At 46.8% G+C, this 108,417-nt stretch overlaps 25 protein-coding genes across 28 annotated transcripts; 14 read left to right on the plus strand and 11 right to left on the minus strand.

The window, feature by feature from the left end:
• Nucleotides 1-14,941: 14,941 nt before the first annotated feature.
• On the minus strand, nucleotides 14,942-16,883 carry GL218_01125 (Dicarboxylic amino acid permease; the record flags this gene model as incomplete). 2 transcript variants are annotated; one of them, XM_033577574.1, is made up of 3 exons in its annotated part: nucleotides 14,942-15,998; nucleotides 16,070-16,360; nucleotides 16,477-16,883. In XM_033577574.1, the coding sequence occupies 3 exons, from the start codon at nucleotides 16,881-16,883 to the stop codon at nucleotides 14,942-14,944; spliced, it is 1,755 nt and encodes a 584-aa protein (XP_033437783.1). The 2 variants fall into 2 exon arrangements, with proteins under 2 accessions (XP_033437783.1, XP_033437782.1); XM_033577573.1 differs by having other exon boundaries at nucleotides 16,070-16,402.
• A 1,931-nt stretch (nucleotides 16,884-18,814) lies between these two features.
• Nucleotides 18,815-24,208, minus strand: GL218_01126 (uncharacterized protein; the record flags this gene model as incomplete). Its single annotated transcript, XM_033577575.1, has 6 exons — nucleotides 18,815-18,871; nucleotides 18,937-19,364; nucleotides 19,428-22,922; nucleotides 22,981-23,214; nucleotides 23,288-23,917; nucleotides 23,986-24,208. 6 exons carry the CDS (start codon nucleotides 24,206-24,208, stop codon nucleotides 18,815-18,817), a joined length of 5,067 nt encoding a protein of 1,688 aa, XP_033437784.1.
• An 857-nt stretch (nucleotides 24,209-25,065) lies between these two features.
• On the plus strand, nucleotides 25,066-34,236 carry GL218_01127 (Serine/threonine-protein kinase tel1; the record flags this gene model as incomplete). The annotated part of the gene is made up of 8 exons (XM_033577576.1): nucleotides 25,066-25,114; nucleotides 25,166-25,213; nucleotides 25,273-25,315; nucleotides 25,375-26,745; nucleotides 26,802-27,142; nucleotides 27,201-31,662; nucleotides 31,714-34,154; nucleotides 34,217-34,236. 8 exons carry the CDS (start codon nucleotides 25,066-25,068, stop codon nucleotides 34,234-34,236), a joined length of 8,775 nt encoding a protein of 2,924 aa, XP_033437785.1.
• A 520-nt stretch (nucleotides 34,237-34,756) lies between these two features.
• Nucleotides 34,757-35,371, minus strand: GL218_01128 (uncharacterized protein; the record flags this gene model as incomplete). The annotated part of the gene is made up of 1 exon (XM_033577577.1): nucleotides 34,757-35,371. One exon carries the CDS (start codon nucleotides 35,369-35,371, stop codon nucleotides 34,757-34,759), a length of 615 nt encoding a protein of 204 aa, XP_033437775.1.
• A 3,043-nt stretch (nucleotides 35,372-38,414) lies between these two features.
• On the plus strand, nucleotides 38,415-39,474 carry GL218_01129 (Cell division control protein 42 like protein; the record flags this gene model as incomplete). The annotated part of the gene is made up of 4 exons (XM_033577578.1): nucleotides 38,415-38,434; nucleotides 38,703-38,822; nucleotides 38,977-39,355; nucleotides 39,409-39,474. The coding sequence occupies 4 exons, from the start codon at nucleotides 38,415-38,417 to the stop codon at nucleotides 39,472-39,474; spliced, it is 585 nt and encodes a 194-aa protein (XP_033437776.1).
• Nucleotides 39,475-41,889: 2,415 nt separating this feature from the next.
• Nucleotides 41,890-43,440, plus strand: GL218_01130 (uncharacterized protein; the record flags this gene model as incomplete). The annotated part of the gene is made up of 3 exons (XM_033577579.1): nucleotides 41,890-42,027; nucleotides 42,229-42,355; nucleotides 42,515-43,440. 3 exons carry the CDS (start codon nucleotides 41,890-41,892, stop codon nucleotides 43,438-43,440), a joined length of 1,191 nt encoding a protein of 396 aa, XP_033438681.1.
• Nucleotides 43,441-44,371: 931 nt separating this feature from the next.
• GL218_01131 (Asparagine-tRNA ligase, cytoplasmic) lies at nucleotides 44,372-46,199 on the plus strand (the record flags this gene model as incomplete). Its single annotated transcript, XM_033577580.1, has 2 exons — nucleotides 44,372-46,008; nucleotides 46,073-46,199. The coding sequence occupies 2 exons, from the start codon at nucleotides 44,372-44,374 to the stop codon at nucleotides 46,197-46,199; spliced, it is 1,764 nt and encodes a 587-aa protein (XP_033438680.1).
• Nucleotides 46,200-52,177: 5,978 nt separating this feature from the next.
• GL218_01132 (Negative regulator of differentiation 1) lies at nucleotides 52,178-54,553 on the plus strand (the record flags this gene model as incomplete). The annotated part of the gene is made up of 1 exon (XM_033577581.1): nucleotides 52,178-54,553. One exon carries the CDS (start codon nucleotides 52,178-52,180, stop codon nucleotides 54,551-54,553), a length of 2,376 nt encoding a protein of 791 aa, XP_033438679.1.
• A 795-nt stretch (nucleotides 54,554-55,348) lies between these two features.
• GL218_01133 (putative acid phosphatase SPBC4.06) lies at nucleotides 55,349-57,038 on the minus strand (the record flags this gene model as incomplete). The annotated part of the gene is made up of 2 exons (XM_033577582.1): nucleotides 55,349-55,462; nucleotides 55,557-57,038. The coding sequence occupies 2 exons, from the start codon at nucleotides 57,036-57,038 to the stop codon at nucleotides 55,349-55,351; spliced, it is 1,596 nt and encodes a 531-aa protein (XP_033438678.1).
• A 910-nt stretch (nucleotides 57,039-57,948) lies between these two features.
• Nucleotides 57,949-60,210, plus strand: GL218_01134 (uncharacterized protein; the record flags this gene model as incomplete). Its single annotated transcript, XM_033577583.1, has 1 exon — nucleotides 57,949-60,210. One exon carries the CDS (start codon nucleotides 57,949-57,951, stop codon nucleotides 60,208-60,210), a length of 2,262 nt encoding a protein of 753 aa, XP_033438677.1.
• Nucleotides 60,211-60,529: 319 nt separating this feature from the next.
• Nucleotides 60,530-61,789, minus strand: GL218_01135 (the record flags this gene model as incomplete). Of its 2 annotated transcripts, XM_033577584.1 has the most annotated exons (2): nucleotides 60,530-61,621; nucleotides 61,727-61,789. In XM_033577584.1, 2 exons carry the CDS (start codon nucleotides 61,787-61,789, stop codon nucleotides 60,530-60,532), a joined length of 1,155 nt encoding a protein of 384 aa, XP_033438676.1. The 2 variants fall into 2 exon arrangements, with proteins under 2 accessions (XP_033438676.1, XP_033438675.1); XM_033577585.1 differs by lacking the exon at nucleotides 61,727-61,789 and having other exon boundaries at nucleotides 60,530-61,186.
• Nucleotides 61,790-63,776: 1,987 nt separating this feature from the next.
• Nucleotides 63,777-64,569, minus strand: GL218_01136 (Translationally-controlled tumor protein like protein; the record flags this gene model as incomplete). Its single annotated transcript, XM_033577586.1, has 5 exons — nucleotides 63,777-63,861; nucleotides 63,939-64,098; nucleotides 64,154-64,291; nucleotides 64,364-64,481; nucleotides 64,555-64,569. 5 exons carry the CDS (start codon nucleotides 64,567-64,569, stop codon nucleotides 63,777-63,779), a joined length of 516 nt encoding a protein of 171 aa, XP_033438674.1.
• A 1,300-nt stretch (nucleotides 64,570-65,869) lies between these two features.
• GL218_01137 (Sphingolipid C4-hydroxylase SUR2) lies at nucleotides 65,870-67,042 on the plus strand (the record flags this gene model as incomplete). Its single annotated transcript, XM_033577587.1, has 2 exons — nucleotides 65,870-66,551; nucleotides 66,609-67,042. 2 exons carry the CDS (start codon nucleotides 65,870-65,872, stop codon nucleotides 67,040-67,042), a joined length of 1,116 nt encoding a protein of 371 aa, XP_033438673.1.
• Nucleotides 67,043-67,991: 949 nt separating this feature from the next.
• Nucleotides 67,992-68,576, plus strand: GL218_01138 (uncharacterized protein; the record flags this gene model as incomplete). The annotated part of the gene is made up of 2 exons (XM_033577588.1): nucleotides 67,992-68,056; nucleotides 68,156-68,576. The coding sequence occupies 2 exons, from the start codon at nucleotides 67,992-67,994 to the stop codon at nucleotides 68,574-68,576; spliced, it is 486 nt and encodes a 161-aa protein (XP_033438683.1).
• Nucleotides 68,577-71,636: 3,060 nt separating this feature from the next.
• GL218_01139 (putative inactive purple acid phosphatase 16) lies at nucleotides 71,637-72,648 on the plus strand (the record flags this gene model as incomplete). Its single annotated transcript, XM_033577589.1, has 3 exons — nucleotides 71,637-71,772; nucleotides 71,833-72,269; nucleotides 72,322-72,648. 3 exons carry the CDS (start codon nucleotides 71,637-71,639, stop codon nucleotides 72,646-72,648), a joined length of 900 nt encoding a protein of 299 aa, XP_033438682.1.
• Nucleotides 72,649-75,893: 3,245 nt separating this feature from the next.
• On the plus strand, nucleotides 75,894-77,060 carry GL218_01140 (uncharacterized protein; the record flags this gene model as incomplete). The annotated part of the gene is made up of 2 exons (XM_033577590.1): nucleotides 75,894-76,064; nucleotides 76,116-77,060. 2 exons carry the CDS (start codon nucleotides 75,894-75,896, stop codon nucleotides 77,058-77,060), a joined length of 1,116 nt encoding a protein of 371 aa, XP_033437833.1.
• Nucleotides 77,061-80,331: 3,271 nt separating this feature from the next.
• On the minus strand, nucleotides 80,332-81,441 carry GL218_01141 (Chanoclavine-I aldehyde reductase; the record flags this gene model as incomplete). The annotated part of the gene is made up of 1 exon (XM_033577591.1): nucleotides 80,332-81,441. One exon carries the CDS (start codon nucleotides 81,439-81,441, stop codon nucleotides 80,332-80,334), a length of 1,110 nt encoding a protein of 369 aa, XP_033438460.1.
• A 1,298-nt stretch (nucleotides 81,442-82,739) lies between these two features.
• On the minus strand, nucleotides 82,740-84,934 carry GL218_01142 (uncharacterized protein; the record flags this gene model as incomplete). The annotated part of the gene is made up of 4 exons (XM_033577592.1): nucleotides 82,740-83,319; nucleotides 83,472-83,630; nucleotides 84,368-84,576; nucleotides 84,638-84,934. 4 exons carry the CDS (start codon nucleotides 84,932-84,934, stop codon nucleotides 82,740-82,742), a joined length of 1,245 nt encoding a protein of 414 aa, XP_033437832.1.
• A 1,331-nt stretch (nucleotides 84,935-86,265) lies between these two features.
• On the plus strand, nucleotides 86,266-86,883 carry GL218_01143 (uncharacterized protein; the record flags this gene model as incomplete). Its single annotated transcript, XM_033577593.1, has 1 exon — nucleotides 86,266-86,883. The coding sequence occupies one exon, from the start codon at nucleotides 86,266-86,268 to the stop codon at nucleotides 86,881-86,883; it is 618 nt and encodes a 205-aa protein (XP_033438459.1).
• A 2,229-nt stretch (nucleotides 86,884-89,112) lies between these two features.
• Nucleotides 89,113-89,904, plus strand: GL218_01144 (uncharacterized protein; the record flags this gene model as incomplete). Its single annotated transcript, XM_033577594.1, has 1 exon — nucleotides 89,113-89,904. One exon carries the CDS (start codon nucleotides 89,113-89,115, stop codon nucleotides 89,902-89,904), a length of 792 nt encoding a protein of 263 aa, XP_033438458.1.
• Nucleotides 89,905-90,553: 649 nt separating this feature from the next.
• Nucleotides 90,554-91,798, plus strand: GL218_01145 (uncharacterized protein; the record flags this gene model as incomplete). Its single annotated transcript, XM_033577595.1, has 1 exon — nucleotides 90,554-91,798. One exon carries the CDS (start codon nucleotides 90,554-90,556, stop codon nucleotides 91,796-91,798), a length of 1,245 nt encoding a protein of 414 aa, XP_033437831.1.
• An 860-nt stretch (nucleotides 91,799-92,658) lies between these two features.
• GL218_01146 (uncharacterized protein) lies at nucleotides 92,659-93,798 on the plus strand (the record flags this gene model as incomplete). 2 transcript variants are annotated; one of them, XM_033577596.1, is made up of 1 exon in its annotated part: nucleotides 92,659-93,798. In XM_033577596.1, the coding sequence occupies one exon, from the start codon at nucleotides 92,659-92,661 to the stop codon at nucleotides 93,796-93,798; it is 1,140 nt and encodes a 379-aa protein (XP_033437828.1). The 2 variants fall into 2 exon arrangements, with proteins under 2 accessions (XP_033437828.1, XP_033437829.1); XM_033577597.1 differs by having other exon boundaries at nucleotides 93,211-93,798.
• Nucleotides 93,799-94,593: 795 nt separating this feature from the next.
• GL218_01147 (Short-chain dehydrogenase TIC 32, chloroplastic) lies at nucleotides 94,594-95,867 on the minus strand (the record flags this gene model as incomplete). Its single annotated transcript, XM_033577598.1, has 3 exons — nucleotides 94,594-95,176; nucleotides 95,307-95,518; nucleotides 95,622-95,867. 3 exons carry the CDS (start codon nucleotides 95,865-95,867, stop codon nucleotides 94,594-94,596), a joined length of 1,041 nt encoding a protein of 346 aa, XP_033437830.1.
• A 1,598-nt stretch (nucleotides 95,868-97,465) lies between these two features.
• GL218_01148 (Rho-GTPase-activating protein 5) lies at nucleotides 97,466-100,171 on the minus strand (the record flags this gene model as incomplete). The annotated part of the gene is made up of 3 exons (XM_033577599.1): nucleotides 97,466-99,483; nucleotides 99,539-99,694; nucleotides 99,982-100,171. 3 exons carry the CDS (start codon nucleotides 100,169-100,171, stop codon nucleotides 97,466-97,468), a joined length of 2,364 nt encoding a protein of 787 aa, XP_033437826.1.
• Nucleotides 100,172-104,864: 4,693 nt separating this feature from the next.
• Nucleotides 104,865-108,004, minus strand: GL218_01149 (Serine/threonine-protein kinase apg-1; the record flags this gene model as incomplete). Its single annotated transcript, XM_033577600.1, has 3 exons — nucleotides 104,865-105,004; nucleotides 105,060-107,685; nucleotides 107,876-108,004. The coding sequence occupies 3 exons, from the start codon at nucleotides 108,002-108,004 to the stop codon at nucleotides 104,865-104,867; spliced, it is 2,895 nt and encodes a 964-aa protein (XP_033437827.1).
• Between the last annotated feature and the right edge of the window lie 413 nt (nucleotides 108,005-108,417).

The following is a 108,417-nucleotide window of genomic DNA, read 5'->3' on the forward strand; positions in this document are numbered from 1 at the left end:
CCTAACCCTAACCCTAACCCTAACCCTAACCCTAACCCTAACCCTAACCCTAACCCTAACCCTAACCCTAACCCTAACCCTAACCCTAAACCCTAACCCTAACCCTTAACCCTAACCCTTAACCCTAACCCTAACCTTAACCCTAACCCTAACCCTAACCTTAACCCTAACTGCTCGCGGCCCTTTCCCCGGAGCCGTCATTGCCGTTCGATCGGAATTCCGACAGTCTCCACTTGACGCCGGCATGCTCGGCGGTTTCCATGCCCCCCCACGATCCCTTCCGCTGCGGTAGCGGTCGGATTCGGAGTTCCGCGGACGGCCACAGTTCCTTTACCAGTCCCCGTTGCCACGCCAACGGTCCTGCTCCACAGCAGCGTGCTCAGCGGTGTCCTCCCATGTTTATGACCCGTCGCGGTTCGATGCCGCAGTCGGAGTTTCCAGTGGCAATGACGGGTCGATCGCGTGGTTGGTGGTGGTGGTTTTGGACGTGGATGTAGGTGCCATACCCTCGATACGGCCGGTGATACTCCTAGACGACGTTACGGGCGGTTCCGGCGAGTATCCAAGATTCGGTGGGGATGCGTCAACTCCCTCACCAATGTTTAGACTGCGAAGGTTGAAGAAGGAGGTGGTGACCATACCGGCTACGCAGGAATAGCCTCAGGAACAGCCCACAATCATTTCCGGAGCATTCCTTAGCAATGAAATGTGACTTGCCTGACGTGAAAATCACCTGGCTAAGAAAAGGCCGGGTTTGAATACGAGTAGAGGTGTAGGCCTCTCGAATCGTTACGTGTCTGGGATATTGGACTTTGGTCTACGGTGCTGGATTCATCTGCGTGGGGTATCCTCCAATTCGGGCGCAAAGCAGCCATCATACGCTATATTCCAGTGCGACACCAGCTGGTACAGGGGATGCCTCGGGCTTTCAAAAGTCCAGGCTGACCCTGTGGTGAGTTTAAGTAACGATGGGCTTTCTTTTTAAAGGCTCAAGGTACGTGCTACAACCTTACGGATCGTAACGTCGTGACTGGGTGTAGTGCCCGGCTGGATTACCAGGGAGACAGGGAGGTTCTTAATACTGATGAGGTCCTGTAATAGTTGTAAGAGACGTAACTCATCTAGGGTTATACTTTAGCAGCATGTTAAGCGGTACCCTCTTATGTCCATGGTTTTCCACGTTTCATAACAGCGTTTAGCGGTCCCTTCTTATGGCCTGTAGCCGCTGTTCGATAGAGTCGGACTTCTGCAGATGGCCACCACAGCGAGTGGTTGTCGTTGTAACTTTCTCCATCCTTTCGACACTCCCCTATATTTGCGGACCATCACCGTTCGACGTTGCTGTGAGGATCAGAGTTGTGCGGACAATCACCTTGCGATTCAGTATAGCGAGGAGTAGTTAGCCCCCAGTCCTCACGGTCGAGACAGGACAGTGATAGCGGGGAGTAGTTCGTATGTCCAGCGGTGTCTCCAAGTTTCAGGGGGTGGCCATCTTGTTATGTGGATCGATTTTTCAGGGACGCGACGATGACGACAACGATGAGGTAGGTACGGCATGTTGGGTACGGCATAGTGTGTCGGGAGATACTCTGATGGTGGCCGGGTCATGTTCCGGAGGTTAGCAACTTGTGAGATGGTAGCTGACCTTGAGACGTAGGCCTTAGGAATGAGACATTCTAAAGCCATCTCCTAAGCTTACGTATTGTATGGGACTGTGCTGTAGCCTTTTATGAGCCCTTAGAACCTTTAGAACGTCTAGATAGTCACAGTATTCCTGTCATAGTTGTGTTTTTCGATATCAGGCAGCGGATGAGTTTTGTATGGGATATGGATGTCGAGTCGACGATGGGACACATAGACAAGTCAGTATGATGATCAAATAGCGCTCGACAAGCCCTTCCTCATGGGGGTGGCAGTATATAATAGTCTTTATTCACATTGTACTTTTCATTTTTAATCACTTTGGTTGAGGGTAGATTTAGTATTGGATACGATGTCGAGACGACGACGGAGCCTATGGACACACAAGTACCATGGCCAGGTAGTTCTCGGTGAGTTCTTCCTAATGAAGTGGTTAAGTGTGTAGTAGTTCTTATGTTAATATCATCTTCGATAACTTTAGTTGGGGTGAGGTTTACTGGGATATCGACGTCGAGTCGACGACGGGGCTTGCAAACAAGCTAGTACCATGGTTAAATAGCTCTCGAATAGCTCTTCTTAACGGAGGGTGACAGTGTATAATAATCCTTATACCAATATCATACTTTTCCTTTTCGGTAGCTTTGGCAGCGGCCGGGTTTTAGTATAAAGAACTTGATGTCGAGTCGACGATGGGACTTACAGACAAGCTAGTAGTACGGTCAAGTAGCGCTCGACGGGCCCTTTCTAATCTAGTATGGGAGTGTATAGTAGTCCTCGTACACGTATCATACTTCTCGTCCCTACTAGTTTTGGCAGCGGACAGGTTTTAATATGAGGATTTGGATGTCGAGTCGACGACGGGACTTATAGACAAGCTAATACCATAGCCAGGTAGTACTCCGCGAGCCCTTTCTAATGGACTGTGACAGTGTATAATATTCCTTATACCAATATCATATTTCTCATTCTCGATAGCTTCCGCAGCGGGCAGGTTTTAGTATGGGAATTCTCATGTCGAGTCGACGATAGAACTTACAGACAACCTAATACCATGGCCAAATAGAGCTCGGCGAGCCTTTCCTAATGAAGGGTGTCAACATGGAATAGTCCTTATATTTATATCATACTCTTCACTTTTGGTAAGGTCCGCAGCGGATAGGTTTTACTATGTAAAATTCGATGTTGAGTCGATGATGGGACCAATAGATAAGCCAATAGTATGGTTAAATAGGGCTCGGCAAGCCCTTCCTAACGAAAGGTGTCAACATAGAATAGTCCTTATATCTATATCATACTTTTTATTTTTTATATAGTCCGCAGCGGACAGGTTTTAGTATGAAGAATTCAATGTCGAGTCGACGATGGGACCTATAGATAAGCCAGTACCATGGTCAGGTAGAGCTCGGCAAACTCTCCCTAATCCAGGGTGTCAGCATGGAATAGTCTTCATACTTATATCATACTCTTCATTTTTGAGAGGGTCCGCAGCGGGCAGGTTTTACTATGGGATATCGATGTCGAGTCGATTACTAGGTTTACGGACTAGGTTTCATCTCCCGTCGGTAGCCCTTGGGAATAGCTACTAAATGGACGTAGTACGGGCATTGTAGCCCTCGGGATTGTATCGTAACTATGATGTCCCATGTGTCATGCAGGGGACGGTTTTTTGTACGTCAATTTCAAGGTCGAGTTGGGATTAGGTCTAAGGAAATGGGAAATGTTAGGACGCGATGTGATGAGCGCTTAGAGAGCTGTCCTAATGTATGCGGACTGTTAATTCCGTTCCGTAGGGATAGTTTAAGTAGGAGGTCGAAACCAAATCTCTTAGAGTATCCAGGGACAGCTTGGGTGGAGGGATACGAGATATGCTACCGAGGGTCTACGTACATATTTCAGCTCTAATTGAATGTACTTTGGAGAGTTAAGAGGTAACGGTAGGATTCTTATAGTTTGGATCGGGTTCCGAACATGGTGTAGAGGGTATATAGCTGAGTGAGACAGCAACATGTTGAGCACTACGTAGCGGCCTCTATTCCACTTGGATTGAGTACGCTTTGAGCTACGAAAGCCATTGATCTGAGACTCTATCATGTTGCCACGTTGCCGTATTGCCATGTTGCTAGCTTAGAGGTCCGATTCTAGATTTGGACACTATGATTGTGCTTTGCTATATCGATCATACTTGACTACAATGACTATGTACCGGTAAATCCGAGGCCTTTCAAATCCTGGGGTTCTGTAGTAGCTGCCGACTTAGATGAGTCTTCACTATGACTATCGGGAGGTGAGGGGGGGCGTGGCACTATGCGCTGTGAGGTAGATCTTTGCGTTCTGATCTTCGCGTTCTTCAACAAGCCAGGCTGATATCATTGGCATCACAAAGCGCAAGCCTTTCTAAACCGTTGGATCCTGCCTTTCAGTATGATAACGTCTTTGACTGACTTTTCTGACACGGGACCCAGTCCAGGTAGGTCGTCCTTACGGGTAAGTGTCAAGAAGAGGGAACATGACACTGTAAGGTAGATCTTCGCCAACAAGCTGATATCATTGGTAATAAAGCGTAAACCTTTCCTGCTGACTTACAACCTTGACCTTGCCTTTTCAGTGTGTCTCCGACTGATTCCTGACACGGAACCTGCCTTTAAGTATGTCAACATCTTTGACTGATTTCTCTGACATGGAACCTATTCACCCAGTCGAGGTAGGTCGTCCTTACAGGTAGCTTCATTCTTCACTTTGACTATCAAGAAGTGAAGAAGCTATGTGCCGTGAGGTAGACCTTCTTGTCCTTAACAAGCAAACCGTTGGATCGTCTCAGTGTGCCAATATTCAACATCTTCGATTGATTTCTGATTCGGAACCTGCTTTCTCAGTGCCATCTTCCATTGATTTCTGACGCGGAACCTGCATTTACCCAGTCAAGGAAGGTAGGTCGTCTTCAGTCCTGTCTTCCTCTTCTATACCGAACATCATATCGTAAAACGGCGATTTGTTCGTCCCCAACTATAAGCCACCTATTAGTCCCAGAGGACCCCTTCCATCGGCATCAGGTAGTGTTCGCCTTGCCGTACAAGCTGCATATGTTAATATTCCCATAACTGTAATGTCCGACTCGACATCCAAATTCCCATACTAAAATCAGACGGCTGCACAACGAGATATACACCCCAACGACGAGACACCCACTGGTCCCAGGATACCCCTTCTAGTGTCATTAAGTATCGTTTGCCTTGCCCTAAAAGCTAAATATCTTAGTCTTCCCATAACTGTAACATCCGACTCGACACCAAAATTACCATACTAAAACCTGTCCGCTGCATGACATACTATACTGATGATTTTTGAGCCCTATTCGAAAGCGGACAAAGCCCGAATAGGATCCATCAGTAGTCTTAGGTTAGTGCAAGCCCCCAATACCTTTAACTTCTCGAAATAGTCAGTATCCGACTCAACACCCAAAATCCCATATAAAAACCAGTCGGCTGCGCAATGAGACACACTCCTCGACGACGAGCCAGGCATTGGCCCTAGAATACCCGTTCCATCGGCATTAAGTAGCTTTTACTTCACTCTATAAGATACATATCTTATCCTTCTTATGACTGTCGTATTCAACTCGACACTCAAATCCTCATACAAAAACCTGTCCGCTGCGCAACGATATACATTCCTCGACAACGAGCCACCCATTGGTCGTAGAGTACCCCTTCCGTCGTCGTCAAGTAGCGTTCTCCTCACACTATAAGAAGCATGTCTTAGCCTTCTTATACCTGTCGTGTTGAACTCAACACCTAAAATCCCATACTAAAACCCGTCCGCTGCGCAACAAGATACACTTCCCAATTATAAGCCACCTATTAGCCCTATAATGCCCGTTCTACATGCATCCAGTAGCCTTCACCTGGCCCTATCAGATGCCGGTATCCTTTTCCGGTTATTTGCAATATCCGACTCGACATCCCATTCCCCATACTAAAACCTGTCGGCTGCGCAACGAGATACACTCCTCGACAACGAACTACCCATTGGTCCCACAATACCCCTTCCATCATCATTTAGTAGCGTCTGCCTTGCCCTACAATCTATATATCTTAATCCTCCTATAACTGTCATACTCGACTCGACATCCAAATTCCCATACTAAAACCCGTCCGCTGCGCAGATATACATTTAAGGATTCTCAAGGCGGGAATGATTGTACGAGACTCGGACTAATATCATTCGAAATAGTATGTTGAGCGCTATCCAACGATGATACTTCCATCGGAGTTGGTACTAGTTCGTCATACCGCCCCTTTATGTCCAGAAACCCAACTCAGACTTTTCCTAGAGAATTGTTGGGCGTTGAAGGTGATTCCAAATCCCATCTCTATCAAAGCGTATTCGACAGCTCTTCACTTGATCAGACCCCGTACCTGGCGCCGCCGCTGACCAATTAATGCTGTAGGTAGGGGCTGGAGATGTTATAGGTAGGAATCTCATATCAGGCAATACTTCAACTTTGTCTCCTTAAGGAGGTGGTATAGACGTTATTGATGCGCTCGCTGTAACCACCTAGCTATAGCAATAGACCCAAACATTCTCATCATCATCTACACTCGTATCCTCGGCTATTTAGAATATCCCAATATCGTCCATAGAGGTTTCCTTACTATCAGATACATAAGCAACATCATAGCAATCCGGGGCTTCTCACTGCGTACAACCTCTCCCAGAACTTTAGATAGACGTACAGCTTCTGTATACGCGACTGTCACATTTGTCTGGTCCGGTTGGTTAGGTATCCGTACTCAGACCCGTACTTGAACCCTCGTTCATCATATTGTGTAGAGTCGAATTCGGCGACAACGCCATGACCCAAATCAAGAGATCCCATACGAAAATGATTGCTTACCTTATGGGCAATGTTATACGTGTACCAATTTCTTGGAATTCACATTATCCAACTCAACAACGTTGTACCATATGAAAATTCTGACGCTGCGCGAATATATTGGATAATTTTTCTAAATTCAGAATCAAAGACTATGATACCCCATCTGACGACTATGGATATTGTATCCAAAGAGCCACTCAGTGGATATAATAGTTTGGGAATCGGCCTAGAATTCGACTCAACACTCGTTTTACTATGTAGGAATCTTAACGCTACGTGGGTGTGTTGTATGATTTTTTTTAAAATTTGCATACAGCAATATGATACCCCATCTAAGAGGAATGGATGTCGTATCTCAAGGGCTACCTAAGCCATATATCAGTTTGCTAATCGGCCTGAAATTGGACTCGACACCGTTTTTACTATGTAAAAGCTCTGACGCTGCGCGGGTGTATTGAATAATCTTTTCGACTTCGACATCAAGCAGTATGATACCCCATCAAGCAAGTATAGATATCTTATCCCAAAAGCTACCTAATCGATGCAACAGTTTGCTCATCGGCTTGAGATTGGACTCGACACTCGTTTTACTATGTAGAAATCCGGCCGCTGCGGGGGTATGTTGGATGATTTTTTTAAATTTGGCGGAGAGGAATATGATACCCCACTCAACGGCTATAGATACCGTATCCCAAGGGCTACTTGGCCCATGTTACAGTTTATCAATCGGCCTGGAATTGGACTCGACATTCATTTATGGTGGTAAAACCTGTCCGCTGCGGGGGTATATTAATTTCCAGATTTGGCATAAAGGGATATGGTGTATAAGGCACCATCCAGCAGCTATAGATATGGTACGTCAAGGGCTACCTATCCCATGTAACAGGCTGTCAATCGGGCTGAAATTGAACTCGACACTCGTTTTACTATGTAAAAACCTGTCCGCTGCGGGGGTATGTGAATTGATTTTTTTAAATTTTGTGTATCGGGATACAAGGCACCCTCGGACTGTTATAGATATGGTACGTCAAGGGCTACCTAGCCAATGTAACAGTTTATTAATCGGGCTAAAATTGGACTCGACATCGATTTATGGTGCAAAAACCTGCCCGCTGCGGGTGTATATGAACTGATTTTTTTTTAATTTTTCTATTAAAGGATATAAGGCACTATCTAGTAGGTATAGATATCCCACGTCAAGGGCTATCTATCCCATGTAGTAGTTTGTTAATTGGGCTGAAATTGGACTCGACACTCATTTATGGTGTGAAAACCCGGCCGCTGCACAAGACTATAATAAATCGCTTAAATTCGCCGCGACGTAAGTCATCTCCCCTGCTAGTATCAGTCGATAGCTGTATTCAAAGGCTTTCTAATAAGCATCGTTCGGTAGTAGTTCTAGAATATTTCCTGCTGTGACCTACTTGAGGTTTGTACTTAGATAGGTAAATTCCAGCCAACTCGTAGGACTTGTGATTCGGAATTCGAAGGCAACGATGTAATTGTAGAACGCTACAAGATTGAGTTATATGGTGGGACGTAGCTACCGCTCTAACAGTCTAAAGCCACATACAGTTTTGTCTGTCCTCAGGAGATCTAACGTGAGACTACATTTACGTCAGGCAATAGGGGATGGGGTAGGGGATGAGGGAAGCTTCACGGTGTAGGTTACTAGTACGAAACAAAGCTAATTATAAAGCCACGATGACTTTTCCATTCTAGGCACAACATAGTAGCTCTTTACCAGAGTCCCCTGACGTATTACAGTAACTTGGCGGAAAACTCGATAGCGTATACGTCAAGTGAAAGCTACTTCCAAGACCAAACTCTAGTCTAGTCGGGACGAGCTAGAGAGTTGCTAGATAGTTGCTGGACAGTTTGTTCAAAAGTACCAAGCCGTGCTGGGAGTTCTTCAAGGAATTCGGTAACTTGGCAGACGATCCGAATCTCGGCGGATCAGAGTGCTACGAGAATCCACGATACCGGAATGCTATGCCTCGTCGATGATGAACTAACGGCGCGCCTTTCAAGCATAAGGCACACGGACCGGCTTCCAAATAGGTCTGGATCGACTCGACTTTCATATGCTATTCTCAGTATAGGGGTACTTTTGTAAGAATAACTTGGATTCATCAAATTCGCAACGACGAAACACCACTCTCGTTTCGGCATGAATCGATAGGGATTTTTGAGGGCAAGCTGATCTGGGTGGCGGTTTTTCAATTGGCCCTTTATTCAGCTCAACATGGATTTCACATACTAAAACCAGTCGGCTGCGCAACGAAGTACACTCCTCAACCATGAGCCACCTATTAGTCCCAAAATATCCCTTCTATCAGCATTAAGCAGCGTTTTCCTTGCCCTACAATCTGTATGTCTTAGTCTTCTCATAACTGTCATACTCGACTCGACATCCAAATTCCCATACTAAAAACCTGCCGCTGCGGAGGTATTGAAATTAAATTTTTAAAATTACTCAGGGATAGGTAGAGGTGCGCTCCTACTACCAATCGGTATAGTATCCAAAGGGCTATCTAATAAATACATAAGTTCCTAGAAACAACTAAGATTCGACTCGACATGGATTTTACATACTAAAAACCTGCCGCTGCGGAAGTGTTGAAATTAAATATTTAAAAATCATCTGGAGCATCTATGACTACGTTGCTACTTGCTACTAGTAGCGTATCCCAAGGGCTATCTGACAAATATGAACGTTACTAGAAACGGCTAATATTCGACTCGACACGGATTTCGCATACTAAAAACCTGCCGCTGCGGATGTATTAAAATTAAATATTTGAAAATGTTCAGGGACAGATAGAGGGATAATTCCATCACTCATCAGTAGGGTATCTCAAGAGCTATCTGATAAATCTAAAAGTAACTAGGAATTATTAGGATTCGACTCGACATACATGTCGGCGCGAAACCTTACCTCTGCTCGGGCGTCGACACTAAACCATCCGGAGCATCTACGACTATGCTGCTACTTGCTAATAGCGTATTCGTGCGTTCCAAGACCTACAGGTTGTCCATGTGTAAGGCTATACATAGTAAAGGATCTGATGTCTTATCCCATCATCCAATAAGACACTGTGGTCAACCCGAAATGGTCCGACTCAGGTTTTTCCTTGGGCACTGCTAGGCACTGAGGGTGATTCCATATCCGTTATAAGGTGTGTTCGACGGTTTTTCCCCTGGTCAAATTCGGCTACCTGGCGCCAGCTAATCAGGTAGAGGGGCTGGGGATGCTATAGGCAAGAAGTGGAGGATCTCTCATGTTAGGCGAAACTCTAGCTCTGTCTCTCGTTACCTACTAAGGTGATACTAGACGTCTAAAAGCGCCATAGATGCGTAGCTTTAGCTACCTAGCTTATAGCAACTAATAGACGTTAACGTTCTCATCATCCAATACGACTTCGATACCATATGGTACCTCGCATGTTTAGAGAGATTGTATAGCCAGGAGATAGCCCTTGATCTAGCTAGTCTAACTAGTATAGTCTCGTAGGCGTAGCTTCAAAGGAAGACTTCCAAATGTGAGCCGAGGTATTCAGGCAGCGGACGCGTTTTAGTATGGAAATTCAATGTTGAGTCGACGTTTAGCTTTTTCGTTGATTTTAAACTGGTAGTAGATAGGCTCCCTAAATGGGGATTATTCGGTAATGGGTAGCCTCTTACAACCCTTCTAGATGTCTTGTAATTCTCGTCGAATATAGGTATCTGCAGCGGAGGCATTTTAGTATGGGAAATCTTATGTCGAGTCGACGACTAGGTTTTTCGACAATTCGGAACCGGTAGCAGATACGCCTCTATATTGGAGATTATTCGGTGGCCATTGGACCTTTACAACCCTTATGGGCGTCTCACAATTCTGGTCGAACATAGGCAGACAGCGGCAGGGGTTTATCATAACATATAGCATGTCGAGTTCATTCTTAGACATTGAAGCTCCTAGACGTTGGGGCTTCAAGATACGACAGATGAGGTCCTTGGCCGACCCTTTGGAGGGTTATTACGGGATGTGATACATTGTCAGAATCGGAGTCCCCGAGTCATGTATGTGGGTGGTGGCAAGATTTTGCTACAATTTCGATTTCGATTTGAGCCCTTCTCCAAAGGCTATATAAGCTAGAGAACTCTCCTGGAGCTCTTTTGAGGTCTGTAGCTTTCGATACTACGTTCACAATACTTTGGGTAGATAGCAATTCAGACCTAAGTGACATAGCCTACTACGGGAATGGCAGTCCCAAGTTAGGGTCAAGAATACAACGGATCTAACTTCCACGGAACCCATCTAAGGAGTTAGCTCTCAGAGCGGGAGACTTTGCCAAACGCTCTCTCCAGCCCTAATATCAAATATCAAACTCTCATTCGTGGACCGTTACGGGAGACGGGGTCAAGTATGGCATTACGTATTATGCAAGACGGACAACTGAAGCTTTACGAGCAGAGCTCGACGGTAAATAACAGAGCTCAACTAGTATTGACGTGTTCTAGATACTGCTAATACTGCAGCTACATCTTACACGGTTACTCCTGAGTCTTCTACGCATACTGGTACGTGGGAAAGGGGCCGAGTGTAATATTATGCGATATAGGCCTGTAGTATACCATTAGATAGAGTTCCGCGAGACTGTAAGAATAAAGCTGCCTAGGTTTGGATATCTCATTCGTGGCTTTCGCGATTATTCATTTAGTATATATGCAGCGGATCGATTTTAGTATGGAGATTGAGATGTCGAGTTCGGGGTTGAAGATTTTTAAAATCCGACCTCATTAATATAAGTAGATCGAGGAGGCAATTCTACTGAGATAAGTAGCGACCGGATTAGATCGTGCTGTTATTGTCGTTTTGGGGTTGGAAGTCTGCACCGCAGCGGACAGGTTTTACCATACAAAATCAATGTCGAGTTCATTGTTGCGATTTTCAAGGAAATAAAATATGGATAAAATATTTTGAGCCTTCGCATATTCAAAACGCTTTGAACGAGGATTCTAGAGCTAGTTGTGGTTTTATAATACGTGGGTATATATACGTACGCAGCGGGCAGGTTTTACTATGGGATATCGAGGTTGAGTCCATTGATGCGGTTCTCGGGGAAATAAAATATGGATAAAATATTTCAAACCTTCGTATACTCAACCCGCTTCGCACGGGGATTCTAGGACCAGTTGGGGATTTACAATACGTGAGTGTACATACATGCGCAGCGGACAGGTTTTACTATGGGATATTGAGGTTGAGTCCATCTCGACAGGTACCTAAATAAAAACGTCACCGGCAGGCTACACAAGTAAATACAAGCCGAAAGAGACCCTTACAGGCCTAATAGCTTCAAAATCGGCCGAGAAATCCAACCCAAAAGATCATATGTCAGAGTGACCTTTAGGGCAGAATACCGACTTGGATCACCTAGAAACTCCCAGAGACCATGATATTGGTCTTGAGATGCGCAGTCTAATTTCATATAGTATAGTATCTTCTAGGTTGTGCCTTATGATCCTTCTAATCCGTGGCTTATCTATCATGGACTTTGTAGCAAGTCTGCAGGATCATACAAGCATATGGAGACATTCCGGCTAGTTGAAAACCCTTAGATACATCCAAGTGGCAGTTCGGGTATTATGACTGTATAGATTCCATCTGCGGATGTTTCCAGGCCTCGAGCTTTTGTAAAAGACCATGACACTTGGATCTATCATGACTATGTTAGGTGTAACAGTGGTTGTGGAATGTCATATTCAATTCCTTAAAGTTACCTGCCATCAGACATGCATTCAGTCTCTATGAGCATATAATTGACTCCTCTATTGCTCATATCGGATTTAAACCCCTTATAGCTCACTGTTAAGGGCCGTTTTGGCCATATTACTGGGAATAAGCGAAATTAGGCCCTATTAGCTACCAGCCGCAAGCAGCCACGATAGCCTGTAAGACCACACGAGGCACAGGAAAGAAGGTCCAAAAGCCCCAAACTCCAACTTCTAGATAGACCATACTTCTATGTACTTTTCTTTTACTTTTCCTATCAGGCGATACTCTAGCTCTGTTCCCCCAGGGGAGTACTCTAAACGCCTAAGAGCGCCATAGATGCGCACTGTATCTACCTAGGTACCCTATAGCAGACTAGTAGATGTAAACGTTATCATCATAGCTCACTGTAATCACAACTTTGGACCAAAGCAACTTCTTTCGGGAAAGGCCCTTTAGTGGTCATCGATGGGTTGGAAGGATGTGTCTGAGAATAGTGCGGCTGAGCATTATAACTGGGCTCTTGTAACTGCGAATCTATGGTTTTAGTAGGATAGAAATACAATTTATTCGCGAGCCAAATTTAATTGATGTAAACACTTTCCAACTTATCTCGCCTTCTCTAAATCTGACGAAGCACCAAGTTGATTCTGTACTTCGGTCTTAAACTTACCAGATCCTCGTATCACAAGTATCCATTCTATACCAGTTAGCAAGTCACTCGCTAGGATACTAGTTTCAAGCTTCTCTCTTTGGCATCATGAGCCTAGAGTTATCTACAGATGCGCGTATAATAACTCTCATATCTAGACTGTTTGTCCTCTTTGCAATTTACATATCCTTCTTGTTTAACGGTCGTACAGGGAGTTTTGCTCTTCTAGACTCGTATCCTACAATAGGCTGAGATAGCCGCCCAGCATTTATGTCGGACATACACCTGATAGTTTCCTTGAGGAATACCCTTTTGACCTTTTACAAATATCACGTATTGTAGGTGCTCAGCATGTGGTGCCAAGATCCTGCGTACAGTAGACATTTCTATAAGAACGATCGAGGGAGCATCATGTTAGTGAGCTTCATAATATGCCTACGGTTTCTTTAATGATAGGTACTTAGATCACGTAGTTGACATGATGGATAAGGTATTGATAGCGTTCCAGCTAGACTTCATGCCTACGACAAGCCGTTGGCCTTATGTTGTTGACAAGCGACGATGCACGTAGTAACCCAGTAAATGACTTCAGTTCAAAACCACTATACATAATCTAATTCCATGACTTGTCGTATAGCTGCACAAGTGCCTACTTTAAATCTTTACGTTGGATACCACTTTCCAAGAAAGGAGTATCATGTACTACGGGATCGTCATATCATCCCCTATTCGGGCCAAGACCCTGACCTCTTTGAGGCAACCAAGAAGGCAAGTCCCAGATTAGGTCTGTGTTAGAATACGTCCGTCAACTTACCTAGATACTTACCTGTTTCAGCATATGTGAGTGTAGAATAACTGATGAAAGGGGAATGAGTAGTATGGATATGGCTGGCACACTCCATTGGGTACCATAATATCAAGAGCGTAACTCGGTATTCTTTAAAGCTATTAATGCATCTCTACATGTCTTAGATTATCGTGATCCTAGTCATAGTATCCAACGGAATCACCTACGATGATCTAAAGATACCACACAGTTGTTATACTATCCCATCAACTCAGCACCATGGCTAAAGAACCAGTCAAACACTCCCCACGCCATATTCAAATCCTTTCCTATAATTCCCAAACTTCAAATACCTACTCTCGGAATAAGCGAAAAGAGGAGAAATTCCACGGGCGAGGATCGAATCCTTCGGCGTGGCCTATCTACTTAATCTATCCGACTCCTCCATCATCAAAGCCCGCCGCAATCACGACTCCCACTCTCACTCCTACCCCAGAAATCTATAAAAAGCTCATTGGACGTAGCAAAAGAAAAGGCAACCCTAGGAATATCATTCATGCGTTTCCCATCCCACCCCGCCATCTTAGGTAACGTAACGTACTATAATACCGAGACCAAGTCAAGAAGGGGTTGGAGAAGAAATACGCAGGGGTCCTCGCAATCTCCGCTCGCGTTACCTGTGATGCTACACACCAAGGTATGTCTGTGCCTGTCTGCTTGCCTGCCTGCCCTACCGCTATCTTCCGGTCTTCAGCCTCAAAGACTTCCCGACTGCGGGAGTCGCATCCGGGATTTAGGGATCATATAAGTTCTGACATATACACCTTAAAGGCAGTAAACCACGACGACTTTGTCTTTACTCGTAGAACGTGGTAGTGCCGAGCTGGAAATAGCTTGCACCTAGGTAACCAACCTCGTCATGTAGGCAGTGAAAGAATCACATATACCACTCACGATAAACAAACCATCACATAGACCAACGTAACTGCTACTATAGAATTACCAGATAGACGTGCACATTGGAGACGAACATATACATATACACCTAACAAATTAAATTCCTTCATTATACCATAGCGTTCGAGCGCAGCGTAGCGCAACACAACGCAGACATATACATACAGAAATAGGTATCTTCAATATGACAAGCAATACGACCTCCCGCTCCCGCTCCCGCTCCCGTGCCCCGCCCAAGTACCCTTATACAGCTACAACCAGCGCTGTCCTCTAGAACAGCCAAGAAACGAAGCGCCTGTAGAAGCGCGCCAGACCCTGTCTAGTCTCAGGTGTCGCCGCGCGCTTAGCTTCTTCGGCGGCGAGGAACTCCTCTTCCTCTCGGTCGATGAGGTCTTTGCCGGTGTAGAAATCGCACTCGTGAGGACGGACGCCCTTGCTCTTGGTCCAGGCCTTGTGTCCAAAGATCAGGATCAAGTAGATGGGGATTCCTAGGTAGCCCGTGATGAAAGTGGCGTACTTGGTATTCCAGTCGCCCGTGAACACGTCAAAGTTCTTGGTCAGCGCGATTAGGATGCACATGAACAGCGCCACGTACGAACCCCACACGCCCAGCGGCGCCGAGTACGGCAGCATGTCGTTGGTCAGGTTCTGCGCGCGGCGAGCTCTCACGAACCAGATGTGCGTAACCAGAATCGAGATCCACGTTAGGAGGCCGAAGATGGTGGTCAGGTTGACAAAGTAGGTAAAGACCTGCTTGGAGTCGTCGGAGACGTTCAAGAAAGCGAGAAGACCAAACGCCGCGGAGGTGAAGAGGGTGTATAGAGGTACACCTTTGCGGTTGGTCCGTCTGAAGATGGCGGGGGCCGCGCCGTCCGAGGACAGGCCGTAGAGGGTTCGGCTGGCGATGTACAAATCGGAGTTGGCGGCGGAGAAGACGAACAGGAGGATGCAGGCGTTGAGGATGTGGTCGAGGGCCGGGATGTGAGCGAGCTTGATGGCGACGACGAAGGGAGAGGCGCTGGCGTTGGAGGTGTTGGCACCGACCTTCTTGTTGGGATCCTTATCCGGGTTGACGGCGAAGACGAGCTCTTTAGCGTTATAAGGCACGCACATACCGATCAAGAGGATGCTGACGCAGTAGAAGATGACGATTCGGTAGAAGGTGAGCTTGATAGCGCGAGGGATGGTCTTGCGCGGGTTCTGGGCCTCGCCGACCGTCACGCCGACCAGCTCGGTACTCAGATAAGCGAAAGTAGCAGTGACCATAGTAGACCAGAATCCGAGGAACTGACCCCAGGAACCTGTTGCGATGTAAGGAACGAAAGCGCTGTTTCGTGTTAGCGATATGGTCTATAGTAATTTCGTTATGACTATTATAAGATGGCGTAATTTACTTACCCAGGATCTCTCCAGTATCGGAATCCCCTCGGGTCGCCGTCTGCGCCGCCGCAAGCGATGATGAGAGATAGGAGGATGACACCGATGATAACGACAACTTTGAAACTTGACAGCCAGAATTCGAATTCTCCAAAGAATTGGATACCGAAATAGTTGATAAAGATGATGGCGACGAGGAATATGGCAATCCAAACACCCGGGTTGACTTGGTCTCGAGGCAGCCAGAACTGTATAACCAGAGCTGCGGCTGTAAGCTGATTAGGTGTGACGATGATGTATTTTATCCAGTAACTGTATGAGATTGATGGGTTAGTTTTGATCATCCAGCGCGTTCTAAGGGTGCTGCGCAATTCGTGCGAATAAACAACTACATAAACCAGATAATACGGAAATGAAAGCTGACTTACGTCCAACCGAGCGCAAACCCGAGCGAGGGATCGCAGAACCGAGAAGCGTAACCGGTGAAACCAGCAGACATAGGAAGCCAAGCAGCCATCTCGCCGAGAGCGGTCATGACCAGGTAGACGATCATACCGACGAGAGTGTACGAGATAAAGATAGAGCCCGGACCGGCTTGCGCGAGAGCCTTACCGGTTCCGATGATGAGACCTGTTCCGATAGCACCACCGATAGCAATCATAGTAATGTGACGAGCTTTAAGACCGCGGTGTAGCGACGTCTCCGCCGACGTTTCGATACCGCGGATGCGCGATCCCTCGAGGTCCATGTCGTTATACGACATCATGTCCTTATCGCCCGAAGGCGACGAGGTCGTCGACCTAGCCGACCTCTGCACCACGCCTTGCTTCTCCATGATGTTGTCGCGAACTCTTTTGGCAAGTGTTTCTGATAATGAACGGAATCGAACAAAAAAGAAAGGGTCGACTAATAAGCGACACGCATGAGAATGGAAGACAGTCCTGCGTGTTCGGTCCCAAAGTGTTTTTTGTTGAAGGATCAGAACAAATACGAAGCCCAGGTAAAGGGTTCGACCGGGGAGATGTTCAGCTATTAAATAAGTATACGGGAGGCAAGTAACGAGAAGTCTTGCAACCTATCAACTAATCCCCGAGGGTTTCCGCTTTCCGCTTTCCGGATTGGCGAACGGAACTGCTACGTAGTAGCAACCTTACGATAGAACAAAGCACCAATAGGTCATCTCATGTGCATACCTACTAACCTGGGTATGTAGTAGCTCTGTATATCGACTCTCAGCAGCGGGGCACAGCTTATCTCTCCAACTCTTGTATGTGAGGAACTAGCCAGTCTAGGCGCATATCGCTGACCGACGGCCAGTACTGGCGTAGCCGTGTGTACGAATGTAGTGGACTCTTGGCTCTTGGCTCTTGGTCTTGGCATTGCCCGGCTAACATCTTCTCTTTGGGGACCCCTGCCCTGGCTGCTTGCTTAGGACATGGTACCTACAGTATGTACATACCTACATACTGCTAGATGATCGTGGGTAAAACGTCCGGGGTTGGTGGCATGTCGCGTGCCCTGGCTTTTCCTCGGCGCCTCATCATAAGGCACCTAACCAATACGTGAAGCCGGTGGAGTAGCGTCGAGGAGTTCAGGAGAAGGTCGTATAATAAGTCGCTCCGAATACTACGAAATAGCTTGTCGATCGCAGATCAATCACAGATCACATGTAATGTTTCATTGTCGAGAGCTGTCTGGCAGGGAAATCTGGAAATCAATTGCTTCGTCCAGTTCGTCGGTTCGTTAACCTACGGTTCGTGATTCGTGATTCCCCAACCGTGCTGGACATCGTCATTTTGCAAGGGCCGAGGCTTCAGCCAACCAGCTAATGTACCGAGATGTCGTTAGAGCGGAGCGGTGCGGTTTATGGTTAGGATGGTCAAGTTTGCACGGACTCGAGATAAAATGTAACATGGATGAGGGATTGTCAAGGTTTAATTATCAGGGGTATATCGAAACTTGAGGAATCTTTGGAGTTTGGAGGCTAACGAGTTGCTGGATCTGGCAGTGTAGTTAATTGTTAGTTCTGTTTGATGGCTAGTTCGACATTTGATAGGTTATGACTTTTTATTATCCAATGCCAAGGGGTTAACCAAAGAGAAGTCGGGGAACACTAAAAGTTACTTAGGTACTTGGCCAAGCTTAAGAACTGACGCCAAGTTAAAACCAGTTAAAGTCAGCTAATTGGAGCAGAGCTTATTAATAAAGCACACGTTTTTTGGCCAATCATCATCTAATCGTATATCTTTGTGGCAAACTACCTACTATGTACACCAATACTATTAGCAAATTACTGTACCTTATCCGTCAAGACCCTCAAAGGGGCCTTCTAGATGTCTTCCGGGGTACAAACCACGCTAGAAACAAGGTATATCCTTTCATCCACCCATTTTCTACCCACCTTCTACCCATCTTCCACCCACTTCATTACACTAATACGCTAATCACATGATAAGGGATCATCGGTAACCGACATGGAAGTTTGCATGCATTCTACCTTGCGCTGCTTGTGGTAAATGATACTTTAGGTCAGGAGGGTACTTATGCACACCATGCTCAGCTGTCTCAGATGTCTCTCGTGTCTCAGATCAGCTTTCAGCCACGATGCCGCCGTTGAAGGATCTATGTAGTATTAAATTACATGCCATAAGGCTTTTTCTATAACACCACCGGGGAATTTGGGGCTGAACTATATCTAATAACTCAGGCCTCTTATAATTCTTCCAAGAGCCATCAGAAGCCATAAAAAGCCAGTCGTTTGACTTCTCAGTGAAATACCATCGGCGCGGGCCTCTTGTCCTCGTCTAGGCTGCCGCCCTCAAACTATAACGTGTTAGCCCAATCTGATCAGTGTAGACGTAAGACCAAGACAGATATTCTGGACCTACCTCTAGAAATCCGGTCGCAGTAATAACGACCATGAAGGCTTCGGCTAATTCGTCGACGCGTTCCGAAAGCAACGCTTCCGTCTTCCCTCCCCCCGCGCCAATTCCGGCGGAACGTTTGAGGACGTGCATGACCAACATTCTGTGCTCGGTCAGGAACCGTCTGCCTTGCAGCACGTTATGCGATCCCCGACTAACTATCGCGGCACCGATGATGCGGGCCACGTTGACTAAGAGGGTATAGTGCCTCTGCAGGCCTCTGCTATCTGTCGAATCCACCTGCAATTCTGGGTCCGCCGAAAACAATCCCGACTGTTGGATGGTGCGGAATAGATTCGCATGTAGAACATTCTTAGCACCTTCTCGCGTCTGGCATAATTGTAGTAGTAGTGCGAGTTTGGCGTTTAAATAGTTTTGCTGATCCGAATCCCCTGGAAATATAGATTGTTAGACTCCTAATCGTAATATAAGAAAAGCAGCGCTATAAGACTTACCTGTCCGATCGACCTCCTCCCATTCTACTAGCACCCCGCGCAGGGAATCCACAAGTATACCGATAAAGTTCAGTCTGTTCAACGCTTCTACAACGAAGTTGTCGTTCTCCTGTTTGCCAAGTTGGACTAGCGTTCCCAAGAGAATCAAGGCTGCCGACTGACATGCTGCGTCTCCGCCGAATGCGTCATCGCAGATAACATTTAGAAGCTTCTCACCGAACGCCCGTATCGTTCTAGTTGTTTTTCGGAGGCTCAACGAGACTCCTTGCCCGTGGTCCACCAGTCCCGTCAGGTGGCGGTAGCAGATGCTATAGTAGACCGCGCGCAATTCTTGATTGCCGGCCCATTTTGCGATAGCGCTTAGGCAGACCTGGAGGAGTTGGAAAAGTTTGTCGCTCGTCAGGTTTTCTACCGCTTTGCTTTGCTTGTCGGTAGAAGTCGTCGCCGCGAAATCTAATTCGAACACTAACACCTTAGCAAGCTTAGCCAGCTCTAGGGCGGCGCTAGGGTTCTCCGAGCTGTACAGTTCGAGGCTTGGGAGCGTTGCTTGCAGGGTCTGTAGTATAAACGAGACCTTGTTTGTGCCCTTGAAGTCGTTGCAGTCGGTCATCACCATCAAGAGTTTCGTCCAGTTTGTCAGAACCTTGAGGCTGCGCGATTTCACCTGCGCGAACCGATTCAAGTACCTCAAGTACAGCAGCAGGCTTTCTTCTTCCGCGTCCATAGCTATGACGTCTTGCTGTAGAACGAGCTGGCCGGATTTGCGAGCCTCGTTACGCTTGAGAAGCAGAATCTCTCGGACCTTGTCCAGATTATATATCCGGATCGAGTCGTCATCTTCGTCTAGGCACGGCCGCAGCTCGTGTTCTCCGTACATCCTGATATCGGGTGGAGCAGCCGCGAATAAGCTTTCCTGGGGCGACGAATCTTGAAACTCGAACACCGAAGATACGGGTATGACCTCTAGACCGTCGGCTCTGATCTGGCCGCCGAGAGCGTCGAACACCCGTCTCTTGAGCGCTGGCGTACGGCCGCGAGAGACGCTGCAGAGCTCGCGAGTAATATACTCGAGTGCCATAGCCCTTATCGAAAGATAATCGACGTACCCTTCGGCCGCCGGATACGTGAGGAAGTCTGGTCCGAGGGCTTCGTTCCCGTCCCACACGAGGCTCTGCTGAGCTACGAGGCCTTGCATTAAAATATGGAAGACGAAGTCGTTTTCTCGTAGGTCCTCGAGGACGATGCTGGCCGACAGGGGAGAGCTCCAGAGTATCCTGAGAATTCGCATGACCTTGTACTTCAGGTTGATCAACCATGTCTGCATAGATCCCTCTTCGTCCTTCGACGGAAGGCCTAGGACCACGGGTAGCAAGGCGTGAAATAGAGATGCCTCCTTGTGAAATAAGCCGTCGGGTTCGATTTCGAGCGTGTTAGCTCCGCAGCGAAAACCGAGGAACAGGTGAGCGATCGTAGGGCGATCCGGACTCGCCTGTAAGCAAGAGTAGATGAAGTCGAGAATGTAGGTTTTGGTTTTGTAGTCCGGCGAGTCGTCTTTCTTGCGGAAGTCTAAAGGATATTTAAACTCGCTGATAAAAGAGCCGGCTATGATGGCTGCGTCGCCGTGCTCTTCCAGGGCCATGATCGCCTTGTTTCGATGGATCTGCCTCGAAGATCCGGTATTCCAGGCCGAGATTGCCCTGGGCGACGATGAGATCTTCTCCAAGAGTTTTAGACTGGCCAAGGTTAGTTCGGGATGACCTATACCGCAGTAGGTACCCAGGTCGGACATCAACACCATGTTACTCATGAGGCCGTCTTCTATCGAGGCGTATGCCCCGTTAGATGTTGGCGTATATGGTGATCGGCTTTGCGCTCGAGCCTGCGGCTTTACCATTTTCCGAACCACCTCGAAATAGGTAGCTTGGAGGTCGAGAGCTTTCGAGACGAGCTGGACCGCGCGTATGACGCTGTTGATGAGAGGCGAATCCTGCGGGGTTTTCTCGATGTCCTTTGCGTTTTGATGTATCGTATCGAGGATACCTTTCATGAACCTGCTGTCGTACATCCATTCCATGACCCTAGCGAATGGGTGGAGAGTGACATAATTCTCTAGGCTTCCGCTCTGGATGGCGGAATCCACGTTGATAGTAGTATTGTTATTGAATATGATCAAGTCCTCGTTAAAGCTAGAAACGCAGGTGAGCGCGAGGTCTAAGCAGCACAGCCGAAGCACTCTCTGCTGTACGGCTTCTGGAACTTCTTGAGCCCTGACGGAGAACATGTGCCCCAGAGCAAAGTCGATGTACGGCTCGATCCCGGGACGCATCCGAGTAGACGCGCCGAGATCTTCCGGATACGGTAGCGCGTCGTTTAATCGACCGGATTCGCCTGGGAGAGTTGTCAAGCTGATTAAGAATTGTATAAACGCGCTAGCGTCGTCGACATGTGGGCTCATCTCCTGGAAAAGCGCCTCCATAAAGATAGACGAGTGCGGGGAGCCTGCGGCGGAGGCTAGAGCTTTGTTTGTCGTAGGCGGAAGGTAACTCCCGCTGAGGCACGCTTCTAAATACTCCCACATACCATGATTCTGAGCGAGGGATTTCCGACTAAGGAGAGAGCCCAGTGCTCCGAAGGTACATGCTCTGATCCGAGATGTGACCTGGCTACTTATAATGTGAAAGAGCAGTTCGACCAGCTTAGCCGATGGTTGCCCAAGTAGATAAATGCGCGCGATCTCGCTCTGAGAAGCGAGCTTTGCCATCAGACGCAGATAGGATTGCAGCATCGTTGCAAATTCCGGTTCGGTCTCCGCTTGTTCGGTGTTGAACTTTCCGGTTCCCCGTACGTTAGCTTGGGCCGCGGTGGGCTTTTCTCTAGATTTGTTAACGAAATATTCCAGTTCGCTCGTGATATGAGTCCACGTGATAGATAGCGGTTTTCGAATCTGATGTCCTTCGTCCAGAAGGAACTCGTGCGCGGCCGTCGCGGATTCTGGATCCTCGGATAAAGATTGGAGCATCTCGCAGAACGCAGCCTGCACGGGTGTCGTTGCCCTACGCGATGCCCACTGTAGAAATCCTGCGAGGTTATTCTCGGGATCGCCCCAGAAACCGTCTGCGGCCTCTGGCCTACCCTCGAAAGAGTAGGCGATAATGAGAAGGAACCTCTCCAGATCGTAGTCTTGCTCTTGGGCTTGGTTAGTTTGCCGCTGCTCGTCTTCTTCGATTTTCAACCTTCGAAGCACGTCGGGCATATTAGATATGAAGGCGTCGACAAAAGTCTCCAGCTTTGCTGCTAGACGACCCTGTAGAGAGGTACTAAATGGTATGGTATCCGGGGGTAGCGGTGGGGTTCTCTTTCGAAGCCATTGCCGTAAATATTTCCGAGCGCTATCTTCCCACTCTGTTGCCCTAACGTCGGCGACGACCGCCAGCATAAAATCAAAAGCGCCATCCTTTAGCGCCTCGGCGAACTGTCGTGACCTCTGCTTGTCCTCTTTGATTTACTTATTAGCTAGGTCGGCGGGTGCAAAACGGGGACGGGAGTTTCTAACCTTCGTCGACATCAACACCTGGAAGACCTGAACCGGCAGCATCTTCCATGTACCACCCGCTATATTCGGCGATCCACCAGGCCCTGATAGCAGCGTTGAGGAAAGGTAAGGGTCGTGCGTTATCATCCGGCTGACAGACGAGTTGGTTCAACCTTCTCGCTTGCTCGACATTGCCGCTGCCCTCTGTCGAACCAAAAATCGTTATGTAACTGCCGAGCACAGGTATGAGATGTACTAGCAATAGTTAGCGACGGCTTAATAGCCTTTACGCTCTTAGGGAGGCAGAAAAATGGATAATGAAACTTACTGGTGCACGACTCGTATCTATTCATCTGCTTCAGATCCTGGATAAAGTTGACAAAGTCATTCTCGATCGCTACGTGCTTTTCGATTGCGTAGCAGAGAATGACCGAAAGGTGCTCGTGTTGCTGGATTAGGCCTACGTACGTCACCTCGAGGAGCCGTTGAAATTGTTCATCGCCTACGCGACCTAGTACCGAAGCGCTTGCCACCTGCTCAGAGAGATTTTGGAGCCACGTCCTTATATCGCGCATGGAAGCCGTACACGTATGGACAAACCTAGGTTGAGGGGGCTGGTTCGTAATCCCCGGTAGGTTTTCCCGAAGGATGTTCTCGCTAACATATTGGCCAAGATACCCAAGACCGTCACCGACATCTTCGGCAAGAAGCTCGTCCTCTTCTTTAGAAAGCTGTAGGAGCAGCAATATGCAGTTGAGGAGGGTATTTCTCTGCGTATGGAACCTTATAACAGCACACTCTCTCAGCGGGCGTCCGAGTATATTCTCGTCGTCTCTCGAGAGGATGACCAGCTTGGCTGCTTCGAGCTCGTCTAAATCGAGGCCGTCGGCGACTTGCAAGACGATTTCTTGGAAGTCCTTATTTAAGGTATACTCGTCGTCGAGAATATTGATTTTCCCTATATATGAATTGTTAATAAAGTAGCAAAGCTACCAAAGTAGGCTTGGACGGAACGAGACTACGCACCTGACAATATAGCATCCCGGCTTTCTCTTCTCCTCGGAAGTTTTCCCAGCAATTGCTTGAAGTTGTCACGAAGGATTTCTAGGGATGGCGTCTGAGCGAGTTGGGATAATAAGAGCGGTCCTTGAGATTCTCGGTCTTCCTTCAGTACTTGGACTATGTTGATCAATTCCCTTTGCAATTCCCGGAAGGCGTCCTGAATCGTAGCAGTAGCATCGTCGGCCATTGTTCGTAGTCTCTGTTTCTATCGCATCGTCGCGTAGGAATTTGTTGTTGCACATGTGTTGAGAAGCTTAGTTCGTCCAAGGTACGGAGGGGCGCGAAAGTCAACTTTACAAATTCCACGAGAAAATGATGCTGGACGTGTCAAGCTAAGGTAAGGTAAGGTACCCACATTACCGCATTACCACATGCAACTGGTTGTTTCTATTTGGCTGGCAGACATACATTAGGTACCTTAGGTACATAAAAGCGGTCACCGTTGGCAAATTACCAATGCAGGTACCTAAAGTTAAGGTTGCTACTAGGTTACCTAGGGAGGTTAGTGTACATAGGTAACTACCTATACTTTGGTACCTAAGGTAATAAACAAAGCTCAGCTCTCATATATACATCCATAGATCTTAGCAACTCGCCTCAATAAACTACATGCACTTGCTTGACAGCTTGACAAGAAGATAAAATAAAGAGGCTAGCAAGATAGATTAGATACGTCTAGTATGACCTAAAAAGCGATCAGCGACATCGATTCCTCTTTCGCATTTCTAATAGCATGAGGCTCGGACCTTGACTTTATTCGTGTTTTCTTGTCGCGTTACTTTAAACCATACAGATAAAACTCAGGTCAGTAACCAATGCCGGACTTCATGCTTGAGATTCAATTCAAACTTAGTCAATTTCTTCCATGGATCGATATGAGAGTATACGTCTACATCTAGCCTTCGAATGAAGTAATTGCATATATCATATTTGGTTATTAAGCAAGAGACTATATACTATATACTCTACCCTCATGCTCTCTTCCATTTCTCCAACTAAGTATTTGGTTTTAGAAAAGTGAATGCATGGCACAAGAGTGGCAAGATGGCACCTCGACAAAAGGCTCGACAGATTACGATGGATGGTGCCCGTAGTAAGTTATGTTTCCCGCGAAGGACGAGTCAAAAATGCTAAGATAAAATAGTCGCTGTCGAAAGTAGTAACAGTACGACCCGTTCCTCTGGGTTAGATGGTAAGGCTGCCAATAATCTTATGTCTGTAATGATAAAATAACAATATTGATTCGTGTAGATTTAATTCACATATTCAAGGAGCAAACGAAAGCCTCCAACTTGTGAGTAATAGCAATAGCTTCTCGGATATTAAATTGGATCTTAAACTGACGGAGCCTAGTTCGACATTAGATGACAAGAGCTATCATATCACCTTTGAGGCGCTCTTCCGTTGTGCCCTAGTTGAGAAGCAGGCTTACTATAGTCATAAGAGCACCGCTGCTAGCAGGCTAACCAAGTGCGCGGAGGCGCTGCGTCTTGGCGTCGAGCTGGGTGCAGGCAAGGTCAAACGAAAGACTGTCCTTGCCGTGATCGACCACATTACCCAGACGCTGCCGCATTCCGAAGACGACTTAGTTCCGCCGCTGGTGCAAGACTATGTCAAAGCGCTGGCTGCTCTCCTAAGTCACGCTGCTAACGTCGAGCTTCTTGCTACGGGGGGCGGCGAAGGTTGGTTCACGTGCGTCGACTTCGCTGTTGACGTCTTGACCTTATATCTCGCGGCCAACGACAGAGACTCGATTCTTTCGCGGGCTTCGCCGGCGCCTGGATCGGGACACTCGACGCCTCTCGCGTTCTCGACCCCGAGACCCGGGACCGCATCCCAGCGAACTAACCGATTCTCGCGTAGTCAGCTGCCGGATCTTCTACAATGCCTCCTTTATCTTTCATCTACCCCGAATGCGCCTCTTTTACAGCGCTCGAAGGAGATATCATCCGTTGTAGTTCAAGTTCTCCAGCTCCGTCCTCTTGGAATAGGTCCGCTACATCAGTTAGCATTTGCCCTGGTCAACAAGCTATTCGTGGCCTCCCAGACGGATGATTCTGATCACGCGAATTCTTTGGCGTTGGATTGCCTACCGTTGATAAGTCAATGGTGGCAAACGAAGGCCGCATCTGCGCACGACGCGCTTTTAAACGGCGTCCGAGTTGAGATGCTAAAACTTTTATTTAATATCCATCTTCAACTTGAGTTTTTGATCAAGCAAGGCGATAAGCCTTCTCTCCTCGGTAGCATTGAAACCCTCGCGGAGTTGTTATGGAGCGAATATTCCAGACGAGAAGAACGCGCCCAGCTTCAACAAGACGACTTGACATACTCTGCACCCCATAGCAGCACGACTTTTCAAGTGGAGTCCTTTTCTTTGCGGTTATTCAATATCGACGGCGAGAAGACTTGGGCAGTTGTACATATTCTAGCGCTTCTTGAACGACTGTTATGGAGAGCATCTGAGCAATCGCAAACAACCTTAGCCGACGATGAACAACCGCGGAAGAAACGACGGACAGCCTCGGGCTTCAGTCGGCTTCGTCAGAAACTACGTTCCACAGACCATTCGATACAATACACTGCTTTGCAAATCACCCCTTTTTTTGTGTCGGGTCTCAAGGTCAACATCGATGAGATGTCGGAGCTTCTATCCTTCTTGGGGAGCCAAATCACCAGCAAGAATAGCAAAGTAGCTACGTGGGCTATGATTGCTTGCGCAAGGTCAGTCCTATTAATATTTAATATTTCGTAGATGTGCTATACTAACTCTCAGGCAGTCTAACTCCTCAAGTCAGTGCTGCTGACAACACCCTGTCCGCAATTTGGAAGCAAATATGGCAGATTACAGTACGCTCTGTCACTATGACTACAAACTGTCGAGCCTCGAGTGTTTTGCTACATTCCATCATAACTCATAATCTAGTGCCGTATCGTGATATTGCTGATGATATCAATAGCATGATAACGACCGCTGATGTAAATGGTCCAGCTGTCGTAGTAGATTCTTCGCTCATACTAATGACAACGCTTCTTCACCTTCGAAACTTTCAACTTCCGAGCGCTAGTTACACGACTTGTAACTGCGTTGTTCGCTGGTTATTTTTCAGGTGGGATCCTAGTACGTGAGGATAGACATCCAAATTTTTCATCCTAAACTAATAATTCTATCTCTATAGCCGATGCAGCCTATATATCATCGTTCTCGAGCCATGTTAAACCGGTAGATATCGTCAATCTGATGAAAGCAGCTTACGGCGATGCGAAGTTAACCTTATCCCGGCCATCTCAAACGATCTCGGGACAGATTGGAGAGACGTTGTGTCTACTTCAGAGCCGCGAGAGCCTAATCAGATACCTGCTTCTTTTAGACTCTGGCGTACCTGATTCTTCGTCAGCCCCTAGCCAGCAACCATCCTTCGCGCCAACCACGCAGCTAAGTGATACTGCGAACTCGCACGGTACAAAAAAGCTCGTAGCAGAACTCTTCTACTCAAAGCTAGAAGATATCAGAGCTATATGCGAAACCTGGGATAAGCAGAAAGATAAGTCTATTCAGATCACTCCAGAGAAGCTCCAAAGCATTATTTCGTCCTTGATCGTTGGCGTTTTTATCCTTCCGGAAATAATAGAGGTCAATTCGAGGCCCTCGCAAGAGGTTCAAAATTCCTTGTTCTCGATCCTTCAAACTGTCTTGGCTGGTGTCTCGAACTCGTACGAGAGCCAAGTACTGTATGACTGCCTCCTCGTATCGGTTCGGTCTTATATGCCCGCGTTATCGAGCGCCGAGTTGAGCAGGCTAGGAAAAGAATGGACATATCTTCACCGTTTCTTTTTTGAATTGTCTGGTGCTTTTCGGAAAAGAAACGATAGTCAGTCGTCTGGTAACGACGACGATTTCATGGACCTCGATGATGATTTTGAATCCAAAGAGCATCGATCAAATACGTCATCAAAATCACCCGAGGTATCTCGACACGAGGCTACTGTTGCTTTACAAGCGGTAACTTTTTATTCCGATACCATTCAAAGGTTACGTCTCCTCGATGTCTTGTATGGGGATCATGGTCAAATCGGGCTGATCCCATCCTCGTTTCTCAATGACTTTTTAGAATTGCCTAACGAAGAGCTCATCACCTGCCGCTGCTTAGCTCGAGAGCTATTCGATTCTGATCTCATAATAAACCCCGATGATGCCGATAGAGTTATCGGCAGGATGGGCGAGCTAATCGGCAGCGCGGCCTTTTCAAGTTGTGAGGTTGCTCTGAATATATGTCTAGACGTGATGGAAGGCTTGATGCCTATCTGGTCTGATAGCGATGGCGACATATCCTCTCGCGTCGGTGATTTGTATCATTACTTTCTCAATGCCGGACTAAAAAATAACATGCTTTCGTCTAGCATTCAGATGTCGCTGGCCCGGTTACTCCTTCGGCTAATTCAACTGAACGAAAAATACACAGAGACGATCAAGATGGAGCCTCCGAGCTCGTCACTGCTTAGCATACTAGGTAGCGCGGCGATACCTGTCAAGTACTACATCGGATCACGTTTGCCAACCCTATTTGGCAGATATACCCTAAAGTCCCACGACGAGGTCTTAGTTGACGTCCTCGAAGTTCTCCCAAGCAAAACCGATTTCCTCGAAGGTATAGCCCTACGACTATTCGTACTCGCAGAGCTAGCACGGGAGTGGCCTACCCTCCTCCGGCGTGGAATTTATCATATTTTCGAGATTCCCGGCGAGATTCCCAGTTCGAAACGACACGCGGCACGTTGCCTCGATAGCATATCAGCCTCGCTGAATCTTGAAAATACGCAACAGCTGTTCGACCTGTTTGCTCCCCAGCTCCTTTACACTTGGCTCGAAATCAAGAGCATCGACGATATACCGTTCGTGGTATTCGGTTTCTCAACTCTTAAGGAGTTATTACAACGTGCTCAATCCGAAGTAGTAGCCTTGATGGTGATGCGAGGACAGGACGACGAAGCCACGAGGTTAGCTGCGGCTCTTGGTGACAGCCCAGCACAACTTGTTCAACGTAATTTTTCAAGAATCATCGCATATAGCATGGCCCACGATATCAGTATGCCCAAAGCAGAGCAGCAGCGCAGCGGCGAAAGTCGATTACGCAAGATCCTTGGCAGAGAAGCATTTCTCGAGGCGATATATATCAACTTTGCCGACATCATCGGGCTATTCTTCAGCCTTATCGATCAAGAAAATCCAGTTGAGGAGTCGTGGGCTAGAGATAAGAGCTTTGCATACGCCGCCGAGGCGATGGCGGAGATTAAGAAGTGTGGTCACTCTGAAGTCGGCCTATCGCCAAATCAGCAGCCAATGTTCCGGGCCAAATACCTAACGAGAGAAATATCGCTGCTATGCAGCCGAACAGAATACGAGATATCTGCGCTCTGGACGCCCGCGCTTGTGGTCAGTGTTGCCAGAAAGCTGCTTAACGGTGTCCATTCGGCATTAGGTTCCTTGCATACTTGTTCTGTTCTTCGAAAGGTCAGGGTTCTCATATGTCTAGCGGGCCAGCACGCTTGGGAATCGTATCCTTTAGAGATGCTTCTGCAATCTATACGTCCGCTCATCGTCGATACGGAATGCGCAGATGACGCACTCGGCATGAGTCGATACCTCTTAGATAAAGGTTCGGAACCGTTATCTCAATCGCCTTCGTTCCTTGCCGGCTATGCTCTGTCTTCGCTTGCTTCGCTACGCGTGTTTCTAGAGACCAGCCAGTCCAGTACGACACAAGAAAGTCAATTCAAAGCTACTATGAATAAAGCTCAAGAATTCCATTCGTGGTTCACGAAATACCTAGAAGACTACGAATCTCCTTTCCTCCAAGACAGCGAGCACCGTGCTGCTTTCGAAGCCATTACGAGTTGCGCGGCCCACGTTCGATCGTCCGGGAATGCAGAGCGAGGCACTTACGAAAGCAAACTCCTACTAGAAATCCTTCAGGACGGAGTGCACGGAGCTCAGCTGCTAAACGAACCCTCTCGCAAATTAGCATTGGAGATGCTATGTAGTCACTTCACAATCCCTACATCTCACAACGTTGATGTGATCAGCTCCGACGAAGAAGCATTGACCTGGGCTCCTGTCGTGTGGAAAAGTTGTCAGGCGCAAGGTCTGAGCAACGAGTATCTTGCTTGGGCAGGCCGCGTTGTTGGTAGGGGATTTGCGGCGTCCGGTCTCGTCGATCAGGACCTACTGCGAGAGTCCGAGTTATCACGATACTTCAATGCATCGGTAGACGCATCTAGATCCGAGCATGGTCTTCTTAGCCTCTTGCAAACCTTGACGTCCGATAGCGACTGCTACAAGGCAGGTCTCGCAGAATCAGCCTTGCGAACGATCGTATCAGAAGCTGCGGCTCAAGGCGACAACAACTTGCTTATAGCTTGCCAGAAGGTCTTGTCTGATCAACTCCTCGCGACGTCGGACTGGACGCCATATCGAACTCCGCCATCTGACAATATGCCTATCGGCCTTGTTCGGGAAGATTTTGTCCTCTCTAACAAAGCATTCGAAGATACAAAATGGGCTCAGGGTGTTGCGGTATATCTCGCCCAATCGTACCCGGAGAACATCATTCTCAATGCTCTACCCCCGATTCTTACCAACGTAAAGGGCTTCTCTAAGCAAGCTTTCCCATATATTATCCACCTAGTCCTCCTATTCGAACAGGAAAAGCAGCAGTCCATCAAACGCAGCTTGTCAAGCGCGCTTAAGAATTGGCTCAAGTTAGAGTCGTCAGCGGCTAAAGAAAATATGAGTCTTTTCGTAAACGCTCTTCTATATCTAAGGACCCAGCAGTTACCAGGGGAGAATTCCATAGCCGATAGAGGCCAATGGCTTGATCTCGATCTTCTTTCTGTCGCCTCGGCTGCTGCAAAGTGTGGCATGTTCAAAACGGCGTTGTTGTTTGTCGAGATGACGTCGACCGAGGGATCGCGAGCTTCCCGTCGTTCATCTGCTGTCCGGGCTCAGGACTCCACGGACATCCTAATGAACATATTCGAGAACATCGATGATCCAGACGCATACTACGGCCTTAGCCATACTTCAAGTCTGAGTAACGTACTAGCACGACTCGAATACGAAAAAAATGGCAGTATGAGCTTAGCATTCCGTGGTGCGCAGTATGATAGCCACATCCGAAGAGGAGATCCGGCCGCCAATATCGATGGCCGATCCCTAGTAGGGACACTGGGTAACCTTGGGTTATCAGGGTTATCACATTCTCTCCTTCAAACGGAGCAGGGCCTGGATGCTTCAACTACTACCGTAGATAGCACATTCAACACGGCTAGGCGACTAGAAATCTGGAATTTGCCAGCGCCGAAGTCTACGGATAATCCCTCGGTTACTTTGTATAGAGCCTATCAGACGTGGCAACAGGCTACCGAGCTGGGTCCTGCGAGGAGTACTACTCACGATAGCTTCAGCGAGACAATGCAAAGCGTGGTTAAAAAGGATCTCACGCCTGTTCGTTTACGTCACCATCTAAGTACATTAGCCGTTCTAGCAGAGCTTAACGATGTGATTGAGATTGCCGAATCGACTGAGCTAGACAAAGTCCTAGCGACGTTTACAGATCGCTCCGGTTGGATGAAAAGCGGACGGTAATGTGACACGCCGCATTTTACTATGTACAGTTGCTAACAAAATTACAGGTATGAAGATGTCAGCCAGATTTTATCCTGCCGGGAGACGACGTTGAGCGTGTTAGCTCAAACGTCTCAGCGCCGCGGTATGGCAAAGATAAACTCGCCAGAAGCCACATTGGCACAGATCAAGTCTATGCTATTATCGTCGAGCATTTATAGACATCATCGAGCTACCCAGGAGTCGTTGAATATTGCGACGTCTCTTACAGACTTAGTGACGCCCAGCGCAGATCTCGGGTTACATCTTGATTCCGTAGCAAAATTTGAAGCAGCCGACGCCTTATGGGATCACGGCGAGATGACATCTTCTATTCATATGCTTCAAAGCATCGACGAGGACCCAAATCTCAAGAAGCAAACTATACCTATCAGCCGGCCGGATTTACTTGCCAAGACCGGATATCAAATATCCGTGGCAAAGTTGGAAAAGCCGGAGACCATCCAAAGAGAATATCTGCAACCTGCTTTGAAGGAACTTAGAGGTAAGACCGACAGCCGAGAAGCCGGCAAGGTCTACCATCAGTTTGCCATGTTCTGCGACGAGCAGCTACAAAATCCGGATGGGCTTGAAGACTTGGCTCGCCTGCAGCATCTGAGGAAGGGGAAAAGCGATGAGGTCTCGCAGCTCAGGGGTCTCATTTCCAGCACGAGAGACTCGCAGATGAAGTCGAGGTACAATAGCCATCTTACTAAAGCAAGGCAATGGCTCGACTTGGACGAGCAGGAATTACGCCGCGTGGAGCAAAGCCGAACTGAATTCGTTAGGCTAAGTTTAGAAAACTACCTTCTCTCTCTTGTGTCTTGCGACGATCATAACAACGACGCTTTGAGATTCACAGCCTTATGGCTCGAACGGTCAACTGAAGAATTTACTAATCAGGCAGTCATGAAACATATCGACAAAGTTGCAACCCGAAAATTTGCGACGCTGATGAATCAACTTACTTCGCGCTTGATCGATCAGAAGAGCACATTTCAAAGCCTGCTTTCCGAGCTCATATATCGCATCTGCGTCGATCACCCTTACCACGGGATGTATCAAATATGGTCGGGTGTGAAGTCCCGCACAAATACAAAAGACGACGTTGCTATATTACGCCAGAAAGCTACGGATAGGGTTGGTAAGAGACTTTCTCAAACCGAGTCGGTGTCGACGATATGGGCTGCCATCGACAAAACGAGCAAAGCATATCATATGCTAGCGGTGGAAAGGGACCCTTCGCGCTATAAGGCAGGGCAAAAGGTCCCCGTCAAGGATTCTACCGGAGGTTCTGGCCTCGCAACCGCTTTAGCGAAATGGAAAATACCACCTCCTACGATGCAGATAGAACTCTCGGCTAGCCGGGACTATAGTCACATCCCGTATATTTCCAAGATCGAACCGAACATGTCTATCGCTTCCGGTGTCAGTGCGCCAAAGATCATTACCGTTGTGGGTACTAACGGAGAACGATTTAAGCAGCTTGTAAAAGGCGGCAACGACGATCTTCGCCAGGACGCCATCATGGAACAGGTATTCGCTGCCGTATCGTCCGTCTTGAAACATCATCGATCTACCCAGCAACGTAGTCTCGGAATCAGAACGTACAAAGTCTTGCCGCTAACAGCTGCTTCTGGACTTATCGAATTCGTCTCAAACACCATACCACTCCACGAATACCTCATGCCAGCTCACGAGCGGTACCATCCAAAGGACCTCAAAGGTTCGCAATGCCGCAAGGAGATTTCCCAAGTCCAAAACAAGTCGGCCGACGCACGCGTAGCCACGTATAAGAAGGTTACCGATCGGTTCCAACCTGTGATGCGCTACTTCTTTATGGAGCACTTTGTCGATCCGGACGAATGGTTCGCCAAACGAACGGCGTATACCCGAACCACAGCAGCAATTTCCATCCTAGGCCACATTCTCGGCCTTGGCGATCGCCACGGCCACAACATCCTTCTCGATTCCAAAACCGGCGAGGTGGTACATATCGATCTAGGTGTAGCCTTCGAAATGGGCCGCGTGCTTCCCGTCCCCGAACTTGTACCATTCAGGCTAACTCGTGACATCGTCGACGGCATGGGAATCACGAAGACGGAAGGCGTGTTCCGGCGGTGCTGCGAGTTTACGCTAGACGCGCTGCGCGAAGAGACCTACTCCATCATGACGATTCTCGACGTGCTGCGCTACGATCCCTTATATTCGTGGTCTATCAGCCCGGTCCGCATGGCCAAGCTGCAGGACACGCGGCGCGACGAGGAGGTCGACGGGGCCGATGCTGATATCGACCCCAAGAAGAAAAAAGCAGCCGGTACCGTTGGCGTTGTCAACGAGCCTAGCGAGGCAGATCGCGCGCTCGAGGTCGTACGCAAGAAGCTAAGCAAGACGCTGAGCGTAACTGCTACCGTCAACGATTTGATTAACCAAGCTACCGACGAGCGGAACTTGGCATTCTTGTATTCTGGTAAGTCCAAAGTCTAACCCCCTCTTTGATGGGTTTGTATGTTCTAACGAGATATTATGTAGGATGGGCTGCCTATGCTTGAATACGTATAAACTGCGATACGATACCCATGTAGATATCGTCGTTGTGACCGTTCTGTTTGGATACCCGAGATGAGCGCTGTACCAATATCAAGTGTACTTCCATTTCTTTTTCGGAGGCATCTATTTTATTGTCCAATTTTATTGACCTAAGCTTTAGTAGACATGTAGGTAAATACGGTATTAAACCTAGGTTAACTTGTAGACATGGCAAATAGAACTAATTCCTTTTCCGGAGCCCCTCCTCGGCTCGTATGCTGGCTCATGTGCTATAAGGCTTTATTTACGCTTGCGCGTCTCTCTTTTGTCGTTGAAAGAATAGATCTACGTTTCAGCCTACTAACTACTAAGATCTAATTCGCAATTTCTTTGACTTGTATTTTAACCACATGCATCTATGACTTAGCTGCCATAAAGAAACTCGCTACGGACACGTGTATGAGGAGCTGCGTGCTGCTTCTAGGTCGTGACTTTCATACGTAGGTACCCGAAGCTACCTCCTATTGTGCTTTGACACTCAGATCATACCGTAATCTCCGCGCCGGAGCCCGCGCTAACCTCCTGTTCCTGTTTGACGGCTGCCGCCTCGGCCTTAGCACGCTTCTTCCGAGCTCTGCGGACTTCAATTTCGACCTGGGTCATCTGAGCATTGACGGAGACTAGTTTGGGGATGACTCGCTCTATCGCCTCGATGCTTTGCGCCTGCGCTTGTCGTAGAGGCATAGGCGTTAGCAGTCCGAACCATCTCAGCGGATCTTTCCGCTGTCCCTTCCGAAGCTCGCGAGCCTCCTCTTCCTCCTTTTCTTTCTTTTCTTTGCTCGCATCTTTGGTGCCATCATCCGCAGCAGCTCCCTGTTCCGATTGGGTCAACCCAGCTTCCGTACTCCCGGCAGCGACGGCAAACGCGGGGACATCCTGGTCGCCGCCTAGAATGATAGCCACTTTTCTAGAGGCCTGCATGCGCTCGTCGTAGTAGTCTTGGCCAAAGCGCATTCCTCGCTCGGCGGCAAAGTTAGCACGTGCAATGTTCTGATATATGCCTGTTTGCAGACTGCTGAGCTGCTCTCTGAGAGTCGTATATTGGTGGAGGAGATGAAGATAGCGCTCTAGGAGCTTGTCAATTTGGTCGACCTCCATAGTGGAAAAGAGAGTTGTCCTTCAACCTTTTTAGAGGGGAGATATTGCAGACTTCAAAGGGGTAATATTCGTGGACTTCAACGTTAAGACAGTAAAGTTGAACTTAGGGTAAGTTGAGTAAGTCAAGGACGCCACACTTGGTTAACATGTGGCTTGATTAGTTGTTTAGGGGGTGAATACCCAAGTACTTGGCTATGTACTTATCACTCAACCTAGGTACATGTAGCTATGGTATTTTTACTTATTCAACTCGTAGAATCTCCTACCATTATTAAATTGCTGCTCTATGCTCTATGCTCTCTACCTAATATAGCGAATAAGAAGTCGTACCAAGTAATTTTATATGGTTCTTACAACTGGCATATGCAAACTGTCTTGGCTTCATCCTTATCTGTAAAACACACCGTTTATTGCGAGCCCTACCAAAGATCCAACTGGCTTAAGGACAAGACGTGAGAAACGGTTGTTTCCAATCTAAAGGATCAGGATTCGAACCAAGTATCCAAAGCTCCATGAAGATTGACGTTTGAACTTGAAAGCAGGGTTATTTAGACTCCCTACACAACTTTGTTTGCTTTCTTCCCTCCACAATTCCCATGCCGTCATCCAGTCGATCCCGAAGAAGATACGGAGACAGCTATTTTACTATAGCCGCGGTCTTCGAAGTTGAAAGTGCCGTGACAACCCCTAAGGACAAACGAGGCGTCACAGGGAGACCCTCTCGAAAGACCATTAATGTCGTACACATCTACCTCTTGTGCTTCCAAACGTATCGTGATTGACAGGCTTATTTTACAACGCCAATTACGAGATCAAGATCGTCTGGCCGTTGCCTTGCACTACTGCCATGTACAAGTGTCCTCGTCCGGAGCGCGTACGAAGAGGCTTTCGTATGATCTAGATGTGAGGGGATTATACCATTTGTAGCTGCAGATACCCTTACCCTAAACCATTTGATCGAATGCTTCGTCACGGACACTATATTCAATTACTGTACCTAACGCATCCTCTTTCCTTACTCCGAACACGCGTGCGCTTGAGACAGAGCAACTTAGATCAATTTTGCGATCAGACACGGCTAGGTGAATGTTCATGTGTCGGAGATGCAAGTCTCGCTCCGAGTATATATTGCAAACATAGTCGCGTCAACGAATTATTCCGCCTTGCGTCTATTAACTGCTGGTTCGTTGCGTATCACTGCAGGTTGCATGCAGATTGGTCCTAATTATACGTTTAGGTATTACATACCTAACCTAGGTTAGGTGTAGGTTAGGTGTAAATATCGAATATAACTATCGAATGTAAATCGTAAACCTTAGAACTATATCAATCGTCTCAGCTTGAGAGCTGTCAAGGATAGGGCTGTCGAAGCCCTGTGTCCGTACAGACAAGGCGAAACCAAGTTTGCTTTTTTTTGGTTTGTTATCAATGTAAGGCTCATTCCGTAGATTTGTTCTAGAAAAAGGGGTGGGAGGGTCTTCGCCTTATCTGCGACTTTGCAGCTGTAAGTATCCTTTCTAAGTATCCTTTCCTTCACCTTACGTCGTCATGAAGGACCCTGATGACGCATGAAGAAAAGGCACGGGGCAAAAAGATGTATGCGCCGGGTTAATTAACCTACCTAATGTAGTGAAGTACCAATATTATCAGAGGTATCAATTAAGCTAGTCAACTTCAAACTAACCCAAAATGTACGATGTTATTATGCTTCACATGTATGTAATAATGTAATAAGCCTAGGGTCGATAACACGGGGGGATACGACTTTGATATGATAGTAAACAATCGCTAAAATGATCCATTGACCCTCTTAGCTCCTTGTTGATTTCCCGAATCCCCTTCAGGCATAAAAGTATACAAAGCATTGAGCATATCCTGGTCCTGGCTCTGATCGATGCCATATACCTGCAATTTTTTTTTGTTAGTGTTAGCGAGCCATAGCTGTAAATGGTGAGACAATGGATTTTAAAAAAGGACTGTAAACAGACTGTAAACATGACCACATTTTTTTTGGTCATTATTCTCTTTATTTTATTCACGTTTTTTCCATCTGTTATTAATGATACAGCAGGGGGGTATTGATCAGAAGCTATACACAAACGAATAGTTCTCAATTTACCTTGTTGTTCGCTGTGGTGTGATAAGTGATAAATGTAGATCCGTAGCAGATTCCCTAGACGAATTGATCCTTTAGCTGCATGTCCCCATACCTCCTGTCAAGTTATATGGGGCAACTTTTTAGAAATTAAGATAAAAAAGGGGAGGTACGTACCCTTTTTTTTTATCTACTACCTGACTACCTGACTACCTCAATACTTAGCTCTATGTAACATGAGTCTGTGCAAGTGTAAAGTGCAAGTCAAATCAAAAACTCCCCTAAGCCCACCTGCAATTCCGCGCCGCTTCACACCCCAATTGCACCCCAATCGTACCCCCGAAGCAAGACTTACCTGGCAAAGCACACCCCCAAAAGCCGGGCAAAGTCTCAGGGAATAGAAAATCACCAGAGCACCAGCACCTGCCGACCAAGAAACCAACCCCCAGCTTCCCAGCTTCTCCCAGCTTGAAATTCCCACATACATACACACACTTGCACTGCATTAGACCTGGTCTACCGTCTACCAATCTCGTTGAGCTCAGTTCCCTGCCTACCCTGTTCCGTCCCGTCGTCCTTGATTCTTTCTCATCCGCCGATTATTATTTTTTTCGATTTCCATTTACAATTCTCTTTGTGATATTGCATCTCGCGCCGAGTCTCTAGTCTCCAGTCTTCAGCATCCAGCCTCCTAAGTCCTTCCCTTCACCGCCAACACCTATCGAGGTTTAGACTTGAGACATCGTCCCCTCCAAGCCTCAAACTAACCCCTCTGCTTTCCTTTTTTTTTTTTTTTGCCTTCTTCCTTGACGCCTTTTTTTTTTCTCCCGCGAGTCAAAAACGGCCGATACCTGCCGACATTTCAAGACAACTCGCGATAAGACAGTTTCTTAATCAGGGACATCAACATATAGTTCCTGCTCCTGCAAAGGAGTTTAACAAGTCAACATGGTGGTTGCAACAATCAAGTTAGTCAATGTTACTTTCTTTCTTTCTTGCTCTATCCTCCTAACCTTCTTCGTCATTATCCTCATTCCAGTACGTCCCTACGGTGGAAAGGCGCGAATCCATTATAGACATATCTCCATGGCTTGCGACTCTTCATGTTTCATGCACATATATTCCACCTTGCTTCTCTGACTTATACCACGCGTCTTTACTTTTATGCTTGTCTAATACCATGTATACACCCCACGACAACATGACGAATTGCTAATATATCGGTTCTACTTACAGGTGTGTGGTTGTTGGTGATGGTGCCGTTGGCAAGACTTGCTTGCTCATCAGCTACACAACCAACAAGTTTCCCTCGGAATATGTACCCACGGTTTTCGACAACTATGCAGTCACGGTCATGTGAGTTCCAATACGAGATTTCGAGTCGTGCTCCTATTCCAAACTGCGACCCCCTGGCGGGCCCAAAATGTACTGGCCAAACGGTCAATTGGGATTGTATAGTAGGCTTTTTGAGGTCAGCATGGACCGAGGCTGACTTTTCCTTCCCTTGTAGGATAGGAGATGAGCCTTACACTCTTGGATTATTCGATACCGCCGGTCAAGAAGATTATGATCGTCTACGACCTCTATCGTATCCCCAAACCGACGTCTTCTTAGTGTGCTTTAGCGTCACGTCGCCCGCCTCCTTCGAGAACGTTCGAGAGAAGTGGTTCCCCGAGGTTCATCACCACTGCCCTGGCGTACCTTGCCTCATCGTTGGCACCCAGACAGATTTGAGAGACGACCCCAGCGTCCGGGAGAAGCTTGCCAAGCAGAAGATGCAGCCAGTGCGCAAGGAAGATGGAGAACGAATGGCCAAGGAACTCGGTGCGGTCAAATACGTAGAGTGTAGCGCTCTCACTCAGTATAAGCTAAAGGATGTATTCGACGAGGTTTGTTGTTGCTTCTCTCTCGGGCGAGTAACCTAAATTCTAACTATTCCTAGGCCATCGTCGCAGCACTAGAGCCTCCGGCGCCGAAGAAGAAGCCTCACAAGTGCTTAATTCTATAATGTCGTGCAGTTGGACAAGCCATGGGCATTTCCTCCTTCGTTCCTTCAGCATCACTACAGGCTGCAACAACAAACAGCAACAGCAACAGCAACAGCAACAGCAACAATAAGCTCCAACAAGCATTGGAAGGCATAAGGATATGCTATTTTGGACCTTTTCCACGACATCTGCATTTCTCGTAATAGGCGATTTTTTAGACATGTGCGCTTGTGATAGCACAAGTGGATAGGATTCAGAATGAATCAACTACGCGCGGAAGCATACCGCCTAAGTGAGGTAGCATTGGAACAGCTAGACTAAGAGGATGCCCATATCAGGGTTCCAGTTCTAGCCTATCCGGGGCAGAAGAAAACCTCTTTACAGTCGAGAAAATTCTTGAGGTCCGGAATATAGACAGATACACCAATGGCGGACAAGGGCTCGTCCTCGACATAAGAGGCAAGGCACCGACTACTTTCCCTCTGGACAAGAACTCGAGTCATACTAGCCCCGATTCTGTTTTCTCTTTTTTACTACTTTCTAGCAGCCAGGGTTTGGAGGGGAATTCATGAACGCAGGCAGGACTTTGATAGGATTGTTTGGCGATCGGAGTGCATCTGAATTGATTTGATCGTCTATCTTGCCAATAACATGCCCGTCTTGCGACTCTTTTAATGACCCCCTTAAACGTGCATGTCTTATATCCGGACAGCTCTAAGTGTTTCTTCCCGTAACTCTTTCTTCCTTTCTGATTCTCTTCCCAACTTGGACTACCGAACCTCACATGTTTTGTTCGCATTGCTGCGTTTGTCTATTTGACCCCAAATGAGGAAGGAAACATTGACGACGGGTGAAAATAACCCGACTTCTACCGATTATCAATTATGTTCCCATATCCCATCTAAATCCGTAGTACAGCAAACTACCTACGTGGCATACTCAATGTCTCGGTCAAGTATACTATGTAGACGAAGGACCACGTATGAGGGCTATGATTTTGAGAGGTATAATTCTCGTAACACAAGCCGGAATCAGACCCGTAAAAGTCGCATAGCCCTACAAGTGCTACATGCATCGAGTATAGGGTTGAAGTTTGTTTTCTATTTTAAGTATATAATTCCGACTTTTTTTTTCTTTTTTCTTTTTTTTTCCTTCGTTAGAAAAGTCTGTCTCGGTGTAGCTACACAATTATTTTGATGCCCTCAGATCAGGTCTTCATGTATACCTACACTACTGCAGCCGCCTAACAGACCTGCATATTAGGTACATGACTAGTAGTAGTTCTGTATATGAACGTCCACTATAAGTTTAGATCCCCAGATGAGGTAATTACCTCGGCGGTATCAGAAATAGGGCTGAAGAAAATAAATATTATGGAAGCCTATAGATTTTTACTATTTACTATTAGCTGCATAGTAAGTAACAAGCTTCCAAGTCAGACAGATCTTGTGTCTTACGGGTAGGATGAGACGGCTAAATGTATGTATAATCCTGTAAGTGCTACCAACAGATTGTTTTTTTTTCTTTTTTTCTTTTTTTTTTCTAGGTAACCTCATCTACGTATCATCAGCTCATTACCCCATATGCTTCCTAATACGAACAACTAATTGTCCAAGACAACGGAATGATGATGACATGGCTTGCGAGAACAGAGAAAGGCAAGGCAGAATATGAAATGAGACATGCCGCCATAGGCTAAGAGGTCTACGATAAACAACGCCATGTAAACGCCATGTTATTCAAACCCGCATATGACACCTCACTAGTTGTACCCAGCCGTCGAAAAATGAAACGTGGGGTCCCTACGCTGCTGTTTCTTCTCGTCCTCTAGGTTGTACGCACGCCTATTAACAAGGTGAAGCTACTTAGGTGCATACATTACTACTACACACCATATGTATGCACTCCAAGTTTATGCGTGTCCATTAAGGAAAAAGACTTGCTGTTACGTATGGAGCCTGTTGCAGAACGCCCATGGCTGTTGCAAAAAGAAACGCTATCGTCGGAGCCGGGATTCTTACGCATAGTGGTTCTAGCAGTTCTAGCAGTTCTAGTAACTAGTTCTAGTAGTTCTAGTAGTTCTAGGGTTGCATTGCATTGAAAAGTACTATGACCAATAAAATACGGACGGATACCTAAGACTTCTTTTTATCTTGGCTTCGCTCCGGACCGCTGCCGAAACTACTGCTGCTACTGGCTGCTTATCTACTCCGCTCCGGCGTGGAATCGCACAAGGTGAGATAGTAGAAATATCTATAGAGTAATGTCTATCTCAGTCTCGGTATCTAGAGATAAAGATTGATGCTAGAGAGATTATAATACTAGATTTTCCTTTGCAACTTTTAGATTTAAGAGTGTTCTCTTACGGCCTACATCTGCATTGCGTTTACATATTTCTTTGGTTGATAAATCCCGTATAAACGAAGCAAGACATAATGAGATCGAAAAAGTTTATCTGTCTTGCTCTAAGTTGCTTCTCAACACTTGTCCAAGCTTGCGGTGGACATGATCATCAGGTTAGAGAATGGTCCCAAGAGGAACTTGACGAATTAGAAAAGAAATGGGGGGCGGAGGTAAGCAACAAGACATCTCGTTATTTCGACTATAGCATATGGCATATACGATATACAGCGAATAGGAGTCAGAGACTCTGGCTGAATAGGTCGAGAAAATGGGTGTCATCCTCTCTTGACCCTCAGATACAGAAATGATTTTCAAATCGCATATTTAACCAGTCTACCGAATCACATATATTAACAATCTATCGTGTACAGTGGGGGTTCTCGGGCATTTCCACATTCGCTCACCTAGAATATCACAAGTGCCTAACGACGCCGAGTGAGCTCTTTGATATCGCCATCATCGGTGCTCCTTTTGATACTGCCGTGAGCTACCGGCCTGGTGAGTCTGAGTCTGCTTCGCTTATCTATGGGATCACAAATTCACCTCTTTCATAAGGAGTCATGCTGTCCTCTTCCCCTCTGTCCCTTATTCCTACTTTCGAAGTTTACCTATTCTCATCCGCCCCTGAACCGTACCACTAAGTGTATAATATAATAGGAGCGCGCTTTGGCCCCCGTGCCATCCGCGCCGCCTCGGCACGACAGACGTCCTTCCGGGGCTTTAACCCCCGCGCCGGAATTAACCCCTACGCGAGCTGGGCGCGGATTCTGGACTGCGGGGATATTCCCGTAGTGCCGGTAGACAATGCGGTGGCGGTGAAACAGATGACAGCTGCGTTCACAGAGCTGGGGGAGCGGGCCCCGTCTTCACCTTCCCTACACGCGCGCCCTAAGCTCGTCACACTGGGCGGTGATCACAGCCTATCCCTACCGGCGCTGCGGGCGGCGTTTGCAGCCCACGGTCCGCTGCGCGTGCTCCATTTCGATGCGCACCTGGATACCTGGCATCCGGCCAAATACCCTAGCTACTGGGCCTCGGAGCAGTCACGCTTTACACACGGTTCGATGTTTTACCTGGCCGGGGAAGAGGGTCTGATAGCAAATGGAACGGAGTCCGCAAGTGTGCATGCTGGGTTACGGACACGACTGTCCGGCTTAGAAGACTACGAAGATGACGACGCGCAGAACTGGGTGCGTATTAGTGCGGATGATGTCGATGATCTGGGGACAAAGGGGATTGTAGAGAGTATCATGGGGACGCTGGGAACGGAGGACCCGGTCTACTTATCGGTTGATATCGACGTGTTAGATCCAGCGTTTGCACCGGGGACGGGAACGCCGGAGCCGGGAGGGTGGACTACGCGGGAACTAATCCGGATACTAAGGGGAATTGAGGGGTTGAATCTTGTGGGAGCGGATGTGGTGGAGGTTGCGCCGGCGTATCAGGGGGTTGGAGAAGAGACGGCGCTAGCGGCGGCACAGGTTGTTTTTGAGATACTAAGTAGTATGGTTAAGAGGGGGTTGAAGGAGATGGGGAAGACGGGGGCGAGTTTAGAGAGGGACGGCGATAGAGATGAGTTATAGATATAGAAGGAGTATTATGAGGAATAGCTACGGGATTTAGAGTTGTGTTTGGTGAAGAGCTTGAGTTAGAAATGGTGGGATGATTAGTTCTATGGATAATGTGATAGTTTTCTATGGTGTAGTCTTAGAGACTAGATATCTAATGAAACTATTTTCATAGACAATCCTTCTTATCCGACTCTGAATGAAGGTGAGTCTTGACACTGGCATCACGTATCAGTGTGTCGATGTTAGGAATTCTATATTAAGAAACCTGACTATTCCGCCTTGATGTTTGTCGTTAGATACTAAGATGATATCCGATATCGCAGATCAAATCAGTCATGTTTAGGTACATGGCTAATACGGGTATTTGCAATGGTGTAAGAAGTAGATCTTGGGGCTTGGAAAGATAAGAAATGCATATGATAGACCCTTGAAACTGATACTTCATGTTACACATAGAGGCTGGCTTATCTTAGGTGATTTCAATTTCAACAGGGTCATCTTCTGAAACTGGTATCAATAGAATTCATCGGAGAATGCGTGAGTCAACAACTAAAATATAAATTCTGGCAAAAAGAGTTAGAGTAGATAAATACCGGCTAAAGGTACATAACCTTAGATAACCTTAGGTAATTGAAGATATAGGAGAAAGAACCAACTAAATCAAGTGCTACTTCTTATCAACACTTTTAAGCACTTACACTAGATTGACAGTTTAAACCTTCCCCGCCGTCAAGAAGGAAATAATATTTGATTACCCCACCACATCCCACCACAGCCCACCATCGATTTCATAAATCCACTAATTCAGTTCAGCATTCACATTCATCCCACCTTCGAACCTGCAAACCTGTGAACAGAATTTAGGAAACTAACATAGTCGCACTCTCGCAGCTTACAACAACTCGAGATTTGGACGGGAACCGCCGTCTAAAATAGCGCAATCATGTCTGCCGTTCAAGAATTGGCCCAGAGGGTCAAGAACGACGAAAAGTGCTACGTCGATACCGACGTAGGCAAGGACGACGATACTGCTGATGGCTCCGAGTTTAAGCCTTACAAGTCGTTAGCTTACGCTTATATTCAGAACTTCGAAAAGCCTACACCGCAGTACCAGACTCGAGCCTCCGAAACTGGTCCCGTTGGACCTGACGAAGATCCTTCCGTAAGGCTCTTATGGAAGGAACCCGCAAAGAGCGCCGTCAAGAAAGCTCAAGGAGCCCTCGACGCCCACAAGAAGAAGGTTCAGAAGCAGCAACAGGCTGCCGCCGCAGAGGCCGAGACCAAGAAGCAGAGGCTACAGAACCTCGAGGCTGCTAAGAAGATTGTGCTCAAGCAGGATGAGTCATTACCTAAACCTATCAGAATTAAGATTAACCGCAAAGACGTCGAGCTTGGAGAAGGTGATAAGAAGGGCACACGAGTTAAGGTCTTTGGAAGAATCCATCGTCTACGAGTACAAAAGCAGGCTACTTTCATTACCTTGGTCGACGGATATGGACAGTTACAATGCATATTGACTGCTGGTGACCTCACCAAGACCTACGATGCTCTGACTTTCGCCCAGGGTACCTCGCTTGCCCTGTATGGTGAGATGCGTAAGGTCCTTGCTGGACAGACGGCCCCCGACGACAGAGAGCTGCACGTGGACTATTATGAGGTTTTGGGCGCTTCGCCAAGCGACGAGGATGCCATCACCAACAAGGTCTCGTCCCAGCAGAACCAATGGGATGCCCAGATGCTCGATAACCGACATCTAGTTCTCCGAGGCGAGAATGCCTCTGCGATCATGAAGATTCGAGCAGCAGTGGAGGGCGCTTTCACCAAGGTCTACGAGGAACTACACCTCACTAAGGTATCACCCCCCGCCCTGGTGCAAACTCAGGTCGAAGGCGGTGCGACTCTCTTCAGCGCACCCTACTACGATGAGATGGCCTATCTGACTCAGTCGTCTCAACTCTACCTCGAGACCGTCATTCCGAGTCTTGGGGATGTCTACTGCATCGAGAAATCATTCCGTGCCGAGAAGAGTTTGACGCGCCGTCATCTTTCCGAGTATACCCATGTCGAAGCCGAATTGGATTATATCAACTTCGACGAGCTGCTAGATCACCTCGAAGAAGTCATCTGCCGAGTCATCGATATCGTCCTTGCCAACCCGATCATCGCCGCTCACCTGAAGGAACTTAACCCTACTTTCCAAAAACCCGTTCGACCTTTCTTGCGCATGAAGTATACCGACGCCATCGAATGGCTTAACGCGCAAGACCCCCCTATCCCGAACGAGGAGGGCAACCCCCACGTTTTCGGAGATGATATCGCGGAGGCCGCGGAACGTAGGATGACAGACATCATCAACCGGCCTATCTTCCTGACACATTTCCCCGTGGAAATCAAGGCCTTCTACATGAAGAAGGATCCCTCAGACCTACGGGTAACCGAGAGTGTAGATTGTTTGATGCCAGGCGTCGGTGAGATCGTTGGCGGCAGTATGAGGATGGAAGGATACGAGGAGCTGCTCGAGGCATACAAGAAACAGGGCATCGACGCCAAAGACTACTACTGGTACACCGACCAGCGCAAGTGAGTTCTCCTTCCCCCCCTCCTAGGATTCATCATCTCGATTTGAAGCTAACTATTAGCATAGGTACGGTACTTCTCCCCACGGTGGATATGGTCTCGGCCTTGAACGATTCCTGGCTTGGATTGCTAACCAGCACACCGTCCGTACGACTTGTCTATACCCCCGATTTATGGGACGATGCAAGCCTTGAGCGGTAATGACAAGTGTTCCTTCTTAGATGCTGGGTCTCTGCACGAGGTTTGCCGCTGGGACTTGCGGGAAGCATGCGACGACAGATCTGGTGGATCCAAAGCAGGATATGATTGGGCTTGAGGAAAGCGGTCAAGCTTATGAGCAACTAGATGATGCTTTTCGAGATTAGCTATTCCGTTATTCCGTGAATAGACCGTTCCTTTGAAGGGACACGTCGGCGACAGCTAATATTCGAGTCTTGTTGGTATTTCTCCGAGTGAGAATGACATGTGGTGACCGACTCTCCTAACTAAGCCATAGTTGATCATTCACTAGCTCTAAAACCGAGACGATCTTTTCATACTCCCAATTCTTGACGCCACTCGTAATAAGCCATTACATAACCGGACGTTCAAGCCGTTCCTTTGTAGTCTTCATAGCCGAAAATAGGTCGGCTGTCCTTGATACTAATCCCGGATGAGACTGTACAGGTTTTTAGTACGTAGATTGAAGCGAGATGGATATGAATATTTGATGGGGTTGTGCGTATATTTGTATCCAGTCCTTTAATTATTGAGTTAGGAAGAGTAAATCAGCAGGCAAAGCGAATCTCGGCATACGAGCGATGTAAATAGTGCGAGCATAATGAAGAAGCTTCAAGTTTACAAATTACCTATACGTATCACTGTGATGAGCACAACTGGCGGTATGTAGGACAAGTTGAGTTGCTCCACGATTTCCGAGTAGGGTACCTATTTTACCCAGTACTAACTAACTATTTTAAATAACGTAATCTACAAGTCAGAAGCCCACATAAATTAAAGGCCTAAAAATATTTAAACTATTATTTTTTAATTTTAATAATTAATTATTTAATTAATTTATAATATTTTAACTATTTAAAAAAACCAGGATAAATTTGGTTTTTAGCGTTATAGAATGTAATAAAAATCTTAATATAAAATGCGTTATACGCATTTATAATATTTTATATAAAACGTTATACGGTAAAATATATAGCCGTTAATAACGCGTAAATACAATAGAATTACGATAAAAATTAATTTAATATAAAAAAAATATTATTATCTAATATATTTTTAAACTAAATACTTAAGTTTTTCTCTTTAAACTTTTTTACGTTAAAGAAATAGCTAATATATTATTACGAAAACGTAACAGGAAATCTGTTGGAAAAAATTGGGCTATAAACTTTATACGCCGGCAACCTAAACTTAAAACGCGTTTAAATTATCAAATTAATTATTAAAAAACTTTTTGCAAAAATTTTAACGTTTATTGCGTGTAATATAAATTAATTATTAATATAATAAAAAAAAAGAATATTTTATTTAAAAATATATATAATTTTAATAAAATCGGGTTTATAATAGGTATAATTATTATAGAAATAGTTGTTATAAGTTTAAATTAATATTAAAAATTTTATTAGGTTATATTTAGGAATAAAGAATAATTTACGGCTATTTAATTAATTAATTTATAAAATTAGGCTATACTATTTTTTATTATTATAATAAACAAAATATATTTTATTTTATAGTATTATAATAGTAGATTTTTACCCGATTAAATTATTAAACTATCCGAAAACGGCTAAATTATAAATAAAATTGGTTTAAAATAATTAATATATTTTAATAAATATATAAAAAAATATATAAAAAATATTAAACATCTTTTAATATTAAATAGTTATAAAAATTATATATTAATAGAATTTTGCAAATATTGCTACAATAATAATATTGTATTTTTTTATATACCTACTTATTTATCCTATAAATTTTAACCTTTAAATATAAATATTTTTTTAGTTTTAAAATGCGTATACAAAATAACTATTAAAGATTTAATGCGATAGGGTTTAATTTATATCGAAAAAAAAAATTTTTTCTTAATTTTTTAACAAGTTTACAATACCGTTTTTATTAAAAAAAATATATAGGCTGGTTTCGAAATTATTAAACTAATTCCTTTAAATTTTAATTAGGTTATTTTATAATTTAATATTATTAAAATTGCGTATTTTTTTATTTTAAATTTTAGGCTATTTAACCTATTTTAAATATTTAAAATATTAAAAAACATTAACGAAATTATATTATAATCTATTTTTGTACGTAATAAAATTTTTATTTATCAATTTAACTTATTAATTAAGATTTTAAAGGCTATTAATAAATTAAATAAAACTATATATAAGTTATTATATAAAGTAATTATATTAAAAAAAGAAACTTTAAATTTTTAAAAAATAAATTATATATTTTTTAAGCGCTAACAAATAAAAAATAAATAATTATAAAAAAGAAGATTCTTTATTTAAAAGAAAAGAAACGTGTTATTAGCCTAAAAAAACGGTATTAACGTTAAAGGCAATATTATAATTATTAAAAATAGTTTTATAAAAAAGTAATAATAAAATTAATAACGCTATAATATCTATAATAATATAGGTTATAACGCGTAAATTTATTAAGCCGAATTAAAAACCTTTAATTATAAAAATTAGATTAATTTTTAATTGATTTTAAACGTTATTATTATATAATAAATGATTTAATTAAATAAGTGTAAAATTGTAGGCCTTTGACTTGTGTGGGCCTCTGATTTATGAATCACGTTATCTTACGTTCTACATTCTATAAATAGATGTACCTAATAATGTTGAACAAGCCACTTTTAGCAGCATATATTTGGTGTTTGTGGTATTGTAGCTGATGAACGATATTAAAGCGTTTAGGTCTCCAAATACACAGACGCAAAGGCATAGTCTTCCCGTTGTTAAATTCCCACGAGAATAGATAAAATTGGAAAGATCCAGATTCAATGTAAATTTGTACCTACAGCCTACAGGAAAAGCGTATCTCTGTGTGGTCGTACTGCATTCCGCGCTAATATATTGCGCACCTCGGGTACCTTGCCGTAGCGCCGTAGCAGTGACCACAGGGACCGCAGGGACCGCCTCTTCGGGTGGGGCAGGGTGAAAGGTCTGGTTTTATTTTCAATCGGGGATTTTTCCTGGGAAATAGGGGGTTTTCCTTGGCTACATTTTGAGTGCCCAGATGAGGTAGTTTTCGTTTACGGAACGATGTACCTACATACGTAACAGCAAGTATGTAAGAGGAAGTTGAACTTGAAGAGAAAGAGAAAAAAAGAAAAAGAAAAGAAGAAAAAGGGGATGAATGGAGTCGATATAAATACGTTTATATTGTCTACCGTACATAAATCCTGCATATGCAACTTTTGATGCGACTTATACCCGGGGATACATAAGAGAGCATGGCATGGCTGACATGCAAGGCACAACGTCTCTGCCGTCAGAAGCCTCCAAACATTGCAGGAGGTTATGCGGGGGGAGGAAGGGTTCAACGATGATACGATGAGATATCAGAGTTTCATGTCGCATGGGCGCACAGCTGAAGTACGCCTTAACTAACGCCTTAACGCGCGGAGAATACATTAACATAGTATGTATCGTATCGTATCGTATCGTCTTGAGGTCACGTTAGTCTCGACACCATTGACGAACGATAACTTGCGATATAGACGAGACCTAAAAGGAATTGATAAGGCTAGGCCTAGGCTTTAGGCTTGGGCTGTCCGGTTCCAGACGTAGGGGATCCTAAATCGAGATGACCGTTCTTGGTTCGGACCCGCTGGGTCTGTCTGAACCATGGATAGGTAATTGATCGTCTCTCGTACCGTAGCCATGTCTCATTATATAGATGGAAGCTCTCATTAGAATAGAAGCCGGCTTGCAAATGCATCAAAAGAATTGATTAAAATCTATCGTTTCGTTTCGTTTCTATTCTAACGGCAAGACGGAACTCTTCTCGCGGATATGGATAACCCAGCTAGTAAATTCGCGTGCATTACTATCGCAGGGTCTATATCCCCTGATCCCATCTGCATAATGTTTTCGACGAGCTGTAACTCGTGTCTAGACCCTGTAGACCCCATGTCCATTGGAACGAGTCTAACCCGCTACGCTGGCGATGGGGCTCTTGGAGTGCGTAGACGACGGCACTTCCCAATCCTCTGCAATCCTCATATATACATATTCGAATACCCCTTGACGATTAAATTATTTGAGACATTGAATATTAAGATATTAGGATACGAGCCGGTTCTAATCTTACCTATGCTGCTATCTCTATGTAGTCACCGGAAGTAATTTTAAGCATCGGGAGAGGTCCGTGGGACAAGTCAATAGGTCGCCGAGTCTTGGCGGTTCGAATATCCCATCAAACTCACGAAAGTCATTGAGTTGAAACGTAGAAAATGAGGCTGAACTTTGACAGATATGTAATAGCTGTCAGCCGTTGGAATTTCTTAACTGCGAGTCGAATACTTATTCCACCCATTGACCGTAGATATATGCATATATGAAAATACGCATACGAACTAATACTTAAAACGCGTGCGGAAATAGCCTGTCTGTCCCTGATCTGAAACTACGGGCAAAGTCGCGTGAGGGATGGGGTTGACTTTTTTTTAAGAGACAAAGACGCGGAATATTACTTGTGAGAGTACCGTCGCATACGTCTGTATATTGAAATGGTACCTTTCATCTTAACTTGTTGTATTTAGCGTCAGCTAAAGCCCCCCTTGTTCCTGGGGGAAGGGGGGAGGGGGGACAGTTACCTAAAGGGACCATTTAAGGGGTACACGGAAACAGCTTCGACTTCGTACAGTATCTCAAGTACCTCTTCCTTAGACTGGGTCTAAAATACATAACCCGGTACCATGTGGTAAAAAAAATAAAAAAATAAAAAAGGGTAAGAAAAAATAAAATAAAAAGGTGGATGTCCAAGTAGAAGGAAGATGTTCAAAATAGGTTTAGTTAGAATGCAGGCTATTTCATTAAAACTTAGCGCCCCCCATTTTTGGACATTTTGGCAATCTGCACCAACCGAAATCGTCCAATTATTTTCCTCCATTTTTTTTGCTCGTCTCCTTCTCACCTTCCTCCCTCTAGTCCAGTCCTCTTCTTCTCTTTCATACGGAGTAGCTCAAGTCTTTCTCTTCCCCCCCCCTTACCTTACCCTCTACTCCTCTTCCTCATCCTTATTCTACCTCCTTATTGTATCTTACCTATCCAATCCTTCTTTGCCGTCTCCTCGTTTTCCAGAGCCATTGGATCTTTTTTCCAGCTTTTATTTACCTACGCTCATTCGCTATACTTTCTTAATATTCTTTATAAACTTCCGCGCGCCAAGATTCCTATCCCCTTTTTTTTTTTCTCGCCCAAGAGACAGCTCCCTCGACAATTTAATTCTGTCTGTCTGCGCCAGCTAGCCCGTAGCGAATCTACCGGTGAACCTCCCCCCTTATAAGGACTCGACGACGAAAGCTTTGTCGTCGCTGTAACTTCTCGACGCTCTTTTCCAGCAAGTCGCAGTTCGCTCGCTTTGGAGGAATAATATTCGTCTCGTCTTTGTTCGACGTAGTCGGACTATCGACATAGATCAAAGGACAATATAAGCTAAACCGACGCTTATTCGCCTAGGCAACTTATTCTTGTCTTGTCTTGCCTTGCCTTTCCCATCCTGGCCAGCTCTAGGTAATACCGGTCAATATTTACATTGCTGCGCTCCTACGAGATATTTTTCACCTTGACCGATTCGATCATTGCGCGTCATCTTGGCGAGAACCACCGAAACCGTTGCATATTGTTCTATATCCATCTTCCTCGGTGGTGCCTCTTTATTCGATTAGAGATACCCATTATATTTTCAGCTAAGCTATTGTTTTGGACAAACTCGAAGTTGTTCCGTTTATTCTTTGGCCCCAATAGCTGCTATAATATCCAATATTGCTTGTGTGTGTTATACTAGGATCCTAGAGACGTTAAGGGTCCTATTTCTGCATTCTGCCCTCGTGCCTATTTTCGGGCACGTCTAATCTTTCAAAACGGCGGTTCTATCGCACGTCTCGCGGGACAGCCTTGTCCCTCCTCATCTTCTCGGGATGCAGGACCTCTCAGTCAACGGCGGCGTCCCTACTGGCCCTGCCGGTAACCAAGGTCGATTTGGCCATGTATCTAAGCCTTCAAACAGCGATACCGGTTTCTCTCATGGCGCTTTTACCTCTAATATCTCTGGGTTTGCTGACAGACACCCCCGTCGTGGTAACATTCCTTCGATCAACACTCAGAACCAATTGAACCCGCCTGCCCCTAACAACGTCCCCGATATGACTACACCTGGCACTGGTTTCGATATGCAGTTTACTCCTCTTCTTCCGTCCCAGTTGCTCCTCGGTAGCCCGTTCCAGCCAGGAACCCCCGCTGCTTTTGCCAGTCCCCAGTTCCAGAACATGTCCGCATTTCAGCATAGTCAACAGCATAATGGTCAGCAGCAGCATAACAACATCGCGAGCCCCGTTCAGCAGAGCTTGTCTCCTCAGGCTTACCAGTCGATGGTGTCCCCTTCCACGTACGGTGCTCCTCAGTTCTTTCAGCCGCAGTCTCCTAACGGTTCTTTCAACATGAATGGTCAAATGCAGCCTCAGTCGCCAACCCTGAGTCCCGGCATTGTTACGGGTACTAGCAGGACTGTATATCTCGGCAATATCCCTCCGGATACTTCTGCCGAGGAGATTCTTGGTCATGTGAGGAGCGGGCAAATCGAATCCGTTCGATTACTTCCCGACAAGAACTGCGCGTTTATTTCTTTCCTCGACGCTAATGCTGCGACCCATTTCCACTCCGATGCTATCTTGAAGAAGCTCTGCATCAAGGGACAGGATATCAAGATTGGTTGGGGAAAGCCGTCCCAGGTACCCACCTCTGTTGCGTTGGCCGTTCAACAGTCCGGGGCTTCTCGAAACGTTTACCTTGGAAACCTCCCGGAAGACATTCCCGACGAAGAGTTACGCGAGGACCTCGGCAAGTTTGGGGCTATCGATACAATCAAGATTGTTAGGGAGAAGAACATTGCCTTCATCCACTTCTTGTCTATTGCCAATGCTATGAAAGCCGTGCAACAGCTGCCCCAAGAACCCAAGTGGCAATCGCCTCGCCGCGTTTACTACGGTAAGGACCGATGTGCCTACGTTTCAAAGACGCAGCAGCAGAATGCGGCCCAATACCTTGGTATTGCACCTGGATATGCTCACATGTTGACCGGCCAAGACCGCGAAGTTATCTCTAGTGCTCTTGCTCAGCAGTCGGTGGCAGCCGCAGCTGTTGCGACCACGGCCGGTGGCATAAACAACCTTGGCAACCGAACAATCTATCTGGGCAACATTCACCCGGAGACTACGATTGAGGAGATTTGCAACGTCGTGCGAGGCGGCTTGCTTCATCATATTCGATACATTCCTGATAAGCACATCTGCTTCGTTACTTTCATTGATCCGACTGCGGCTGCTTCTTTCTATGCTCTAAGCAATCTTCAGGGTTTGATGATTCACAACCGTCGTCTGAAGATTGGTTGGGGAAAGCACTCTGGTGCTCTTCCACCAGCCATTGCATTGGCCGTCAGCGGTGGTGCCTCTCGCAATGTCTATATTGGCAACTTGGACGAGACTTGGACCGAAGAAAGATTGAGACAGGATTTCTCTGAGTATGGTGAGATTGAATTGGTCAACGCGCTACGTGAGAAGAGCTGTGCTTTTGTCAACTTTACGAACATTGCAAATGCTATCAAGGCTATCGAGGCCGTTCGAAGCAAGGAAGAATACAGGAAGTTCAAGGTGAATTTTGGAAAAGATCGTTGCGGGAATCAGCCCCGTCAGCTTCAGCAACAAGCTCAGTCCCCTCGTGGAGAAGGTGTCGCTTCGCCTCCCCCGGTTGGTAGCGGAAGCAACAACTCTCCGACCAACCCAACTTCGCCCCAGTCCGCCAACAACGTCAGCATGTTTGCTAATGGCAACAATCCGCTCACCTTGTACTTGAACCAAGTGTCGCAGCAGGCTCAACAGCACCAGCAACAACAACACCAGATGCTGGCTTCCCAACAGGCAGCGTTGTTCGGAACTGCAGCGTCCTCGCCCAACGAGTTATCGCTAGATATTCCCCAGTCCGGCTCCGGCTCTGGTCATGGACAGTCCGCTAGCATCTCGAACGGATATGCGAACAACGCATCGGGTGCGCCGACAATTGGTGGCCTCCTTGCGCCTGTTAACGCTCGAGCGCAGCACAATCGTGCTGTCAGCTTGCCTGTTTTTGCCCCCGGGTTCGAGAACGGAGGGAACAGTCCTGTTAGCGCCATCGGCGGCCCAAGCGAGGGAGAGCGCCGAGGACACCAATATCAAGCAAGCTTCGGTGGCATGGGCTCCGGCCTTGGCCTCGCTATTCAGGGTGGTCTGAATGGCTGGGTCGAAGAGGAGGTTGCTAACTGATTTGACACGCCGTTCCACAGGCGACTACCAGGGAAAGATAATATGTTGTAATCGCTGCGTTGATTTTCTTCGGCGTTCTTTATTCAGCTTTCAACGGCTACTGTTAGTATTTCCTGTATGATCTTTGTAAAACCTCTTGAGCTTTCCCGGTCATTCGACCCTACGAGAAGAAAAAAAGGTTGTTAATCGACTTTGCGGCCCCCGAAAGCATATGATGATGTCCAATGCCTTAATTTGGGTAGTTGGGCATGTGTTAGGAGGAGAAAGCTTCGTCTCTGAAAATGAGATGTGAGGCAGGTTCAATAAGAATTTTGAGTGATTGATTAGGAGTGGGATGAGGATAGATGGAAATAGAAAGGGATGTGACCGACAGAGGTCCTGATTGTCGAGAGGTTATTGGTAGTATTTCAGTATCTCTTGCTATAGCTCTGCTGTCATTGCATAACATCTCGGTCTTAAAATATGATAGGAGGGTATTAATATGACAATTGAAAAGCTCTCGTGGTTCTTTTATTTTGTGATTTGTTATGTGAATGTTGAAGTCTATCGATATTACAGCGTATTCTTCTTAACCTAATGCTTAGCCATGTGGCGCCTTGATTCTTGATGCTGATACCTGGAAGTATTTACTATCATACAATAGGTTATGTACTTATGCGCAAGCTGAGCTGAGGTGTAGCCACAAAACGCCCATGCTTTTCTGTCTTTTGATTTTTTCTCTCAACTAATTCAAACAGCATATCGCCAACTTACTTTATTTACAAGTGTCTCATTTTCGCTCGTGCTCATTTCTCGTTAATAGCCGGCCGGCTCGGGCTTCTCCGGGAACGCAGGACCCCGGATGTTAGTCCTACACTGTTGCTTCCAATTGCGCGGGACGAATTTGTCGACGATGGCTTTAAATGCGGTCTATTCGGTCATTAGCTTAGAAGCATATTTTACCCATGCTTTAACGGCGTAGAATAGATGCGTTGGCGAGAGTAGGCAAATGCAGGGAACTCACCAGCGTGCAGAAGCTCTCGTCACCCTCGAGATGCTTGCCCGAGGCTTTACAGCCCGGCACTGTGACAATCTCGTCATTATATCGTATCCGCACATAGTACTCTTCCAGCTTCGCCCTCTCCTCGGTTGACAACTCTTCGCTCCGCTTGCGACCGATACCCGGGGGTGGACTGCCGGGCTTCGCGCGGGTCGACGAGAATAGCGAGCCGAACCAGCCGGGCTTGCTAGCTTGGGCGGGACCGGTTTCTGCCGAGGGTATCGTCGCCGCGCCCTGCTGATACGGGTTTGCTGATTTGGAACGGGCGGAATCTGCTTTCCGGAACATCTCGATAGCGATGTGGCTCGTGTAAGGGGGCCACTTGCCGCTCTCGTATGCTCCTAGGCTAGCTAATACGGCGGCGAGAGTCGTATCATGGCATCCGCTCAGTCCGAATCTGATGGGCGTGGCGCCTTTACCTTCTATTACGGGGCCACTCTCTAGCTTCCGTGCTACCTCGTACTCTCCGTCGGCAGTCGAGCGCTCGGCGCTACCTACCATGCGGCCGACCACATCACCTAATAAACCTCCAATTCCCAGTGCCCGGTACTCTTGACTCTCTTTATACCCGGCGAACCACTCCTCGACACCGACTTTCTCGATAATCTCGCGCCCCTTCGGATCGTAGAATTCCTTAGGCAACCTTGTCTCTGGTCCATGCGCTAGCGTCGAGTTGATCGTGTCCATGATACCACTTAGACGTGGCCGTCCGTCGACAGCCACACGCGGCGAATCCTCCGGCATCCATTTTCCGTACAGCTTGTTCAGGTACGCCATTTCCTCCGTGTCGTTCCAGCGCTCGGCGCTACGTTGGGCAAAAGCCCGTGATAACGCCGCGAAACGCCTACAGTTGCTGTCGTTAGGGAATAGGGTCTCATCGCCCTGGGCGCGCGTTAGGATAGCTGGGGGCGGGAACTTAGGAGCCCGCGTATGCGAAGGATATAAACCCGTGAACGTCTCCTGAACGGAATCCAACGCTCTCGGGATCGGCGTTGCTCGCAGGTACAGGCTATCGGCATTGAGCAAGACTGGAGGCAGGAAGCGCAACTGGTCGACGTAGAGAGTACGGAGACGAGTACCAAGGTCGAAGGTGGTCTCGCGGCCGCGATCAGTCAACATACCCATTTCGCACACGCCGTCAAGTTCACCAGCGGGGCCCTGGGCTAGTACGGGTTCGTCATTGGGACCGAATGCCTCGAGACGGCGCTTCCACTCGAAAGTGGAGAACTGGCCGGTATGACGGTCTAGCACGGCGGACTTGAGCTGGCGGACGGCGCTGCAGTAGGGCCAGAAAGCGGGTAGTCCGGTATTCTGAAAACGGACGGATACGGGAGAACGCTCTCCATGACGGAGGAGGATCTGGACTAGCTGCAGTTGTAGATTCTCTGGGTATAGCGTCTTGAGTTCATCTTCTGTGTAGGGAGGTCTGGGGGTTAGGGATGTCATTATAGAAGACTGAAGTAATAGGAAGGTTTTGTATCATATGTATTGAAGACCAATATTTGGAAAATTGGACTGAGGGAGAGGGAGAGAGAGAGAGAGCTATGGAATAAGCCGAGGCTTTACTCGACTATGATGCAAGTTCAACCAAAATTGAAGCAAAAGTTGAAATTATAGAATGGAATAACACTTTAGTTTATTTTAAATTCAAGTAGTGACTTTTAAACTTCTCTTAACATTATTCCTTTGTTGCTTGCTCCTACCCTTGCGAGCTGCAACTTGCCTAGCAGCCTGGTGAGCTATCAACGGTAGTGGGGTAACAGGTACCTAGCCCAAGCTAGCCCAAAGGTTTAAGTCGGCATTGAGACCTTATTAACCTCCGATCCAATCCGGAGTAGCAATTACTCGACCGATAAATCGTTATCCGTCATTTTCTTCACAGGTAACTTGTCGCTAACAACTTTAGGCTGTCTATAAAGATTCTGCTATCCCGCGATTCCTGTCTCTCCCTTCACATGTTATGAAGGGCTCTAAACCTACTTGCTTGCTGTGTCGCCATTTAGCGGCAAGTTCGGGCGGCGCAGGTTCACGAGCAGGAAAATGGCAAACCCACGTATCGCGATTTTCTACTACGACTGCCCCGCGAAGCGATGACCCGACCATCACATCAACGACTCCAACCCCTGATGCGCCTCTCTATTCAGAGGTGGCAGCCAATACTTCAGGATTGGACAAAGTTCGGAGAGTAGTGCAAAATGACCATAAGAGCACTTCCAATATAAAATGGTCTCAGAATAGATTCAGAAAGGTTCCAGCTGGCGACTCAGCTCGGGTAGACGCCTTATTCCAGCAGATCGTCCACAAGCAAACTACAGACAAAGATGCACCGGTTGGAACGCAACAAACGAATCCCAATATGGATCTGGCTCTCATCGAAGCTATTGGAAAGCTAGAGCTTATGGTCGAAAAGGACGAACCCGAGGCAGACGCATATGCCTACCTCAAATCAGAGATATACCCGTTACTTCAAGAACCAGATATAACCGTACCTATGGTTTTCTATAGGGTAGTGTCGAGGCTGATGGAAAAGGTCGCCGCCGCTAAGAAGGAGTCGATACGTTCACTCGAGCTACCAACAGTTGCCGATATTTTCCGAGTTTACACAGATATTGGCGATATGAAACCTCAGCGATGGGCCGTACTCGTGGGAGAATTAGTCCAGAAAATTATAGAGATAGATCCCTCGGTCGAGGAGCAAGACCCTGCTGTAGTCGAAGGTAAACTTACCACCTGCGATACCATGCTCGCGGATCTTGTCGAATCCTGGAAAGTTCTCTCTCTATCCAAGACCACCTTGGCGCCTGATAACGAGATGACGGATGGGTTCTGGTTCCCGAGACTCGATACCTTTTCTCTGAAGAAATTTTCAGGTCAGGGAAACTTCCCTGCGGCTTTGAGTAGTATTTTCCCACAATATTACCCAAAACACCTCGGTGCCCCCGTGGCCGTCTTAGCCATTGCCACATACGCTTTGCTGCTCGATGTCCAACGAAGCAATCTTGATGTCAGACGAAGTGCATCTCGGTTCGTATCTAAAATAGCCTATCTCATCTCGTTTGTTAATTTCCGAGAAGAGGCCTTGCGGAAGGAAATCTCAAACACCTTTCCGGCGATTAAAGATTATGTTATGGAGCGGTGGCCCGATATCAAGGCACAGCTAAAAGATAGACTCGAGTCGATGACGACGTCTGCTGGACAAGCAAAATCCAATAAACCCTTATATTCGGCCAACCACGGTGGAATCAATCCGGGTTACTTGGGAAGTCGTCTCAACCATGGATACCTGACCCGGAACACAAGCGAAGTAGACAAGACCTGGCAAAGGTTTGTAGGGTCCGAGAAAGATATTCCTTTGGAAAAGGCTGCCGAGCTTCGAATGTACCCAGATCTTTTCGACTTTTTCATTCATACTCGAATGGCCTTGAACCAACCTGATCATGCCATCGCCGCGCTAAATACTCTCCGCAAAGTCGGGCTTAGACCGACGATGAAGACGTGGAACAGCATGCTCGACGGTTGCAAGAAGGCTCGCAACGTCAACGGCCTCAAGAATGTGTGGGCAAAACTTGCGGGGTCCGGAATGAAGCTGGATACGAAGCTATGGACCACTCGTATAGCTGGCCTCATCGAATCTGGTGATATCGAGAGCGGAATAAGAGCCCTAGAGGAGATGACAAAATTATGGAATAGTAGATCGAAGGACGAGAACACCACAGCTGTCAAACCGACTATAGAGCCTATCAATGCTGCCCTCAATGGTCTAGTACGTCAGAACCAAGTTTCTGCTGCCGAAAGCCTCCTAGCTTGGGCAGGTCGGCAAGGTATCGAACCTGATATCATGACATACAATATCCTATTAGCCCGCTTCGTTCAGGATGGAAGGGCTGAGGATGTGCAGCGAGTATTTGCTATGATGCAAGGCGCCGGGTTATCTGCAGACGAAGCGACATTTACGATAGTTCTGGACGGGGCATTTAGTATGATAGATCCGGATGAAATAGAAAAGCAAACGAGAACGATAATAAGTATGCTCGGTCATATGAAAGCTGTCGGGCTAGAACCGAACCTACAGACATACGGCAAGATAATTTATCGCCTACTCCGGCTCGGCGACGAGGCCAGCAACGGCATCAAGGTTGTGCTATCTCATCTATGGGGTCACGGCTACGAGCTCTCGCCACATATCTATACGATGCTGATGGAATATCACTTCTCGCGCAACCCCCCCGACCTAGATGCCGTCGACTCGCTATTGCAGCGCCGCCGCGTGCTCGATTACGATAGCGTAGAAGACAACATCTTATACGACCGTATCATTAAGGGTTACGCACTAGCCGGCCAGTCCTCTAAGGCTCTTGAGTATTATTACAAGCTTAGCGCCGCCGGCGCCACTGTCATCCTGCCTACGCAGATAGAGCTACTGCATTCGCTGCTCCGCGACGATCGCGTTAACGACGCGCGCGACATGGTCGCTAATACCAGGAGGTTGTTTGAAGAGTCAGACCGTGCCTCGGACGAAGTAGAGAGTGCCCGGTTCTGGGGCCATCGTTTCTGGCAAGTTGCTTTTTCAAACGGCCTCATGGAGGAGAGAGATGCTGCTGCCCATGCTTCTTCCTAGATTGGTGGGGAGACTTAATTTAGCAGCCTGTATAGGTAGAGTGTACATATGTAAATATTGCATGTATATGGCTTAAGCATAGATCTCGGGATATATATAACATAGACTCGATTGATAACAATGAGGCACATGTTATAAATAAATGAATAAAATGACCAATTCAAAATAATTCCGATCAGACTGAGTAACTACCTAAGATCTCAGAACTCCGGACTCCTTTCCTTGGGCACTTATTTGAGCGTAAACAGCAGCGGTAGTAGTAGTAGCAGCAGTTGTTGGCGTGTATACAAAAACGCAACATGCAAAGTTCCTTCATCGTTTATGACTCGTCCATCCGATCGTCCCTCAACGAAGATGCCGATCTCCGCGCCGTACCAGAGGAATTATTTTCCTGTTGTTCCCTCTCCTCTTCCTCATCTCCTCCTAACAGCGTAATCACCCCCTCTAACCCTCCGACCTCATCTCTGGCTAATCCACGACCCGCACCCTGCCACTCCCCATCACGTACCTCTCCATGCCGCCCCAGCTCCAGCCCCTCAACCGTTTCCAAGTATCGTCTCGTAGCGCCCTCGACGTACTCGAGACGCTCGCGCCGCCAGCTCTTGCGCTCTTTATCTTTATCCCCGTCGTTGTCGGTATCAACATCCATAGCCTCGGCGGCGGAAGTAGATGGCACTAAGTCTGGGGTAATCGTGCGCAAGGAAGTAGATAGCGCACGCAGAGCTTGCATCTGCGAGAGCGTGAATGCGGTCGTCGTGCTGAGGGGGGCTTCGGACCCGCCGGCCGTGAGGGAGCCTTTGCGGTGCAGGAATGCGAAGGGACTGTTTTTAATCTGTGCCGGTGCGGATACTGATGACTGTGGAGAGGCCTTCTCGCTTTTTACGTGTGCGGGGGTGATCCCGACGAGATCTTGTAATTCGTTGAGCAGCTTCTCGTTGCGCGCGCGCTCGGCGGTAAGGAGGGCGTTTAGACGCATGCTCTCGCGTAGCTTGCGACGGAGGTGGTTTATGCTGTCGAGGGTAGGCGACTGATTCAAATTCGCATTCGAAGTAGTAGAAAAATCCAGGCCGTCATAATGGGAGAGACGGATCCAGGAGCGCACGTCGGCAGGGCGAACGGTTAGGATATTGCGCAGGACGTAGATCTCGAATTTGTCGAAGTTGCGGTCGATGCTAGCGCATAGTAGGGTTTCTAACTGATGCGTACCGGACTCGATTTCCGTCTTGGCGGCTTCGGCCGGATCTTGCTGTTGCTGCTGTTGTTTTTGCGCATCGTGGGTATGACTGCGAGACGGCTTGGAGGGTTTGAAGCCGATGGTTGCTGGGGGAGCGTTTAAAAGACCTTGCTCGACGCTGTTGAGAGCGCGCTCTGCTAGGACGTTTACGCTATTGATTATATCGTCGATGAGACTCTAGAGTTGGAGGTTGTTAATATATATCTTTTATCACTAAGTACCTAGAATATCTAGTACACTGAATTTTTATACATGCGCCGAGGTGAAATATTAAATACTAACAATAGGAGGGTATCCGAAGTGCTCTGTCAAAAGCTCGACATCGGAATTGGTAGACGTAGTCATGTTCGACGCATTTTAAGTATCATTGTCCTTTTTTGTCGTCGCTGTCGGTTGTCGGTTGTCGGTTGAGTGCGCTAAAAGATTGAAGTTTACCAATTAATGACACGCGACGCGCCTAAAGTCAATATTTGGTTTGATGGTGGGGTGGAAATGCAGGGGGGAGATCAATTAGAGGTCCCTTTAAATTCGGATGAGGCGCTCAGTTTGTGTGGCTCAGCATATGGAGCATACGTCATATTTTGGACCCTCTAGGAGCTAGTAGCTACATGTATATAGGTATATATTTGTACATTGTACAGTCTACAACAATTTTTGTACAATTACGAATTGTGTAATTAAAGATATCGAGCTTATGATAATTACCTCTTACAACTATTACCCACAGACTTACAACATATGTAACAAGACTCAAGAATAAGCCAAGATGTCGGGTTGGAAGGATAAAGGTATGGGTATTGTCAAGAATGGTTGGCATCCCGAGAAAGAAGGGACATCACTGAAGGGGACATCACTCAAGGGTCAAGTCGTAAGACCTCATCTATCTCCTTGAATATACTCTTTAACAAATACTAACATATCTATCAGAAAGGTCTTATTGGGCGAGGAGATAAACCGTCTTCCAATTCTTCTTCTGAGCGTAGCGCCACCCCGATATCCTCGTTGCGTGATCCATCCTCCTTTGGTCCTCCCCCTAAGCGTACCGGAGTTAGCGGAAATGCGACTGAATCTAGGTCTCAAAGTCCCGTGTCCCCCGTACGTTCTGGGCACGCATACGGAGTTCAGCAACAGCACCACCAGATAGAAGAACCCACGGTCGAATCGAGACCGTACAGAGTCGACACCACGGGATTGTCAACAGCAAATCTTCCTCCTCCTCCCGTAAGAAGAGACAGCCCGGATAAGCGAGATCCGATCCCGCTTCCCTCACACGTTAAACCGAGCGGACCACCCTCATTACCCCCTCGGCTCCCACCGCGTAGCGGAAACGCGTCTCCTGTCCAATCACAAAGTCCGGTCTCTACTGGAAATAATCAGCCCTCAAATTATCTAAACCAAGGGGCTATCAACCGATTAGGGGCTGCTGGAATTTCGGTCCCGGGGTTAGGAATTGGAGGGAAGGCGGGAAGTTCTGCTCCTCCACTGCCTCCTGCTCGATCGCCAACTACAGCGTCATCTGCAGGAGGGTTATCAACAAAGCCATCCAATGGACAGCTAAACGAACTACAAAGCCGCTTCTCTCGTCTCGGCACTAGCAATGCTCAACAAGAGCCTATGACTGCACCGGCACAGGGCACAACGTGGGCAGAGAAGCAGGCAGCATTAAAGACGGCAACGAGTTTCAGAAAAGACCCCTCATCCGTATCATTCGCAGACGCGAAAGCTGCTGCTGGAACGGCCTATAACTTCCAACAGAGGCATGGGGATCAAGTTGCATCGGGGTTAAAAACAGCAAATGGGCTAAATCAACGATTTGGTGGTGTGGAAGCTAATGGACAAGGAACAACGACATCACCGATAGGACAGATTTCAGGGGTCATAGGAAAGAAGAAACCTCCGCCTCCACCCGCTAAAAAACCTCAACTATCCGGGGCCGGTAGTGAAAGTGTTCCACCACCTGTACCGATGGCTTCGAGACCGAAATTTTAACTAAGACGGAAGTAAGCAACCAGGTGTCCACGTCTACTACTAAGGATGTCTGCATCATCGACTGGCGTTCAGGCTATAGTAAGACGAAGATCGAATCAGATATCAAGGTCACAAAACAGTATGGCCCCAAGAGCCGTGCAGACACGAATAATACGTTGACAATTCGTCAGTAAATTAGGCTTCGGCTGCGCAATGCACCGGCTAGGATTCGTAAAAGAACGAATCTATGTAATATGCCTAAATCGGGGGTTTTATAGACATAGAAAAAGAAGCGTCAGGTCATCTGGATTGATTCGTGTATGGTATTCGTTAATAAGTTCAGCCACAATCATTAGGTAGGCTCTTAAACCTTCATCTCGTCCAGACCGTGCTTCCAGATGGTGACATAGGGGGTAACACCATCATCACGGTAGTTGAGAAGGACAACCCTACGATCCGAGTATCAGTACGTAGTCCGTCTACTTGGGGAAAAGGCCAAAATTATGGGACGCGGGAAGAAACTCACATTCCGTCAACATCCATGCTCTCACCAGTGTAGAACTCGTAGTCCTTGAAGTTGCTGACAATCTTCTTTGCGAAGCCCTGAGCCTTGGTCTGGAAATCCTTGACCTCCTCGTCAGAAGCACCCTTGTCCTTGATGTGCTTGGCAAGCTTCTTCATGTAACCTATACGTAACGCTTAGTCGACATCTAGGTCCTAGCAAGGAAAAAATTATCTTACCCTTTAGGTACGAGAGATACGAGGCCTTGTCGAAGCTAGTAGGCTGGAGACGGAAGGAGTGGATGATGTTGTTGACCTTCTGAGCAGAGTCGTCAATACCCTCGTCAGCGTCTTCGGCAGAGGCGTTAGCGCCAGTGTCTGTGCAAATCCGTTAGTAGTTAATCCACTCGCGAGCCAGCGTGGCTCAGAAGTTTTATAAAGCTAGCATACCGACATCGACGGCACCAATTTCAATCATAGCGCAGTCAGCTTCGTAGGCGATTCCATCAACCTCCTTTAGCTTGAAGGAGTCGGAGAGGAGCTCATCCTTGCTGTCAGTGAGGGCGTCCTATATAGACAGGGTTTGTCAGTAGATATTCGCCGAGTGTTTCTAATACGACTTGCAATAAGTTTTGACATACCCTGAAGATAATCATTTTGGCGGTAAGAGTAGAAAAATCTGATGAAGGATAGACAAGGAGAAGAAGAAGATGTGATCGTCGAAAGATGAACGATGGAAGATTGGTTAAGTAGAGGAGGAAAAAGATGGCTTTTTGCGACAAGTAATGAGGGGCAGATTTTCCTAGCGGAGACCCTCAAAATTTTGGGCAGGTCGAAAGTGGGAGTTTTCAATGGAGGGGCGAACGAGCTAAACCTAATTTAGCCTGTCGATTAGATCTAGAATTTTTTGCTCCGTATTTTTTTTTTACTTGTCAAATCTAAGATACCTAAGTACACCAGGTAAGCATTACATAACTAACCCCACTATATAAATACAGCCCTACGTTATCCATTTATCCAATATATTCCTTATGAGAGATTTATTTCCACATCACATCTCGGTGTGTCGGACGGACCCGCAGTCAAATACATAATCGTCGAGATCGGATTTCCGAGGTGTTCGTATTACCCGAAATATTACATATTACATGTACATGTACAGAGGCGAAACCCGAATGTTTATCGCCCAAATAAGGAACGACCTCGAGTATTGATCTGAAGGGAATCCACTTTGCCACTACCACTAATGCTCAACATGCAGACAGCAGAATGCACAATGCGTGAGCTACACAGATGACAGAGAGCTTAATTTAAGGAGTATGTATATAGATGAGCTTCGAATAAATAATAAATACAATTAATACCCTCGAACCCGTCAGCTCGTCAGCTAGTCAGCTCGTCAAGGCCCCAATCAGATGCTTTATGCGTCATTCCCGACTTACATACGATAGGTACAAGGTAAGTAACGGCAGTCGGGGAAAAACAGGTGATCTCGGACCTGCACGGTTAGGCAGCCGAGATTGATAAAATTGATAAAAAGGGGGACCCGCTATATATACATGCACTCATGCACTGACAATGGAATGATGACGGACCACTGAAAGAGCTAAGTACAGTTAGGTGGTAGGTACATAGGTAATTTACATTTGCGCCTCCGCCTCCGACGCGCCAAAAAACCAAAAACTTTATCTTATTCATAATCCTCAGAGTTGGGACTCCCTAAATTAATTCAACTCCCTACAGCTTTTCAAGTACTCTTACCTACCTCCTAACTACTTACACTCCTTTCTGCTTCGCGACGATCCTTTTTTAAAACACTCCCGCCACACGTACTAGTAAATTGGTAAACTCTCAACCCATCAGTACAACTTTATCCATCTCACTTCTTTTTCTACTGCTTAAGTCCCTCAATTATACTGAATTTATACCATCTTCTACGCCTGGCCTTCTTCCGTCATGGCTACTAATATAACGTCCAACACGGACCTCCCACCACTTCCCTCTTACGAAGTCGCCGTGGCGTCAGACTTGATATCATGGATGCCGGATTTTTACCTGTCCCTCCTCGCGCCTACTATCGCGTACTGGGTCGTCTCCATCTTCTTTCACATAATTGACACCCTAGACCTCTTCCCGCAATACCGCCTGCACACTCCCGCCGAGATTGCGCAGCGGAATAAGGCCTCGCGATTCGAGGTCCTTCGCGACGTTCTCTTCCAACAGGTTATTCAAGGCTTCATGGCCTTTTTCCTAAACCAGACTGATCCGCCGCAATATACGGGTATGGAGGATTATGATGTTGCCGTTTGGGCGACGAGAGTTCGTCTAGCACAGAGAGCCCTTCCGACCGTACTCGGCGTCTTAGGAATCAATGCTGCTACAATCTCTAAGAATATGGCCGTGTCTCATCCGTTCCTAGCTGGCGCTCTTGCTGGCGGACACTACCCTTTCCTCACCTCCGAGCTTGCCGGACCAGACGGAGCTCTAGTACCCGCTTTCGCCACTTGGGAGCTCTTAGTCGCCAAGGCTATCTACTGGGCTATTATTCCCGGGTTCCAGCTCTTCGTCGCTGTCACCGCCTTAGATACTTGGCAATACTTCCTTCACCGATTAATGCATCAAAATAAGTGGCTCTACAGTTCGTATCCCCTTTTCCTTTTTTTTTGGTAGGCAATATTGACTAACAGCCTTCTAGCTACGTTCCACTCGAGGCACCACCGACTCTACGTTCCTTACGCCTATGGAGCACTGTACAACCACCCGTTCGAGGGATTCCTTCTCGACACGGCCGGCGCAGGCCTTGCGTATAAGCTCGCGTTTATGACGCCCAGGCAGGGAATATTTTTCTGGGTCATGTCTTCGATCAAAACAGTCGACGACCACTGCGGATATGCTTTGCCCTGGGACCCGCTTCAGCACATCACTTCGAATAACGCCGCATACCACGATATTCACCACCAGAGCTGGGGCATCAAGACGAACTTTGCCCAACCGTTCTTTACTTTCTGGGATAGATTTTTGGGTACCATGTGGCATGGCGATACGACGTTGAAATATGAACGATCGAGGACCAAGGCCCAAGAGTTTGTAGAGGCGGAAGCGAAGAAGGCATCTGCGAAGGCTCAGTAAATGCCTTTTGTCGCGCGCGCACCGATTTGGTGCACACATTCGTTGTATTATCCTAGGGACGTTCGTTACTTTTCATTTCCAAGGCGCGACAAGGTATTCTGGATCGAATCGGTTGAAGTGGCATGAGATGTGTATACACTCGGGGAGCATGGGAAGGGCGTTTGCTTGAGTCGTTAGCACTACGACTCGATAGCTTTTTTCTTTTTAAGGAGGTGTCGGGTCGTGATTCGATGCCGTACCGTTTTGCAACATTCAAATTATGTACGTCTTTGAATGTCACATCAGGCTATACGCATTGACAGGCACGATTAATGCGAGAAATGAAGAGCCGATTTAGGTAGTGCGGATGTGAGCAGAAGGCGTTGGCGTTGGATGATGCTGGCAAAATCAGGATGCCGTGGTACTGCGACTGTAGACAGCCGCTGCTACAGCCTTCCATACTTAATCTTAATACCACTCACACTCGATCGCTACAATTATCTTGAGTTATATATGATCTAATTCCTATTTTCAATCATTGGAGTTTTAGCACTTGAGGAACGTGATCCTTCATGAGCTTCTATGACTTGGATGTTATTATTTAGCTACAGGATAGCATTGGTCTCACAGAGCATAGTCTCATCTTATTTCTCATCTTATTAGATTAAATTAAAAACCAGTCAGATTTTTATTCTTCCATTTAGCATTGTACTACACCATCCCTGATTTGTACCTGTCGTTTGATATTCGTATATGCATAAAACAACCAACGGGTGTATTTTCACGGGGTAGGAAGACGTTTAATTGAATTGCGATGCACCTAGTTTATACATACTACAATAAACACAGCTAGGAAAAGGAATATAAATCGCATCATTGCTCTAACTCAAGCTTGCCGTTTTTCTTAGGCATTTTCTCTTAAGCGTTTTCTTAAGATCAATCAGTTCATAATTGTAGAATTGCTGAAATCATGACAAAAAGCTGCTTACCTGCGTTCCCGCTCGTCGTCTTCGGCATCGTCGAGCCTATTCTTCTGTACGTGTTCAGGCTGCTAGTATAAGCTTACCATATGTGGATATCACATATTGTAAATAAATCAATTAGAGAAGGGGGGATTTTATTAACAGTACCTAGCATATGGGCCTACATCGTAGCCCTCCGCGACCCTACCGCCTTCTTCGCCGCGCAGGCCCCCAACCATGCCCTCCCCGTCTCCGAGCCTCTCCCCCCTCAAGCGCTAGTCTTGCTTCTACAGCTTATCAACGTATTCTTGTTACTAGCGGGCCTAGCCGTCGTCTGTTCCTGGACACCGCACGCTTCCGTCGCCCGTTGGTATTTAGTCGTTGTAGCGTTCGCAGATTACGGCCATATCTGGGCATGCTACCGGGGCGTCGGCCCGGAATTGTTCTGGAACACTGCCGAATGGAATGATATGCTGTGGGGCGGCGTTGGCGGGAGTGCGGCGTTGAATGTGGTCCGTTGGCTTACGGTATTCGGAGTGTTCGGGGCGCTCGGGAGGCCGCGGGGGCCGGGGAGTGCGAAGAAGATTGCTTGACGGATGAAGTTTATGTGCCTTGGAGGGATGTCGACCGTTATCGTGTGTATGTTGCTCGGGCATTGGAGTGTTTGTCGTGTGTCGTCAGCTGTCTTGTTAGGTCACGATATGTTGGAGAGTTTGGATCATAAGATTTGGGAGATGTATCTTGTATTAAGGGGCTTGCTATGTACATTCTAATTCCTGTTACCTTGGCTCGGTACATGGCTCCGATACTTTTGACGTGTCTCGTTAAACATCTTAGAATTTTCCTGTTTAAGAGCTAAGGGCCGGTCTGAATGAATATACCTAAGGATCTTTTGACAAGTCGAACCCGGTGAAGGCCGTGTTTCTTAGAAATATGCTCACTATCATCAACATAAGCTTCAATCGCTCCGGTTGATGGAGGGGGAGGTAGTTGACTTACTCTGCAGCTTGCCAGCGTCGACTATCTCACGTTTTCAATCCCAACAAAGCGACCAAAATTTGCTGAGCAGTCCTAATTAGCGTGGATGAGATCTTCAGCGAGTAAGTTTGATAATCGAGTCAGCGCCTCGATTCCCAGTAGCCGTTCTAATCCCCTCAGCGAATGACTACGCTATCGCCTACATAGATGTCATTTACGTCTTGTTCGACTGCTATTACGATCCTAGAGAACTCTAGTCTTGACATATTGGTCTTGAGATCCAATTAGTCTACGGAATAGGTTGTTGATAGTCAAGTGAAGACATATCGACTGGTATAGAGAACGTCATCGACTCGGACAAATCCCTTATCGTCGATGTCATTATATAATGAGAGCCGTTTCGATAATTTTGAAGCTGTATAGCGGTTCTGTGCTATCCAAAGAACCAAGGTCCAAGACGGAAAAGTACGGCACGGGTTTTTCAAGCATGATAGCTCGAGATAAGTTGCTTGAAAGTGTCAGGTTAGGGTCGGAATTTCTCAACATATTAGCGCCAGTAAGCCATAGTAAATTTGCTACAACGTTGATGAAGAAACGTAGAAGGTTCATGTCTTCAACGCTCACTGTGGTGAGAAACTCACGCTTTAGCCCGAGCAACAAAATGCATCCAGTCTTGAGTAAGACTGAACGTGAGAATATTTGCAAGGGATGTGGTTATGCCTTTTTCTGTACCAGTCGTCTTCAGATGAATTACAAAGAAGTTCGCAAAATCATCAACTACCGGTGAAGGTGTCAAGGAACCCTTGAATCTTGGTGTATGTCATATAAAGCAAATGTTACAGGTAGTAGTGATTGTAGGCTTCTAAGAGTGGAAGCTCAATATCGTTGGCGACTCTAAAGAGGAAAAGCACAGTATGCAAAGGACTTATCAATGGTTAAGGCTGCTTTCCTCACCGATCATCCTGACGCCACCATCGTGGCTACATGCAACCCCTCCGGAAATTTATCCAATGTGCTCATAGCTCACAACTTTTCCGCGCTCATTTATATTAACGATAAGTAATTCATCCCAAGATAAGCATCACCAACAACCTGTATCGTGTCTGTACTTGAGGGTATGGTATAAGTATAGTTAGAATAGTAATCATTAACTACTTAATGAGTGTATAAGTAGGGTAGCATAGCCAACCCTATGAGGCTAGTTGATAGTCTTGCATTCGTCTCCAACAACGATCATTACGCCCACACTAGATAAAGAAAGTCCCCTTTACGGCCTTCGTTAATATCCTGAGAGTAGTGCTTAAATCCACTCTGCCCGATTCTTGACTTGATCTCCTCGGATGGAAGATTCTCGTCGACACGAAAGAGACCAACTTTGGTAATAGTCCCACTTCCGTCCCGGGAAGCCTGGATGTACCGGAAATCACCTCCGGTATTCATCGCAAGGTCATTGTAGTTCCTGATTGGGTCGCCCGACTTTAAAAACGTGAACTTAGAGATGCTCTCGTCTTTCGCGGTAGTCCATTCTGGTTGGAGCCACACGAATCTTCCCCCCCTGATTAGTCTCCATTTCACCGAAGAGAAGAAAATAGTGGATTGTGTAATCAAAGTTACTTACTTGCCGTTAAATCCAGAGTTAATATCAGATGACTTTCCTTGTATCTCGCTGGCCACTTCGTCAGGCATCAGATACTCGTTGTCCCCATACATCACCTAGTACTCATTAACAATAATCTATACAACAGAATCCCAAACGCGACCTTACCACCAGGTTGAAAAGGTACTTGGTCATCTTAGCTAGATATTACTGGGGGATCTTTCGAGACGGGTTGATGTATGGAATTATTGAAGTACAATTGCAAGATGTGACGAGGGCTATTGAGTTTGGAATAGTAGTTCTATTCTGCTAGTAAAACTCTTTGGGTCCTTAGGTCCATGTCGTCTACATTCTATGCCTCGACGACGGGAGATCAGGCATTTATTTATACACAACTTCTAGGGTACGTATCTCTTCATTCTACTGCTGTCCTCACCGCCGATATGAAACTGTTGGTCTTTCTTATCATTTTGCATTCCTCTGACGACCAATAACTTTTGGCGAAGTTGTTCCAGCTGCCACCATTTCAGCCAAAACTTTTAGTTCTATTCTCCGTGTGACACAATATCGAGGAGAAAGGGCAGATCCTTTGCCGTGTCTCACAATATACTGGTTACTTAAACTACAAAGTTTTGGGAACAGACTGAGGGTTATCTCGGTTACTCGGGCTAAAACTTGTTATACGAGTAACGGGCTTCATCTCAACCGAATTCATAAAAGCAAGTCGCCCTTGTTTACGCCTCGCAAGATACGACTTCTGATTATCCAAAGTATATGTATTACAAGCCCGAAACCAAAATGTACCAAAAGGCGTCGTATATTGAAGACAATGTGTTAGTTGAGATATTTTTTAAGAAATAAATTGCGAGGCCTTGTATAGATACACAAAAGGATGAAGCTTTTGGACCAAAGTACTAAGTCGTGATGTTAATGGACCGCCAAATATCTTATCAATATTTTCCCCTCTTTTCCTATTTCTTTTCTCCCCGGCCGGAGTTTTTATTTATTGGTTGGAATCTTCCTCGAACTTAAAGATTTTGTTTTCTGTATTCAATAAGTCCTGCCTGACATACTCAAGATGATTTTTCGACCTCTAAGCTGGAGGCATCTCCTATCATATAATCCGTCGCAGTCAAACGATAATCATGTCCTAAGATTCCTTCAAGATGGCACCTTTCAGATTACCGTATTCTCGGATCTCCATTTTGCTGAAGGTAAGTCGACTATTTCAAAGTTGAATGATATAGCTTCTAATATGAAAATATTGCTTTCAGATGAAGACAAAATTAATGGTCCAATGCAGGACGCGAGGACTGCGGAAGTTGTAAAGAAGGTGCTTGAACGCGAGAGCTCACAGCTAGTCGTGCTCAATGGAGATCTTATATCGGGCTATGGCACCAGGGCTGACAATGCGACGCTTTACTTGGATCAGGTTGTCGCACCAATTTTTGATTTGGGCCTACCGTGGGCAACGACATACGGGAATCATGATAATCAGGATTACTCAAGATCTACAGATCTTTTGAAAAGAGAACAGGATTATCCTAACAGTTTAACTAAGAACATGTTACCCGGTAACTCTCAGGCTGGGGTCTCCAACTACTTTCTGCAGGTATACTCAGCTTCTGGAAATCAAGATGTACCAGAAGTTATTCTATGGTTTTTCGACAGCAGAGGAGGAGACGAGCCTCGTGACTGGGTAGATGATTCGGTAACCCTCACCTTCGCTTCCCAGTCCAACCGAATCTACTAATGCACAATAGGTTGTCAACTGGTTTAAAGAAACTAATGCCAATCTCACCCATCAATACAAGAAGACCATCCCGTCGCTTGCCTTTTTCCATATACCTATCGCTGCCGCATACGAATTCCAGGAATCTCCAGGTGTTGATCCCAATACGGAACCAGGAATCAATGACGAAAGAGTCTGCTGGCAAGGTCAAATGTTTGATGATAAGACAGGCCACGACGTGTCGTTCATGACCGCGCTATCGAACACGGATGGGTTATTAGCAACCTTTAGCGGCCATGATCATAAAAACGACTGGTGGGAGCAATCTTTATCCTTTATCATTCGCGAGAAGATTTGACCGCTAATATTCATTTATATAGGTGCTTCAAGTGGAAAAGTGCCACTACCAACGAAGCTTCGGCTGGAGATGGTATTAACGTGTGCTATGGCCGTCATACAGGATATGGAGGCTATGGAAACCTAGCTCGTGGCGGAAGACAAATCTTGCTAAGGCAAGAAACCCTAACAAAGGAAGTAGTTACGTGGATTCGACTGGAAGACGGGTTGGTTCCCGAGAATGTGACGTTGAATGCAACCTACGGTCAGGATGAGTATCATCACTTTCACCAGCACACTGAGCTGAAGAGAAGTGAGCTCGAGGCTATGGGTAACAGCCTTCAAATTGTCCCAGGATTGTATTCAGCTACACTTTTCCTATTTTTGATTGTGTATTTTCCTTTGAGGTTATGGCGCTGACAGAGCCGTGGGCATCCCACCCTTTACCTGAAGCTAGGGGGTTTGTGTTTGTTAGAATATGGCTTACTTTAGTTAATACACGTGTGTTCGTTTGTTTGGTTTTGGTGCCGCTGGTGATGGTAGCAATCTTGTTTTACAGCTATCACACGTTGAAAATACTGGTGAAGTGCTAAAGAAAGATAAATGCCTCAAGAGTTCGAGATCGTACTTGTGCTAAAAGCTGAGCCAAGTATACACCTTGGACTGATCGTTAGAAACATCTGGCTTTTAAGTTTCGCCCAGAGAGATGAAGACAAGAATACCGCATTGAAGCAGCTCGCGATGTCATCGTCTCTAGCAACGGTCATCGGCTTAGTCTAGTTTGATTCGATGACCCAACTTCAATACCATCTTCCCCGACTTTGAATTCCCGAAAGTATTGGAGAATGTAGATAGAGTTACTTGGACAATCGAAGACGGCTAATATATTCATGCCCAACCATCTCGCAGAGAAGTTATGAAAGTAGAACTTTTTCGCGTTCAGTATATAGCCTGGGTTGATTATTTCATACCTTAGCTCCTACTTTGAGCTATTCGATGATACCTTAGATAGATGCGTTAAACAATCCACGGTGTTCCTGGCCTAGCAGGTTTGTGGCTTCGGCTGTGTGTCTGATTAATGTGTACAATAGAGATTGGTAGTTTTTACGGATGCCATCTTGCCTGAGTAGACTACGCAACGTATTTCACAGCACCGACTCCAGAACAGGGAGCCAGAACCCTAGTGTATGTCGATTTGACCCAGCGGTCACAATTAAGTACCTAGGTACACTACTAACCCCGTCTTTCGGGAAGCCATTGAGGATGAATCACGAACTTAGCTAACTGTGCCTATCTGGAAGACTGCCGTGTGGCGAGTCTATGGACCGATGTCCTCTTGCTCTAGGCAATCAGCCCCGTCGAGGCCGAGAAGTACTGGAATTTGAGCGAGAATTTGGTTGGGCGGGGATTCGAATACGTGTCTGATTCTCACTATTGATTCAAAAGGTACAGACACGGGTTAACCAGTACGCTCTGGGACGAAAGCCAGAGCATAGCAGCTGGATGAAGTGATGTAAAAGATGTCTAAAGTTGCATATGAACTTACTAAAGTCGCTCGACGTACAAGACATCAGGAATCCGATGGGGCCATGTTTGATTCAAAGCTGCTTAGAAAGCATCAAACTACTTACAAAGGCATCAAGATAATATCCAGGCTCGGAATAGCTACTCAGCGTACTAAACACTTAAGTAAACACATCCAAGAAATATTGCGCTTCCGTCCCATCTCTTCTTGACTACAGAATTACATGGGAAGAGAGCCGTCGGACACCGCGTTTCGGAATAGGTGTTCTAGGCATGGGATAGCTATCGTAGGCATAGACTATGTGTCTTGGGCGTGAATACCTATCCTAGGCGATGGTACCGGTATTGCCTGTCCGTTATTAAACTGCTCGATCGCTCTCGCCTGCCTGTGACGGATAGGCAGATAGGAATCTTCGTGTTAATAAGACGTCGATGGGGACCTATCGATTTCGTGTCTTCTGCGCGCTCGGAGTCGCGTCGATCTATAACCGTGTTTCGATCTTGATCCCACCTGGCCTCGTATCGATGGTAAAGATCAACATTGGAACCACACTCTCGGATTTTTATATGAGTCGCTATCGTGGGAACGGTATCGCCGAGTTTACTAGCTCTTAATATCGTGCTCTACGAACAAGCAAGAAACTCAAGGCTCAAATATGGTCGGTGTTTCTTGTAGGGTGTGAAAGCTATGTCGCGCATCTTAGTCTGTATTTCCTTCTCTTCGGTCGGGTATTAGATTCGGGTTGGAGTTGGTAGTAGTTGCTATTATTACTCGGCGCGTTATTGGAAAGGAATGTGTAGGAGAAATCTGGGAAGAGCCGGCGTCGCGCGATCGGTTTATGTCATCTACTGTCATTAGTATATGTAGCCAGAGAAACAAGTCGAACCAAACCTAATCAAGAAGGCAAGAACTCCTATTCCTAACAACTTGAAGAGCAGTTGGTACAAGACAGAAGATAGGTGGAAGATCAATGGCCGCAAGAAAGGTACGCCAAAGAGGAGTCACGATGATTTTTGGTGTTGTGAATCAAAAGTTATGTGAGGAAAGGATCATCAAGTACCTACTATACTATACAAATTTACTAGTAAACACTTGTACTGTGGCTAATCGCAAGCCGCCCGTTTCTACTTGCACCGCCTCATTAAATTCATACATTCATGGAAACATTCAAACATTCAAAAGATGCAAGATCGGGCTGTATGTCCTTATTACAAACTAGCATGCATCAATAAACGGGATTATATTGAGAATAAAGGCAAAATGAGATGTATGGGATGGACCAACTAGCCAATTACATATCTATTTTCATATGAGGCTATTGATCTCGTATGAGGCTCGCCAATAAAAGGTCACTCTTACTGAGAGATTGGAAGGTCTTAAAAGATACATTCGCGGATACCTTAGGTAGTCATTCAAGCTTGTTGGTTTGTTCGTATACCTAGCGTTCCATCACATAGGTAGTAGCTTAAATCTATTCGACGCCCATGGACATGATGACCGTAACCAACGGCATTTGTGCTACCACATCTGCCAGCCTCAATGGTCGGGAACATACATAAGTCCAGAAAACAATTGCTATCAAGTAGCACCTGATTAATTATACGCATATGCAGCGATGCCCGAAGAGAACTATTCCTGATGGTGTTATAGCTCGTCTTTCTAAGATATAGAGAATAGTTATATTTGCCCTCGCTCAAAGCTTCGCCAGATAAATCCATATCTATATTCATTTCAACGTCGTCATGGAAGCCCTCAAGTCCTTAAGCTCTCTCCTCTTCAGCAGTCAGGCTCCGACGGTATCTGAAAAGATCGATGAACCACCGTTTGCTCGTGCGAACCCAAACGAAGCCATTAAGACATATCTACTTGAACGGAGCGCCGAATATCGAGAGATCAGCGAGCTTCGGCAACGAGTTAGTGCTCGTAATCACAAATCCCGTAGATAGTACTAACACATGAAATAGGGATGGGACAACCCCGAAGGAGACTCTTTCTTTCAGAAGCAGCGACAGAACGCTGACAAGTCCGACGACCGGACAGCTGCGTACTTCTTCGAGCTGATGAAACGCATCGGACATGAGCTCCATCGATCTACGGGCGCCTTGGCCGTACAGCGAGGCTCGCCACATCCAAATATCCTCGACACGTGCATGGCGCCAGGGGGGTTTCTCGAAGTCGCTCTGAGCAAAAATCCAACATCCAGAGCCTTGGCTTTCAGTCTACCCGCATCTGATGGTGGTCACAAGGTCCTACTCCGTATGACGTCGAAAGCTGAGATAAGGTATCTGGATGTTACTATGCTCGCTGCAGACATGGGGGTCGAGGAAGTTCCTAAGGATCACCCCGATGCCGATAGATTCCTACCACGCCAGCTCGAACCGCGCCAATTTTTCGATCTAGTCTTCTGCGACGGTCAGGTTCTTCGAACACATACGCGGGCCCCGTATCGAGAGCGGCGAGAAGCGAGGAGGTTGTCGGTCACGCAGTTGGCTCTTGGACTTGAGCACTTGCGACCAGGGGGGACCATGGTTATTCTTCTTCACAAGCTTGAGGCATGGGACACCGTAAATACCTTGTGGAGATTCCACAAATTCTCTACCGTTAAACTTCTAAAGCCCAAGTCGGGCCACGCCAAACGTTCTTCTTTTTATATGATAGCTACGGACGTCCAAAGTTGTCACCCTGAGGCTGTTCGAGCGATCGATATTTGGAAAGCTACGTGGAAAGTAGCCACGTTTGGCTCGGACGAGGAGTATCAACGCATGGTATGGAGCACCGAGCTTAGTGTAGAACAGCTGCTCGACGATTTCGGGCTGGAGCTCGTGACGTTGGGAAAAGAAATTTGGAAAGTCCAAGCAGACGCACTCGCGAAGGCGCCTTTTATTCAAGGTACGTCAGCTAGCCGGTAGTGTGAATACATCACAAGTCGGCGATTTTTAGTTATTTAATCTGTACTCTTTAATCAATACGATCGGAAGCTTTGCCAGTATGGCAGCTGTAACATGATATCGTTGTTTCGTTGCTCTATTAATTATTTAAGGGGCTTGGCATATGGGAGGGCGGACCAGAAGAATAAGAACAGCTCCGGGGTACTGAGAACAGGAGACCAAGCATCTACAGAGCCCTATGATATGGCAACAAAAGTACATCAAAATAGTATTCACAGTGTTAGAGACTTGAAAAGATTATTAGTAGATTACCGCTTCCAATTTAATTTATATTCGGAAATTACCCAAGTCGTCATACCAAGGGTGAGCCCCTTTTCAGTACACGCCTTATGAAATACATCTCCTGCGAGAAGATCAGTCTATATTTTATACAGCTCTTGAGGAATTGGATTTTTTAGCCGCTTCCCTGTCCCTCCAAGTGAATCCCCGTGCGGTACTCCCAGAAGGCCGCAAAGGTACAGCCCGTGGAGGGTTCTCTTCTGGCCCTTTTGTGGTAGCTCTATCTCTCCAGCTGGGCGGAGGATTCATCTTAGTATGAGATATTGGAGGCGTAGGTCGCGCAGTCTTTTCCGGCTGCGCCCATGTAGATCCATTTCGCGAAGCCCCTTCTTGCCGCTCTTTCGTAGCTATTCGGTCTCTCCGTTCTCTCCAGGTATATAGGGGACGAGCCTCTTCGCGTTGGACAGGTCTAGACTGCTTGGGCCGGGCTTGTTGTCGCTTTGTTGCTTCTCTTTGATCTGCCGCTTCCCGCATCTTAGCCCAGCTCCGACGAGAAGCTTCTTGCTTTTCTTCGATCAAGATGGCTTTTAACCGTTCCTGTGCTGCTTGTTCCCGTTCGACCCTGGCTTTTCTTGCCGCCTCTTCCGATCTCTTCTCTGCTTCCTTTTCCTTTTGCCTGCGAAGCCTATCTCTTGCGGCCTGTTCTTGCTGCTCACGGGCTTTCCGCGCAGCCTCCCGCGAGCGCTCTTCAGCCTGCTTTGCTTTCTCCTTCCTTATCCTTTCATTTCTTTCTCTTTCCATAGTAGCTCTTATCGCTTCTTTTATTTTGCGTACTCTCTCTTCTTCTGCTTTTGCTCTAGCGGCTTGCCGTTCTTGTTCGGCTCGCCTAGCCTCCTCGAACCTAAGTTCATTTTCTCTCCATACCTTATAGCTAGCCCACCTTTCACATAGTTCGGGGTAACCAAAATCGTATAATTGCCGTCTATCCTTATCCGTCAAACATTCGTAAGCCTCTCGGACCTAAGTTACAAATGGGAATTTTGTTAGAAACAAGCTATCACCGTCGTAAGCTTACAGGAGCGAACCTTGCGAAACTCATGAGCATCGATAGACTGGCCGGGAGCCTGTTTATCTGGATGGTACTTTCTAGCCAACTTTCGAAAAGCCGCCTTGATATCTTGAAGGCTAGCCTGCTGTAGTATCCCTAGATCTGCATAATAGTCTGGGACCTCAGGCTCGCGCGAATTGAAAGAACTCATCCTTCCGTAAGGCGTCTCTTAAATATTTGAGGTTGAGTTTGTCGATAATGTTGGAGCCCCCCCTAAAAGTACCTCTGCTGCCTACTATCGGAGGTTAATACGCTAGAGCAAAAGAAACGAATAAAAATATATAAAATTGTCTGAAGCGTGTATTGATGCTATTGGTCTCCCGTGAGCAGCATCTGCTTGGTTCGACTTTGGTTGGTGAAGAACCGCCGTCACCGGTGATACCGCCATGTAAGGTAGCATTCAGTTGTGATACAGTTTGCTTCCAAACCAGCAATCCTTGTTGCTAGAATTGAACATCCTGTTAGTTGTTGGAACTTGTGCCCGTACCTGTTTTCATCCCAACTTTACTAGCTCGCAAAGAGAGAAGTCGAAAATAGAAATGCGTTCTAGAAATACTTGATCTGGGTATCCATCTAAGGTTAGGAATGATGGCATGTCTGAGAATCCATACCGTGTTTTAAGCTTGGGACGCAGCATATAAAGTAATTCAATCATACGACAGAAGGATTGTATGAGAACCGTGAAGAATAGACTATAATGAACAAGTCAAAGGTTTTTCGTTCCTATGAGATGAAAGACATGACTGGTATGTATACTGAAGATATAACGCACTTGGATGAGATCAATCAATCAACCTGATTTGCTCTCAAGAACAGATGACTTTATATCTATTTAGGTACTAGTTCAATTATCCAACTCACGGCGCACACTCGGTTGAATCATATTAGGTACCTAATTAGTGTGGCTAATGCCCTAGGGGTCTTTAAGAACCGAAAGTGAAGCCTGACTCAGATGAATGACTCCTATAATCTATAGACCCTATAGGAAGGGTAGATGCTTCTTTTTCCATGTAATTCGCAGCACGTATCATTCGAGATACTGTTAGGACTCTAGATGAGACATCTAGAATAAAGGATAGGTTCAGTATATAAACGTAAATCACTATAGCTAGACTAGAGTTCCTCGCGGAATGAAGAAGTTGTTTTCTATGCTGTTTGGTTCCACCTTGTGACAGATACAAGATAGCATCTGGTACATGTTCGTACAGCCGCATCTATGCTTTTTTTGGCGTTTGTGTATCCCTTTTATATCGCCACGTCTTCGCCGGTAACCAATAACCGCCTACATATTCCCAGTGTATTTTTGGGACGGGTCTAATTCGTATTATGCCATTGGCCTACAACTACCTGCTGGATATCTTGTTTCCTATATTTGAAGTTTTGTCTGAGATAGATTTACGTGTAACGTGCTTTAATCTTGTGAATGGGCCAGAAGAAACCTGCTTTTCACCCTCGTAGAATCTGCTTATTACTAAGAGGCACTGATGGTGCCTGGAGTCGTAGCACGACAAGTAGACTGGGGTAGCTATGTCTCCAGCTGGAAATCATCAATAACTTAGAAGACCTATGATGGAACACCTGTTCTAAATATAATTGGGAGACCTGTCATTTATAACTAGTAGTTGATGGTTGGTCTTATTCTAGAATCTAGGGTTTAAAGCAAATCTCATCTCTCTAATCTATTCCTAACACTCCCGCTCATGACCTTTGCGTAGCTTACGTTTATATCATAGTCCTTCATCTCGCGTATCCGAAACATTCTACCCTCGTGCTAAATTCATATAACTCCGCAGATAACATGCGTCTAAGCAGGATATATTTGGTAGTCCATATTTCTTATGGCTTAGCTGGAGCGTCAAGTCGTGAAACCCAACATCATTAACCCGGTTCGAACTTTCCCCTTGGCTAAGCCGACGCTTTGATAAACTCGTCGCTGAAAGGATAGTCCGTATAGCCCTCTCTGCTTTCTGGGATGTAAAAGGTACCGCGGTTATAAGGGGCCAAAGGCAGACCCTTCTTTATTCGAAACGGTAAGTCCGGAGTAGAGATGAAATACCTGCCAAATACTATAGCAATTTCGTTATCCTTGAATCGCTCGTCTACTATCCTCTTCGCAATATCTGATTTGAGGCCACCCGCGACGAGGACAGGGGACGTGTTGTCCCACGCGTCGACCGCAAACGCAATCTTCTCGGTAGCTTCTAGGTTTGTGTTCTCGTCGATTTGTGACGATTGGACGACGTGTAGATACGCCAGCTTTAGCTTCTTCAGCTCCTGGATTAGGTATGTGAATTGCGGAATCGGGTTCTCCATACGCATCCCTTGGAACGTGGACCAAGGGGATATACGAAGCCCAACCTTTTCGGCACCGATAGCATCAACGACGGCGTTAGCAACCTCGACCGCGAAGCGTGCGCGATTTTCGATGCTACCGCCGTACTGGTCTAGCCGGCGATTAGACACATCCTGGATGAACTGGTCGATTAGATATCCGTTGGCCCCGTGGATCTCGACACCGTCGAAGCCCGCCTCGACCGCGTTACGAGCTGCCTGCGCGTAATCGGCCACAAACGACCGGATCTCGTCGATCGTTAGCTCTCTAGGAACCGGCTTGCCTTCCTCATATGGTATGGCGCTGGCGGAAATAAGATCGGCGCCGCCGGCCGCGAGGACGTCTGGGGTAGCAGCTCGGCCTAACGCCCAGAGCTGCACGTAGATGTAAGAGCCCTTCGCGTGGACGGCGTCTGTGACCTCCTTCCACGCTGCTATCTGCTCTTTGGACCAGATCCCCGGGACGTTAAGATACCCTCCTGCTCGCCTCGTGATGAAGGTTCCCTCAGTAATGAGTAGAGTCCCCGGTACCGAGGCGCGCTGCTCGTAGTATTCCTTCACGAACGGAAGAGGTACGTGTTCCACGTTGGCGCGAAAACGGGTCAAAGGCGCCATTATCAGGCGATGCTGTAGGGTTACATTTCCCACTTTCAGCGGTTGGAAGAGGCGCGATGGTTGAGACATTTTGTTTATGAGATCTAATCTAAAGGCAATGACGAATGGAAAAACAGAAGGGTATGGCTCAGTTAACCATTGTTATATGTTCGCCGGAAATCTTGGCCTTCTATATAGAATGTGTTTACATCCTTAGGCAGAGATTCGGAGTCGGGTCTTGCTAATCGACCGAATGTTCTAGGTCCCGCTCATCTTCCAAGAAATGGCTATCCGATTAGTGGGTAGGTCTCCGGGAATATTGCCGTAATATGCTATTAGTGTCGTATTTGCTCCGAATATTTATCTCCTAAAATGCTAGTTAGCTGCAACGATATGTCTTCCGATTAGAATTTCTAAAGAGATGGCAAATCAAAGTTGACTAATAGTGGATTAGCCATGACGGGTTCAAACCCGCAGTCTGGATGTTTTAGGAGTTAAGCTTAGCCGCACCCATAATGATTTGTAAGCTTCGTAACTTACATTAGAAATGGTCTTGCGCATACGCCACTCGGTATGACGTTACTTATCTAATACATGCCGTGATTAATACTTTTTCTCTAGACGGGTTTACTCCCGGGATAGCAGACTACCGGCCTGACTCATGGTAATGCCCGTGAAAGCTAGCATGAAATACCACCCCGGATCTAGTATATACCGAGGAGCTATCATCTTAATGACCAATTCGATTACAGTAACAGCCATTTTCGTTTCACCTTGTGCGTTCCCGCCTTTGCCTTATTTACGATGCGCGAAGCCATTTGAACCTGGGATGGGGTTAAAGGTAACACCCGTTACAAATAGTTGGCTGCGTCACAATTCACCAGAACAGATGCTATCTGTCGTCTAAACTTAAAAGCTCCAGCCAAAATTATTTACGATTGGCTGTGATGGCCCTAAAACGCAGTTGATTAGATATATCGTACAATATGCGACATGACAATGAATCAAGTAGGGACTTTCTGGACTTGCACCAAACTAGCGTATACACAAAAGAACTCCGTGAGACATCGAGGACAATTGGAATATAGCCTGAAATAAGAACTAAGAGAGAGAGAAAGTATTAGTCACTCCACGTTACTGCTAATCTTGTGTTTTAAGAGCCGCAGCTGCACCTTCCAGCAGGGTTGAACTATAAGTTATTGGAAGGTTCAATGAGATAAGAGAGCATTTAAGATTTTGAAGGCGAGAAGGAAGCTATACGGGTTCGCATTAGGAGGGCATTATCACGAGGAAGCACTCCATATTGTCAGGACTCTAGATGAGACATCTAAAACAAATACATGTTTAGTTCTACCTCGTGACAGCTGTTATCGCTTCGTAATATCTAACTATGCGGTTAAAGGATAAGTAACGAGAGCGAGCGAGGGCCACTTCAATCTGGTCTTCTCGTCTACCTCTCTGTAGTGCGTACGAGGAATAAAAGCTAGGCCGGTAGGCTTTAGCCACTTTACACCCTGAACGATTTTCAACTCTAGGTTGTTGTATATAGCAAAGAAGCCCCCGGCCTGTTTTGCCTGGTCTCTCTTTCGGGTAGCGCTCACGTCCAGGAGCTCTTCGCCCAGGATCACGTCGCGGCGAGACGAGACATCGAAGGCCATCTCCGGAGAACTTCTGAAGCAGACGACCCTGTGAAGCCAGGCCCACATCAGATGTCGCTCCACTACCATGACTTCTTCGGGTTTAAGCCATATATCGCTGGTCTCGTCTGCCGGAGAAATCTTATCCTCACTTTCCTCGGACTCTCTTGCGAGCTCATAGATCCTGTATCCTAAGGATGCATTGACGACCATGCAGCCCCTTTCCAGCACGTTGTTATCCGGCCGGAATATGCCTTCACATTGCCCCTTTAGGTAGACCTTTCCTTGTTGAAGCCGCAGAAATTGTTGATGCTGACCGCGGAGATGAAGGCTATGCGCGTCAAGACGCAGCTGGCGTTAGTCTGCTTCAATTTGTTTAAGCTCGTGCGTAATAAGACGTCTGCTTTGATCGCTCAGGACAGACTTTGGGTAATCTCGTTCTTGCAAAGCTGTCTCTTGTTCCTTAGCAGCTGGCCCGCCCACCTGTCGAACATGATGGCTTCTGAGCTGCCGTGCAGTACTAGGAGGCGCAAGTTCTTTACCGGCGCGGACATGCCGAACTCCGGATCGGCGATGAGGACTGAATGTTCCTGATCGTTAATTTCTTCGAACAGGCCGTCAACTGTGTCGATAAAAGTAGTCCTATACGATCGTATATCAAGGACCTTGAGAAAGGAGTTAAACGAGTCGAAGGATGAAGTTGTAGTTATAGAGGTTGAAGTTGAGGTAAAGGTAGTTTAATAGGTAAAGGCTGTAGTTGGGGTAAAGGTTGTAATAGAAGTAAAGGTTGCAGTTGCAGATTGCGAGTCTGGCAGTTCTGGATGGGCAATAACTAGCTCGGCAGTCCTATTTAGGCAGTAGCCACACTTACAGTGAGACAAAAATTCAACTAGAAACTTCGAACCGTCTTGTACTTACATAATACATGTACTTATGCTGCGAGACTCCCGATTGTGCAGAATTGAATGTGTGGCTTTTGCGCGGTGTTGTGAAAGTTACGACTCCAAAGTCATCCCCTGGCTATATGCCGTGGTTTCGCAGTCTAGGAGGGTTGAGCGGGAAAAGGGGTTTATTACGCTGTGGAAGGCTACAACTGGACACCCTTATAGAGCTACACTCATAGCTGGCAGTTATCGAATCGACACTTGGTTATGAAGTCACTTGATTAAGCAGGCATGATTAATGGCAATGGATTGTATTCTCGTCTAGACTCTTAACATTATCTCAGAGTCATTCTACCTTGAAATAAGCTAAGTTACAATGTCGTCAAATATAAGTTTGTTAATGTTGTTTTCATCAATACTTCATTAGCCCATACCGCCCTTCTCGTGCCATCTGTCGTTTGACCTGAAATGTTTAGCAATTTCGTCGGCTCTTACTTTTTACGACGCTTATCTTTCTCCGGCTGATTCTGTGGGCTCTTCTCGCCCCGTTTTCTTTTTGTAGGTCCGAAGATTGACGGCGTCGAATCTTGAACGCTCTGCTGTGCGGGCGTAAAGCCCGTCCAGCCGATATTCCTTGACTGCGGCGTTTCCGGTGCTTTCGCCTGAGGCTTCAGCTGGGTTTTTGGTTGTGGTGACTTTTTAATCTAGCTTTATCATATCCAGAATCGGGAGCTTAAGCGCCTCGACGACGTATTTGCTCGTAACCGCGTCCCGTAGGACTTCCTTTCCCTTTTCAGAAGCAAGGAAGGCCACATTGTACTTCGCTATGGTGTCGCAGAGTTCCTTGGACGCCATAAACTGTTGTAGCGAATCGATGATTAGGGCCTTGACCCTCTCTTCGGTTACGCCAGAACCGCCGACGTCCCCGGGCCTCTGCTTCTTAGTGGCGTTCTGAAGCTGCCCCTTCAAATCGTTGACTTGGCTGATCAACTCATCTTTGACGGCTGTAATCTCAGCCGTAATTTCGTTGATTTTTGACGAGAATTCGCTGCGGAGGCCCATCACCACCTCCCGATACTTTTGGTCCACAGCGCTGACCCCTTCGGCAGTAGGCTTGTCTGTTGCCCACTCCGACGTCTCGGTAAACTCAAGAACGTCTCAGTCTAAGACGCGACCTACCATGTCCTCGTCATTCTCATCTCCATCCCCGTCGTCGTCGTTATCTTCGGGGTTGCTATGGGCTTTTATGACCGCAACCCAGAAGTTGTCTGGGGAACTTCAGGAGTTTCGGGATCGTAAAGCAGATGGGTTAGCTTTGTATCGGTAAGTCGACTGACGATCTTCACAGGAAGATACCCGAGCCCTATCTTGGCATTTCTGTAGATGTGTGCCGTTTCGATATCTTTAGGGGATGGCCATTTGTTACTTAAGCACAGTGAGATATTGTTTGGTTCTTTGTGCGATAATTTTATTATGTTGTTTGCGACCGAATTTGTAAAGGTCGGACCAGTTCCAAGTTATTGCTGGTGTAATGACGGGGATGGGCGGCTTAAATTTATAGGATTGAAGGCGATTTGAATTGTTGCTCATGGTTTCATACATGCGAGCGACGTATTTAAACTGTTTTTATTGTCATTTGAGATTCTTGTTGTATGTGAAAGGTTGGTTAGGTGCGTTGCTCTCGTGAGTTTGAGAGCTGGCAAAGATTTAAAATTGGTGTGGCGAATGGGAGAGGGGATAGCGAAGTTGGTATAAGGACGTTGATATGTAGATAACGTCTAGTAAATAGATGAAAAAGTTGGAGATGTAAAAGTATGAGGTGAAGATATAAATTGATAGAGTGATGATCTTTGCAGCAAGGTTACTAGTTAAGATTTGGGATTTTAAATGAGGGAAGGCGCTAGATAAGTGCTTTGTTTGCTGCGTAAGGAAAGAAGGTGCAAGCAGCGCCGGCGTGGGTCACGATACCCTTGCGGGGTCTTTCGTGCGCTGATTGTGACTCTCGGGTTTTTAACGAGATAAGAGCTCTGAAATTTTGCGAATTCCAAATATTATGCCGTAGAGGTTGTATCTATTCTGTAGAAGAGATCTAAAAGCTGTGACGTTGCTGTAGTAATTGTAAAGTGTAAAATAGTGATAGGTGTTTGGGACATGTTTACCTAGGTGACAACAAATTATTCCCGCTAGGTTAGTAAAATACATGTACCTACTAACCTAGGTACCTCTTAGGTAGGTAAGTATATAGGAGATATGCACGTAGATACATTATTTCAAGGTCTCGCATTTTTAATTTGTACAAACATAAACTCCTTACTCTATTTCAACTTCATTCAACATCTAACTCATCCCTTAACCGTGTCTCTTATTTTTATTTACGCTAATACGCTTTCGAGATGAGCGATTCTATGACAACAGAAGAGATGCGTGTGGCGTTAGATGGCCGTAAAGCTCTGGTCGATGAATTTCTGAAGGAGCTAGGCGAAACCGAACCGCTTGTCAATCGGTCGGAGTGCGAGAGGGAAATAGAGAAACTCCTTGAGAACGAGTGTCGTCTCGATAGAGATATCAAGAAATATTACAGGATCCTCGAGAAGCAGGCGGCCGCGGCAGAGGAATTTATCAGTAAGATGAAGGACGACTCTGGGCAGATCGAACGTGACAGGCTGCTCGCCCACTTGGATAGTCTAACCCAGCCCATCTTTGGGCATGCTCTCCTTGTGGTGGCTGCAAAGGAGAAAGACCTCGACTTCATTCATAACCTATCGGCGGAACATCGGGAGGCACTTGGCATTCTTGATCGCAGGGCTGTCGAAGACCGTCTGTCCTATGAGATCGCAGAGAATAACGAGGTGTTGACGAAGCAGAACCAAGAGCTAATCAAGAGCAACCGCCTCACCAATGATCTGTTCGACCAGATAACGAAGAAAATTGATGAAACCCTCGGATTGACGAACAAACTCGAAAAGGCGGAGTACCGCCTATCAGAGCTGAACCGGCGCGTCCCCAGCTAGAAGATCAAATCAAAGATAGAGAGTTTCGAATAGCCAAATTCTTTGCTGCACAGTCCAACTGGGAGGGCAACGACTACGACGGCTAGTTGCCGTTCGTCCGCGTTATCCTCGATGTTGACATTGTTGTTGGATTAGATCCGCCAACGACTCTTCCGTGGGTGCTACTCGAAACTTGGCGAGAAGACACAGAGCAGCAGCCTAGGGAATATTCCCATCCCTCAGACATGACCTTAATAGCCTGCAAGTTATATGGGTTCGCCCTAAGAGGGAATTATCACGATGAAACGCTTTATATCCTTGGGTTACTTGTGCGACGCTTAGCTAAAGACCACTCTGCTTACGTCTCCCCTATCTTGCTCACGTTGGATAAGTATCTCGGAATCGCGAACGAATTACAAGTCCCTGGCGCCTCTATACACTTTCAGATCTTCTTCCTTGGACTGTGGCATGTGGTATCCCTCATTGCGAGGCGATGGCCATCTGTTCCGGCTGTCGAAAGAATCCGAGATCAGATCGGGGAGCACCTGAATGGCCCTCCGCTCTTGAAGCTTGAGGAGCTGCTAGGCGACGCGAACCTAGAAGTAACCTTTCGCGAGCAGTCGCCCAAGGAATATCTCTTCTCGGAAGAGTTAGGTATGGGCTTTGCTCAGCTGCCTGAGCTGCGTGATTGGGGTTTTATTTTCGACTTTACCAACCGGACGGTCCGTATGTTCCATAACTCGAGGGCCGATTGGTCTAGCATTTTTGATGTAACGATCACGGCTACCAAGCCAGGCGAGAACTTGGTGATTCCAGTACACACAAAGGGAGAGTTCGACGGGGTTAACGCGCATATGTATTAGATGATTATAGAGTGCTAGTTAGTCCGTCAAATTAATTGATAGTCACCTACGACATACTACGTAGCCGCAAGGATCCCATAAAGGTCCTGTTTGAATCGTACAATTAACAAGCACGCAATTAGTTTGTCGATCTGAACTATCTACCGCGTAACTCTACCTAACGCTATCCTCGACTTCACGCTGCTTGGCCGTCCAAACGATGTCCGTCTGGATCTGCTGCGGTTGGGACATCTTATTCGGAGTATTTATGGTAGGTAGATAGAGAGTGTAGTTGCGGGTGGAAGGTATAGTTTTGGTTGATATTTGTGATTTGTCGGATGTCTCCATTATGCGTGTACCCCTATCTCTACTCGAGTTAGATAACGTAGCAACTAATATCTTCTAGTCGCATATGTGTATAGCTGTTAGCATAGTAATTTCAGTCCGTGAACATTTGAAAATAATACGTACGCTAGGACATGTGTCTCACATACTACTCATCCCATCGCGTAAGTGATGTGCGGCGCAGTACCGTTTGATATTTATACTGATATCATGGACGACATTAAGTTCTTTCAAGAATAACAAAGTTGTTTCCCCGCCGTTTAATTCCAGCCCGCGACACACATCTAGTAGATAGACCCATAACTCTATACTCTATAGGGGCTGACCTCAAGATAAAATCCATAGTCATTTCACCGAGAATATGGAATACGGACCTAGTTTCGAAGGAGGGTACTGAACTTATGAGCTTTAGCTTTAGTTCTCACATAGAGGCTCGGAGTGCCTAAGTGATATTCAGAATATTTCACTCGAGGATAGAAGTTATGGCCGCCTTAGGACTGCATATTCATAAACACAGTACATATGGTCTTATAAAGTCTGGTTCAGGACAGTTTAGTCAAGCTTGATGGAATGCCAGCATGTCGAAAGCTATCTAGGAGATTTTAGGCTGGAGGCATCCGCGAGGATTTCTATAAGTAAATGGCATCTAACCATACGATACTAACTTCGAAGACGTATTTGAGATGAATACTGCATATTCTAATCACAGCTCAAGATCAATCTCGGGATTTCACTAAAGTTCATAATCCAAAGTGAACAGCCTTGGTCCCTCTATGAGTACGTACTCATAAGTGCACCGAAGCTGCTGCAAGATCTGTAACCCCCTAAACGTGCTTCTTGAAGTACCTATGTAAATCAGCTTCGCTTAGCCCCCCACTATCTTGATATTTTTACAAACCTGCCCACACTTTTCTTCTTTTCTTCTTTTCTTCTTTTCTTCTTTTCTTCTTTTCTTCTTTTCTTCCCACAACAATTCTTCCAACTCTTCCAACGTTGTTTCCTTCCTCCATCAAATTAACCAATAACCTCTCCCCTCCTCCCACCCCTAAGCCACGCCTCAAAAATGACGGACAAGGAGGGCGATCGCGTCGTCTACCCCGATGCGCCTCGTCCCGTGACTAGCCTAGGCGCGTCACTCGACGAGATCATCAAAAATAGCCAGAAGAAGAAGAAGAAGGAGACGAAGAGAAAGAGAGACGACGACGGCGGCGGCGGCGGCGATACCAACGCCAACGCCAACGCCAACGGCGACGCCAACGCTGACGGCAAAGCCAAAGCCACCGACGAGCCCAGCAGCAACTCCCAGATTGCTGGCCCTGCCGAGGCTCCGGCAGCCAAGCGCCACGCCGCCACAGTACAGTCAGTCACCAGCATGAGAGACTACTACTACATCACCAGCGAGGAGGAGTACCACCGCGTGATGAGCCGCATCTTCGAACGTAACCTCCAAGCCAACAATAACGTTTTTCAGTCTATTGGGCTCCAGTTGAACAGCGCCAACTTGCGAGCGCAAAGGTTCGTGATTTTTAACTCGAGAATTCCTGCTACGGAGTTGGCAGATATCCAGCGCTTCCGACGTAGTCGGGCCGCCGAAGCTGCCTCGGCAGCGCTACAAGAGAGTGGTGGCAACGCCAGCTCCAGCTCCAACTCCAACACCCCTAACGCCAACACCACCACCGCCAACACTAACGCCAACACCACCACAACCACTCACCCCCGAGCCCGCGCCCGCGCCAACACGAGCGCCCCCCATGGCGCCAGCTCTTCTCGTCGTGCAAAGCACAAGACGACGCGCGAGGAGCTTGACGACGACTTGGACGAGTACTTTCGCCTAGCCCAAGAAGAAGACGAGTAGCTTCTTTGCTTTTGCTTTTGCTTTTGATTTTGCTATAGGAATAGGACTGAGTCTCCTGGACTCAATGTCGCGCCGCGCCGCGCTGGAAATGGGAAGGAAGATAATACGAGAAGTGTCTAATGTTAGTAGCTATAGGTAGTTTAGATAATGAAATGAACGAACTGCCAGCCCGATTTTTAGCCTCCCTAATTCGTCGTCCGTAATCTGCCCGTGTCGAGTATTTCTCTGAGTTTATTCAGATAGCTTAGATGCCCCCTATTCCGTATAAACATATTGCAAGTACCTAGGTACCCAGGTACTTAATCAACGGTACCTACTCAATCAACATAGGAAGTTGCGACCAAACCAGCTTCTGTCCTGCATATGAAACCCACCGAAGCTTATGTCAATAGTTGGAAACTCTTTCCTTTTTTTTCTTCTTCTCTCAAGCATTGTAATCTCTCAAACATTGTAATTTGAAGTCTGCTCAACCTCGACTGAATTCATAGTTACGATACTCACAGCGCGACATATTTATACTATGGATTCTGAGAAAGTGCGTCCCGGCGTTTGCGCCGAGTTACCTGTTTGCGGACGACTTGCTTAGGAGATTGTATAAGGCCTCGACAAAGGCGACACGCTGGAAGTGCTGTTCCCCCTCGTCGTACAGATGGCGAGGGAGTGGCGCGACCAGAGCTCCATCCCCAGCAACAAAACCATCAGCGCCTTCGAAGAAGACCGCCAGATTCGCGTCTTGTTCCACACCTTTAATAGGAAAACGTTGAGGTCCCTACTCTTGGGGACGCTGCCCCACGACTTATACGACAAGGACTCGCCCAACTGGGAGAACGTTTACGACCAGAGCGGACCCGGAACCTACGTAGTGGGCGTCTCGATCGAGGGTCGCCACGGAGCCTTCTTGAGTCGCAACGAGATCGAGAAGCTCGTCGGTCGCCTGCAAGACTACAGAGACGGCTGGGAGGCTTGGCAAGAAATAGAAAGAGAGGACTCGTTTAGCCAAGACGACCTGTCCCGCGCACAGAAGTCGGCCATACAAAAAGCTCTCACCATCGACAACGTGATGCTTTCCGACGACGACAAGTGGCAACTAACAGACGAATTTACGCAACCCAGGTGCGCGGGGGGAAATATTAGCAACTTGGACGAGCTCATAGCCATGCTCGGCAGACGCGTGGACGCGCGGTTTGACGGAGAAGTCCATCAAATCTCGTGTCCCGCTTACGTCGGGTACGACCATCGAGTTCCTTCGAAGATGCAGCAGCACAATCCCGACTATAGCAGCATGGCGCAGTCATCCAACACGCTGAAGCTGCTAATATCGTGTATACGCTACATGGGGCTCAATCCGATCGTGCACACCGTCCCCATGGTCATGGTGTGGGAGGAGTCCGACGTCCCGCTGGCCGAGATCCTGGTGACGGTGCTTGCGCAGTCGCTAGTCACCATCAACGGCCTCAACGTCGCCCAGCCAGGGACGTCTCCGTCGTCGGGAGACGACAACAGGGACGTATACTTTGAAAACAAGAGGCACGTCTGGCTAGAACGCCCGTGGCTCATGGCTAACGTCGAGGAGACCCTAGCCGTCCGATCGAATAGGGACCTTTACGTCAACACCGTCAAAAAGATCAGAGAAGACTTCATGTCGGCGGAAGAGCTCAGGGAAAACGTGCGCGAGATCAAAGAGGGGAGGAAGAGACTCGACAAGGCTTACGCCGAAATAAGAGAGCTCATCCGCATGCGCCTGCCGCAACAACAGGCGGCGAGACGAAGAGTCGACGAGATAGAGAGGTCGTTAGAGATCACGAGGGGCCTGTTTCCCAACTTGAAATACTCAAGGGACAGGGACACCGTGAACAATTCTGACGAAGACGCTGCCGACTTGCTTGACACGTAAGAATAGAGTCCTCTTGCGCCAGGATGCAGCAAAGGCTGCATCGCTGGTACGATTGAAGATTTTGGTCGTAATTTTGCCCATGTTTCTTGCCGTCAATTCTTGCTAGTCGTATTTTTTTGCCCGTGTATCATAGAGTAGCATAGCTTTGCGTAATACATATCCAGCTTTACACGATACCAGTGTTTTGAATCAAATGTCGTTGTCTGGCTTACTAACATTAGGGGGTGGCTAGTGTTGTGGCGCATGTCTATAGCGCCGTAACCCTACAGCTTTCCCACAAATACCTATGGATTTCGATGAACCTGATGAGGAAGGCACAAGGATCTACCTTAGCCACGCCAACAACAAGGAGGTTAAGGATAGGTTCAAAGTGGCATACGGGAACAGAACACTCGTGCTACGTTAAAATGATTCGAAGGAAGTGCCTAATAAATAATAAGATGGAAGCGAGGGATAATTTTACGAAGCTATCATTCCTAGGCAAATAACGGGGTAGATGTGTATACATCCCCATCTTCAAACCGCCATTAGACCCGGAGCAACGACATCACCTGGGCAATTCTATCGATGACCTCAGAAAATTCTGAGTCTAAATCCCCTTATGACGTATATATTGGAAAGCTTCGTGCTTTCCTGGTGAGAAATATCCCAATTTACAGGAAATCTTAAATTGGTTACACTACCGTATAGGTAGTAATAGCAGCTCCTTCCGCGGGACCTTTAAGTACCTTAGGTACCTAGGTATTCCTATGGGTGTCTACCTTTCCTAGTGATTTTAATTTGTTTAATTGTACTTATCATCTTCGTCGTCGCCTTTTTCATCTCCGCCATAATTCTTCCTTGTAGACTAAATCTTCAAAATGTCTGATATCTTTACCTCGTTAGACGCCGAAGCAGCTGCTTTAATTGAGCGTATGTCGTGGATGGAAGGAACCTCGCGCGGGCATCTCTCACTTCTCGCGCATGTCGTCAGCTCGGCGACGACTCTGAGGAGCAATCTGGAAGAACGAGTGGCCTGGCTAGAAGAATGGGAGAAAGACTTGGAAAGGAGACGCTTAGAGCAAGAGCGTAGCGAGAATGAACGGAGCAACGCGCTGGTCGATCGGGTCGAACATCTCCAGATATGTCTAGATTCTTTGTGTAAGTCGCTGGCGAAGGCCGGCGAGTTCATAGACAAAGAATCAGCAGATCTCAAGGGAAAGCTGAAGGAAGCGCAGGATGAAATCAAAGAGAAGACGTTGGCTTCCTCCATAGTCATAGGCAGGATTCACGAAGTCGCTGTTAAATCCAACACCCTCCGCAAAGAGATTGAAGAAGCGTGCGTCGTGAACGGTAGACTCGAGCAAGTATTAAAAGATATCCGCCCTAGAATCGCGTCGATAAAAAAAGAGACGGCCCAGACGAAAAAGGATATGGCCGACCTCGCTAGCACTAACTCTTCGTTGGTCATGCGCAACCAGGAACTAACCAAAGATTTGGAGTCCGCGCGTAGAGAAGCTGGAGAGAAGAATGCCGACCTATCTAGCAAGCTCGACGGAGCCGAGAAGGAGCTCCAATCTAAGACGGCGAGCCTAGCCGAATCGCAGAACCGAGTTAAGGCCCTGTCTAAAGAACTAGAGGAGATGAAGGTAGAAGGCCAAAATGTGCAGAACGACCTAACCAACAAGCTTCGCGAAGCGGAGAAGGAGCTCCAATCCAAGGCGATGAGCCTTACCGACGCGAGCAAGTTACTTGCCGAGTCGCAGGAACGGATCGGGGCCCTATCCAAAGAGATGGAGGCGAAGAATGCCGATAGCCAGAAAGCGCAAGCTGACCTATCCAACAAGCTCGCAGCAGCGGAAAAGGCATCCCAAGACGGGGCAGAAAGGATTGCCGAGTTAGGTAAGTTGCTTGCCGACTCGAATAAACGAGTCGAGGCCCTGTCGGGAAAGCTGGGTGGCGAGTCGAAAGCGCTCGAGGAGAAGTCGAATGCTTTATCGGAGGCGTCTCGAGAGCTTTAGGAATAGTCGGAAAAGCTCTCTGAGACGTCTGAAAAGTTACAAAGCAAGACTATGGAGGCCGAAACCAACTCTCGAATGTGGTTGGCTGCCAACAAGAAGCTTAGCGAAGAGGTAGAAGAACAAGGAGGAAATACTATTCGACATGCTGAGGCTGCCTCGGAAGAGAATACGAACCGCTACCGAGGAAGATTTTGAGGTTTTGATGAGATAGCTTGATAGACCCGATAAAGTAGATGACTATTCAATTTTAATTCTATTCCTACGCATTGCAGATTCAGAGTGACCTATTACCGCGGCGAGTTTCCTAGCTATCCCTGGCCTCGTACCTTATTTCTGGCCTCGGTTATTTGCCCCGTCGTAGGTTTGTTGCGTTGATTAAGGCATTTCCCCTAGTCCTCTCGGGTTTTGCTGTGAGCTGTTTATACTTCAAGTTGGTTCTAGAGTAGCCTCGTACATCGCATCTTGGCATGGATTGTAAGGACTTCGTATAGTTCATAGATCAAGTTAATACAAGTACAGCTCTTTCAGCAAATGAACCGCCCATCGTAGACCTCCCTATTAGGCTGTAGAATTATCACCGTATGTTGGTTTCCCGATATCCTGCAAATCCAATCCATCAGGTCCAGTTGGCTCTGGGTGAGCTCGTCGGTGTTTTATATTACGTCTATGTAGTATTGCACCTTATGGCCCATGCCTCACCACCACTATAGTCTGGTTCGTGATTATATAGAAATCATGGGTATAGATTCATTCTCCCAAGCAAATGTCATCTCGACCAAGCTCTGATTTAGGTACCTACCGCCAATTAACAAGAACCGTCTCACCCTCTTCCAAACCCGCTAATCTCACCGTCTCCTTCCACACCAACCCCCTCTTCACCACATCCCTCGACTCCTCGCTCGTCTCCAACGGCACCCTCCCATCAAAATATCCATCCCTCGGCGGGTTCCCTCCCTCACCTACCACCCCAAATGCCGCCTCCAAGACATCACCTGCAGAGCGGCTCGGTGGCCTTACCGGTCCGTTCGGGTTCCAGTACAGGATAAGCGGGTATATGATCTGGAAGATGAGCACGCGGATTACCCAGTTCGCAAGTCTCTGCAGGCCGCTGATCATGGTCCCCGGGTCGACGCCGAGCACGCAGATCTTGTTTAGCGTAGGGTCGGAGTCTAGCCGCGCTTGCAATTCATGCTGCATCATGATGAGGAAGAGTTTCGCGGCGCCGTACCGTCGGAACCCGCCCCGAAAGGATGCGTCTTCGGTGGCAGGGCTCCAAGTTCCTTTGGCGATTGCCTCGAAGCTTGCAGCGTCGGAGATGATTGTTTTGTATTTGGGGTCCTCGAAGGCTTTACTACGAACGTTTCGAGGGTCATTGGGGCTAGATAGTTGTGCTATGTGTCAACTTTGGTTATCTTGTTCGTGACATTCCTACTAAAGGCAATCAAGTTCCTAGATAGACCGAAAAGGATAAAGTACTGCTACAGGAATAAAGAGCGAGAGACGCTTACTCATGACTCTGGCTTCCAATCACGATGATCCGCCCATCCTCTTTGTCTACGCTCTTAAGCAAAAGAAGGGTGAGCAGCCAGTGGCCGAGATAGTTTGCCGCAAAGGTGGTGTCGAGGCCATCGTCCGTCCATGACTGCTTACCAAAGTCCTGAAAGCCAGCGTTGAGGATGAGAGCGCGGATAGGTGGGAGCTGACCTGCGGAAACGCGAGCCTGCGACGTGGATTGTCAGCGTTAGAAATACGTAAGTGAGTAACTATAAAGTACATAGGTAATTTTATAGGAGATAGATAATCAATTTATTAAACTCACGCACGTTAATGACCTCTGCTACTTGACGAACGTCGTCAAGCTTCGTCAAATCAAGAGCTACAACATCATGCCGGTGTGCCGGGCCAATAGCAACGGCCGGAGTAAGAGCGTCTGCGCGCGTCAAATCGCGGACGGTGTAAAGCCCATGGTAGGCGGAGAATTCGGGCTTGGAGGCGATTTGCTGTGCTATGGCGCTTCCGAGCCCACCGTTTGCCCCTGTGACGATGATAGTCCCTTTAGCGGCGGCCATTTATTTTCCTTTCAGCCGCTGTTCAGCTATATTACTAATTACTAATTTAGGTACTGTAACTAGATGGGATAAACCGGAAAAGAAGAGTATGAAAATTCTATGTATGTGAGAGTGAGGGGAAATGCGAATATTGTAACGATAGATGGAGCAAAGCTATTAGATGATATGAGAGAAGACCTGGGTAGTTATGGTATAAGCTCATTCAGTCAAGGTATGTAAGGGAGCACCTATTAATATGCATCCAGCCTAATATGCTCTTTCACCGAGCCTCGCCGAGGTCGAGGCTGTCGCCCAAAAAGGCTCAGTGCTTATCCAGTATCATACAAACGGTATAATCCCGAACATGTCCATTTAGAACCCTTCTGATAGGTTGCACGTATTAAACCATCCTGCGCAGACTATTAGGTTTTTTTTTTTTTTTTTTGCGCAACTGTTATATTGAGAAAAAAAAAAATTTTTTGTAGTAAATGCGCTATGCCCAGCTTGTCACGACGTAATAACTCTTTGGGAGTATCGTTGATTACCAATATATTAATACCTAGTGCTTAACTCAGGCCTTGTGGTTATAAACCGGACAAGAGAATAAAGAGAATCGTCTCTTTTCAATTAATTATCATAGCAACAATATTATGTCGTTGCTTATGCATCCCTGAGCCAAGTTAAGCTAAGCAATTCAGAAGCCAGTTACCTTGCTAACCAGCTTTCTCCTATCCGCGACCAAGTATTAATATGACCCCCCGTGGCTACATACATACATACACCCATAGTCCAAGCTGTTGCTGGCTAACCTGGTGGAACACTCGATAACCTTCCGTCTGCAACACAGATACGTATATGTACGGGTTCAGCTTGCTCGACAGGCACTTTCAACACCAACTACTCCGGGAAATCAGGACATGAATGCAAAATAGCAGAGGTAGCAATGCAAAGTCGTCTGGACGACACGAGGTAGCCTCCTTATATTGAACGGTACGATAATCAGAAGTCATCCCCGCCTCATGATACTTTTCAACCCGAGGGGACGCCCCAAAAAACGTACGAGCCTCCACGACAAAAAATGGACCTTCGAGATTCGAAGTCCAAGTTGGTTAAAACCGAAAAAAACAAGTATAAAATTCCACATTACAACATCAAAAACAAAATGACATGCAAACCAGCCTTAAAACAAAGGGGTGGGGGAAGGGGTATCCATAAAAAGAGGAGAGCACATCCTCTTCTCCTATTTTTTTTCATCCCGTTGGAAGCGGGTCGTCATGAGCATCCCCTAATTCGAAAACAAATAGTCATCTCCCAAAAAAAAAAAAAAAACCGCGCATAAACGTCGTCAAACTTCGAGAGTGAGGCATTCAAACCCTTCATCAATCAAGCCCATTCGCTAAACCCGCATTTCCATTCCACCTGTTTTTCCAGACGAGAACCACCGACAACCCAAAACTTGAAGACGAAGAAAAAAAGAACCGTTATTCTAGTTGTTCGAAATCATCTGATCCAGACCCCCTCGTTCGAGCGGTACGAAGGACTGGTCTTGCCTGGTGTACCAGCCTGATTGTCATGCCCCAGCAGAACAGACCGCCATCTTGGTCCGAAGTCTCTTCCTCCTAGGGGTGCGAAGGCTTCTCGTCGTGCGTCGTTCGAGTTGGCGGCGGAGAACTTGGCAACGGGATTTCGTGCGGTTCACGCGGCTCGCGTACCGAGTTTATCTCAGGTGTCGCAACACGAACCGAGCTCGGACCTGTGGGCGCTCCTTTTTCGTCTATGCTTCCCATAGTTTCTGCACTCCTTCCCGAGGCTAGAAAGGCCTGTACTTGATCTCTCGGAGGGGACTTCGTGCGCTTAACCTCCACGTTTTCTTTCGCTTCCCGATACTTGTTCTTAATCCATCCGATGGGACCCTTCGAGTCTTCCTTCTCTCTACTTCCGGCTTCGCTTTCCGCTAGTGTTGCCGCCACATCTGAGGATTCGCCTGTCCAGCTCTTTCGCGGCCTTTGACCACTCCCAATAGAAGAGGTGCTTAACTCGGCGTGGGAATTATAACCCAGGTTGTGACCATGTTCGCTGGAGAAATCCTCCTTTCGTCGAGATATACGCCATCGATGTTCCTTTCTTTTCTCGGCGGCATCCGGAGAAGAGACAGGCGCGCCACCTTCTGCCTGGTCTACATCAGACCCGTCGTTGTACGACGAGTGTAGGGATGTTGACGGCGAGGTCTTTGCCTTGAGCGTATTATCGTTCTCCGAATCACCATGTGCGGCGCTCGCAGATGGCACCTGGGACGCCCGAGGCGTAGGCTCTGACGGTGTCTCTATAGAAGTACTATTCTCCGTGTTAGTAGGACCTGGGTGAAGAGCTTTCTGTTCTATCGGATTCGAAGATTCATGAATCGGAGAAACTGCCTCCGAGTGAGGAAGTGAGGCGGTCGAACTCTGGGCACTGGGGTTGGTACTACTAGGTAATCGCTTTTTGCGTAGCTTGTTGGGCTGGCGCTTTTCACCTTCCGCAGCCTGGGATCGCTGGAAAATACTCTGGAGGTTCCTTTCCCTTAGAGGGGTTATGATATCGGCAGGAGGACCTAATAATCTTTCTTGGCTTCTTCCGGCAGAATGCGACCCTGCCGCCATCGGAGTTAGGTGCTGCGATGTCGCAGGAGACTGTTCAGCCACGGTTGGCGCTTCTTCAGCTACAGTCGGCGGTGCACCTACGTTAGAACCAGCGGGCGAGGGCGAAGCTGGTGCTACCGAGACACTAGGCGAGCTCTGCCGAGGCTGGAATTTTCCAGAAGGAATATGAGGCGACTTCTTAGACGGAACTGTATTACTTCTTCCCAATCCACCATTCGGCGTTAGAGCAGGGCTACCAGGTGTGGAAGCACCGTTAGAGTGAACCGAGTGCCGCGACGATGTAGAACGATTCCGCCGAATCTTACCATCCCTACTGACGCTCTCAGCGCCGGCGCTAGCATTGGAGGCAGACCTTGCAACGCCAGTGTTGCGGTTCGGTGTAGCGGGTGTTACAACCGTCGGTGGGCCCTTTTCAATTTCTTGTTTAGTCCTCTCATCCGTGCCTGTGCCTTGCATACCGATTAAGAAGTGATCCTGATTTTCAATCAAGAAAATAATAACACATTGGTTAAGTCGGTACTCCTCTGGCGCCATGGCATGTTGCGGATGCGAAAGCATTCCAGGTTGAAAGATAGCAGCTAGATTTTGAGCTGTCATCCGATTCTCGTCGGCCTTGGCGGCAAATACCGCAAGCAGATCCAGAATATACAAGAGCAGTTGTCGGTTAAGCGGGGGTAGTTCCTTAATCAGCTGTTGATACTTTTCTATAGCCTCAGCTTCGTCGAAATCCTCGACAAGTTGAGTACCCTCCGTGTCGCCGACGGCTTGCTTTGTGTGTCCGCGTAAGGGATCTCGAAATCGCTCGTATAAATCTAGCGGAACTACGGGTTCAGGTAGGTCATTCAAATATCGTCGAAGGACGTTAGCAGCATCGTGAACCGTATATCCATCCCACACGAGACCTTTGCCATATCGATCAGGTGAGTCGAATTGTATTTTCAGTTCCTTGATGCGCTTCTCGGAGCCGCTAAGACGGAAAATTCCCTCTACGCCCGTAGCTATAACATTATTAGCATAAGACCAGATCAGATGCCTTACGACTTCGTCGCTAACCTTTCTCTTTTAGAAAAACACCACATTTAGCCACTACAATTGGTACGTATCCGTATATATAGCTTTGACCGTCCTCGTCGACAAGCGAGATGGCGACGTTCGCGTATGTGATGCTTTGTCGTAGAGGGACACCAAATATACCCTTAGGTTGGGACTCTATTTTAACTCTCATGTTAGCTATCGCTTTCTTACTGTGATCTCACTTTGTATTTCTCTATTCTCCTTGACTGCCAATATAGCGTAGCTTATAGAGCGAACCTGCTATTAAAGACGTAGGCTGACCATTCTGAGTTCCTCGACATATACGTAGGGCCGTATAGCATACGTTATACCAATACCGACGGTTAGGGGATTGAGATGGAAGACTGGTAGCTTATAGGAAAAAGTTGAATAGTGGGCGATTGGAATGCGGGTAGGAATAGGAATGTGATTGTAGCCCTTACCTTGGGATTCTTGGTGCCTCGACCGAGTTTGGAAAGCCTTCCACCACGACTTCAGATCTCGCCTGCTAGGCGGGGATGCAGGATTAGCAGCAGGAGACGGATGCTGCTGCTGCGGTGGACTCATTTGCTGGTGGTTTTGGTTTTGATGTTGTTGTGGTTTCGAGGGCGACGTAGTGCCGGCAGACGCCATGGTCTATGACGCGCGGGCGACGGTGACCGCGACCGTCAGCAGGGTTAAACGATACGTTGTGACGATGAATGCGCGTGATCTTGTACGCCTTTAGTAACAACAGTCTTTGTGTTGAGAGGATAGGTAATAAAATGGAGGAAGCTTCGAGGTTCGCCGTATTAAGAGATGTTAAAAGACAAGATCAAATGCGGGCGTGTGCGTGTGTGCGTGTGTGCATGTGTGGGCATGTGTGCGTAGACGTGGGTTTGGTGGGTAGGTTGTAGGTGGGCGGTTGATTGATTGCCGACGATAGAGAGCAACGACAGGGCGGTAGAGCAGTAAAGCGGTAGAGCGGTAGGGCGGGTACAAGTATAATAATGAATGTCGGGTCTAAGCCAAATGTTTCAGGGCGGGCTAGGACCTAACAAATGGGACTTGGACAATATTCGAGCGTTGGTAAATGGGGGGCACCTTTTTGTGACTGATATCATTAATACATTCAAATTTGTTAAAAGGGCGTCAGTTAGGTTGAAGATGAAGTGAGTGTGGTAGCCCTTCAAATTATTACCAGAGCACAATAGGGTAAGTTGATAAAAGTGGTAAGGTTGGTAGTGTAGAGAAATATGTCAAGGTCAGGTAGGTTAACTTGAAGTCAGGTTGATGGTAGGCTGGGTTGTAGCCCGTAGGTATGTACTACATTAGGCCTGGGAATGCCACTCCCACCTACCTACTTAGGTATCTACCTTCCTTTATGTTAGCCCATGTTAGCCCATGTTAGCCCGGGAAAGAGCATTGTTTTCCCGCCGGTACTGCGATCTTGTACATAGTGCGCTCTACTGTACGGAAAATACAGTGTATATCGTCCCACTATTATTACTGTCGTTACCATCTTCAGGTACCTCGAATAATAGATGTACCTACAACTTAGTTCCTCATATTGAAATACAATGCTGAAATGCAATATTGAACCATACAAGTCTAAACTCTAATTCCCTATATCCAACCAAAGTATACAATTCTAAGTTTAATACAAGTGAACTACCTAATACCATGTACCTCTTACATGTACTAGAACCTTAGTATACTACATCGTACCTATCTTTATCCTCGTACATATCTCCCTTCTACTTGGTAAAAGATATAATTCGTCTTTTCATGGCGGACTCTTGATAATCATAGTATATGTATATAGCTGCCTGTTGCTGACTATTTCATTTTGCGGCTGCCTTAAACTCGCCTTCTCCTTTACACTTGGCATTCCCATATTGGACATGTCGTAAAGTTCCATACCGGCCTCGTATATGAAGATAAACTCGAAGGCTAGTTGAAGTAAAGTTGGACGAAAAACTTTCCAACTATCTAACTATACACAGACAACATATCTAGGTAGGCATCTAAGAATCTAAGAAGTTCTGAGACAGCGCTTACAATGGTACAAAAATATAATCGTCAAGACTTACACCAGAGACAACATCTCGAAACTCGAGTAGACCGTGTGGAAAACTGTGCTAAGCCTCTACGTTGCACTAATCACTTCCGGACCGCGACACCGCAACCCTACAATCGGGGAGCCTAGCAGCCTAGTACATAGAGGCGGTCGAACAATAGGTATTAAAAGGGGCAAGGGGGGGAATCCAAGACCCACGAGTCTAGAAGCGCATCTTACATAGTAAACTTCTCGTATCGTTCCCAAACAAGGTTAACAGGTTTATTCTGAAACATGGTTCAAGCTGCATAATCATTTAAACATTAGCTTTCTCTGTATACGGAAGCTGAAATACCTAAGCAAGCTACCTACTCCTTAAGAAGCTATTATTAGCTCCTTCGAGAGCTACACTTATGTATGTATGTACACTACACTATATTGTGTCACTATTGTGTACCTCAGGTATGAAGCCGGTAGTTTGATAGGTGACCGCTTTTGGATATTGCTTAGACTTCTTCGCTGAGATCAAGCCACAGCAACGATAGGTCTATTCGTACAGAATGTACATATTAACTTAAGTTAAGCCGTTGCCACCTTATTTCAATATGCCGGACCAGTTAGCTATCATGCTGTCAGCGTCATATGGTACCATTTCCAAGTTTTTGATAGGACAAAATGAAGACAAGAAATACACCCCAACTTGCTCAGCCTCTCTAGCGAGCAACCAGGGACAAGACGTATAAGGCTAAGGGCTAAGGAGAAAGAGGGGGCGGGTCACAGACATACATAAGGCATTATTACCGTCAAACCGTCTCTCAAAAACCCAAGCTCTAGAAATGACGTCGACTCTTACCAGCCCTTCCATAGCGTTGCTCAAAGAAGGGGATTGTCCCCTTTGTTAGTCGAATCCGGACTATTCTTGGCAGTCCACATTCGTATTGGCGTCACAACGCACCCCCTCTCTCCCCAAATGTGTACCCCGTGCACATACGGGAAGCACGAATCTTATTTTCCATGTTGTTGTTGTTTGATAGGAAGAAGCTCTTGATGTCCCCAAATTTGGCTGTAGTATTACAATGTGCTTGAACCCCGCCACCGATCAACACGGGCGATACCTTATTTGGGGTAATCCTTTTTTTGGTTATGTCCTAAAATTAGTAGGGTTTTCTCTGCTGCTGCCTTCACAACTACCCCCCCTCGCTGTCAAACTCCGGCTGGAAGATTGCTTACATAGATAGCATACTACACTACACTACATAATACACCGCGGATCGTCGTCTCATGCAACGGCAGCTTGGAAGTACTATTACGTAGACAAGCATGGCTGATGGGTCACGACGAGCTGGAGACTGGTCACATTGTTGAACCAGGTACGGAAGCATCTTGGACTTCCGGATTGTTAGCTTTCACATGGGAAGCTCGCCCCGCAGATCATCTCTTTAGTAGGATACTACATCATGAAGCTTAGCTCTATAGTACGTACTACGTATGCACCTAAGTAAAAAGTCCTACCTATGCGTCTACCTTACCTTAGTTACCTATCTATTAGCTATTGGTTTCGCTTCATCTTAATCAAGACTCTAATCAAGACTCATACGTACCTATCCATAGTATGCATCCACCATAATACGACTATATAATTCCCGTCGAAAGACGATAAAGATACCACAGACTAATAAAACAGACAAGATCATCCTAAAGTCGTCAGATTTCTTCTAATCTAAAACTAGTATCCGGCTTTAGCTCGAGTGGATACTCATCTATGCAGATGAAAGAAAATAAGCGTCCGACCTAAGAAGCTTACAGATCCGATCCGGCTAGCGATGAGAATATCTAGTTAGGCGCTTATGGCGATAGATTGATATATACATAGATTGATCGACGTAGGACGGTAGTTCAGGCACTAGCTCTCGACAGACGTCATAATGGGACATCTCCCGAGCCCGTGTCGTACATAAACTCATGTCTGATTTAAAAGAGCATACGCACACACGAAACGTGCCTCGCCAGAGTTGTATAGTTTCTTGAAACTTTATAAGTGACTATTTGTTAGTCGTTAATGGTATCGCATTAGCTGGTAACGCGTTAAAGGGCTGTCGAAGGAGAAATCATCTCTATAAGTTGAGCTCTCTAAATTTAGAACTGGAACCGAGCAGACCAGGTTATATAATTGTAGAATACTTACGAAACACCAGGGAGATATTCTTCTCATAGTTGTATGAATCATATAAATAAGTTCTCAATTCTAAGCTCTTCCTAAGTCCGATGTAGTCCATGGTCAAGTCATATGCAACATCTTCCCTCACTTAGTGCATAGATCTGCTTGCTCGGTAAGAGGAAATAACACAGTGGAAACAAAAAAAAAAGAGGTAGGCTCAGAAATGGAAATATACATCTACACAAGTCAACTAATTCATTCATCACTCAGGTAAGCTCACACTCAAAACCAGTTTAATCATAAACAAATACAATAATAATACTGGCATTAAACTCATCTACCTGACTTCACCCTATGAAATCAAATAGAAAATAGCCAAAGCGTGTCAATTTCCAGGTTGCCCATACGGTAATGAGAATGGTAGGGCTGCCGTATACATTGTAGGTACAGAGGACGCCGTGGTCCGAAAATTCATATGCAACCAGCCCCAGCCAGCTCTAGCAAAAGAACCCTATGATTTACCGTGAACACCGACTAAGACACGCAAGATAACAACGAAGCAATATACGACCGATCCTTTCCCTATCCACGGAACACTCCATGTCCGCCTAAAGGGGTATTCGGTCGTCGTAGTAATAAAATGCCAAACATGTCTGGGGAAACCTGTACCGCCCGTGTACAAGGTTACAACGGCCAAAACCACATAGTCGTGATGCCGTGTTGCCGTGTATCTGTACCCCCCCGCCAATACGCCAGAGATTTGCGACAGAGATTCCTGTGCTAACACGCCAACTTACACGGAGGGCCAAGTAACGCCCTTCCAATCCAATTGGCAAATGTCCGAGACCCTAACAGTGTGTGCTGACATACGAAAAGAAAAAAGGCGCCGGTTCGACGGCGACAATAGAAAGAATACCCGAGGTCCTATAAATATACTGGAGATGAAATGAAGTCGCCGCCCAAAACGCCGAATGATGAATCCCGTCGGTGATGATGAGACCAGCCATTGTCAGTCATGGCAGTGGGATTAGTCTTAATGAACAAATTATAAAGGCCGCGGGGCTTGAATAGGTGTAGTGCAATCTTTTTACGTGTCGTCATACGTCGTGAGAAATGGTCTTTTTAGGATATCAAGCACCGATGGGAACACTCCGAGGTGCAACATCGCCGCTACGTTTCCGGGCTAGATTTTGTTGGGCTTTCGAAGCATTGGCGATCATCTGCAATTTCTTTCGGAGGGCCGTAAGTCTGCCGTTTATCATTTGGATCACTTAAACCACGAGTTAGTTGCGTAGTCTACTACTTAAAGAACTAGGAATACATACTTTTATGAACAGCTTGCTGATCATCCGGATTGATATCAGATGCGCTCTCGCGAATCAGATCTCGTTCAGCCTTTGAAGATCCGGAAAGCCTACGTTTTGAGAGGTCTTCATCGTTATCAAGCACTGCCTCGAGCATTCGAATGGCTGTTAAATATGAGAGTTCACATCCGCTTAAATCTTCGTTGGCTATTTCATTGATGGCAGCGGCACGGCTCATTTCGAGGGCTCTTTCGTACATTAGCTTTTCCGCGCTGAGACCCGCCGTTAACACGATACCCTCTGTGCTTGAGGTACCAGCCGGAAGGAGATCGAGTTGATTGTTTGCTGGGTGGCTTGGGTGGTCCTCTGGAAGCTGCTTCTGAGCTTCGAGGAGCTTTAGTCGTACCACTTCAGCCTTCTCTAATGTCTCGTTAAACCGTCTACGGACCCACTGGACGGCAGAATTGACCCTCGTTATTAGGTTCTGAGCACTAATTGCATCGCGATTAATAACGTGCTGAGTAGAGCTAGAATCGATGCGATTCCTACGCGTCCACCAGATATTTGCGATATCCATAGACCTGGCAAGAAGCGAGAGGGTTTTTACGTAGAGAACCAGAGCTTCCTCGGAGAGCGACACGATAGCTTCTATGGTTAAACCGTCGTCCTCTTCTAAGACAATCTTCTCGGCGGGTATTCCGCCCAAGCCATAGTCCATCGAAGGCGCCAGCGGTACTAGTTGCTTATATTTTACTTCAGCGAAACCCCAGACAACGTCACTTCGTGACGCAAGGTCTTCGATGCACTGAGCAACACGTAAGTCTTCGTCGACGGGGCCGCCCTGGCGTCCGTCCGTGATATAGCCGGTAGGGGCGGCTGGTGTAGGATATGCAGGAAATGCATTGTAGGGGTTTGGGGGCGACGTGCCTTTACCGAGCAGGTGCGTCGGATACTTGAAGCCGAAAATCCTCAAGCTCGCATCTGAGATTGCATTATAGATGGCGGACGTAGTAGAACCAGGACTGCCAGACAAGTTCTTATCGTAAGAACCTCGTCGATAATGATCAGGCCGTTGCCTGCCCTGTGCGATCTGGAGCGCACTAGACGGCTGGGCAGGGATTGCGCCTGTCGTCGACGTCGGCACACCTTGCTGAGTAGCACGACGAATGATTTGTCCTGACCTGGGAGATGAAGCCTCTGCTTGAGCTCCCTTTGCAGCGAGCTCGTCAGCAAACGCGTTCACCTCCACGTGCTTTTTTTCTACTACAACATAGTCCCGCTCAAAGGCAATCTCTTGCGCAGCTCTTTCTTCTATCGCAGAACGCTCTGACCTACTCTTACCCCTCCTGGTTTCTTCGTACGGCGGAGACTGGCCGTGCAAGTTCTTATTGACCGAGGCATTGGATAATCCGCGCTGTCGGCGGTCTTCGACGTAAGCACCCCGAGTAGGTGCCGAAGTAGAAGGTACATTCTGCGGCCGTCGAATACCAAGCCCCGGAGCGATTTCGTCTCGAGGGGATTGGTTTGCGCGCGATGCGCCTTGAACTTGCGGATCCCAATTCTCAAACTCGGCTGGTGACGCTAGAGGCGAGGATCTCAATGGCCTTTCGCGAGGCGACGAAGAGCCACCCTCCTGATGTACCGCATCTGTTTCGGTAGCATAGCGACGATGAGTTGACATGCGTCGCGGGATCAGATCTGACTCGTCAGTTCGTGAGGCAGCGCGAACTTCTTTTGATGGACGTCTCCTAACTTGAGGTATGTCGTCCTCAACTAAGCCTGGTATTTCATCTGAAATAACTTGATGACTGAAGAAATTCTCGAAACTCAACCTTTCGGCAGGGCTGCGCTTCAAAAGCGCACGAATCAATGCCTTGATATCCGAGCTCGCTTGGCAATCTCGTGAGAACTTGACTTGCGCGTCGGAGCTCTCAATTTTCCTCAGGAGCTCAACGTGGTTATTAGCTCGGAATGGTGGCCTACCGGATATCATCTCGTATGCAACGGTGCCTACAGACCAGAGATCTGCTTTTGCATCGTATCGCTCATAGCGCAGTATTTCAGGAGCCATATAGAGAGGAGACCCACAGAGCGTCTCAGCTAGGGACGTCGCTGGCAGGACGCGGGCGAAGCCGAAATCCGCCAGCTTCAACATGGGCATCGATTGCAACCCAACAGCCGGTATTAACGAATCGTTACTAGCACTAAGAATCGGACGGCTATTGTTTGTTTCTCTAAAATACGGTGACGGAAGCAGCAACAGATTCTGGGGTTTGATATCTCGATGGACGAAATTGCCTTGCCGAAGAAATTGTAAGGCGCTGGCAAGTTGCTTAAGAAAATGACGGATGATGACTTCGTGAAGGCCAGCACCGGGAGCGCTGGGGTACTTTCGCGCCATCTCGCGAGTCGCAGGAAACGTGATGAGGCTTTCTCGCTTCTTTATGAATATTGATAAATCTCCCAGCTCGCAGTATTCCATAATGAGGTTGATGTGGGTCGTGGACTCGATGCAGTCATGAAGGGCGACGATGTGTGGGTGTCGTAAATTCTTGAGGATCTTAATCTCGCTATAGAGATTCTCCTTCAGCTTCTTGTTTAGCCGCGCGAGCTCGACAGATTTGATCGCGACCAAAGCGCCGGATACCTGTGCCATTTCCATTAGCTTAACTGCCACCCTTCAGTATGACTCACGGTCATGTTTAGGAACTGTGCGGCCGGCGCTACATTGATTCTATCTAAGTGTATCAAAAGAGCGCCGAGCCGCCTCTCTACGAAGGGTGCAAATATATCATGATAGGGCGTATGGTTGGACATAGCCTTTTGGAGATACGAACCTTGTGCTTACCCATATATACCTGGGCGAAGCTACCTTTACCTATCTCGGAACCAATGATGAACTGACCAATATCAGCATTTCGAGCCCGACGAGTTGTCGAGCTCGAATGTATTCGAGGGTCAGCCATGGCTCCCTGTGTAGGTTGACTTATGACAGGAAGCTTGGTTAATGCAGCCCGGGGGCTTATATGGGAATCGGGATGAAGTCCGTGGCTCGAGTTATCGTCATGTACACATACAGGTTAGATGCGAACGAATGGGACTGTATTTCGTCGATAGAAAGGGGGGAGGATAAAGATGCCACGAGGCAAAGGCGTTGAGGAAATCGAAAAGAAGAAGCCGGTTGGAAGATTCGCGTGTCTCTGAACCAAGGCTTAGGTAGGTCAGTTGAGACTTGGGACGTCAAAGTGGATGTAAATGATGTACTCCGTAGAGGCAGGGTATCCGATAGGTCGGCCGGCGGAGAATCGAGGCCCTTGGGAATAGGAACCTTGAAAGGCGGGGATGTGTCCGTGTCTGTGTCACCTCGAATGACAGACAC

Source organism: Daldinia childiae (genome assembly GCF_008694065.1).
Source record: "Daldinia childiae strain JS-1345 chromosome Unknown Scaffold2, whole genome shotgun sequence".
NCBI classification, from domain to species: Eukaryota; Fungi; Ascomycota; class Sordariomycetes; order Xylariales; family Hypoxylaceae; genus Daldinia; species Daldinia childiae.